At 41.4% G+C, this 117,485-nt stretch overlaps 10 protein-coding genes and 1 long non-coding RNA gene across 22 annotated transcripts in view; 7 read left to right on the top strand and 4 right to left on the bottom strand.

The window, feature by feature from the left end:
* The window catches only part of LOC103715496 (DNA replication complex GINS protein PSF1), an 8,463-nt gene extending 8,237 nt beyond the window's left edge, over window positions 1–226 (bottom strand). For 4 of the 5 annotated variants that reach the window (XM_017844794.3, XM_008803140.4, XM_026807848.2 and 1 more), the window contains exon 1: window positions 1–225. This exon is cut by the window's left edge and continues 71 nt beyond it. The gene's annotated coding sequence lies outside the window, so the exon portion shown is untranslated. The other variant, XM_039132213.1, reaches the window with a different exon arrangement.
* Window positions 227–11,601: 11,375 nt separating this feature from the next.
* LOC103715497 lies at window positions 11,602–14,394 on the top strand. 2 transcript variants are annotated; one of them, XM_008803142.3, is made up of 5 exons: window positions 11,602–12,287; window positions 12,373–12,711; window positions 12,829–13,129; window positions 13,452–13,559; window positions 13,650–14,394. In XM_008803142.3, exons 1-5 carry the CDS (start codon window positions 11,985–11,987, stop codon window positions 13,766–13,768), a joined length of 1,170 nt encoding a protein of 389 aa, XP_008801364.1. In that variant the 5' UTR covers window positions 11,602–11,984; the 3' UTR covers window positions 13,769–14,394. The 2 variants fall into 2 exon arrangements, with proteins under 2 accessions (XP_008801364.1, XP_008801363.1); XM_008803141.3 differs by having other exon boundaries at window positions 11,603–12,287; window positions 12,814–13,129.
* A 5,095-nt stretch (window positions 14,395–19,489) lies between these two features.
* On the top strand, window positions 19,490–21,331 carry LOC103715498. The gene is made up of 3 exons (XR_605403.3): window positions 19,490–19,888; window positions 20,311–20,383; window positions 21,168–21,331. It is a non-coding gene; the product is annotated as an uncharacterized LOC103715498 (long non-coding RNA).
* An 11,893-nt stretch (window positions 21,332–33,224) lies between these two features.
* Window positions 33,225–38,113, top strand: LOC103715499. Its single transcript, XM_039132657.1, has 4 exons — window positions 33,225–34,093; window positions 34,749–35,971; window positions 36,030–37,473; window positions 37,594–38,113. The coding sequence occupies exons 2-4, from the start codon at window positions 34,977–34,979 to the stop codon at window positions 37,843–37,845; spliced, it is 2,691 nt and encodes an 896-aa protein (XP_038988585.1). The 5' UTR covers window positions 33,225–34,093; window positions 34,749–34,976; the 3' UTR covers window positions 37,846–38,113.
* Window positions 38,114–38,990: 877 nt separating this feature from the next.
* LOC103715500 (50S ribosomal protein L19-2, chloroplastic-like) lies at window positions 38,991–43,662 on the top strand. Of its 2 annotated transcripts, XM_008803145.3 has the most exons (6): window positions 38,991–39,222; window positions 39,442–39,492; window positions 42,544–42,759; window positions 42,969–43,055; window positions 43,120–43,253; window positions 43,346–43,662. In XM_008803145.3, the coding sequence occupies exons 1-6, from the start codon at window positions 39,094–39,096 to the stop codon at window positions 43,446–43,448; spliced, it is 720 nt and encodes a 239-aa protein (XP_008801367.1). In that variant the 5' UTR covers window positions 38,991–39,093; the 3' UTR covers window positions 43,449–43,662. The 2 variants fall into 2 exon arrangements, with proteins under 2 accessions (XP_008801367.1, XP_026663651.1); XM_026807850.2 differs by lacking the exon at window positions 42,544–42,759 and having other exon boundaries at window positions 39,005–39,222.
* A 2,685-nt stretch (window positions 43,663–46,347) lies between these two features.
* LOC103715501 (phosphatidylinositol:ceramide inositolphosphotransferase-like) lies at window positions 46,348–57,209 on the top strand. Of its 3 annotated transcripts, none has more exons than XM_026807851.2 (13): window positions 46,348–46,521; window positions 46,629–46,881; window positions 47,003–47,092; window positions 51,509–51,670; window positions 51,782–51,850; window positions 54,860–54,940; window positions 55,007–55,078; window positions 55,202–55,262; window positions 55,351–55,453; window positions 55,613–55,708; window positions 55,788–55,834; window positions 55,942–56,066; window positions 56,833–57,209. In XM_026807851.2, exons 4-13 carry the CDS (start codon window positions 51,659–51,661, stop codon window positions 56,917–56,919), a joined length of 753 nt encoding a protein of 250 aa, XP_026663652.1. In that variant the 5' UTR covers window positions 46,348–46,521; window positions 46,629–46,881; window positions 47,003–47,092; window positions 51,509–51,658; the 3' UTR covers window positions 56,920–57,209. The 3 variants fall into 3 exon arrangements, with proteins under 3 accessions (XP_026663652.1, XP_008801370.1, XP_008801369.1); XM_008803148.4 differs by having other exon boundaries at window positions 51,584–51,670; XM_008803147.4 differs by having other exon boundaries at window positions 46,348–46,881; window positions 51,584–51,670.
* A 4,930-nt stretch (window positions 57,210–62,139) lies between these two features.
* Window positions 62,140–69,645, top strand: LOC103715502 (serine/threonine-protein kinase BSK5-like). The gene is made up of 10 exons (XM_008803150.4): window positions 62,140–62,704; window positions 62,807–63,030; window positions 63,124–63,259; window positions 64,049–64,182; window positions 64,307–64,412; window positions 65,277–65,362; window positions 66,268–66,456; window positions 66,849–67,013; window positions 68,598–68,711; window positions 69,229–69,645. The coding sequence occupies exons 1-10, from the start codon at window positions 62,620–62,622 to the stop codon at window positions 69,472–69,474; spliced, it is 1,485 nt and encodes a 494-aa protein (XP_008801372.1). The 5' UTR covers window positions 62,140–62,619; the 3' UTR covers window positions 69,475–69,645.
* Window positions 69,646–69,864: 219 nt separating this feature from the next.
* LOC103715503 (mitochondrial import inner membrane translocase subunit TIM10-like) lies at window positions 69,865–77,965 on the bottom strand. Of its 4 annotated transcripts, XM_026807852.2 has the most exons (7): window positions 77,750–77,792; window positions 77,161–77,217; window positions 76,411–76,463; window positions 72,346–72,384; window positions 71,752–71,821; window positions 70,239–70,291; window positions 69,984–70,204 (listed from the first exon to the last, which is right to left on the bottom strand). In XM_026807852.2, the coding sequence occupies exons 1-6, from the start codon at window positions 77,759–77,761 to the stop codon at window positions 70,241–70,243; spliced, it is 282 nt and encodes a 93-aa protein (XP_026663653.2). In that variant the 5' UTR covers window positions 77,762–77,792; the 3' UTR covers window positions 69,984–70,204; window positions 70,239–70,240. The 4 variants fall into 4 exon arrangements, with proteins under 4 accessions (XP_008801374.1, XP_038988142.1, XP_038988143.1 ...); XM_008803152.3 differs by lacking the exon at window positions 77,750–77,792 and adding an exon at window positions 77,815–77,965 and having other exon boundaries at window positions 69,865–70,291; XM_039132214.1 differs by lacking the exon at window positions 77,750–77,792 and adding an exon at window positions 77,625–77,743 and having other exon boundaries at window positions 69,865–70,291.
* Window positions 77,966–80,349: 2,384 nt separating this feature from the next.
* On the bottom strand, window positions 80,350–84,871 carry LOC103715504. Its single transcript, XM_008803156.4, has 2 exons — window positions 83,602–84,871; window positions 80,350–81,031 (listed from the first exon to the last, which is right to left on the bottom strand). Exons 1-2 carry the CDS (start codon window positions 84,045–84,047, stop codon window positions 80,809–80,811), a joined length of 669 nt encoding a protein of 222 aa, XP_008801378.1. The 5' UTR covers window positions 84,048–84,871; the 3' UTR covers window positions 80,350–80,808.
* Window positions 84,872–88,508: 3,637 nt separating this feature from the next.
* On the bottom strand, window positions 88,509–95,081 carry LOC103715509 (transcription factor MYB1-like). The gene is made up of 2 exons (XM_039132216.1): window positions 94,602–95,081; window positions 88,509–89,688 (listed from the first exon to the last, which is right to left on the bottom strand). The coding sequence occupies exons 1-2, from the start codon at window positions 95,011–95,013 to the stop codon at window positions 88,913–88,915; spliced, it is 1,188 nt and encodes a 395-aa protein (XP_038988144.1). The 5' UTR covers window positions 95,014–95,081; the 3' UTR covers window positions 88,509–88,912.
* An 11,041-nt stretch (window positions 95,082–106,122) lies between these two features.
* LOC103715505 (laccase-7-like) lies at window positions 106,123–109,439 on the top strand. The gene is made up of 6 exons (XM_008803157.4): window positions 106,123–106,339; window positions 106,776–106,927; window positions 107,012–107,259; window positions 107,404–107,532; window positions 107,891–108,865; window positions 109,002–109,439. Exons 1-6 carry the CDS (start codon window positions 106,253–106,255, stop codon window positions 109,130–109,132), a joined length of 1,722 nt encoding a protein of 573 aa, XP_008801379.1. The 5' UTR covers window positions 106,123–106,252; the 3' UTR covers window positions 109,133–109,439.
* Window positions 109,440–117,485: the final 8,046 nt, after the last annotated feature.

Below are 117,485 nucleotides of genomic sequence, written 5' to 3' on the forward strand. Positions count from 1 at the left end.
GTCGTGGGAGTTGCTCAAGCTTCCCGGCGGGTGAGAGGGGAGGACTTGCGTCGATATGTGTCAGCGGATAAGGGGATCTCAGATTTGAGGCGGAATCGGGGAGACAGATAGAGATGCAGGATTACGGATGTTTGAATGAGAAAGAGAGAGAGAGAGAGAGAGAGAGGCAGGAGGGGGAGGAAGCAGAGGGAGAGAGGTCGCCGGGGGAGGAGTCGGAGAGAGAGGGAAGGGGATAGGATTGGGGGGGGGGGCGAACGAGTCGGGGGAGATAGAGGGAGGAAGGAGAGGAATCGGAGGGAGAGAGGAATCGCAGAGAGAGAGGGGGAGGATGACGGCACTACCGCGAACGCCGGCGAGGAGTGCGAAAGATTCGGGAGGGGGGCGGCCGAACGATCGGGGAAGCGGGGGGGCGGGGTGGGGTGGGTGGACTACAATTAATATCAAATTTCCAACTACAGTACTAACTAATCAACGGCTACAATTATTCATAGTTTTTAAAAAAATGAGGAAGGAAATACACCGTAGGAATCCCCTAGGAATATAGGGCTCTGTGATGGTTGGAACTTCGAAGATCACACAGAATTCTCGTTGCAACTTGGGAGATGAGAGACAGACGTGTCGAGGTGTGTTTTATAGCAGGTCGTAGCATTGCTAATATAAACAATCAATTGTCTGTTTCCATAGTTGGAGCAATATCTACAATGTCAATGTATGACCTTGGCACGAATCTTGAATTTGATATAATTTGTTAAAAACGGGAATTGGATTTGTTTGGATTATGGCAATTTAATTATGTTGAATTGGAAGGAATTAATGTGCATGAAATAGAAAAGATAAGCAATTCGACAATACCTAAGATTCTGAAGTCGAATTAACCATCCAAGTTGGGACAGATGGAGATAAGCAACTCAAGCCAGAATACCTCCATGGGCAGACAAAATTCGCAGGTTTAGCTTTGATTCTTAATATTTCTATTATCATATCATGGAAGAGAAAACTCCTAGTCCCACATTCTGAGTGACAAAATAGTGGGCCCTCATTAGATGACCACTTTGAAGGATTAGATTTATTTGTGTAAGATCGATCGTACCGCTGTTTGGAAAATCATATTGTCCCAAAAATGGAAACATACACGGAGACAGGTCTGCATGGGTTGTGGATATTCGGCCATCTAATGGTCGAGCCCTTTCAACACAAAATAAGCAGCTAGCCCCGCACAATGCTGTTCGCTATCAAAAGATGAACACCCATCAAACAACACACATTGTGTATGATGCGGTGACGTTTGTGACAGGCCTATCAGATTGCCATCGAGTGCTGCACAGCATTCTATCTTGCAGCCTGCGCACCTTAAAGGATCCTTATTGTATTTCTGATATGTTGAGTTAAGAAGCGGATGGTCTACAATGCCAACAGGTGATTGAGGGAAAACTAAAAGTTTGGATCGGGATGTGATAAAAATCTGATCCATCTGCTATCAAATCACCAATGGCAAGAGAGTATCGGCCTACGGTGTACACAATGGACGGCTGCGATGGGCTGCCTCCGTGGACGTTACATGCGGCTATAAAAGGAGTGCCCTTTTTGTTAATATCGTCTACGTTATTGTTAACTGATTAGATAAACATGTATTTTTTGGACTTTGCGCTGCAAGTTGATTCACGCTTCGGCTTGTATTCTTTAAGTTGCAGGCCATTTTGAATGGGAGACATGGTAAGTTGGTAACCAAACGTATATGAGCACCATCAACAAAGTCAGGAAAAAAAAAAAGCTGGAAAAACGTCCATCTGGTTGATCCAGAAAAAGTCCCCAAAGTGATGTGCTGCGTAGAAGGCCACCCAATCAGCGGCTGTGTTTGCCTTCCGATAAATATGTGTGGCCCTGAAAGCGCCACAGTCCTCAACATCCTCCATATGTCATGGATTAGAAACAGCCTGTCCGTCATGGTATGATGCCCGCTGGTCCCCTCGAGCTTATGATTAATTATTTACAACAATTTTGCATGAGAATAACAAAGTATACAAAATCCAAATAGAAGAAATGGAATTTAATCTGATTCTGGATTTTTTTTTTCAAACTTTTCTTGAATATTATTATGCCTCCGCAGATTGAGATATGATGAGAGAACAATAATTTTATGTTTATGGTGGCAGCAGGGATGGAATTGTTGAAACTTGCATCGCCTAGGAATGTTCGATCGCCATCTTCTTACTGGATTATCCGAAACCTATTAATCTGCCTGTTTGTTTTCTCTGTCGTGCTAAAGTTTTAAACATTCGCCATGCTTTCTGTAGCTCGAGTAAGGGAGTCTGTTCACTATATTCGACATGATCCCTCAGAGGAGTGGCCCATTAGTTTGTTGGGCTAACTGCAGTGAGAAATTAACCTTTGCAGCTTTGCTCTATGTTAATAAAGTCAGGAAAAAAAAAAAGTTGACGCAGAGAAAACGGAATAAACTCATGATTTCTCCAAAAAAATCTTCTCAAGTACCATGCAGCAAAGAAGGTGACCTATTTAACAACGTATTTGCCTTTTGGTAGATATGAATGGCCCAAAAAGAGCCACACCCTCTTGAAAATCTGTATATATCCCGAAGTAGCAGTTGCCCGTCGTCGTAACTGTGCTGGTCTTGAATTCATTCGATCACCGTAATAGAATCCCTTTCAAGGTATCCTGTCCGCATCCAGAACAAGTCTCGAAAAGGTGATGCTCTCTAATATAGATTAAAGTTCTGCTTCGATGATAATCACATCGAATATACATGGTCTTCCGTTGCAATAAGTTGGGAGTTATAATTTCTGATCACAAAGCTCGGTCCTCTTGTTCGTGCTCGGATGCATGTAGCTTCAAAAAAAAAAAAAAAATGTAGAGATGCATTTAATTTTGCACAATTCTGGCTCAAAAGAGACGATGGCATAAATCTGAAGACTGCCAATGTCTCAAAGCAACAATGAATAGCCGCCATCTCCGCGAGGGGAGAGGACAGCATGGTCATGGACACGGCAATCTAATTCGAGATTCTTTCCCGTGATTCCATGCGACATGTCCTCCAACCGCCAGACCTCCTTCACCGCCCCGCCTTCACTCTCCACCTAATAAACCGCGCCCTCGCCACTTTTTGTCCCCCGCATGAAGGAGCGCTTGGAGCCCATGGGAGCAAATATTTTTCTAGTTCTGGTTTACAAACAACTTGCCAAAGCCTTTTTCGAGGCCACGACCGAGTGCTCTGTCGATTATTATTAGAATGAGTAGAACGGAGGACATGCTCCACGTGGAAAGGTTGGCTTGTCCCGAACCCTGACGTAGTGGGCGGTGGTGGACTACCGAGACGGACTTTTTTTTTTTTTTTTTTTTTAAGACAGGCTGCTTACACTAATCTCAACGCAAGCACTGCCATCAAAGCCGAAAAAATTGGTTGAAATTTTTTTTCTTGATGCATCAGCTCTCACGCTAATCTTGGCTCGGTGCGAGCACTTGGTTGAGATTTTGGAAGGGCGGTCCATGTGCATGCATTCCACTGTTCTGCGATGCGGCGAGGCTACAAAATCTCCGTCTATAGCAATGGAGAGAGAGAAGCCCGTAGGCATGTCTCCAGGCGCGATGGCAGAATAGCATGGGATCTGCGAGAATGGCTCTTGCTGATTGGTTGCCTAGTTTCTTAATTAAAGTTATACAAGAAGCCAAAAAATAAACATGGGGAGCACTAATCCTCCTCCTCAATTGGCATGAAGTCCCTCACATTGGCAAGGATATCTCTTCATTGAAACCTTATTTCTATTATAGAGATAAACATCATGGATTTTGCTACACTGCTGCCTAAATTTTGTAAGCCATAAATTATATATATACATATATTTACGAACCTAAGCTTTTCTATGGTGATCAATGATAGTCTAGGAGAAGCCTCAGTACATATAGCAAATACCTTAATTTTAATGTGATTGAAACGACTCATTGATGGCCTTTCTTCTTTATTTTTGGATGGTTCATAGGCTCTTCAATGGGGTCCTTGTTCTTGTTGCTGAGGAGTGAGGAGGTTGAGGATGGTGGTGACTCTATGCTTGTGGCGCCCAAAGTCGATGATAGAACGGGAATGTGAGGAAGAGACAGACGGCGCCAAGCTGGACAATCTCGAGGCAGCTCTCCGGGTTGTGATGGGCAAGGAAACATAGGACCAAGGTAGAGTGCCGCTAGGATTCGAGGCATTCGAGGTCTAGCACGAGGACCTCATCGGAGTAGGCAAAGGAGGAGATGAGGTGGCGGAGGGTGGCACAAGGCAAGATGTTTTCAATAAAATACCATTAATACCACAAGTCATTGGATGCTCAAATTTTAAACTTTTTATGAATTAATGTAAAAAATAATATAAATAAGTATATGGCCAGCAACCATCCGTCGTATCAAAAAAGAAAAAAAAAGTGTTCTTTTGCAGTCACTCAAGGGTGCCAATATATGCATTGTTATCAGGGGTCCGAGTTCCAACATGATGGTAGCAGGGGTTGTCAGATCTTTGACACTTCGGTCCCAGGGGCAGAGCTACGGGCGGCTTGGATGGGATTACGGTATGCACGACATGTACTTCATGCGAGCTCCATCCTTCTGGAGGGTAACTCGGCCATGGTGATCAGCTGGGTTCGAAGGGGCTCTCTCAGAGATAGAGGGGTCCATCCTCTGCTCCGTGATATATGGTTGATGCTGAGGGAGGAATTTATTTTTCATGCTATGCATACATATCGTGAGGCAAACGGGGCGGCTGACTGGGTGGCGGCGTATGTTGCGAGCCACTCAGGAAGCACCCTATGGGTTGGTGGGGATGACTTGCCCGATGCTTTCCGGGATCTTTTGTTTGCAGATTCTGCTGGGTGTATTCATACCCGTGTAGTATAAAATACCCGTTTTAGCAAAAAAAAAAAAGAGTATGTGTATTAGATTGTGATGTATATCATATACAACATTCTTCAAACCCAAGCCAAAAATTTATCATATATCTAGCCCGAAACATGTTCATAGATTGGTTTTTTTTTTTTTGGCTGTACATTGGGGGATCCTCAAAAGAACAAAACAACATATTGTGTAATGAAACTGTTCCAACTACAATTGTCTGCCATTACCAACAAATTTATTCTTAAAGCAGGGAAGAAGACTCTGCATTACTTCTGATACCCAAAATATGAGGATCATTGCAGACATGTGTTTAGTCTCACATCAGTTATTCGCTGGATAGATCTTAGGCAATTTTACAAAATCAAAAAACTCAAATAATACCTTCCGACTCTTTTTTTTGGATGAGATTCTTGATTGTTACATAAAAAAATCTGGCAACTGCTAGCCTCTCAAATGCTGCAATTCTACTGTAGTTGCTGCCAAAATGAGCCGAAATGCAGATGGAACTGAAGCCATGTCGTCGAGATCAATGTCCCTATCCGAAACATATCCTACAATCTAGTTTGCAGTTTGATTAGCTTCGCAGTAGGCATAGGTTGCTTTGAAGATAAGGATGACCTGCCCCCATTGTCGCATGTCCTTGAAGAGTGGGTGTCCTGCATATTTTGATGAAGAGCCAGAGTTAATCAAGGATATTTTGGTACCGCTACACGTAGACTTGCCAAAGCACCCATCATCTCTACAAATGGAACATTATAGGGCTTAATTAATTAGCAGCCCATGTTCACAGAGTTTGATGCATGAAATAAAATACAATAAGTCCGTGGCCGCCCATAGCCATCACAAGTATAAATGGCCTGCGCTGGAATGATAAGCCCGCATGCAAAGGGAACACTTTAAATCCCCGGTGCATATATATCGGACATGGCACCTAGAAGATGTTCAATAATAATTTAAAATCTCAATGTATTATACCAAGAAAAGCTTTAAATCTCAATATGAAGACAGGTTCATGTATTTGAATTCATTTTCTAACTTATAATAGAAAAAATGAGGCATAATTGGAGAGGATTAGTAGATGTCCGGGTATGTCTCTCGTTAAACAATTTTCTTATATTGGTAAAAGATCATTTTTTTTTATTCATGTGCGCATGCCTTTAGGTTTTAAGTTTAACTCAAGGTTGATGTTTCAAATAACATGTTATACCGTCATAATGTATCCTCAGCAAAATTATCACTGACCATCATAACGGTTGTAATGAAATCTTATAATGATGTTATAATGAAAATAACTGGAATTTTTTAAAAAAATAACCCTGCTATATTTTCTGTTGCTTTTTATAGTTTAAATAATATTTCTTTAGATGGCACAATTAATCACTTTCGAAACTAATTTCATGAAAAATATAAATTCAAAAATACTTCCTTAAGAGAAGGTATAAACGAAAATAATAATTATTATTTATGTTATAACGATTCATTTCAATTTCGAAAGTTACTTAATACAAAATTATCATTATTATGTATCTTACATCATTTATCTCGATAACACGAAAGAGAGGTGGCAGAAATCCTCATAATGGTCATTAGTGCAACCATGTTTATGGCACCATCATTTAAAGTCATGGACAAGGACATCACTTTGAATCATGAGAAAAAGGGAGAGAGAATCGTACTAACAATGGATTTCATATTCCACACCATGGCTTTCCACATCAAAATTAAAGTTCCAAGATTATGATTTGTGATAATTAAATCCTTGGTATTTTAATCATAAAGTAGCTATCCACGAGCAATCATTATTTGTCCTACGCGATCATTAAGCGGAACATTCTACACCACAAGTTGTCATTAGACTTGCTAATTTTCTGTGGGTAAGATATGACTAGACTTGTCGATTAAGGTATCGAGGACACTTTCTTTGCTCATTTTGATTGGACATCAGATTCTATGATCCAATAAAATCAAAAATCAACGGAAGCAAAAAGCTTTTTGTCGGTCAAAAATCAAAATCTTTAAGAATTTATTTCAATTACACAAGGACAAAAAAAAAAAACACAAAAGGTTGATATCGAATTTCACTATATAACTTAGGAAAAAGTTTGTAATCATCTCACTACGTTTTATCCAGAAATAATAAAAATAAATTAGTTAAATTATGTTCGGGCTATGCTAATTTTTTGTTTGGCTCTACTTTGGAATAATAAAAGATATATTATGTGAATTTTTTTTTGAATGATATACTATTTTCTCGAAAAAAATTTAAAAAAATAGTTAGACCAGTCATGAAAAATTTGACCATCATAACTATTACAATCACATATCTCCTTCAAGTTTTTTCGGTAGGGGTATGATTTATTCTTAATCTTAGCTTACTTGAGCGGAATACACTCTTAAAGTTCATGTCTTGTAGTTTTTAACTCGATATCAAGTTGACTCAAACAACTACAATACGTACAACCTAGCAACCAATGTGAGATGAGAGACAATAGAAATCAAGTAGGCCCAAAAATCCTGAAAGATTTAAAGCGACAAAGCAAAGGGAAGGATTAAAGCCAAGAATGGTGGTATGCTGAATGCTTGAGAGTCACTCAAAGCTCAACATTATCAAGGGGGGAACCATCAACCACCCCATATCTTCTTCCCTCACTTTTCTACCTCAAGACCTCCTCCTTGGTCCTACTTGACCCCATCCCAAACCTGGAGCCCATCCGGAGCACGATCTTTTGATATTTTCACTTCATGCTCTTGATTTACAAAACGCACCCCTCAACTTGCCGCTGACGGCAGCGGCACCGCAGACCACTGATCAGGAGAAAAGATGCAGAGCGGAGCAACCTGCTGTTGTTACCAGCGTCGGCAGGGGTCAAAAGGGCGGTGCACTATCAGAAAACATGGGAGTGGAAATAAAAACGGCTTTATGATGTCCCATCGGTTGGTTGGAGACTATTTCATGGACAAAAATACGGTCCTACTCAACCGTGATCACTTGGATCCAAAATGACCCAAATGGTAGCGGAGAGAGAGACCCTATTTTGAAATACTTGAAAGATTGTGAGTGTTGGAGTAATTTTTCAAACTAAACATGTATTTAGAGACGTAAATAAAGCAGCAGACTGGATGGCTTTTTATGTGGCCTACTATTCTGAAAAGACTATGTGGGCTGGAGAGATGGAGATTTGTTATTTTTTGATTTTATTTAATATATCGATACTCATAAAATATAAAAAATTCTAAAAAAAAAAAATCTTCCACACGGAAAGAAAATGTCTCGAAGGGGCCATCGTTTTAACTGGCTTGGGGTCGGAGTCACGTTCTTTTCCCAAATCAGAGTTGTGAATTAAGAAGAAGAAAAAGATGAACAGCAGAGGCACCGCAGCATGATTAGGTGCTGCGGCAACCAACTCGTACTTAGGGCAGTCTCCCCGCCGCACTCAGATCCATGCGATCCCCCTTGATAAGATCAGGGCCGTCCAACTCTAACGATTTCTGGGATCCAAATCTTTCATGTAATCATCCTTTTGGGTGCGCGAGGGGGTCGGATACTGGGATGGCCCCGCGGCCGTATGATGATACGATGAAAACAATCCATGGCATCGTCCTTTTTGTCGTTATCCACTCGGTCACTGCAATAATTGAGCCCATCCACCGCTTCCTACCCAATGTAGGCGCCTAACTGGAAGCTTTTAAATTTGAAGAGGCTGGAGCTAAATTGGGCACTAAATTCGCGGACGGAAGCCGGTCCTGGAAGTAGATGCATCCCGGAAACTCCAGTCCTTCACTCATTTACCATATTTGTATGCTTTTCTAAATGAGCATATTATTTTTTCATAAAATAGAAAAAAATTGTGCCATCCAAAAGATAGATAAATTATTTTATTCCTAAAATATCTCAAAACCTATAACAATAATATAACAATATAATTATAAAATAATAGATTCTGATACAGATTTTAAATATATAAAAAATAAATAAGTGATGGCTATAATGATCGACTGGATACGAAAGGAGGAATAGAGGGAGAATGGGAGTCCCCTGCTATATGACATCCGTCTGATGCTGAGAAATTGTTGTACCTTTCAGACAGTGCATGTGTATCGGAAGACGAATAGGACGGCAGATTGGGTCCTTTCCTATACTGTGCAGCACTTTCGAGAGGTTCTTTAGCCGCATCCGGCGGCGCTTCGCCGCCTGTGTCAGATTGTAGTTTTTGATTCTGCTGGCTACACCCATGCCAGAATAGGATGAATAGGTGTTGTACCTAAAAGAATATTTTTTATACATTATATAAGAAATATTTATTTAAAAACTATAATTTTTTGGATAAAATTTTTCACTCCTCGAAGAGTGGTCCTTGAACCGGCCCAGCAAGTCGCCTGGGACGGCTCCATTTCTTGCCACAGCGCCCCAGCCCATCCGGGGACAAGGCACTGTTCAAAATTCGAACCGTGGTCCACGGCCTTAAAGTGGCCGTTGGGAGCCCCTCTCCAGCGGGAAATTCAAAAAATAGCGTCAAATAGGCTACAGTCCTGGAACCCAAACCTATGTCTTTTGCCTATTATTTTAAATTTTTCCTCGTTCGCAAATCCGTACGATTTTTTTAATTTTAAAATAGTAATGAAAACAAAACGTTGGAGTAGGCTCTGAAACTCGATGCTAAGAACGAAATTATTTTATTTTAATGACTTCGTTAAATCCGTAAATAATATTTTTTTACTGAATATATATATATAAATGTATTTATATATATATACATACACTCTACTTTCTTTTGAGGCTTCCCGCCTTTTCTTTATCCCACGTCGTTCCGTGCTGTCCCTTTCGGCAGGTAACCGCGTCACGTCCCCACCACGTCCTAACACCTTCCCACACCTTTTTCTATTTCCAATTTATTTTATCTTATTGGTTATTATAAAATATTTTCTTAATTTTTGGGGACATGGATGATTAAACCATCTTGGTAAAGAGACGGAGTGGCGTCCGGGAAAGGAGGATGCGGCCTTCGCCGTCTGTCGTCAGCGGCGGGATTTTCAGGGAAAAGCGACAGCTGCCGTCAAGTGGCCGACGGAAAGTGACGGCCGTTAAAACAGGCAGAAGAAGGCGGATACAGTTGTTTATTTTTTTATTTTTATTTAAAAGAAAAGAATAAAAATCGGTGGGTGAACGGCGATGGCGACGGGGTGACGGTTATCCTGAGGGAATCTCCGCAACCGCCACGTCACCAGTGCCATAGATTCAGCTTCCGATAACTAGGGAGGGGTGCCGTCACCACCTCACGCCGACAAGCAAGCAAGCAAGCAAGCGGTCACTCGCTCCAGAAGAGCGGTCTCCCGTTGCTGTCTCAGCTGTCTACCAAAAGATAAGAATGGTAAAGAAAGAGGGAAGCCAGGGTGAATACACCGGGAGGTGATAGGGACGATATTTTGGGGAACGATAGTTGGAACGGAAAGGGGCCTTCGGGAATCCTAGGATGTTGGTGGGTAATATGGTAAACTTGGCGTCGGGCTTCTACTAAGGGTGATTAAATAGAGAGGGGTGGAGTGGAGTTGCGGGACATGCCCACCTGTCATGCACGACTTTCCGTACCGACGTGGGTGTCGGATCCTTTTTCGCGCCGGTAACCGGATTCTAATTTCCCCTCTACACGTCTATGACGTATTTGCCCCTTCCTATACCAACAACTGATAACCACTTCATCTTTTATTTTTATTATTATAAATTGTGATTTCCCCTCAGATTTTGTTGAGCTAACCCACTGATTAATGAATTAGCAAAATTGAGGAGCATGGATGGTGGTTTAAGCAACCGGATGGGAAAGAAGACAAGCCAATGGCATCTTAGGTCGTTGGCTCGTTGGTATTTAGGTCCTCCGCGACACTGACCGCCTATCCAAGTATAAAACCTTTATTACTAAGCAGAAAATATAATTTATTATTTTTAACTTATATGATACAATAACGACAAGGTTTAGGAGAAAGACAATCTCGTCATTGCCTTATGTTTTTCTTTAAACTCCAGTACATCATACTTTTTTAGAACAAATACATTCAAAAAATACAAAAAAAACAACAACAACAAAAAAAGATTGAGCAAGCTCTTGACTCTTGCAAAGCCAACCTTTAGGATGCTGCACTGATCACCGCAACGATGGGCATGAGTCACTTGAAAAGTCATACAGTTTCTAAAAAAATTTCTAATATTCTGTAGCAACAGTTGCTCATCCTTTGCTCTTATGTACCTCTGAATTAACTTAATCATGGTAGCCGAGTTATTTTTTAAATGAATTTGTTGGGTCTCTAATTTGATTGGTGTCCTTTCTAAGCAGCTTTGAACTCAATTCCAAAACGAAAAATATTATAGAGCCGGTTTTTCTTACTATAATTAGTCCGAAGTCGATGTTTCAAATTAGGAATTCAGCGCTTTTCCCAGGTCCCTCGTCAAGCACACTTTCGTTGAAGTTTACCTCCTGAAAATTTAGGGATGGGGCTGGTGGTCATGCATAATGACGCTGGGACAGTTATGTCTTTTGCAAGGGTGCGTATAATTATTCAGAATTCAGAATCACGAAATGCGGAAGGAATTGCTGTCTAGAGACGTGACAGATGGCGGAAGGACGGGTTGTGTAGGGACGTGACAGATGGCACGTAGCAGAGAGAGTGGAAATTTTTGCTCTTTGCCTGCGTATAAAATTTCGCCGCCTTCTTTCTCTAAAAAAATCACCGTCCTCTCTTTAAAACCGGCAAGACTTGGCCCTCTTCTCAATCGCCGCTATCGACATTCCCTCTGTGATCTTTGCGTCTGCAAGAAAAGTGGAAACAAACCTTCGTGCTTTTCTCTCCTTCTCTCTCCGGTCTCCTTCTTTTATTGAGAGCCCCAGCCCCCTGTCCCAGCACCAACCCCCGGGAGTGGAAACCAGAGGAGCAGCACCTCTCCCTACCTCCCTCCCTCCGCGGGATGTCATTATTTTTGTCAACAACCGGCAAAACCCCAACTGGAATCGTGCCCGCCGTCTCCTTCCCTTCCTATTTCTAGCAAACACCTTCCCCTCAAAGCACCTCCATACCCGGACCGTCACCAACAAGCTCTATTGTTTCCCTGTATGGAGAAAAACCCCGAGGACCCGGAGTTTTGGCTCCCTTCCGACTTCCTTTGCGACGATTTCTTCCTCGATGGAGGAGAGAAGAGCAACAGGGAGGCGGAAGCAGCTGGGAACGTCGATTCCTGCTTTCCCGGCGAGATCACGTTCGGATTCGGCTCCGATCCGGCCTCGCCGGTGGAGTCGGTGACCGGAACCGAGAGCGATGAGGAGGACTACATCGCCGGGCTGACTCAAAAGATGACTCGTTCCTTTCTCCAGGACGATGAGAAGGGGACCTCTACTCTCCCCCGTCACGGCAGCAAGGTAGGCATATTTTATGATTTTTGGGGTTTCTTTTTGCGTTGTTGCTTATGTCCGTACTGATTTGGTGGCTGTTTCTGGCGAGAAGATACGTGTGACGGCCGGTTCTCCTCAGTCGACGCTGAGCCCGTGGTTGGCCTCCGGGAGGGGGAGTCCCAGCGGCCCTTCGCTGGTATCGTCGCCGCCGTCGTCGCCGCTGGAGGAGCGCACGGACGATCCGTGGGATATGCTATACGAAGCCGCGGGACAGGTGATGCGACTCCGGTTAAACGAGCAGAGCGTTTATGGCCGCGGACTCTTGGGACCACCTAGGATGCCTTCGCCGCCGATTTGTGCCCCTTCCAAGAACACCAATCCCAGCGTGAACGCTAACCCGGGTTATCATCGCACTCCAGTACTCACACCGCAGCAGCTGCAGGAGGTTCAGGTAGGTTGATGGATGCGTAGATCCCTCCTTTCTTTCGTGGCATGTTGTGTTCTCAGCATCTGATTCGCTTAATCTTGGGGTATTCTTTTTGGTCTTCAACAGTTTTATCATTTGCAGAAGCAGCAATTAATGAAGCAGCAGCATTCTGCCGACCGTTTGGTTTGGCAGCTCAGAGCGAAGGGGAGCAGCGGCGGCGGTGTTTATGGCGGGGATGGGCGGTGTGGCGGTCGACCTCTCGGTTTGCCGTCTTCCGCGTGGCCGCCTCTCCAGAAGCAGCAACAGCAGCAGCAGCAGCAGCCTGGTTCCGGGATGCGAGCTGTTTTCCTCACCGGATCTGGTGCCAGAAGGGAGTCCGCCGGCACCGGCGTGTTCTTGCCTCGGAGGGTCGGAACTCCAACCGTGTCCCGCAAGAAGCCTGGTAATATTACCCGGAACCGCCTTCTATTACTGGAACTTCTTTTGACATGGCGAATCATCGTACAAGTAGCATCCCGTGCAGTTAATTTTTTAGCATCTATTATTATTAGTAACAACACTGTTCTTGTTATTGTGAAGATTACTCAAAGTTGAGTAACCTTTGCGTCCTATTTTCCTTGATGCTTTTTCTCCGCTAACAACGCAAGTTTTTTAATCCCTCGCGTCTTTTCTGTGTACCATTGACTTGGAATCTGGTTTTGGTTTATTTTTGTAAATATATTGCTGCATCTAATCGTTTGTTTCTTCTTTTGGGTTACCAACAGGTTGTTCTACTGTGCTTCTTCCGGATAGAGTGGTGCAGGCACTCAACTTGAACCGGGTAGAATTGGGAGCCCAGCAACGCTACCCTGGTGGCTTTGTTCTCGATCACGGCAAGCTCTTCTTTTCATTCAATGCGCCTTCAATTTTTTCCTATAGAGATGGCAATTTCTAAGGCGACTGCTTTTTATTTTGGTTAACAGATGCACCGGTTGGCCGGAGCAGCTCCGGGCTCTCCCATCAGAAGCGGAACCACCTGCGTCCTCAGCCAGCGGCCGTTACAAGCCAAGACATCCGCCTACCTCCGGAATGGACTTATTAGCCCCTCGCCACTGACCTCTTGTTTGTTACTGGTAGCAAGTTGTGTCGCTGTAGGTATGAGTTAGTGAGTTGAGCTAAATCAAAGGGAGAAAAAAAAAATAAAATAAAGAACCAGCAGTAGGTGTTGTTATTAGTGGACCTAGAATTATAATATATTGCATTTTTGGATGGCGGAAGTGCTGGATGGGCGGAAGTGCATGTTGTTTTGCTTCGGTGCCGGAAATAGTGGGACAGGAGGGAAGAATAAGTCCGCAGTGTTTTCCGCTGTTTTGCAGAAGGAAATTCGCAAGTGGGCACTTATCAAATAAGTGAATCAGTTCTTTGTTGTTTACTCTACAAACCCACCTAATTCTCTCCTTTGCAGCCTCTTAAACTTGCAGAAAAACTGGGAAGCGTCTTGGGCTTGAGTAATAATAATAAGCAAAGCGTGTATCTGGTTGCCTTGGGTATATTTTCTCTTGTAAATTTTTCGTATGGCAATGATTTGTTAGGAGTTGGTAGGAAGATAGGATGACAATGATTTGTTGCATGCTTTGTCAAACCTTCATGTATTAAGTAAAAGAATGTGGTTTAATAGTATGCGCTGTGTCAGGTGTTTGTTTAAACCACTCTGCGCTGTGTTATTTCCTTCCTGTTCATCTGTTGTCCTGCGATGTCTGATTTGCTTCATCTTCTCTCCATCTCTTTTGGGCCTGATGTATGTCGCTGTGGATGGCCGGTCCGTTACCCGGAATGGAATCTTTGGACGTCGGGCGTGATTGGCTCTGTTCTTCCCTCTTCTTTTTTTTTTCTCCTTTGGTTTTGTACTTCTTTTGCTTTCAAAATATAAAATCGCGACTGACGTTTGAACCATTTTTAATCTTTTCCGAAAGTGGTGACGTGGACGGTTGCTTGCGCGTGAAGTATCGTGGGCGTCGTCGGCCGTACGTCCGCTTTCTTTAGCCCCATTATTAATGCTCGCATTTTGTTTCTTTGGGACATGGGGGAGTGGCGTGATGCGTGGTTTGTCACTGCTCGACCGCTCAATTCGTGCACTTCTATCTTCTCCGAAAGTTATCGAAGTTTTAATCTTTCTTTGTAAAGAATATGCTAGGTTTCGTAGTATCGAAGACAGTTTTGCTTTATGATCGGTATTGATGGGTTAGCATCGGTGGACTGCACGTTATATCTCCTGTGTGTTGTCAGTTTTGAAAATTAGTCGTGAAGTGTTTCGAGATCCGTGAAGAAATTTGGATGCCCCAATTGGCCCTACCATGTGCGTGACACGTTGTTTCCGCAGGTAAATGGTGCGATCATCACGCGATCGTTGTCTGTGGACCATGCGATCAAACGGATCTCGTTGCATGATGTGCTGCGTGATATTGAACGAGTAGGAGTGGTGGGTCATGGAGGTTTTAAGGACTTGTGGCTACGGGAATGGGAGTGGAGTGGTGAGTTGTTGAGATCTCTGGGACTTTTAGTTACGTTACGGTCCCGTCCATTTGATTAGGTGTTCTCCCGTGCTTTGGTTTGGTAGGTGCCCAAGAGCCCAGACATTGTGGTCACGGCTCGACCGCACCGATTTTTTTGTGTGGGCCTCCTCAGAGTCAAACTCGCCGTTGGTTCACCAGGTTGGTTCAACCATCAGGACCATGTGAACCAAATTTTCAGTTTGATGAAAACGAAAACTAATGTACAAGTATAAATAAATTTTTTTTTTTTTAAGATTTGGATGTGCCGGTACAACTGTTTAGGTTTCTAAACATTCGGGCAGTACGCAGAGTCTCGTTGGCTTGTCCTGCCGTTCACGCACAGTAGCGCGGGGCTTTACATGCTGCTATTTGTGGGGCCAGCTTTTGTCCGGAGGATCACGCGGTCTTGCCCTTTTCCACTTCACAGATACTCGTATCCTTTTTTTACGCTGGCGATTTGACCCGATGTTTCCCGTGCATCGGCTATCACATTTTGGTTACATGAGAAGATTTTTTTTTTGGGGGGTAAGCGTGAGTAGATATTTTTGAATCCTTACTTCCCCCTTTGCTGCTCCAGAGCTAAGGATGTACTCACGTCCTCAGAATTCCACCCCGGCTATCTTAAATTAAATTTTAATAATAATTTATTCACTAATGGAGGAGTCACGAGAATTGTCTTTATAATTAGAGATCACGAGTTCAGACTGATTGTAGCAAAAAAACAATGCACCTTTGAGTTATCTATTTTGGGGACTGAACTTAGGGCTGCATGAAAGGATGTCTTCGATACCGAGACGAGTTCTGGATCATCCACTTTTAGAGGACGTCCGACGGTTACTGCAGGAGTATGACGTCTTGCAGACTGGGCATGTATTTCAGAAGACAAACAGAGTTACTGGCTGGGTCACCTTCTTTACTGCTCATCACTTTGAAAAAATTTTCTCGATCCGTTGTGTACCTGTCCCTCCATCACTATAGAGTATTTTGTCTTTCGACTCAGTAGGCAATACTTACGCTAGATTGCTGTGAACGGTTGGTATAAAAAAAAAAAAATCCTTCTATATAAATATATATATTAAATATATTTGTAGTTAATTGATTTAGAAATAAGAATTACTAATCATTATCAACTCGGATTTTAATTCCTCATTGCTAAAAGATCTTAAATGACAAATCTCGGCTCCAGTCATGCACTGTAATTAGTCGTGCTGGCGCCGCGTTCCAGCAGTGCTTTTTTTTCTTAATATATATTAGTTCTGCAATTTCATGTACTGTGATTGAAGGGAACGGGCGAAGACGAATGAGATGCGGTTCACACTTCCGGCAAACTACTCTTCACAGATTGGCTCAAACTTCCTTGGAAATCAAATACTTACAAAACAATTAAAACGAAGCCCACCTAATACGACAATGTAATTCAGCGTTACGCTGGTCCAGCTTGTAAGGTACTGTTTATCCCAGCATTATTCTGCAATTAATTAGTTAGTTATTATTTGTTTTAAGCACTTTCTTTGGGTCCGGTGAGCAAAGGCGCCCAGCCCTACAGTCACGATATCCTCTGGTGACCACTTGCACGTCCGCACCCACTCCCTCCTGCTTGTCCCAATCTATAGACTTAGTAATTAACCCATTTGCCACGTTATTTGATGTCCCGTCGGAAGCTTTCCGTGGAGCATGACTCCACGCAGGCGGCCCCCACTGGAGTTGGCACTGCCTTGAATGAATGGGTGTGGGTTTGAATGTTTTGGGAGGTCAGTGAAGGCTCGGTTGGAGGTTGGATAATGTTATCAGACAATAGTATCCATCATGTGGAAAAAGAATGACAAAAGAAGCCGAGTAAAAAAATGGAGCTTTGGAAATTTGTGGTGTCAACAAGATGCATTAATCCAAAATATAGGGCTGAAGGCAGATCAGATATTATTCATTAGAAACTTTTTTTTGCATCTGAATCCATCCGGCTATGTATAAAAATTTGAGCATCCAGAGATCATACAACCTTACCTTACATACGCTAATTATGTGTTCCAGTTTCGTATCGATAATCAGGAATCAAGTTGTGGTAATTGATTCATATGCTTCATCAGTTGATTCTCTAATTGCTGCAGATTCGGCTTAAGTTTTTGATTCTTCATACGTTGGATTGGAAATTGAAACTAAACCTACTGCCCTAATCTTAACCGACCCCACCCGTATCCACATCCATTAAAAAAAAAAAATAGATATGAATAGACAACTATCTGATCTGTATCTGAATATCTGATTCCATTTGTAACCCTATTTAATTTCATATCGTACTTATGAACATTAAAAAAAACCACATTAACATGCAATTACACTTGATTTATCATCTATTTAGTAGTATATTTCATTCTGCAGTAATAAAGTTTAATTATTCGATTTATATCCATACTTTCGGTATCCGATCTGTATCTATATTTGTTTAAAACATATATAAATATAAATTTTTTCATACGATTAACGTTCATATCCGTATCTGTATTTATCAAATAAAACAAATACGGATGAAGATATGCTAGTATCTGATCTGTATTCGATCCGATTTCAGCCCTAATCTAAGATCTTAGGAATAATATAACTAGGTATCTAACAGAATGATTTATATGCAACAACAGGCTCCTCTTTTCAACTCACTAACTCTGGATTTCTTGTTTCCTAGGAGCTTTGAAATTATCATTGTTCATGTTTATAGAAAAGCCAATCATGCTGTTGATTGGCTTTTAAAAGCAGCTTTATTTATGGTTTCTGGACTCTTGATTACTCCACACTTGCAATGATACCAGCACTGTAACCCCCTTTTAGCCAGATTGGGAGTCCTACCGGCCCATACGCGGACGCTGCAACTTATCCTTCATGAGATCACCTTCGCTCGACAACGCTTAAACGATGGGGGAAAATAGCATCCCAGGGATGATTTGGTTGCTCTTCGAACATGTAATAGGCTGTGATTTGGTAGGACAATCTTAACAGAAAATTATAAAAAAATTAAAAAAAGAATATCGACAGGTAAGCAAAGAAAGAATAAAAAAAGGGTCTTACTAGTAAATGACCGTGCAGGTTCTATAGCTTATTTCTTGGGTTAGCACATTGACTCCAACTAAAACCATGAAAGCAAAATTTCTATGTTCGGTAGGTGGAAGTTGAACTCTAGAATAAAAATAAAAATAAGTTACTCCCATTTCAGCCGTTTGGTTAGAGGGATCATTCGCATTCCGATTCTAGAGAAAATAGAAATGCTCCAATCCTCGAAAACCCAATTCTTACTCTCTCTTCTAATATTCAAATTTCATTCCGACTTCGACCACAAACCAAATACGCCAGAAGATATGACTATTCCTGGTTCCAATCCAATCCATTCTGATTCCAGTCGTGAACTAAACGTGCACTCAATGCATAAATCAATTTTACAATCATCATCAAGTTGTTTGGGGGCAAAATATTCTGCAATTGAGGTCGCCATCGGATGTCAACATCTCAAAATAGACGTCTCCAGCAACATCTATTGGAGAATTTGATAAACTTTTGATGGCACATCATTAAGATGCAAGTCAAGAAGAACGTGTCTAGCCTTTAATTTTTTTTTCTTTTCAATACAATGTCTAGCCTTTTACTATTATGGGGTGTTGACCTACTTACAATACATATTACATAATGCAATCAGTCAATTTGCTTATTAGGGGTGGAACGTGTTACATGCGATAGTTGGGCCATTTTAGGTTTGTTGGAGCCATTCGGCCTCTAGAGTTCTTCCTGACATGGCCCAAACACAGATCTCCAACTGGGCCCATCTCTCAAGCGCGAACCTCTTCGTGACATGATCAGAAAGAGGCCGCGGTAGAGCCAGCACCCGCAGAAAAACACGGTGCTTTGTCCAAGCCAAATCAAGTAGAAGCTGTGACCAGTCGGAGTTTGAGTTTCTTCACCCGTCTGTGTTCCGCCACAAAATTAACCATTTAAGCAACAACCTAATAAGCATCGGAACGGGTTTTGGTCACTTGATGTAAAAGTACAAGATATGTTATCATTCCTGTCATAAATTAAGCAGCATCAAGGAGGATGAGAGAGCAAAGTGCACGAATTCATGGTACACATGTAGCCTGATATATCTCGGAACCGACCTATGCTTGCAATACGAACCGGCTAATAAACGCTTGGCACCTAGTTCCAGGCTAACCATTCAAAACTTGCCACATTGACCATCCAAAGAGCGTGCAGCGAGTTCAATGAATCTCAGATTCCATCCATATATGGCAACAAGTCAACCATATTGCTCGTTGTTTCTCGACAAATGCGGTATCCAAGCAAATCCCGCTACCAAAAAATGCAGAAAAAATTTACGTCTCAGAATCTCTTGGGCTAGTGGGCTAGCCTAAAGAGGCCTGAGCCCTTGGGGTTCTCGAATGTGCATTGCACGTGAGGGACGGGGAGGAAGACTCCAGTTAGGAGCCTTCTTCCTCCCTGATCGTGCCAAAATTCGGGAGTCCTAGGGTGATCCAAAGATGGGCAAAAACTGAGGAAACTATCTATAAATAAGCATTGATCCCCTCCTACAAACTCCACCAACGAAAATAGCGAGAATCACTGGCGATTTCATAGCCTCGGTCTCCAAGTTTCTTCCTTCGATGTTCGCCGGAAAGGATCGTCGGACTGAGGTAGGACCCCAGCTGCTCTTCTCCTTTTCTTTTTTATGGTCTTCTGGCTGCATTTGTCATTTGACTTGGGTCGACGAGCTGTCGGATGGCATCAAATAGGGCAGTCCTTGTTTCTTCGTTTTCTTCTTTGGTTTTCGCTAATCGCTGCTGGCCGCGACTCGTTGTTCGAGGCTGTCATTATCACCGCCACTGGGGACTGCTGTCCATTAGTTCCTCCATGGTATGGGTTGAGAAGGAGAGGGAGATGTTTCCCCTGCTATGGGGAAGGAGAAGAAGAGAGTTCTCTCTCTAATTGGGTTGAAGATTTGTGGAAGAGAGATTCAGGGACGCAGTGATGGACCTTGGTGAACCCTAGTAGAGGGTTATAGATAGTTGATTTTCTATTTATGGTTTTTATTTTAATATTGCATTTGGTACTATAGGGAACAATCTCCGGGGACAGAGGAACATTGAGCAAGGTTCTTGATGCCGCAGTTATTACGGTTCCTAAATCAGGTATGAATTGATTTGAGTTTGTTAGGAGTAGAGGTAAGAATTTTCAGACATTAATCGTCTTTATTTGTATATAATTATTTTGTGCATCAGTGATTGTGCTTTGTATGGTGGTTGCTTATTATATATTTATTTGTTAAGTATATAGGAATCTTTGTGAAAGAATGTATCATGTATTACTGATCTTGATTTGTAAGGCTTTGATACTTGTGGAAGGGTACGACGTTGAGTTATATTCACATAATAAGCATGCTATTGAATTGTATATTTGCATGGTTGGTTGTGGTGCCTTGAATAAGCCATGTTGTTGATGCCTCGCTATAGGTCGAAAATATGGTACTGTTATGCCCTGCCATAAGCTGGAAATATGATACTGTTGATGCCCGCCATAGGTTAGAAATATAGTACTGTTCATGCTCCACCATGGGCCAAAAAACGATGCTTGCCACAAGCCAGAAAAGTAGTGTTGTTGATGCCCTGCTATGGGCCAGAAATGTGGTACTATTGATACCTCGTCACGGGCCAAAAATATGGTTATGGTAGTCTAGAGCTGAGAACTTAATGTTATCAGATCCGATATAAGCTAATTTGAGAAAACTATTTGATATGATTTGTTACCTTTTAAAGATTTGTGTGTCATGCTTATTTTGCAATTATGGTATTTTGTAGCATGAAATTTAGATAAAATTGTTTTGTTATTTTTCTCATTTATTATTGTGAGGTGTGGGTGTGTTGGAATTCTTACTAGTCTTGAAAAGCTAATATTTATCTCTTACATTTTTTTCAGAGACACATGGCATGTAGTCACAATGAGTGGAATGTAGAGTTCAAGATTCAGAGTTATTAATTAGTTAGTTATTTCTGATACTGACAAAAATCTAAAATTTTGTAATTGAGCAAGCTGGTTATTTATTTATAGCAGTTTTATTGGATTAAATTGACTATTAATTATTGTTTTAAAATTTTGAAATTATTTGGATATTGTTCATCTTAGGCCTTGCATAATCTCCGGCCATCGTTCTAAGATTCATGCGGTCGTGTGACTCGTGTCACATAGTTGACTCAGATGTCAGGTTCAAGGTATGACACTACGAGCAAGATGCATTATCGACTAGAATATCTTCTTCAAACTACTCGGCAATGATTTCTGACCCTTGTCTATATATTATGCTTCCGGAAGTTCTTCAGGTAGGTTCTCTTTCGTATATTTTTTTTTTTGGCTTTCTTATGCTACCTGCCGCTCCTCTCAAGCTTTCTCCTATTCTCTAAGAGTCGTTCTGCTTAAGCATCAAGAGTCCCCCATCAGACATACTCTAGCAGGTATTATTTCAGACAGGAGCCAGTATTAGAGTGTCGTCCGAAAACCGTTCCTCCACCATCCAACCTATCCAAACTCTCCAATCTGAATAACATGCGAGCTGGGAACTCCAACGATCACCACCAACTCGGCACCTGATGGGACCAGTTCCCTACGGCAGCAGCAAGTCCTTTTTAATAGTTTAATAATATCCCAACTGAAACGTCAAAAAGTTTCATCACGTTGTCCAAGAGATTCGGGCATCTTCGACCATCCTCCGATCCAACAGAATTTGTTTAGTAATCCACACCTCTAGCTCCTACATCGATCCTTTTTTGTGTTCCTCGTCCTAGGATTCTCTGAAGGAGAATTGGAGGCATCATTGCGATGGTTCCACTTTTAAGCCATCGTCGTAGGCTACACAATTAAGTGAGCTGCTTTCAGCTTTACGTAGACTTTGAGGTCTTGTTTTCTTTTTCTTTCTTCCTTCCTTTTTTTTTTTCTTTTATTTTCCTCTCCCCCCTCTCTTATGAGTTACTTGACGTATCCTATAATCAAAGCAGGATTTCTCTTTCGAGCTTGATGTAGCGTGGTACCTGCAAGCTTGAAATAAGTTCATCAATCATACCACATATACCCCAACGTAACTTTGACGTCGCGCTCAGTGCTACCTTTCATCATTAACGGCTTCTCTTCATCATCACACATATTTTTCGGATGAAAAGTTCTTGTAACACGTCCGGATTGAGTTTAAAATTTGACGTTTCTTTTTTTTTTATATATAAAAAAATCTTGCTCATGGCCCCCCTTCGGGTCAAAAATAACAGCGATGCTTAGATCCTAAGATGCAAAAAAAGTATCTATTATATTGTGAATTGCCAAAAGATACCTTTTTTTTTTTTTTAAATTTGTTGCTGGAAATTGGACCCGGGGGCAATCTTCGGTCGAGGGAGGGGGAGCTGCGGGTCACCACGGCGGGGCGGCGACCAGTCGGCGGGCGGCGTCCTCCGTTTGGGGTGGCCGGAGAGAGGGAGCAGGGGGTCCTCACGGCGGGGCGGCGATCCGTCAGCGGGCGGCGTCCACCGTCTGGGGTGCCTGCAGGCAAGCCGGTGGCCGGGCTTTCCGGCGCCGGCCCTCCGACGCTCAAGTCAGGGAGGGGGCAAAGTGTGTAGAGAGGAGATAAACAGTGTTTGTAGGGCACGGAATTTCCCAACCCCCTCCTGAGAAGCCAAGGCTCCCTTTTATAGGTGGGGGTCGGTTTACCTGTGATGTAACAGGGCGAGGCCATAGTACGGCTCGGCATGTGGCTCAGGTCGGCGCACGGTCAGGCGAATCATTGTGCTGATGTCGGCGGTGAGGGCGTCGTATGACCCGAACCAGTACGCTACCAGGCGAATCATTGCATTGGTGTCGGAGGTATGTCCGAGATCAGAGACTTATCATGGTTGACCAGACTCTGCTGGGCTAACTTGCCGTGGAGAGCTGAGAGTCCGTAGATGACAGGAGCCATACGCATTAAATGTGGAGTAAGCCGGAGATCCGCATTAATTGCAGAGTAGGCCGGAGATCCGCATTAATTGTGGAGTAAGCCGGAGATCCGCATTGATTGTTGAGTGAACTGACGACCCCGCGGATGTTGCTGCCGCCGCTTAAGACTTGGCGTATTTTTTCATGTCAGCGGACGAGATTGTGGAGGCACAGGCGGAGAAGATGGATCCTTCCCTGATAGAGATGCTAAAGAAGCGTGGGCAAGACAAGTTAGGGAGAAAGAAAGGTGCTGACTTGAAACGGAAAGGGGGATGGCATGATCTGGGAAGTGCTAAGCCAGTTGGAGAAGACCCCGAGCCTGTGCTGGCTGAAGGTCCCGAGGTCATCACCGTGGACGACCCCGCGGATGTTGCTGCCGCCGCTTAAGACTTGGCGTATTTTTTCTTTTTCATTGTATCCGAGGTCGGCTCTTGGATGGCCGACCTCCAATTTTGTAATTGGCCTTCCGGCCCTTTGTCAATGAAAAAATACTTTTGTCATTCTGTGCTCGTCTTTCCCTTTCTTGTCGTGAATGAGGCTAGATCCTTAGCTAACCGCCTCGACGACCTCTAACTTTGTATTTTAGTTTTCCTGAGTTATATCTTGTCCTTCTCGGATTTTAGTTATTCCGACCAAAGGGAGCTCCGAGCTTAGGTTTCTAGAAAATTTCTCTAAGTCCTATAACTCGGATCTTAGAATGGCAGAATCTGCCACGCCTGGCCTTTAGGCTACTAAGGCATCAGAGTCGGGCCTTAGCCCTTCAAGTAAGACCGGGCTAGGTCTGTGCGTGCCGTTATTCGGGGGTCTAGTCGGGTTCCCGAACTCAACTCCGGATCCTTCGCGGGGAACGTGGGCTAATAATCAAGTTATTGCCGAAGGTTTTCATAGTTATCGTTCTCGGACTCTGCCGAGATTTCGGTGAGCAAGGCTGGGATTTTCAAAGATTGCCTTGGTATCTGTGTTTGGCTGGTACACTCGCGGCCGGGACTACTTTTTCAGCTAAATATCGGAGTTTACGCATGGGGGCCGTGTTGGGCCCTAGTTTATGAAGACTTTGTACAAATTGTGGAGACTTGATGAGCGGAGCATGCATAATGTGGTTAGGAGATCGGTCTTAAGCCGACCCATTGGAGAAGCCCGGCTTTGGGGCGAGATAAGACTCCAACGTCGGATGAGACTCCGCTTAGCAGTATGTAGATAAAATTTGACAAGGAGGGCGTCGAGTTAGATGTACCTCTTGCCTTCTCAGAGTTGTGCTTCACATGGCGGAGTAGGTTGCCTCCCTTCCTCGTCGACCTCCGGAGTCATTTTTGACTTTAAGGGGGCTCGGGCTTCTCACGGACCCGACGGCACCCGCCGAGGTTGAGGATTTGGGGAGACTTTATTGATTTGTAGCTTTTTGCGAGGTCGAGGGAGCTTGAGACCCTATGGTCAGACCTCGGGGCGCCCCAACCTTGGTCGAGGGATCTCGCGTCAGGTCGGCGGGTCTGTGGACGCTTTGCTGACCTGTGGTGCATCCCGAGGTCGAGGAAGTTTGGGACTCTATGGTCAACCCTCGGGGTATCCCGACCTTAGTCGAGGGATCGTTCGTCAGGTCGGCGGGTCTGGGCACGCTCTACCGACCTGCGACGCTTCTCGAGGTCGAGGGAGTCTGGTTCTCTACGGTCGACCCTCGGGGCATCCCGACCTTAGTCGAGGGATCGTTCGTCAGGCCGGTGGGTCTGGGCACGCTCTACCGACCTGCGACGCTTTCCGAGGTCGAGGGAGTCTGGTTCTCTACGGTCGACCCTCGGGGCATCCCGACCTTAGTCGAGGGATCGTTCGTCAGGTCGGCGGGTCTGGGCACGCTCTACCGACCTGCGACGCTTCCCGAGGTCGAGGGAGTCTGGTTCTCTACGGTCGACTCTCGGGGCATCCCAACCTGAGTCGAGGGATCGTTCGTCAGGTCGGCAGGTCTGGGCACGCTCTACCGACCTGCGATGCTTCCCGAGGTCGAGGGAGTCTGGTTCTCTACGGTCGACCCTCGGGGCATCCCGACCTCAGTCGAGGGAATTTTGCGCCAAGCCGATGTCCCATCGTCCTGCGATACTTCTCGAGGTCGAGGGAGTTTGGGACTCTACGGTCGAGCCTCGGGGCATCCCGATCTCAGTCGAGGAATCTGAGGATCACAAAACGACCCAACATTAGAAGAGAATTGTAATCATTGAAATAGGCGATTCATTCGCAGAAAAGAGATTGAATCTATGGTCCCGATCGTCTTAAACCCCATGGGGTTTCATTGGTAGTACACTCGTAGATTCTCAGAGTTCCAGCTTCGCGGGATCAGAGTCCCCTACAGGGACTTCAATTTGTACGCCCCTGGTCGTTGTACCGGGCGATTTGATACGGCCCTTCCCAATTTGGGGCGAGCTTTCCTTGCTCGGTCGGTTGAGAAGACTCGGCTCTTCTGAGGACGAGGTCCCCCACTTTGAAGAGCTTGGGCTTGACTCTGGAGTTGTAGTATTGGGCCGTTCTCTGTTGGTATCTTGCCATACGAACCCGGGCGACCTCTCGTGTCTCTTCAACGAGGTCCAAGTTGCCCCTGAGCTGGGAGGAATTGGTGTCAGGGTCGTAGTGCTCCACCCTTGGAGAAGGAATGCCGATCTCTAGCGGGATGACGGCTTCAGTGCCGTATGCTAGGTTGAAGGGGGTCTCTCCTGTGGGCAGTCGGAAAGTAGTCTGATACGCCCAGAGGACGTTGTACAAGTCCTCGACCCACTGTCCTTTGGACCGATCAAGCCTAGCCTTGAGTCCCTGCAAAATAGTGCGGTTAGTTACCTCGGTTTCCCCGTTTGTCTGGGGATGAGCAACCGAGGTGAAGCGGTGGTCGATGCCGAGCTCAGAGCAAAATTTCCTGAAATGGACATTATCGAATTGCCGACCATTGTCGGATATAAGGATACGGGGTAGTCCGAATCTGCAAATTATGGACTTCCACACGAAGTCCCGCATCTTTTGCTCGGTAATCCGGGCGACGGGTTCGGCCTCGACCCATTTGGTGAAGTAGTCAATGGAGACGACCAGGAACTTTCTTTATCCGGAGGCTAGGGGAAAGGGCCCCAGGATGTCGATCCCCCATTGGGCAAATGGCCAGGGGGCGATGATGGAAGTCAGCAGGGCCGAAGGTCGGCGCTGGATATTGGCGTTTCGTTGACACCGATCGCACCTCCGGACGAAATCCATTCGCATCTTTCTGGAGTGTGGGCTAGTAATATCCTTGCCGCAGGATCTTATGGGCCAGTGCCCGACCCCCCAGGTGATTTCCGCAGATCCCTTCATGGACCTCTCGGAGGGCATAGTCCGCCTCGGAGGGGCGGAGGCATCTGAGAAGGGGAGAAGTAAATGATCGTCGATAAAGCCTATTCTCGTACAAAGACATACCGGGGGGCTTGGCGCTTGATTCGGCGAGCCTCCGTCTCGTCATGAGGTAGGGTCCCGTCTTGGAGGTAGCAGACGAGCCCATCGATCCAGCTTGGCTCGGAGTCGATGCACATGGTGGGCTCGGGTTCCTCCGTGCTGGGGATCTGAAGATACTCGAGCATTGTTCCCTTGGGAAGCTCGCTCATGCGGGAGGTTGCCAATTTGGACAGCTGGTCTGCCCTGAGATTTTCCGCTCTGGGAATGTACTGAATATTGAAAGAATTCAGGGCAGACGTAAGTTCCCGCACCTTTTGGAGATACTTTTGCATGGATGGCTTCTTTAGCTTCAAAGTCTCCTTGGATCTGGTTCACTACCAGCTGGGAGTCGCTGAAGGCCGTCAGGTCTTCCACTTTCAGTTCTTTCGCCAGCTTGAGTCCGGCGATGAGAGCCTCATACTCGGCCTCGTTGTTCGAGGCCGGGAATTCGAGGCGCAAGGCTTGCTCGGCCACCACTCCATCTGGACTGGTGAGGATGAGCCCGGCTCCGCTACCGCCCCGAAGTTGAAGACCCGTCCGAGTGTAGGACCCATGGTGGCCTCGGTGCTTCCTCCGTGGATACGGGAGCAACTCGGGGTCGTCCGGCAGGGTACATTCCACGATGAAGTCGGCGAGTATCTGAGCTTTGATGGCCGGCCTGGGCCGATATTCGAGGTCAAATTCTCCGAGCTCGACCGCCCATTTGGCGATCCTCCCCGCACGATCCGACCTTTGCAATATTTGCTTCATAGGGCTGGTCGGTCAATATAGCTATTGTGTGGGCTTGGAAGTAAGGCCTGAGTCTCCGAGCCGAGATGATGAGAGCGAAGATGGTCTTCTCAAGTTTAGAATATCGGGTCTCAGCATCCCTGAGAACCCGGCTGGTGTAATAGACCGGCTTTTGGAGCTTGTCCTCTTCCCGGACGATGACTGAGCTCACTGCGGCCGGGGAGACGGCCAGGTATAGATAAAGAACCTCGCCCTTCTGGGGCTTGGTGAGCAGCGGGGGAGAGGCCAGAAGGCTCCGGAGCTCTTCAAAGGCTCGCTGGCATTCTTCTGACCACCGGAAGTCTTTCGGCTGTTTGAGGCTTTTGAAGAAAGGAGGCAGCGCTCGGCTGACCGAGAGACGAACCTTCCCAAGGCGGCAACTCGCCCTGCGAGCCGCTGCACCTCCTTAACTGTCTTCGGAGGCGACATCTCTTGCAGTGCCCGGATTTTCTCCGGGTTGGCTTCAATTCCGCGTTGGGTCACTATGAACCTAGGAACTTGCCCGAGGTGACCCCGAACGCACACTTCGCCGGGTTGAGCTTCATTTGGTATCTCCTGAGCTTGGTGAATGTCTCGTTGAGATCGGCTATGTGGTGTTCCGCCGCTCGGCTTTTTACCAGCATGTCGTCCACGTAGACTTCCATATTTCGGCCGATCTGATCTTTGAAAATTTGGCTGACCAGCTCTGATAGGTGGCTCCAGCATTCTTCAGGCCGAAAGGCATCACCTTGTAGCAGTGGGTGCCCTTGTCGGTGATGAAGGCCGTCTTTTCCTCGTCTTCCGGCGCCATTCGGATTTGATTGTACCCTGAAAAGGCGTCCATAAAAGTTAGCAGTTGGTGTCCTGAAGTGGAGTCGACGAGCTGGTCGATGCTTGGAAGGGGGAAGCTGTCTTTTCGGGCAGGCCTTGTTCAGGTCGGTGTAGTCCACGCACATACGCCATTTTCCATTGGCCTTCTTTACGAGGACTACGTTGGCGAGCCAGTCCGGGTAGGAGACCTCCCGGATGAAGCCGGCTCCGAGGAGTTTGTCCACCTCCTCGGCAGCAGCTCGTTGCCGTTCCGGGGCGGAGCCCCTTTTCTTCTGCTTTACAGGCCTGCTGGTTGGCCTCACCTGGAGTCGGTGGACCATGACCTCAGGGTCAATTTCCGGCACGTCCGAGGCGACCAGGCGAAGACGTCAGTATTGTCCCGCAGGAAGCTGACGAGGCGATCCCTCTCGCGGGCGCCGAGGCCGGAGCCGACCTGCACAGTTAGCTCGGGAAAATTTTGTTGCAGTGGAACTTGAATAAGAAGCTCACCGGGCTCTACTTGCTTCTTCCAGAGGGTGTCCCTCGCATCGAGGGTTTCTATGGGCAATGAGGGGCCTGTTGGCTGAATTGTCGCCTCGGTCGGTTGCTTTACTCCGTGGGCCACCATGTAGCATTGCTTAGCGACCAGCTGGTCTCCGCAGACCTCGCCTACTCCTTGGCCGGTGGGGAACCGCATGAGCAGATGGCGGGTGGAAACCACGGCCCGAAGGGCGTTTAGCCCTGGCCGCCCAAGGATGGCGTTGTAGACCGAGGGCAGACGGACCACCAGGAAGTCCGTCCTCACAGTGCTCTCCCGGGGAGCGAGGCCAACTGTGACAAGGAAGCTGGCCTCACCTTCAACCGGGATCGAATCTCCGGTGAACCCGACCAGCGGGCATTGATTCTCCGGAGATGTCCTTCTGGCAACCCCATTTTTTGGTAGGCATGATAATACAAAATGTTGGCTGAGCTTCCATTGTCAACTAGGACACGCTTTACATCAAACCTATTTACAATCATTGAGATGACCACAGCGTCATCGTGAGGGGTCTCAACCCCTTCTAAGTCCCTCGTCCGAGAACGAGATGGACTTCATCAGTGCGTGGGCGCTTCGGGGGTGCTCCCTGGGCGGCCGTTCCTGCCGAGGCCCTCCCATCATGTTGATGGTGCCGGCAACGGGCCTGTTGTCGTCCGGATTTTCGGACGGTACGATGTTCTCCGCCGGCCCTCCTTTCCTCACGTCGGTTCCTCACGAACCGGTTGAGTACTCCCCGACGGATGAGCGCTTCTATCTCGTCCCGGAGCTGGAAGCAGTCCTCCGTGTCGTGCCCACGGTCTCGGTGGAAGTGACAGTACTTCCTGGGATTACGGGGGAATTTTCGTTGTCTCGCATAAGAGGCGGGGGTCGGAAGAAGTCCCCGACCCTCGATTTCCATCAGGATCTCGGCCCGGGGAGCGTTGATGGGTGTGTAGTTATCGTACGCTCCCTGGGTGCGTCCGAGGCCGTAGCGGGGACCTCGGTCGGGGAGGGGTCCTCTGCTGAGGTCGCCCCTGCTGACGGGGCGGGCTCCTCAGTCGGGGGAGATTCTTCTCATGGGCGGGGGGATCGGCTCCTCTGTCGGCCGCGCTCCTCGCGGCGCTTTCTTCTGCTTCTTCGAGGCGGGCTCAATTGCTCCCCGCCTAGAGGCGACTGCCTCCTCGGCCTTGGCATACTTCCGGGCCCGGGCCAACATCTCAGTGAAGTCGGCCGGGAAGCTCTTCTCGATGGAGAAGAGGAATCGGTAGGAGCGAACCCCAGTCTTCCAGAGCCGACATGGCTATCGACTGGTCGAGCTCGCGGACCTCCCATGTGGCGGCGGTGAAGCGGTCCAGCGTACTTTTTGAGGGACTCCCCCTCTTTCTGTTTGATGTCCAGGAGGGAGTCTGACGTCCGTCGCTGGCGCCGGCTGGCAGCAAAATTGGTGGCGAACTGCCTGCCGAGCTGCTCAAAAGAGAATACCGTGTTCGGCTTCAGTCCAGAAAACCAAAGCCGAGCGGTCCCTCGGAGGGTTGCTGGGAAGGCTTTGCAAAGTATGGCCTCCGAGGACCCTTGTAGGGCCATGAGGGCCCGATAGCTCTCCAAGTGGTCGAGGGGGTCGGTAATTCCGCTGTAGGGCTCCACCTGAGGCATTTTGAACCTTGCGGGAACCGGCTCATCCTCGATCTGGCAGGAGAAGGGGGACTTGGTAGTGAACTCAAAGTCTCCCTCCTGCCTCGCCTTCTTACTGTGGAGCGCTGCAATTTGGCGCTCCAAGTGCTCAACCTTTCTGTCGAGCTCCCCCACCCGCGGGATTGTCGCCGCGGTTTGCGCCGGCTCACGGCGGTCCGGGGCTGACTCAGCCTCAGAAGGGCTGGAGTCTTCTGTTGAAATCTTCCCCCGGTAGCTCTCTCTGGGGGGAAGTCCGCTCTTCGTTGTTGGCTCTGGAGGAGCCATGTAAATTCTGGCCGGGGAGAACCGGGCCGTTGGGAGGAAATTCCGGCGGGGACCTGGGCCCGCGGGGGAAGCGTTGGTAAAGCTTCCTCGCGTCGCAGGCCCTGAACGGCGGGCGGCAGGGCCTGGACTTGTTGTACTAAGGCATTGAACTGTTCCGGCTGGACCTGAGGAACTGGGTCAGCCGGAGTTGGAGAATTCTGGACGGAGCGTCCAGGACTTTGCGGGGGACGCCGGGAGACGTTGGAGGCTCCCTTACTTCTCAACTTCATGACTGCTACTCGGCCCCTTCCTCTAGCGTCAACTGTTGCTGGAAATTGGACCCGGGGGCAATCTTCGGTCGAGGGAGGGGGAGCTGCGGGTCACCACGGCGGGGCGGCGACCAGTCGGCGGGCGGCGTCCTCCGTTTGGGGTGGCCGGAGAGAGGGAGCAGGGGGTCCTCACGGCGGGCGGCGATCCGTCAGCGGGGCGGCGTCCACCGTCTGGGGTGCCTGCAGGCAAGCCGGTGGCCGGGCTTTCCGGCGCCGGCCCTCCGACGCTCAAGTCAGGGAGGGGGCAAAGTGTGTAAAGAGGAGATAAACAGTGTTTGTAGGGCACGGAATTTCCCAACCCCCTCCTGAGAAGCCAAGGCTCCCTTTTATAGGTGGGGGTCGGTTTACCTGTGATGTAACAGGGCGAGGCCATAGTACGGCTTCGGCATGTGGCTCAGGTCGGCGCACGGTCAGGCGAATCATTGTGCTGATGTCGGCGGTGAGGGCGTCGTACGACCCGAACCAGTACGCTACCAGGCGAATCATTGCATTGGTGTCGGAGGTATGTCCGAGATCAGAGACTTATCATGGTTGACCAGACTCTGCTGGGCTAACTTGCCGTGGAGAGCTGAGAGTCCGTAGATGACAGGAGCCATACGCATTAAATGTGGAGTAAGCCGGAGATCCGCATTAATTGCAGAGTAGGCCGGAGATCCGCATTAATTGTGGAGTAAGCCGGAGATCCGCATTAATTGTGGAGTAAGCCGGAGATCCGCATTGATTGTTGAGTGAACTGGAGGTTTACAGTAGCCATGCGCAATAAATGCTGAAGCAGCGGCAGGATATGGTCCTCAGTTGGACCTCGGAGGAGTACGGCCGTAGTAGGTGGCTGACAAGGGTAGACCTTGAGTATCAGGATTTTCCTAGGTCGGAGGTCTCGAGGTCGGATGTCTTGAGGTCGGGCGTTGCGAGGTCGGACGCCGACTTTGGCTGTTCAGGGTCGGCGATTGTGCGGCTTCTTGGGGGCATTTGTGTCACTTGGGGGAAAAATCTTATTCCCCCAACAAAATTTATTGAAGGAGAGAGAAACTATCTACAAAACATGGGATTAGTGTGCGAAGAACTTTCTTTCCAAGCAAAGCTGGATGCTGGATTATTCCACCGAGCAAAAGGAAAAAAAGGCATTGGTTGTCATGTGGGATATGGAAGGGTTACTGGCTGCATTACCTATTGATATTATGAATCAGATCTGGCAAAATAAGTACATAACATATAGTTAACTTTATAAAAAGATGTTTCAGTAAAGGAACTGAAAATATAAAAGAAGAGCGTCTTGATCAAGTTTGGACAAGCTTGTGTTGGCATTCTGAGGATCGAGACATTTATTTGATCACCCCTACGGGTTAAGCACCATTTATAGTGTTGAACCAACACTTTACGTAACAAAGATGTTTTGATAAAGGAAAAAAAAAACAAATTGCCGATGCGGCCTAAATAGGGTTCAGATCAAAATCCTGACTCAAAACTCTGTATTGAATTTGTAGGTTTGCCTGTTACCATAGCATTGCTCAAAAATAAACATGTGCCTAGTAAGATCATGGTTCATACTTGAGGATGAAAGGGCACGGGCTAGGTCAAAAAAAGAAGAGGAGAGGTTTCTCTTTATAATTTTTTTGTATCCTTGGTGATATAGTAGTATAGTTCCGAGTAGTCGGCAACGCCATGCACTTAAGCAACAATGTAGTGTTACTTGTATATATACAAGTCCATGTAACTAGCATTGGGTAGATACATGTTATGGTTATCAAAATAGAGTATATAATATGGTATTTTTTTTAAAATTTTTTTTTGCATGAATATTCTTCTAAATATCGAATTTTGCATTAATATTATTTCAAAATTGATATTTACATGCATACCCTCGTAAATCACTTGTTTTGTTATTTTATCTTTTTTTATTTTTATTTTTTCATATGTACCCACGCCATCTAACGCCGTTAAAAAAATAACAGTTTTAAATTAAAATAACTAAAGTAGCCTTAATGGGTAGATGTGCAAAAAAAAAAAAAAAGCAGTAGATGACAAAAAGTAATTTTAAATTTTTTTAATTAAAATAATATAGAAAAATCGTTATAGTAGGAGCATTTGTGAAAAAATAGTATTTTATGAGGGTACAGAAATTAATATAAATTTTAAGAGAGTATTTACGTAAATTTAAATGTTTAGAAAGCTATTTATGTAAAAAAAAATTATTTTTTTATAAGCCTGGTATATCATACTGTTTTAGTATGAATATACTTAAATAAATTAAAAAAATTACGAAAAATAAGTGGTGTATGTTCAGGCACCTGCAGATACGGGACGGTCCAATCATTTTTCTGTCTCTGTATTAAATTATAAAATCAGACAATAATAATTATTCGATGCCTAATAAATCTCGATATGATGTTCAATGTGATGTTCGAACTTTATTACGATTATAATAATTAGGAATAACTATGCATTGACTTACTAATAACATAAAATAGTTATTAAATCGGTATTTTGGGAGATAACAGATTGATATTAATAGTAAATTAGCTGATAAGACCCGGTGATCGGTACTCGCTCACGGGAAGCAAGGGCGGTGCCGGGAAGGATCCCCCGAGAATCCCCTGGTTCCCGGTCCACCAATTTGGCCCCTTATTGAAAGTCCGGGGTGGGCCCAAGCGAGAGAAGCCAATCGCCACGTAACGCCGGTCTTTCTAGGAGCGGCATCCGTACCTGCAACCCGTCCTTTTCATTCCCATTTCACACGTAACGCGGAAAGAAGAATCCCAAATCCCAATCCCAAATTCCCAGCCCCCCCCAAGCGGAAGACGCTCCCCAGTGGAACCATATACCTCTACTAAGTAACCCCAGCCCTTATCCCTCTCATTCATCCTCTCTCTTTGGTGATTCCAGAGACCTGGAACGAGAGCAGGTCTCTGCTCGTCCTGATCTTCCCCATGGGAAGCATGCACAGCTAATTTCCAAGGAGAAGGAGCTAGATAATGTCTTGATCCTGCTGCATTCCAGTCTCTTCCTTCATCCGAAGGCTACTTGATTTGGCATGCACTCGTCTGAAGAAAACAGTTGGGAGTGGGAAGACGAAGCAGATCTAAGTGTTTGATTCTTCTGATCCTTTTCTCACTGCGGTATGAACTCTCTCTCCCTTGTCTCGACTTCGCTTATGGTTAATTGATCATGCTTGTGCGATGTTTCTTCCCGGTTATTTCCTTCATCTGCTTGCACCGTTTGCTTGGGATTCTTGTATTAGTTTTCCATGGATAATATGTCATAGTGGCGTTCTTCTTTCGTCCTCTTCTTCGATTATTTTGTGAGAATGGGTTTGGTTTAAGCAGTGGATTGGAAAAGGGGAAATGTACCAGGATGATTAGATGCAGAAACTTGATCCAGCCTTCGAGAAGGATTTGTTAGGATGATAATCAGGTTGGATTTATCTGGGTTTGTTTTCTTTGTAGTAAATCAAGAGGAATTGCCTCGAATGTTTGCTAAGGATGGGTTTTATATCTGTGAATACAACTTCGCATGGAGGCTAAATCTTTATTTTGTAGGTGGGTGGTGGGTGGGATGGTTCTCTTTTGAGATTTGAAGGCTTCTTGATATCCACAAATTCTAAAACCTCGAGGATCTCTGCAATGCCTAAAATCTCTAGCGTGATACATGGAGTTCTCCTAACTTTGTTTCATTCGTGATTAAGTGGCTCAAATTTGCTCCCTAATATTGATTTTATAATGATCTGTTCTGATGTTCTTTAGCATAGATCCCATTCTTATAATGATTTTATAGTCGATGTATTGTAGGAACTGTCATATGATGTTTTTTTGCAACTTGGAATGCTCAAACTCGCCGTTTAGTTGTTCAGCAGTCTGTCAGCCCTAGCATGTCGAAGTGATTCATAAGCTGAGAATCTGCCATTCCCTCTCAGCTTCAGCAAAGGAAATGGTGGTGGAATTTTATATATCATCATGAGAGCTGATAGTTGAATTCCTTTTTGCATGTATCAAACTTATAGTCATGGCTTCAGCATTACAAACAGATGAAGCAGGTCATGAGGAAACCAGAGTGATGGAGAGTAGTGCACAAGAAAGGAGAAATTCGCTTCAGCATCACTTCTCAAAATCATCAGAGGAGAGGGAGCTAACCCCCAGACAGAGCAGGAATATGAAAATGAGGGAGGAGAAGAACTTGGAAAGCACAAAGCTCAATGCCTCAACAGGTTCAGATCAGCATGCTTCGAGTGTGAGTTCGGTCCCTTCAATGCCTTCTGTGTGCTATCAAAATCCTTGGCCTAATAGGAATGGAGCTGGAGCTGAGGAGCTGGTCAAACACATGTCAAAGGTTCCAAGGTATCTCCAGTGCACGGGAAGGGGAGATAACATTCAGGAGAAGGCACTGAATTTTGGAGTTCTTGATTGGGGGCTTCTTGAGGAGTGGACATACCATAAGAAACGTGTGGCGGATGGGAGCGGCGAAAAATTTTCATGTAATAGTAATGAGTCCTCATCATTTTCTGAATTTGGATCATCTATCCACTCTCATTTAAGCACAGGTAGCTCTATTCCTGGAAGTAAGCAAACTGCTTCTAGGGATGGTCATCAAAATCCATCTGTTATGGGAAGCCTAACACGGTTGATGGAGAAGAGAAGTTCTGCAGATGTCATGGATTTTCAGGATTCGAGAATTTCAGCCATAAAGTTTTCTACTGGGCACGACCAGCATCTTGATGCAGATTGTGGTCCAAGTGCTAACTGTATGGGGTACAAGCATTTAAAAGACAAGAGAGAAAATTCAGGCTCAAAAGCCACGTCTCGTAACATGTCCCTACCTCTAGACTCTAGCACTTCATGTTCAACTTCCAAATATGCTGATGCCTTAGCTTTTACACACAGTGCAGTAGAGGCTGAAGATGGTAGATCAAAGAAAACAGAAGAAATGCAATACCTAACTTTGTTGCAGAACAAGGAATGCATGTGGGATCATTTCAAACAGAGTGGTTCATGTGAGATGTAGTGGCTTTGATCGCTCGATATCTAATGATGGAATGCCAGCTGAAAGATACCGCAGCAGTTTCTCAGGTAGCTTTCCTGAGGATGTCCGGACCACCTATCAATCTCCTCGTGTTCCCTGCTCATGTCCGCTCACCGATGAACCTCATTTGGCCAGCAGTATTCTGCAAGAAAACAAAGTTTCAATCATTAAACCAGAAGGCGGAACTGGGAAACATGACCAATTTACTGGCAGTTCTTCTGAGCAGTTTCAAGTTAATACAGTTGATAAATCAGGTCAAGGTGAAGTAAAAGCAGCTGCTGCAACAGGAAGAAAATTGCCTAACCATCTGTCAGTTGCTGGTCCAACTTTGATGAGCAGAAGCTCGGGGGAAGGTTCATCTGTACGGCGATCAAAATCAATTGCTTGTCCAGACAAGTCTGATGGTGATAAGGCAACCGCAAATAACAGAGGTGGTTACAGCCCATTGAAGAGGATATTAGATCCAATACTTAAGCCAAAGCACCACATGTATTTTTCTGGGCCAATTGCAGCTTCACCCGTTCGTAACTCTCATGAGCTAAGTGACAATGATAAGCCTCTGATGAGGGAAGAATTAGCATCACCACATGGGCCATGCAACTCATCTGATACAGGCATTAATTTCACTTGGCAGCCGAGGGGAAATTTAAACCTCTCAAGTCAGATGCCCAATAGCAGCAGAGGATCACTTCTGGATGAGGGGCAACATGCTTCAACACAGGCTTTTCTGCAACTGGCTTGGAAAAATGGACTTCCTTTGTTTATGTTCTCATCCAGTGACGGTGATATTCTTGCAGCCACAGTGAGTAAGAGAAGTCCCTCTAATAAAGACAATTGCGAATGCTATACAATATTCTCCGTTCATGAAGTCAAGAAGAAAAACAGAGTGTGGATTAACGCTGGAAGCAAGAGCAAGAACCATGGGCTGCTCTCTCATGTTATTGGTAAGTTGAAGGTTTCGCCTTCCATGCTTCCCAATCATGATTCCAAGAGTCATTCTGTTTTGAGGGAAGTAGTTTTGTTTGGTGCTGAGCTAGCACCAACATCCCATGAATCTGTTGGTTCCCTGTTTAGTAGTGAGCTTGCAGCCATTATTACAGTGGATCCTCAAGAGATGCCAGAAAGTTCGAGCGTCCATTTAATCCGCTGCAGCAAATGCAAGCATTCATCACCAAGAAATTCGGCAGAACGAGTATGCTATTTTTGCCCAGAAAGAGGTCTGCAGGTTGATAACAATAACGACACTTCATCGCTATCTACAGTCATAGCCATACTCCCAAGTGGGGTTCATGGCTTGCCAGATAAAGGAGAACCCTCCCCTTTGATCCAACGATGGAAATCAGGTGGAGCTTGCGATTGTGGTGGTTGGGATGAGGGTTGCATGCTGACGATCCTGACGAACAATCAAGAGAAAAGGAGTTCAGGTTTAGTCCAAGCTAGTTGCCCCACAGATGATACTCACCAATTCGAGTTGTTCATTAAGGTATGCCAATTAATCTTATCTACCTTTTTTTTTTTTTTTGAGTGGGGGAAGGGATAGATTCGCTGCCAGTCTATTTTTATCAGTTGAACTTACTGGATCGTATAATTTGATCTTTCTCAGGGCGGGTCTCGCGAAAGCAAACATGCCTTCCGTATGGTTTCTTTCAAAGAGGGGCTATATGCAGTTGATTTCAGGTCATCTATTGCTTTATTGCAGGCTTTTGCAATTTGTTTAGCTCTTCTCCACGGCAAGAAGCCTACTGCAGTGGAAGCACAGTCCTTGCAGGAACGTATATTTTCTGAAGATGCGGGGAAGGCTCCTGCAAGTTATGTACCAAACCATCCGCCTGTTTCCCCTGTTGGAAGAGCTTAACTGCCCCGTCGATCCGTTGGATTGAGATTTATGTGACCGACATGCGGGTTACAATGCTAGGCTCCATGTTGTTGTTTTATGTCAGATATAACCAGCAGTAGAAAAAATATTGCTCTCGACAGCACCATGTTACATCATTAGAAAATAATCTTTGTATCATGAATTAGATCGCAGTGTTTAGGATATAAAGAAACGCAAAGGCTCCCTTTCTCACACATGGCAAGACGCTATTTTTAATTGAACTTAGTGCAATTAAGCTTTGATTGGACTCTGAGCACTTAATATAATGGAGTAAGGACAACATGAGCCATTCGTATTCAGGCACCAGTCACTGGTGTAAAGTCCGGCCACCATGGTTCCAGTACTAGGAGCTGGCCAATCACCTAAGCCATCCAAGGCCCGCAGCATATTCACCTCCAAATGAAACCGGAGGCTGAAATTACAGAGAAAACTTCCATCTTTAGTTTGAGCTCCTTGGACGCAAAGTCTAACCAAGCACCACCGCTACGATTGGTGGATCCTTTCCAATTCCTGAGAATCGAACTTGATAAGAGTTGGTGTGGCAGTTACACAATTGCTCCACTTCTACGGTCGTGATCACTTGAGTTTCCTAATGGGACCGCGGTCCCCCGCCGACAAGGTGACACCCAAGGCCTAAGAACTCTTTTCTGTTCCAACAACCAGTCCGGAGGAGCGAGGGCGGATCCTCCTCGTTGCCTCTCAAATCTCCACCTTCCGTTGTCATTGTTTTTTTAAGATGGTACGTTATACTTATTCAATTCCTGGTACTTGAAGATGCACGATCCAACACCTTCCGGACTAGAACTTTTGGCAGGCATATGAGCACTAGAATTAAGCTCCAAGTTGCAATTGGAAGCGGAATAAGTTAATCCAAAGTAAATGGGTTTACTTACTCCTATTCTACATTATTCTGGAATAAACTATTCTAGATTCGGTACAATATATGTGTTTGGAAAGCAAGAGCTGCCCTAAGCCCGTTCTGCTTTTTCTTAGGAAAAAATTATTTACTTCTGTTATTCCAATTTAGTGTTTCATCAGGCGAAAAAAATGAAATAGAATTTTACTCTATCTTATCATAAACTTTTATAAATAATGGTTGATGTGATAACGATGCAACGGCCCATTGTTATAAACCCGCCCAGGAGTCGACGCTCCGGCCCATTCACTCCCCTCGTCTCGTTTCCTTGCCGCCCGCTGCGACAGACGTGAAACCCTAGGGCTTTCCCAATGGCGCTTTCGGGGCGTCTCCGATCTAGCCTCTCTATCTTCCACCAGATCCTCAGGGCCGAATCCTCCCTCCCCCTTCGATACGCCACCCATCGAGGCTTCGGAATCCCTAACATCGCGACCTCCGAGGTGAATCGAGATCGCAATTCTTTTTTTATCATATATTGATGATTTTCTCGACTCCCACGTCTCATTGTTTTCTTGGAACAAATCGCTTGTATTAATTTATTTTTGATCTTGATATTATTACGCATCATTTGATTGCGCTGAGGTTTTGTAAGTAACAATTTTATATGAGGTTTTATGATCCGAGCTAAATTTGACTGTTTGGATTCTCCCTCATTGCAGTGTTTGAGGAATTTTGGGACTCAGGCAAAGTCAAGCGAAGCAAATGTTAAGGTAGAGGAGATCCCTCTGGACATCCCTTATATTCTTTTATTCGAAAACAGGAAATATTCATGTCGTTCGTATTTCCTTTGAAATTGGCTGCAGATTGTTGGTTCTGGTTCTTTATTAAGTTATATTTCCTGTAAGCTGACTTTGCCCATTTTAAGTACATAACTACCGAAAGTTTTGTGGTTTCGAACTCAGTACAGCTAGTTTGCAGCATGATGTAACTCTGTTGGTCTATCTGTTTGAGGAGTTGCAAGTAAAACCATCAAAATTTGATTGCTTCTTCTTTCTACTTTATTTGTAAGAAAAGTTGTCTGAAATCAAAAAAGTTGTATGATATATTTATGAGAAATAACCAAGAAGGTATGAAGTAGTTTAAGAGGCATCTGTTTGAGCAACAACAAGAAAACACTCATTTGCATGCATAAATTTGGCTGTGCTTATAGCTTAATATAACTTATATATAGTTCCTTTGCCTTTGACATGCTCTAAGTTCGTAGTGTGTAGACCTTTTAGACATCCAGAGCATGAATTAAACCCAGTATATTTGATAGTGTTTTATGGATGTTGTCGATCTCAATTTGAGTGAGAAGTTATTTTCTTGGATGCGCAAGGAGGTCTTCTAGCTATTATAACATCTTGCATGAGGATAAGTTAATCTGGTATTTGAGGCCTTACTCAGGCTTAAAGCCCCTTCTGTTAAATGCAATCTTGGATCAGCTTGACAGGCCATCAGCTGCCTCAAGCTCATTAGTAGCTTTAGTTCCCGTACTTCCAGGTCTACATTTTAAAGAGCTTCAAGAAATTTGTCACAAATAAATTAAAGTAAAACAACTAACAAAATGGAGAGATAATTGGTGATAAGACAATATACGAATGCTAATCAAATCTTCTGAAGAGATTTGACATATAATAGGGTGAGGGGATTTCACCGAGAATAGGATCTTTCAAGCATGTTAGTCGGAACAAGCTTGACCCAATGAAAACCCAAGTATGGTATATGGCATGATCAGTTAAGGCTAACCATCACGAACTCAAATCAAACTCAAGTCAGGATGGGTATCGAGTGTGTGACATGTTAAATTGTGATCAGATGTTGACTCCTAATTTAGACATATTGCTTTCCCTCGATGGCATAAAACTTAATTACCACAAATATTTCTTAAGCATTCAACATGTACATGGATAAAAAGCATTAGTTGATGATAAAAGCAAAGCCTCTTCAAATCATATAAATGTTTAAGACGTAGCAAGTTTGCAAAAGAGTCCTAATAAAAGTATATGGGAACCCTTTATGATTTCTAGTTCATTGAGTTGATAGAAATTCAAGTTAAGAATAAATAAGGGTTGATACTAAATCAACAATAATTTGAGTCACATCATGCATACTTATTTACCTTGGACAACACATGTAGCAACTAAGACTAAACCTCATGTTCTCATTTAATTATGAATATCCAATCATGTTAGTTATCCAAGGCTATAGACATAATCTACCACATTGCCAATTTAACCTTCTCCTGAAAAACTGAAGATGTGTATCAAGCCACAAAGTGCTCTAAATACTTCTTCTCCATAAGAGTCTAGACAATTTTTGGCAATCAGTTATACTGCATATTTTGTTGATTTAAAAAGTTAGCCTGCTTCTTAGAGGAAAAGAATCAATGACGCCCAAGCTCATCCTTAAGTAGACTTTTTAAACCAATTCTTTTATATATCTAGAGCTGTTCCCAAACTAGTTTTTCTACTGGTTCATGTTTTACATGTGGAGGCTTTGATCATAGTCTTGCATGATCCCATGACATCTGGAAATTGAAAGTTTTGTAATCAAAAGGTGCTTTTAGGTGGAAAAAACACATGGTAATTAGTAGTGCATATTGAACATACCATAAATCAAGGAATGGCCACCAAAGGTAGGAAGGCATGCATCCTGCATCATGAACACTTGCCCTACATTGTAAAATAGCAGTAAATGATTCAAGAAATCACATTTCTGATTGACAGATAAATGACCAATTAGTTGACATGATATATAAATATTCGATGAATACTAGTTCTCTGACTGAAAATCAGAACACAACGTCATGTTCTTTTCAAACAGTGAGAACGAATTAATTCAAAACCTTGTGTCCCTAATTTATTCCATTCAGGAGGAAAAATAGAGCTACTACACGCATATAACCGGTTAAATTAGAACTAACTTAGGTTATAAGATGTTTCATGAAGAAAGGAAGCTAAAGAATCACAGAAAAGTTAAGTTTTTTTATTAGACCTGGAAAAGAGAAAAAAACAAGCAACCTGAGTACTTGACACACTCCAGAAACTCAAACTGCCATTATTAGCTAAAAAACTACAGGTCTAATATGAGAGGGTTTTAGCAAGCAAGGCAGCCAGTGAATTACAGAATGTTTTTTCCCTTAAAAAAAAAAAGAAACACCTAATGCACTCTAAGACACGACCAACAGATGATTAATTGTTTACATCTATGCAATGGAGGAGCCGCATCCTATCTGACTGCTTCCTCGTCCATAGCTCCTAGAAGCATGTAAAAGCGGCTAATGGAAAAACAAAACCCCAAAAAGAAAGGAAAGGGTTCTAAGGTTTAAAATAGCTGCCATAAGAAATGGTTTTGGACCTCCTCTTACATGTTCTTTCACATAGTGGTGATTATTTAGTTGGCTATAATCTGATATTTTCACTGTTCATTCTTCTACTTCCTTCTCCCTCCCTTCTTCTCTTCAGCTAGTGCTCTCCACCACCATGGTGCTGGCTGGACCATTCACCAATCACCCTACCGCTCTTGAATTTTTAACTCCTCCCGTCTGCCATTGCCACTGTTCATGTTTATGGGATTTAAGATATAGAGGCTATATCACATCATAAATGTTCTAGAAAGTAATCAAAGTTTCATCTACAGAATATGATGCATGGTTTATATTCACAATTTTGATGTGTATCGTAACTTTGTTTAGATCATTATATCTTGATTTCTTTGATGGTCGTTGATACAAGGAAGGTCAACAGCTCAGACATCTGATTCTCGTTTACTTATTTCAGGAGACTAAGCTGCAAATCCTTAGGGAGTTGGCACCATTTCAAAATGGGTTTTTTAGGTCTGGCATTATTGGAAATAATTCTTTCTGCAGAAGCATTACAACAGTAGGTCATACTGAGGCATCTTTGGGACAAGACACTTCTGCCTCCCCTGACATAGATCAGCCTCAACGCATTAAATTTAAAAGGCTTGACAAAACAGCGAAGCATATCATGAATGTAAGCCTAATGAGGTGGATGCCGGATTCATTTATCTTAGCATTACGCTGCCCTCTTTTGTTTCACGGAAATTGATCACTTCCTGTTTTTGTTAAAGTGAGGAAGTCCAGTTTAACATTATCTGGAGGCTATCATCGGTAATGTTTATGCTGAAGAAGGGTATGGCAGTTCTCAGTATCTTAACTTTTGATAGTTTCTGACATTTACAGATTTTAGATAAAGAAGCCGTGGAAAGTGTGCAGGCCAAAAGGGAGATTCCTGATTTAAGGCCTGGATATATTGTTCAGCTAAAAGTGGTATGACTTTCTCTGTTTGTTGATTTTTTGTTTTGTTTTCTCTTCTGATCCACGATTTGAGCAGGAAGTTCCCGAGAACAAACGACGAGTTTCAGTTTTGAAGGGCATTGTCATAGCAAGGCGGAATGCTGGTCTAAATACAACTTTTAGATTGCGCAGACTTGTGGCTGGTGTTGGAGTTGAATCTGTTTTCCCCTTGTAAGTTAGATTTTCAGACGCTTTAATTCCTGTCCTATGTGTGCTGTCAATGTGCTAAATAGGCATTTTTGGGACCTATCATATTGTGACAGATATTCTCCAAACATCAAGGAAATGAAGGTCTTGGACAAGAAGAAGGTTAGGAGGGCAAAACTTTACTACCTCAGAGACAGGATGAATCCACTTAAGAAATGAAAGAGAGTTTTGAGTCATTTCTTTCCATCACTTATTCGTTGACCAGATTGCATGGTTGAAAATTTCTTGTTCATGTCGATTTAGTGTAATCATGTGACTTGTGAGGATGTACCCCACAATTTCATCCAACAGCATCTATAAATTGGATGTGCTCACTGTGAACTTTGATCAAGAAACTTGAGGCTTCATTCGTAATCAGAGATGGTCTTGAAAAGGTACTCTGTGGTGGGCCTAAATGTTGTGGAGTTCGCTCTGCTTCTCAGACGAGATTCTTCTACTGTTCTTGAGCCACACGTCGTTCCACAAAAGCGCCGACTGGTTTGACTGCAACTTCGTGTGGCGTTTAATCGTTTGAGGCGTATTTGCTTGCAGAATTAGGGATTTTCTTTCGAAAGTGGGGTATGTATTAGGGAGATGGGATAGGCTTATGCTACGAGAAGGGTTAAATGGATGGTCAAAGATGTATCAGTATTTCATCATTTTAGGGGAATAGATTTGTTCTGTAAAAAAAAAAAAATATTGATATTTTCATGTTAATTTGTGTTATAAAATCATGACTAAATTTGATAAAAAAAAATGTTATTCTTTTAAGGCTATCAAGACGCTCTATAGGGTTTGGGTTGCACATTTTGCGTGAAAAAATGGTTGGTCTTTTTTTCGTAATACCATCCCTTCGGATCGCATTTTGCACAGCTTCCAAAGCATTCCAAACATCTTCGATTCATCCATTTGTATGGTTCTCAAAGTTACCGTTGCGTGATCCGACTATACAACGATTTCCCATGCGACAGATACAACACCTGCCTTACTAAATGGTCACTGCTAGGACAGCATAGCAAATTATTTAAAAAGTTGATCAAAATAAGAGTTTTCCGTTTTGATTTCTGAATGAATAACTTTCTAAATGGGAAAGGCGTGCTTGCTTTGTGTCGATTGTTTTCTTTTTTCAGTAAGATGGCTCTAAAATCTTGAACTTGTGGCTATGCTTCCTGTTGGTGGTAAAATGGACCACCCCACAAATGCAATTATAGCACCCAAATCCGTCAGCAAGATCGAGCTCATCCAAGTGATCGGGCTCTTCGGCTCATCCAAGTGATCGAGCTCTTCGGCTCATCCAAGTGATCGAGCTCTTCCGCTTTCGAAGCTCATCAAGTGATCGGGCTCTTCTAAGTGATCGAGCTCATAGGCCGAGCCGAGCACAGCGAGCCGAGCACGGCGAGCCGAGCACAGCGAGCCGAGCACGGCGAGCCGAGCACAGCAGGCCGAGCACAGCAGGTTGCCGATCACAGCAGGCTGCCGAGCACAAAAGGCTGCCGAGCACAGAAGGCCGAGCACAGAAGGCCGAGACCAGAGAGCGCCGACCAGAAAGGCAACCCCGCCGAGCCCATGCCTTAGCCAAACATCCAATCTCCGCCTAACCCTCCAAAGGATCTGACAACTAAATATATGACTCCACTTCAATCTGCCACCATCCCCAAGTCATTAAGGCACAAGATCTCCGCAGGCATTCGGCACACCCTATCATTAATACATGAGACCCCCTCAGGCCTCCAATGCACTCAGTCATTAAATGAACACGGCTCAAGATGATCTCCGGATCACTGAACCATCAAAGCGTACGGCTCTTTCTGACCACCGGTTCACTCAGCAATCAATGCACTTGTCATCTGCGGACCCCAGGCCCACCACGGCCGGCGGTTCAACCACCCCAACGGGTCCGATCAATCGTGACAGCTCGCTGACAGTGACGGTAACCCATTAATTCGCCCAGTCACATCACAGGTAATCCGGCCACTCTCCCTATAAAAGGGGAGCTTCTCCCTCTGAGAAGGAGGAGGCCTCTTCCTCCCAAGGGGATTATCCACATACAATCCCTCTCTCTTCTTCAAAGTTAAGCCCCCCTCTGACTTAGGCATCGGAGGGCCGGCGCCGGGGAGCCCGGCCACCGGTTTTCCTTGCAGAACTTGCACACCCCCCGCGGCGGAGGACGCAGCCAGCCGGCGCACCGCCGCCCGCCTCCTACAGCAGCGGAGCTCCTCCTTCCCCGGCTTCACGGCGGCCCCCGGGTCCAATTTCCAGCAACACTTCCAAGTTGCAGACTGAAATCTATATCTCACTGGGAAAAAAAGCCTTCTTGTTCCCCACATTATGTCCGTTTAGGTTCTATCACAAATATCATCAAACAAAGCATATGCTTCCTAGCAGCTACCAGATTCCATGAATCCGTGAGATGCTGACAATTCACAAAAAAAAAGAAAAAAGGAATTCGTAAAAACCTCCATCGATCATGCTTCCTAGGAGCTACAGATTCTATGAATCCGTGAGATGCCGACAATTCAAAACAAAAAAAAAAAGGAAAATTGGAATTCGAAAAAGAGAAACCCCAGAGAGCAGATCGGCTGGTTTGATTCCCAATCATGAGTTGGTGGGCCTGCAGCACTGTAGTTAAGGTAACTGCAGCATTGTAAGGCAAGTGGGGCCATAGAATCCGGCGAAGGCCCCCAAGAACATGGGGCGGTGGGGCCCGTCTCACTTGGTCCACCTAATCAATCACATCACAGGCCGAGGCCGGTTGTCCGAATCTCTGAAAAAATTGTAACTAGATTCTAGATTTTTTCTTAAAAAAAAAAAAAAATCTGGCATCCCATGATCAATCTCACCCGGAACAACTGTTCCAACTATTGATTAACCACCAGAAGTATGAGGTTCGCCAACTCAAAATTTCTGGAGTCCGGAGCCTCCATCAGCGGGGCCACAGAATAATAAGTGCGACACCACCGTCCCGAGTCCGATCCAACCGATTCCGAATATTAAAATGGCAACAGCGGAGAGAGCGACGACTGACCTGGCCCAAGACATTGTATAGTTAAAAATGCCAATATTTTTTTTTTGTTAACTCGCGGCTCGCGCGGCGAGTGGGACAAGGGCCTGCTCGTTCCCCGTCGCCCTTCCACGCTCCTCATTCCCTCTGCCTCCACGGGGTCGCGACTTGTACCCCCTTCCTCCCACCCTCGGTGGCGTCGATCCGTGTCAACTCCGCGTTCGTAAATGTGAAAAGAGAGGAGGACCCAAAGTTAAACTAGACGACTCTTTCTTCTCGTTCTTTCTTTCTTTCTTTTTCCCTATTCTTCCTTTCGAGAATTAGCCAGGGAATTTATATTTCATTTTGTCGGCCTTTAGAATACCGGTCAGACTTGGTTTCCTTCGAGAGCGCGCCGCCGACGGGATCTTGATTTCGATTTTTTCCTCCGATCGGTCTTTGGAGAGGGGTTTTTATAGGATCTTGATAGAAGTCGGCGGGGAAAAAGCGAGAAAGATCGCCAGAGAGGGGGAGGAGGGATGTCGAGAATGATGGTGGGGTGCTGAAAGATTATGGAAGTGGTTGCCCTTGGAGGTGGAGATGACGCTTTACATTGCTCGCGAGGCTTCCAAGGTCTCCTCTCCCTCCTTTTTTTCATTTTCCCTTTCTTTTCCCCCAAATTCTTTGCTAGTCTCTCTGGTTGCTTTTCTTGGACTTGTTTTGATTGTTCCGGTGTCCTTTTGTTCGATTGCAGCTATGGAGGAAGGTTTTCATGGAGACGTCTGTGGAACTTCAGCTTCTGCTGGAGAAATGGAAGCTTCTGCTTGCAGGACTCGTTTTCCAGGTATTATTGGGCTGATCTCTATGGTTGTAACCAATTCTAGGTCGGGGGTTTTCAAAAACTGAGAATTTAGAGTTGTTCCTTCGGAGATAATTTTGGAGGATTCCTTCTTCTTCGATGGAATGTTCAATTGATAGGGCTTATAAGGCTTTTAATGATGCATCGATCATTATATTTTGGGTTTGGATACATGTGTTCTATATTTGCGTGTCTCTTAAATTGCACAAACTGCTAAAAATACGCATGCTGTGTTAGTTGTAGTTATTGCTGCTGTGCTCATCCCACTTGTTGTGCACATTCATAGAGCACGAAGAGTTGTTTGGGAGGCTTTTCTAAATTGCACGGCTTCTCCTCCTGATTGGTCATGATATTGTTGTTTATTTAGAAACTGTTAAATTGAAATTCTAGCTTTGAGATTGCGAAGTGTCGCATCCGACAAACTAAGAAGATCGTTGCTCATTATAATAGCAAGATAGGACTAAGTTGTTTAAGCGGTACATTTGGCATTTTCTTCCAATACACTTGGCCACTCGAGTTGAAACTTCAGATGATCATAAGTTGTGGTTTATGAACTGATGCTGTTTTTGGACGATTCGGCATATGGGAAAGTGGATGGTGCAAACAAGTTAAACAACTCTTTTAGGAAACTACTGATCTTTTTCTGGATCATTTTTAATTTTACTAAATTTTAAGGCATGAGTTGCTTGTATGCTTTAGACTCTGTTCTTTGTCAGAATCATGTGGAGAAAGTCAGCAGAAAACAATTTGGTTGTTATGAAAGTTCAGATAGTATATGAAGCTTTATCTTGGAGTTTATCCTGTCCTAAAGGTTAATATGCGAGGAGGGGGGAGAAGTTAAACTTATTAGTTTGGCCGATCTCTAATAGGGGTCTTTGTCTATATTGGAACATTATTGTAATATTGTTTCATTCTTGGGATTGATGCTCATCCATGAAGGCCAAAATTTTGAAAAAAAAAAGATTGGATAAATTTGTTTGATGATTCAAGTAAGTGACAGAATCGTGACCAGAATATGGTAAAATATGAGTAAAATGGAGGATATGAGCAAATGAAATCAGTTTAGAACGTGCGAGATGATTATGAATGATTTTGAATTGGCCAATCACTTCAGAGGGCTTCGTATTTTTACATTTTCCATTGCATTGGCCATTGTTTATTATTGGTCATAGTTGATCTTAGAAAACTTTGGTTGGCTAGAATCCTGGTCAAATATGAGTGGACACGCATGGACTTCTAGGGACTCTAGCCTGTGGTGAGGTTATCATTAGTGTTTTTTTTTTCATTAGCTGTGATAAACTTTTTCATTACTGAATGATACTAATAAGACCTAGTGGAAAGTTATGTTTCTGATGGTGGTCTCCATGCATTAGACTTATAGTTACCTGTGACCTACCCTTTCCTTTCATAGTTGATCTTAGAAAACTTTGGTTGGCTAGAAACCTAGCCAAATATGAGTGGACTAAGTGGACTTCTATGGACTCTAGCCAGTCACAAGGTTCTCATTAGTGGTTTTTTTGCTGTGATATACTTTTTCACTACTGAATGATACCAATAAGACCTAGAGAAAAGTTATGTTTCTGATGGTGGACGCCATGCATTGGACTTATAGTTATCTATGACTCTGGGTTTCATTTACCTTTACTTTTCCCTCTATTGCTTCTAAAAAGTTACATAAAACATGCATATTTCACTTTGCATGTCAAATTGTGTAGAATGCATTTTAGCATTCAGTATCATAACAAGAAGTTTCTCATCATAGCTTATGAGTGTGGATCAAAGAATCTTTTTTTTTTTTAAATGCGTACGTTAATGTATTATTTTAGGGGCTTTCAATGCCACAAAGAGGGGAAATATCATCAAGAATGAAATGGTGCACATGTTGAGGTAGATGAGTGATTTACTGGGAAAAAGCATAAAATTCAGCTCTTATCAGGTTGATTTCGATGGTGCCCAAGCTGAAAAACCTATTTCATAATGATATCGAAGTTTTTGAAGTGATCAGTCATTGAAAAAGCTAGTTATCAAAAGAAATGAAGCTCCTTCATTCATGTTCAATGAGTACAATGATCATTTATAATTGATGCTTGAATCAATTGTGACCATTAAGACAAATGTTCAAAGTAAAGATTTTACAATCTTATTTTGCAACATCATGATTGGTCAAAGATTCAATGCTTGGATGTGAGTTGTTGGTTTTTGGGAAGATCTCAAGATAAGATCAATGTAATATTAGCATATTAACAGAATTAGGATTCTAGGTGGGGCTTTAGGTTTGGATTTATTTTGTTGTTTTGGAGTTTCTGTTGTCTCTCTCTCTCTCTCTCTCTCTCTCTCTCTCTCTATTGTTAATAAATCATCTAGAAAGAAACTGTCTGTGACTAGAGAATTTAAGGTTCCGTATATATATTTGAGATCCACTCATATTTAGGAGACGCATGCACACACACGCACATACAGCACAATAAGATTTTTTTTTCTTTTTTTACTTTTGGAAATATTGTTCTCAAAAGACTATGAACTCATTACTTGGCAGTGGCGCTGTAAATAAGGTTGTTTTCTTCTTTTGCTCTCTAGTTTGGTATAGTATTACATCTAATTCATTTTCTCATTTATGCATGGTGCTCTCTATAGTGTGGATCTTAGGTTACTTTGGTTGGCAAATTATCTGTTTTGATAATGGATTCAATCAGTTTGTCCCTCTTTTTTCTTTAGCGTCACAATTGGTCCCGCGGTAGATTTAATTGTCATTGTATTGTATTGATGTATCAAAGCAATCACAAACATGGTTTCCGGTGACAAATTTATCAACATATAGCATCAGCTTCTTTTCTTACAACAGATTAGATGTTGTTTCATTTCTTCACAAAAGATCCCTATCTTTGTGAGGGTAATTTTGACAGGATGAATATCTTTTTTGTTGTGCTTTCAATGAGCCATCGCAACCACCCCTTTTTGAGAATGTGAGGTACCCAATGCAAGTCCTGTTCTCCTTATTATGGCAACATGTCTCCGCTGCCCCTCTTAAAATAGAACATTTTCTCGCCTTTGCTGACCTCTGGGTCTTCTCTCTTATCTCATAACCCCCCTCCCCTAGGCAAAAAAAGAAAAAGAAGACACAAACGTGCTATCCGTCATGTGAAGTTTAGATGTTCCAACTGAAAAAAAAAGCAGGAGAGGACAAAAGAAAAAAATAGCTTGAGGAAAAAGGGTTAAAGTTATCAGATGGGATTAAACCCATTAATAAACTTGAGTTTGAACTCTACCTTGGATACTAATTGGTTTTGTATATGAGTTTAGATCTTCAGCAGCATCTTGTCGGGTTCTAATTTGTTGGAGGTCCAATATGTCCTGTTGGCTTGGGGTGCAGGCCTAGTATGGATCTGAACGCATTTTACAGATACACTCATACTAGATGCAGAAAAGTATTGAGTGGCTCAATTTATTAGCAAGTCAAGAAATTATAAGTGGCTTTTCCCCCCGTTCCTTTCCAGTTAGAGTTGCTTAATCGTAAACAATAGTCCTCATTATTGTTGGCTGACCAACTTCTGTATAATGAACATCATCCTTGGAACTATAAAAGTTAATTAAATTCCTTCCGACTAATACCATACAATTTGTATATGGTCCCTTCCACCTCTGTTGATGGGACTTACCTGCATTCTTTCAGGACCTCTCCTTTTGTTCAGGCCTTCTCTTGCAAACACTGTACACGGTCAAGCTAATTCTAATTGCCATCTTTACTTTGTTTTGTGTTAGTGTACCACCTATAATTTTACATACACATTTATACTAAAGTCTTCCTAACTTTAGAACTTTTCTTTTTGCACCATCCTCATCTTTTTTATGCACATCTTCTGCTCATTTAACCTCTACACCCTGCGGTTTGATCCATATAACAAAGTGGGTCTGATACATGAATTATATGAAAATTTTCATATGGCTTTTTGATGTGTCTTTTGTCTAGTGAAATGGCTGTCATATCTTCTATTACTGAGTGTTGTTGATAGAAATAGCAAAATTAATCTATATCGAAATATTTTTTCCTTTCTTTTGAACTTCTGAGCTTGAAACATTAATGCCTTCTATGTCATGCTGTATTTGAGGGAAAACAGAACTCCATGTTGCAACTATTATTGTATTGGACTTTGATTCACCTAGATAAATCTCTCTGCATGTTGACGTTGTTACTTTTATTCTAAATATTTGGCAAGTTTAGGGTATACAATCTTGTTCTGATGGAATTTAGTATCGTTGTATTGTATTGTTATTAAATTCACATGGTTTCCTTCATCATGTTTCTGCAAGTGGCAGGTAATTTTGTATGTTTATTTCGTTGACTTGCAACTTCTGTTGTTATAATTTGTTGTCTTTATCTAATGTTTCTTCAAAATTCGTCAGGGGCTTACTTGTAAACCTTTTGACCAAGGCATTAATTAATTTGAGGACTTATGCTATGATTTTTTCGATCACTAGTATATTCATGGATTGGCTACTCGTGGAGTTCATTATTTACATCAACCTGGACCAACTCTTCAAGATCTTGGATTCATGATCCTTCCGGTATGTATAGTATGTACAATCTACTGCTTAATCGTATTAGCTTAATTCTTCAAAGATGCATTACATTAGTTTTATTAACTTTTTGTTGCTTTCTGTTATTTGTGATTTTAGGAACTTGGGAAAGAAAGAGGTTACATCAGTGAGAGTGTGTTTACTGTCATCTTTTTGTCTTTTGTACTGGTATGATCTCTCGTTTGGTTGTTGTTTGTTCATGAAATTTTCTTGTTGATACCAATTGCTGCAACTAGGTTATTGTTTGACTTTTTTTATTTGTGCTTATAAACAGTTATTCTTAGAATGATGCTATTTCAAGTTTTGAAGCAACATCATGTTTCTTTAGTTTCTTCTTTGTTTGGTCTTAAAATTTGCTCCCACTTCTGTAGGAGACTGTGCATGCATTTTTCATTTTCATTACCTTTGGTTCATGCGCATACTTGTGGCTTCTGGGCATTTTGTATTGGATCAAGGAACAACTTCCAATATTCCTAGTTATTTTTAAGATGCAGTGAGGGTTATAAGTTTAAAGGTATTGGCAAAATCATTGCTTTGGCAGAAGGGATGAGCAAAATAGTGTCAAATGTGAGAGAATGTCCATGATTTGGCTAGAGTATTAATGTATGCTTCTATCAAGCATTCTCAGTTCTATATTACCGATAATCAAGGTATGCTGAACCAACCGGTTCCGGTCAGTTCAGCCTGTATCGAACCGGTGCCGACGGGCACCGGTACGGTACAGCATATAAAAACGGTTCCAACCGAAACTGGGTCGGAATCGATTGGTTCCGACCCAAACTGGGTCGGAATCGATTGGTTCCGTACTTATACCAGTGCGAACCGGGCCGGTTCGCACCGGCCAAGCACATTTTCGCGCGCGGGGAAGAGCGCCCGCACGGCTGGAGCCCCGCGTGGGCCTCTTAATGCCACAGAGTGGCATTTAAAACCACTCTGTGGCATTTAACGTATCCACGCGGACGCGGTGAATTTTTTTTTTTGGGAATCGCGCGCGGACGCGCGAGCGGAGAACACGCGCCCGCGTGCAATTCCCCGCGCAGGAACCACACGTGTTCCCCGCGCGGGGCACCGTGCCCACGCGGGCTGCCAGCCCGTGTGGGGTAAATGCCACTTTGTGGCATTTGACGCGTCCGTGCAGACGTGGTGATTTTTTTTTTTTTTTTGGAATCACGCGCGATCGGAGAATGTGCGCGCGCCCGCGTCCCCCTGCGTGGGCCATTTAATGCCACAGAAATGCCACTCTGTGGCATTTGATGCGTCCGCGCGCGGACGCGTTGTTTTTTTTTTTTTTTATGTCCGCGTGCGCAACTCCGGTTCGGTACTGGTTCCAAGCTGGTACCGAACTGGAACCGTACCGGTGCCGGTGCTCACCGGTACGCCAGTACGGTCGGTCCGGCGAATCTTGCCGATAATTGCTTATTTGGGATCCTATTAAGTTATCGAAGTATATAAAGTCATGAGGTATACACTAAATAGCATATGTCTGCATGGCTCATATTCACATGTGAAGCTGTCTTTTGTTTTTATAAACATGCTTTTCTTTTAGTAGACACTCGTCCATATTAAATTTTACTATATGCCTAGGAGAATAGAAAGTATATAAACTGAAATTGACAGTAGTTTTATCAATTCCACTGCAAACAATCTTGATTGATGGGATCATAAACATCCATGAAATGCTCCTTCCTCTTGAATAAACGATGTGTAGTGCATATGCCAGCATTAGTAACGTCTGTATGTATACGAATATGTTTAACAGGTCCTAACCTATTTGGAATTAAGAAAACCTGTGGCATTGTGACAAAAGTGGGAAGCATGTCTGCAGAAACATATTAAAAAGGATGTGTAAAGTTTGTTGAGGTTGCATATACAGATGTGTATGCATGGGTATGTCGCGGCATATGGGTAATATTTAGATGAGAAGATTGTCAGAGTAGAAGTTTTAAAAAGAAAATGATATTAGATTGGTTTATCCTCTTGTGCTGAAGCACTGGACCAGTAAATAATTTGCTCTTAGTTGTTACATCATGCATGGAACTTGTTGCATTCCCCATCTGTGTTCTTTAAACTTTTCAGGCTAAAGTGTGGTATGCAGTGCAAGCTTCATACTGTTCTACACCAATAGGAATTTAACAAGATAACCAATATTTTGGTGACAGCATGTCAATTTCCTTCTGAATGAAATGATCTAGAAGGCTTAAGAAAGAAACTATTGCCTTCAATATATTTTGGTGTCATTCTGCTTTCCGTGAAGAGGTCTGGCACATCTCAAAGAAGGTAATAAGGACGTATATTTTAGCGATCGTGGCAGTTGTTGCACAGTAAATCACTCGATCTAGCAACCTTCTGTTTCTAGGTTCTAGCCCATGATCTTGGAGCCTTACCACGAAAGGATGCGATAGCTGGTCATAGAAGTAATGAATAGCAGTCGCTCTGCAGTCAACAATGGTGAAGGTGGATGATGGTAAGAAAGAAGATGATGAAATAATTAAGCCAATGCTACCAGATGATGACGCCTATGAAACAATTAAACCATGGCTGAGAGTCCCAACCGATTGAGACTTAAAATGTGTTCTATTGCCTGAAGATGAGATACCCATGACATAGAGTGCTGAGAAAGAAATGAGATAATTATCTGAGGTACTAAGGTATAATAGTAAAGGATGCCAGCAATGCTGTGAAATCCCAGAGGCTCTGAGGATTTGTTTGTTTTTACTAAAAATAATTAAGAATTTCCTGTGTGGAAATAGGTATGCATTTATCAATGTTGAAACACTATTTTGAAGTTTAGATATATAGTTATGCCAAGAAAGATACACCAGCATAGCTTTCAAGACACCTCCAATTATAAAATAGTGCCACTTCCCTATACATCCCATGTTAGTTTCTTCAACATCTTCCAGTGTTGTCGACTAATTCTGCCAGAATCAGGGAAGTTCATTTAGTTGTGACTGCCATAACTGCATTGCAGTTATTTCCATCCTTTTACCACAGTGGTCGTCTAGTTTATAAATCTTATTGGCTATAATTTATGCCTTGTTTTGTTTTGCATCTCCCATCAGCCATGTCGGTTTTATCATCTCTCCTAAATGTGAGTGCTTATGTTTGTCTAACATTGCAGGCTGTATATCTATCTTATCGTGTGGTGGTTATAACATGGTCTTTCTTCTGTTGCAGTGGACATTTCATCCTTTCATATATCACAGCAAACGCTTCTACACTGTTCTACTCTGGCGCAGAGTATTGGCATTTTTAGTTGTAAGTTCATGCATCCTTTTGTTTCCCGGTCATGCTGTGGTGTGATATGGAATATGCTCCTTGCAGGCTTGCCAAGTTTTACGGATCATTACATTTTTTTCCACTCAACTTCCTGGTCCTAATTATCACTGCCGTGAGGTAACAATCTGTATGGCATGGTTATTAATGATTAATCAGCATTTCACTTCGGTCGAACCTTTTAATCCATAAAATTTTATCTTAAACCGTGTTGCTTTCAATGTTCGTTTGCATTCAATGCAGGGTTCAGAGCTTGCTAGACTGCCCAGACCAGACAGTGTAGTTGAAGTGCTTCTCATTAACTGTAAGTATCCCTCTATTTGGTTTTGACCTAATACCATTGAATGAACTATCTATTATCTATATGTTTGCTTGCTTGTTTTTGTTTGCAGTCCCACGAGGAATCGTTTATGGTTGTGGGGATTTGATATTTTCATCACACATGATATTTACACTGGTTTTTGTGCGTACATACCAGAAGTATGGCTCTAAAAGGTAAAGATTGATATCAAGTTAATCATGGACTGGTTTCAGCTCCTGTGATCAGAGTCGAATATTTTGCTTCATAGTATCATATGTGTTGGGATTAAGCATGTTCACAACTTCCTCTACATGTGATATGCAAATAGCAAAATTTTCTTGATATTCTTGCAGGTTTGTCAAGCTGCTTGCCTGGTTGCTGGCTATCATTCAGAGTCTACTCATAATAGCTTCACGCAAGCATTACACAGTAGATGTTGTTGTTGCATGGTAGGAATATACGATCAAAGTGATATTTATTTCTGGCAGCATGTTTGCTTGTGTTTTAATTTGTTTGGCATGTCCGTAGGTATACTGTAAATTTGGTGGTATTCTTTGTTGACAATAGACTACCAGGTGAGTTCTATTTCTTTTCTTCTTTCTTTTTTTTCTTTCCTTTTTTTGGACAATCATGTTGTGTGTTTCATCATTGAAATTGTGATTGTCATATTGTCATCATATAGAAATGCCAGATCGAACTGGTGGATCCCCGCCATTGCTGCCCTTGAGTGTCAAAGAAAAGGACAGCAGGGCCAAAGAAGAGAACCACAAGCTGTTAAATGGGAATTCAGGAGAGAATGCAGATTGGGTATGTATCGTTTAATTAATATACTGCTATTTTCTCACTGAGGATTTATTGGTCTAACATGGTTAAATAATGAGCTGATGTTATCTAAACAAAATTAAATTCTTTTATTAGGTTTTTATGCTCGTTTTCTGTATATAATTCAAGTTGAATTTCAGTTATGGGTTTTTTATTTGTTGGTCTCTGTTCCTTGTGATGTCTGCTGCACTTGAAGACTTGTTCTGCTGTTTCCTGTTGATGCCAACTCGGGTCTAGGACAAGGAAGACTGCCTTTACATGATGGGGTTATTTTGGGAGGCTGTTGACATGGATAACAATGGCTTAGGATGAAACACTTGGAATTCTGAATATAGTGCCTTGAATGTAAACGGGTCACTCAGATTTATGGAAACAGTTCACTAAGACTAAAAGCATCATTTATAATGGAATATTTCTGACTTGAAGTGTTATTTATCTTTCTGTTAGTTGGACCAGAAGGAAGGATATGCCGGGTTACTGCCATACTTCTGGAAACTTGCAGTAGTGCGCTTGTGTTCATTATTGAGCTTGCTCATTTCTTTTAGTTTTTGCCATATAAATGAATTTGTAGAAAAGTTAATATTGGCAAGGGGTAAGGTGGTGCCACATTACCAATAGGTTAGTTCATCTTTATAATAGTCCCTTGATATGCATATTATCTTTCCCGCATTTTGATCGTGTGATGTGCTCATTACATTTTTATACATTATCTAACTCTCGTTGAAGTATTAATATCTGAATTTGCCCCCAGAGACAAAGACCGCAAGTAAATGGGAAGCATGCAGAAGATGGGAACCATGTCCATTCTGAAGCAACTTTGAATGGTACACGTAGATGATGTTGGATGCCGTTGCTGTAACTGCTGTTTCTCGAGGGAATCAGACAGGGAAGCTTCCTGATGTCTCGTCAGGCTAAAGCTTTGTCCCGTGTAATGGATAGGCACAGCATCAGTGCTCGCAAACTGTAACCTCACAGGAGCCAGAATTTTGGCTTGGGCCTATAACAGTTTTGCTTGTTTCGTGGTAATTATGCATTCATGTATCCTTTAGTTTTGTTCATTTAGATTCCTTGGCTAATGGTTATAAAACAGTTAAATGAACTTGTTCTTATCTTGGCTCCGTTGGTGTAGTAATATGCATGGTTCAATATGTTTTTCAGTTATACAACCATGCTATATATTTAGGTTTTCTGCGTATCCCGTCCAGGATTTTATCAATACTGCATATAACAACTCTTCTGATGCTTATTTGCAAATCAAAAATAAATTAAGATAAATGTTATTTTTACTGCAATGTAGTCCTTTCATTAGCCTTGCGCCCGCCTACGGTAATCCTGGTCCTTCAACCAAAGGTAGGAAATGATTGGCCTATTCTTGAATATTCTTAATTAGGGATTTGCTTGACCGGATATGCTTTTCTCTTTCCTATTTTTTTTTTTTACTACATTGGCAGCTCACACTAGTCTCGCATGAGCATTGCCATTTGAATCAAGGGACAAAATACTCCACAAATGTGGAGGAACAAATATCAAGCGGGTGCATAGAATCTCTTCAAAATAGTGAGTAGTAAAGGAGGCGATCCAATGAGCAGCTCTGTTCGTCTTTTGGAACATATACATAATCTGAAAGGCATCACACTTCCTCAGTAGCCTTCGGATATTTTCTAGAAGTGGGTGGTCGAATACCTCTGGCCCCTTCTGTAAAATCTGCTCAATCACCTTCGCTGAGTCTTCCTCAAGGATGATAATCTCAGCCTCCAGAACTTACTTCACATAGGAGACTTCCTTCTAGGCGGCCCTGAATTTCGCTTTCGGAACTGATGACTCGAAGGAGCGCTGCCCTTCCGTCGCAATTGATCTGGACTTGCGATTCTTAATTATAAAAGCAATACTAGTGTAACCTCCGTCAACTGGCAGACCAGACTACAATCAAAGTTCACCTTAAGATGGCTAGAAGGCGGGGGCTCCTAAAATGTGAGGACATACCTATGTGCTACAGCAGCATCCCTTCCTTTTTGAATGCCAAACCCTTTCTTTATCTAGCCACCTTCCCACTGACGGATGCAGTTCTCACTAGCGCCGTAGCTTCTTACCAAAGAACCATAGACCCTGGTGATATCGGTGTCGCCGCTCCCTATTCAAGCTAGTGTGTTCTTTCGGGAGGGTCTATAGATTTCGTGGTTTTCGAGCGGATTCTTGGAAAGGTTCACTCCCTTCTTCGTTGCCGATCTCGTGGCAACCAGTCTGGTTGCCCTTAGCTTCACGTCCCCCAAATAATCTCTCTCAAAGCTGTACCCCACCTCGATCTTTGGGTTGAGCAGGTCAACACTACCCTTCTTGATCCAAGATTGGTTTTTCTACTCACAATGCTGGAACTTGGGATATTATAGTGCTCTCCATCCATTGATTTTTTATGCGGTTTGAGTTCTTTTTTCTTTTCTTCTTCATGATGTCATTGTTGTATTAGTGTCACTACTATTTCCAATGGTGTTTGAAACTTCAACCAAATTCCTTTTTTGATCTAATATTAATTTCTTTGCTTGGAGTTTTGCAATTTGTTTGGCCATTGATCTTCAGGATTCTCAGGTTAACACTACTGTTCTTGATCCAAGATGGGATTCTTTAATCCAGATGCTGGAATTTGGGATACTGTGGTGTTGTCTGGGCGTTGATTCTATCTGATTTGACTTCTTTTTCATTCATTCCACCTTTAATACTATGATCAATACTAGGATTTTAATGCTAAAATTAATGTGTAGCCAGCATAAATTCAAACAAATCTACTATACAAACATATGGTATTAAGAATACACAATAGGATGGTTCATTTTTCTTTTTGTATAATTCTTTATCTTCAGCAGTCACGGCCATAATTAGATGCGACCCTGGTTGATATATAGTGGCATGACACGACAGGATGGCGGAAAGACAGACAAAACCGAGAGCAATTGATGGCAACGCCCAAGCAAGAGGAGGAGATAGCCTTGAGGAATAAAGGTGCAGAGAGGTGAGTTGACTTGTAAAGAGTGAAGGAGCGGTGTCAAGAGGAAAGGAGAGGAGATTGGGGAAGGCAGGAAGAGACAATAGGTGAGAGAAACGGGGCAATATCGGTCTTATCAAATGCGAACAGGTTATTTCGTCCTCCGTAGAACATGGCCTGTTCATTGATCTGTCAGAGTCAATCTAATCCAAGGACAGTCTCGAGCATAAAATAACTTATACGAATCGGTTTCTAAATAGAGATAAGAGGAGATGTTACATACAGTATTGACAAAATCCTAGAAGTTTTCCCAATTGAAGCAAGAATCTGAAAAATAGTCTGTGTCTCACTTTAAAACTGGTTGAGGCGATTGACTATTTGACTGATGGTTATAAGGGATTATTTCCATTGCATGATGGCACAGCGGTTACAATTCCATGTGTAACTGAAAATTTCATTGTACTTCTGTTTCCGAGGAACTTTTCCTCTGGGTGGTATCACATTCATGGATGGTGTTTCTCCCTTCTAGTTATGCCCCGGTCTCAAGCGTTAGGACTGGTAATCTGCTCGATCAATCAAATTTTATCCTGTCTTCTCTAAATATGCAATAATGAGTTAGCTGCATGCCTTGTTTATAGTCCCATCATTCTGATGGTGTAGGAAAATGAATACCTATAGGCTGGTCTAGGCTGAATTCGTTTGTGAGGAGTAATCATAAGTCTCTCTCTCTCTCTCTCTCTCCGTGCACGCATATCATCTTCGGTTCTCTCCTCCGGCAAGTTAACGTGATGCTTATTAACTAACCATATGAAATATATTAAAGCTCACCAACAGCTTTGAACATTGGTCAACAAACATTTACATATTCATGGATTATATCTATATATATATATATTGGACGAGGTTAAATAATATTCTTGTATCCGTTATCTTTGAGAGAGATGCATCAATGCCGGTCCGTGGAGCATCTGGACATGTGCACTTCACGCGAGGAGAATGATAGATTATAGACGGTTACCACTTACCACGCGTCAAACGTTGCAATTTTACAAGCTAACACGGATTGTCCTTCATTAAAAAGAAGAAAAAGGTAACAAGGATCGTGATCACACAGGAAAATTGACAAGAAGCACGGATTCCCTTCAAATAAATATAAATGAACGAAAGGGCATATTCACTTGCGACTCTCAGCACACTCCGGACTGAGGGGTTTTTTTTGTTTTCTTTATCTGGAATGACCACTCATATCCACTTCCTCCACGTGTCCTGACTTTGATCAGTGCCCCCTCCGTCCCCATCCCTGCGCCCTGCGGGCCACTGCAGGACAGCTTTGGGCAAAAGGGAATCACGCTGATGTATCATAACGGATCTGAGACTTTGAGAGCGTTGCGGTCTTGTCCAGTGGAATGGTAGCAAATCAGACGGTTCCTTTCAGATCTTCGGGTGGCATGGCATGTCCTTCTGAATTAAAGAATCAGTACTGCTATCATGGTAGTTGCTCCAAAGGATGGATGGATGCATGCCTGCCTGCCTGTACCCAGCTAAAAGGCTTTTGCACACCATGTGGCCATGGTGGTGGGACTTTAGCTATTTCCTGTAGTTTCCCCTCTCATCGGATGCCTCCATAACAAAACTCCTCTCTTTTTTCCCCTTTTCTAGCTCAGCCCAGAAGGAAAGACTGCTGTTCCTCACAATTAACATAATCTTTCACCGTCATATCGCCAAAAAGTCCGCTCTCTTTAGCATTAACAAACTTTATCTTTGAAGTCGGGGACGCGGATGCACCACTATAGAGCGAGTTAAAGGAGGAGGAGGAGGAGGAGATGGATGCGTTGGGCCGAGCACCGGCAGAGCTAATAAAAAAAAGGCTCCGCGGCTTGCCGTGTGGCACCCCACCGGCCCCCCGCGCTTCCTACACCGGCTAAAGCAAAAGGAGGAGAAGCCGGCCCATGTCATCATCATTCCGCGGCAGGTGTGGCGACGACGTCCCCTGCCTTTCCCCATGCCTGTCAGAAAATAAATCGGCTCTGGCTCCATGTTAGTGGAGAGTTATAATTAAACCGCGGGACTTAGCGTGATGACTGCCCCCCAAGAACTTTTCCAGCAGTAAATCTCGGTAACAGGTTCTTGGCTTCATCGCTCTTTGGATCATATACGGTTAGTGCCGCGCCTTTATAACGGTCCCTGCGGAGAAGTGAAGCCTCGCGTGAGCTTGGCAAACTGGTGCGAGCATCCGGTAGCTTTAAATACCATGGACGAGAGCGGCGGCACGGGGGAAGCGCGCCAAGTGCGAACGGAGTGCGGAGAAGAGCAGCAACGCATGTCCTTGTCTGAATGAGTTGGTTGAGTTCCTTTATGAGGTTCACGAGGAGTACGCACACATCACACCATTAGCGCGACATACCATTTACCCCCTTGCAAGATAGCAAAAAAGAATTCATAGTCACGAGACTTTATCTACAGTCACTTTTGCATCAACTGCCACCGTAGGTTTCCACGTTGGTATCTGTATATGTGTGTGTGTTATATAATATACGAAGATGCCTCCCTCAAGCAGGTTGAATGAGTAGTTTATTAGACTGAAAGAGATGGTGTCGTCTTGAACGGTTTTGTCAAGGATGGTAGAAACTAAACCACTTCCACATCCTTATATCACATCATACAATATTAGTTGATGTCACCATCTATGAGATGGGCTGTCTATGAGCTTACTTAATGACAGCAAATTTCAGACATTAGTTTTGTTGTAATTGTCGCTAATTCAGGTGGGCTGGCTACCCCCTGTCGACAGTGCCAGCATATTGAATGTCTTGGTAGGCCATGCCAGGCGTGCGGGTTGATCGAAACATCTCGAGTTTGGCAGAATAGAAGCAATAAATTTAGAAATTAATTCATAGAGAGACCGTAGTAGGAGCAAACATCCTCTCATCCTACTAGTGCAAAGTTTGCTGGCCAGCCTCTGTGTCGACCTAAATTATCAGTTAGTCCTACTCCTCCATGGTCGTGCTGGGATTTATTTATTTTTCCCTGGGGCGCAAATAGCTCGTGTCAGCCCAATTTAGTCTAGAATGGATGTGCGTTATCCGAACCCATTCCAGAATTTGGATCAAGAAAGGTGGGCGAGTAGCCCAGACTGCAGACCGAGGAGAGAGTAAGAAAGAAACACATGCGTGCATGTTGAACGAGGAAACGCTTCGCCTGTGAAGTAGTAGTTTTCAAAATCTAGATTCCGTGGTGAAATGGTATACTGAAGTTAGGGGAGTGGGTGGCAATCGGATATTAGATATATATACACACATCGTAGCTTAGCGAGAGGGGCCGGAAAAGGAGCAGAAAGGAGAAAAGGCTGAGGGAAACCTCGGATCCACAACAAATCCTCTCCCAGAGTCTTTTCTTTCCCCATTCGTTCTCATTCCTTGTTTTTGCCCTCGCCCCCAGTCTCCATTCTCTCCTCTTCTTTTCTTCCCGACTAGCTTGCTCCATCTCCTCGTGAGTGATGAGATCTTGTTCTTGATTGTATCCGAAATCCTTACCATCTAAAGAATCGCCGAGCGATTAATAATGGGAGCTCGCTGCTCCAGATTCTCCCTCTGCTGGTGGCCCGCCCACTTCAAGTCCTCTGTCCTCGAGCCGGCCGACGATCTTGGTACTCTTTTCTTTCTTTCTTGGCTACCGATCGAGGTCGTGGTGGTGGTGGTGGTGGTGGTGATGGTCGCTGTAATTTGTTTGTTGTAAATGTGAGCTGCAGAGAATGGGGGCGACGGCGATCGGGACGGCGTGCCGAGGTTTGCCGAGTTCAGGCTGGAGGAGCTTCGGGCGGCCACCGATGGCTTCTCCCCAGACCACATCGTCTCGGAGCACGGCGAGAAGGCCCCCAACGTCGTCTACCGCGGCCAACTCCTCAACAGCGACCGCACCGTCGCCATCAAGCGCTTCAACAAGTTCGCCTGGCCCGACCCGCGCCAGTTCCTCGTCCGTCCCCTTCCCTTTTTTTTCTTTTTTCTTCTCTATTATCCTCCTCTTCCTCGTGTTTTGATCTCGATCGGTTTCTTGGTGGGCTCGCAGGAGGAGGCGAGAGCGGTGGGGCAGCTCCGGAGCGAGCGGCTGGTCAACCTCATTGGCTGCTGCTGCGAGGGTGACGAGAGACTGCTGGTCGCCGAGTTCATGCCCCACGAAACCCTAGCCAAGCACCTCTTCCACTGTACTTGCTCCTTCCTCCACCCACCCCCGTTCTTTGATTTCTATTTTTTTTCCCTCAATCATTTGGAACCGTTACCGATTGTTGCTGATGAATAAATTCGAGGCAGTCGATCCAATATCATTATCTTGATCCGTATAGATTTATCGTCCGGGGAAATAATTCTTTGCAAAGTACTTCCAGGGCTTTGTTGGGTTTTTGTTTTTCACCATCTTTTACCGTGGTATACCACAATATGTATAATGTTGTTGTTTTTCCGAATGTATTTGGTAATTTTTAATTGTTTTACCATGAATGGGCGAGGGGTATTTATGGAATTCTAAGTTGTTTATGGAGGAATTTTATATAGTCCAGTTGATGTAGCAGGCATCATTTTATCGACTCGTATTGATAAAAATTGGATTACCATGAAAGAAGAATTCCTCGCAAGATACTTCCAATTCTTTTTTTCCCCGCAATACTCTATTGCCTTCGAATGCTTATTTTGTTGAATCAATTTGGTAATGTATAGCGTTTTTGATTGTTAGTGGATAGCAGGCGGGTGATAAAATTTTTAGATATACATAATATTGCCAATATTCTACGTATCAGTTTTCTTCATTTGTATGGTTAGATATTTGATTATGATGAAGGCTTCTGTTTCAGTTGATTTCAAGACCAGGTTGTTTTGTTCTAACATGATCTACATGGTACACATGGCATACATGGCCGTATTTTTGAACCGGCTTTGTAGTATGTACTGGATCGGTGATTTAATCATGAAAATTGAGGGGTCGTGATGGTATGTGACAGGGGACACGCAGCCTTTGAGTTGGCCAATGAGGATAAGAGTCGTGTTGTACCTAGCACAGGCGCTGGAGTATTGCAACAGCAAGGGGCGGGCGCTCTATCACGATCTCAATGCATACAGAGTCCTCTTTGATCAGGTGAGATCATTAACTGGCTTCTTTATAAATGGTCCTCTTTCATCATGTCTTTTGCTGGTTTCTGCTGTTGTGCTGCATTATCACTGTTGGTAGTTTTACCGATTGGGCTGTTGGAAATTGACAGGATGGTAATCCCAGGCTCTCCTGTTTTGGCCTCATGAAGAACAGCAGAGATGGGAAGAGTTATAGCACGAACTTAGCATTCACACCTCCGGAGTACCTCAGGACAGGTATGCAGATTCTTGAAGTGGCAGTGGGTTGAGTGGCCTTTGATTAGTTTATACAAAAAAAAATGTATCCAAACATGTTTACCAGACTTTTTCATGTTTAAGCATTGTGGTAACTTGTTATATGGTTCCTGTTCAATGCATTGGATTGCCTAATTCAGTGTAGGACCTTCTTCATGGATATTGAGACAAAAAGTCATTTTCAAGGTTTGAAGTTTTGGTGGGGTGTTCAGTTGAAACCAAAATGTTCAATGTCCAAGCTTCTGCTTTTTTGTGTTTGTTTTTTTCTTTCCTTTTGACAATCCTTAATAGTTTTGTCTTTTAAATGGTGTCTTCCCATTGGAAATAAAGGTTTCAATTTGTCCAATATAATCTAAAATTGTATTTCAAATACTTTTTTTCCGTGTTTCTAACATATTTCTCTGATTAATAGTCTGTTTTTCTGTTTAGTTGCAACTTCAAAACTACAGAAAAAACTTGTGAACCTATCAAAACCAAATTCCTTTGCCCTGTCCGAAACTAAACAATCGAACCTTGCCGTTCATTTCAAGGAACAATCCCCAAAAGAGTTTCTTTTGAACGTTGTTGCTTATTAGCTATTATATTCTTCTTTGATATCTCTATTCTACATGTTCTTTCTTCAAATGGATTAGTGGACTTACTGCTTAGGCGTTCGCTCTATAGCTATTAGATTGCACGGGAGCTGTAATAGAGATTCTACAATTTCCATGCATGTAGTTTCTTTTTTTCTTATTGACTATTGAAAATTTGAAATCAATCGACTGTATAATGTGTGCATAAAACAAGAAATTATATGTTGTTCAGAGTTGGAAACATCATCTATGTCTTATTAGATCCATTTGGCAGGGAGAGTGACGCCAGAGAGTGTAGTATACAGCTTTGGAACTCTGCTGCTTGATCTTCTTAGTGGAAAGCATATTCCCCCAAGCCATGTAAGCTCCTACTTCCCAAAAATATGTTTGGCCTTACCTGATTTCAAGCTGAATGTCATAATAACATTTAGTAGTAGTTGATTTACTTGAATGTTTTGGAAGATGTGATAGTATAATCCATGAGCTGTTACTACATAAACAGCACTCAAAGCAGTACTTAAAATATATTCATCCTTTATGCTCCTGAAGGACAGGCAACTCCTAAATCTGCTCCCCGGGATAGAATATTATTATGATAAACTAAGATTCTAATGCTTCTACTGATAATTTTTCCTTGACAACTCTAGACATGTTGTCCTTTAGAAGATTAGGTATTATTGCATGTTTGAAATAGTTGATGGTAAGATTTCAAGTGTAATTTCCCTGTATAGAGCATCTAGTTATAACTACAGTGAAGGTGAATGCCCTTTGACATGCTTTACCGCAATGCTTTAACCAGAGCTCCATCATGCTGCCAGATGGATGCTTAAGTTTTTATAAGCAAGCTTACATACAAACTCGTGCACACCACAGTAATTTGACATTTGTCTTGTGGCTTGATGGTGATATTAATTTCTGTGTAGCAGCACACTATTAAGGGGTGGCAGAATTTTATGTTAAAAAAGTGCAATTGCTTCCATTTCAGTACTTTCATCTCTTAGGTCCCGTGTTGATCTATTTATGGTTGACATATTATAGTTTAGCTTGCAGGCATTGTCGCTTATTGCCCCTACATTCTGAACCTTAAATGCATTGCAAAATAGTAGGAAAAAACAGAAAACAGTACTTTGTGACTTTACTAGTGTCAATTTTAAATGATTTTCTTTATTCCCACTTTCTACTTATCTGTTTTGGACTTGGACAGAGCAATTGTCCCATCACAATTAATGAATCCAAAGCATTGACCTAGATCTTTTTTGCTGCAGGCACTTGACCTAATTCGTGGTAAGAATTTTCTTATGCTGATGGATTCTTGTTTGGAGGGGCATTTCTCCAATGCTGATGGGACTGAACTGGTGCGACTGGCTTCTCGTTGTTTACAATACGAACCTCGTGAGAGGCCAAATCTGAAGTCATTAGTGACCACTCTTACATCTCTCCAGAAAGATGCAGAAGTAAGGTTTTTGCCTTAGAAACTACTGTTTTTGATTGTACGTTAATTGGCTACTTATGCTAGAGGTTATGCAAGTCTCCTCTAATTCTTGCGCAGCGTTTCATTTTGGTGGTCACTGCCCTTGATATTGCTTGACCAAATCTATAGATTTTTGCAATCCAGTTGTAAATTAAATTATATGTCAGTAGTTCTTTTCCAAAAAAAGGTTATAGAACTATTTTTCAACCTTGGTAATGTAGATGCAATGGTCAGAACAGTCATTACTCATAAATTACTTGTATAAACTGGATTGATTTTTTTTTAAAGCAAGTTATATGTTAATTTTATTTTGATTGTACCATTTTGTTACTGTGTTCATACTATAACGCATGATATTCATTTTTTACCTATCAGGTGCCCTCATACATATTGATGGATATTCCACGTGGTCCTACAAACTCTGTGCAAATACTTTCTTTATCTCCTCTTGGTGAAGCTTGCACCAGGTTAGACCTCACTGCTATACATGAAATATTGGAGAAGAATGGATACAAGGATGATGAAGGAATAGCCAATGAGGTAAGAAAAATTTTTAGCCTCTGTTTTCACTTTTATATGCAGTTCTTTGCTTGTTTTTGCTTTCATGTTTTCATTTCTGTAAGGTACTTACATAGATTCAACTAAAAGATTGTATCATTGTTCTGTCTTAACTCTGCTATGTGGCTGGCTTCCCTCCTTCCCTTTTCCCTTGCATGTAATTTCTATATAACTTTTGGTAGATCCAACTAGTACTTTAGTTCATGTGTTTTGAGGTGCATGTGTAGCAAAAATGTAACAGATCTAAATCCAGGAAAATCATTATGGGAAATTATCTTCTTGAAGCAATGGTGAAACTGCTTTTTTTTTTCCTTTTTTATTTTTGTGCAGGGAATTAAGATCTAAAATTATAGCCTTCGTGTACCAAAAAAAAAAAAAATGTTGCCGTCGTACTAGGGTGAGTTCATTTTACTATTCCACTAAAAGCAGCTAAGCCAATAGAAGATAGACAACCATTTAACTTGCACAATTTGGGAATTTCTTCGATCTTTTCTCTTACCCAATCATTACTTAAGCGTAACACCCACCTGGAAACAAGAAAAGGAACAAGTGGTGAACAAAATCAACACATTTGGAAGGCTGAACAAGGGGTCGTTTTTGTTTCAAATCTATGCTTCTGTGTCCATGTATTTATTATTTAAGCAAGCAAATTTTGGTTTTAAAGAAATGCATGTTTGCCTATGGGAAGTCAGGCATCTTTGCAGTGCATTCTCAAATCAAATTTACTACCTCGCACTGAATAAATGAATTGTTAAAGGCATGTTCTCCTTGAGCTTGCAATGTTTGTCATGTAGAATCGTACTTCTTAGATAGTTTTCTAACAGCAGGATTTTCCTCAACCTGCTTAAGGAACATGAAATTTTCTGAAGATGCATGCATGCACAGACACACTCACGCAGGAAACTCTGTTATAAGTCTCTGCGACCCAACAGAGGCTTATCAATGCCAAAAGTTTCAAAAAAAAAAGACAAGAAAAATAAAAAAGGAAAAAGACTTAATATAGAAGCGACCACTTGTGCAAGTGCAATATCCTGGTCTGCGATTGCTTCTGAATTTGTAATATCCCTCTTAACCCAAATTCAGTTTGATTTCAGATCTCAAGAGGCTGTGTAGTTGAACAAGAATCAGTAATAGGGTCAAAGAGATAGGTGACATATTTGTTATAGTTAACAAACGCATTTAGATGGCAACAAAGACGAGGAATGGTATGCTAAGTAACCTGCACCATGCCTGTATTACATGGCAAAACAAAGGAAAATTTTGTAGAGGGAAACTACACAAAAATCAGTTGCATGCGTGCTCTTACATTTTAAGTGATCTGGTATCTGTTAAAGCTTGCATAAACTTACCTTCACTGGTCATTACTGATTAGCTTCACTGATTTGCTATCCATTTCGAATCTATTGTTCTCTTTTGCACGGATGTCATGAATTTTAAATCTATTGTTCTCAGTTCTCCCTAGACTCAAATCTGGTTAATGTGAAATTATAAATCTCTCTGAATATTTTTATTTGCCACTGTGTTTCCTACTCAAAGTTTATGTCATGACGATAATTCCTCTCGCAGCTTTCTTTCCAAGTGTGGACCAGCCAAATGCAGGAGACTTTGAACTGTAAGAAACATGGCGACAGCGCTTTTCGGGCTAAAGATTTTGGAACTGCAATTGATTACTATACACAGGTTTATTCTATGAACCTAAAATCTAAACTATAAGTCAGGTTTATTCTCTTGATTTAAACACGGCACTGAATAACTAGTCAAGTAGCCATTTAATTATTCATTCAATTTGATTGGGTGGTGAAACTGGCTTGGTGACAATTTTGAGAAGTGCGGGTCCGAGCCTTTCTCATCACCCAGTTTTATCCAGATATTCACAGGTCATGAAATTCTTTCTGTTACTTTTCTTTCAGCTAATTTTTCTGTTAAGCTTTAACTGATGTTTATGGGCCTCTATGAGGTAAGTTTTTGGATGCGACGGAAACTACATAATGTGTGTTAGGTATAATTTCGATCTTGCTTTGGGAAGCCTCGGAGTTATGATTGATGAGCAGGTTCTTTCAATCAATGATATCAGAAAGAAAGCTTTTCAGACTTTCTGCCCTGTACTATTAAAAGCACGTTCTCTTTCCCCTTGACATGCAATTAAAACTTGAGGAGCTTGACTGTTTTTTTTTTTGGGCGGGTGGGATTTTTGTAGTTTATCGATAGCGGAACAATGATTTCTCCAACAGTATTAGCAAGGCGTTGCTTGTCATACTTGATGAACGATATGCTACAAGAGGCTCTAGGAGATGCAATGCAAGCACAGGTAGTGTCGCCCGAGTGGCCTACTGCTTACTATCTTCAAGCTGCTGCTTTGCTTAGTCTTGGAATGGAAATCGATGCCCAAGAATCACTTAAAGATGGTGCTGCTCTGGAGACTGAAAGGAATAAAAAATACTGAAGTGTAAAGGTTTATCATTCTGTTTTTTTTTGTCTGTAGCTTTCATTTCTTTTAATTGGCGTTGATCTGCACCAATAGGGTCGGGTTCGCCTGCCCCTTTGTTGAAGTCTGTATCATGCACGATGATGGGACCAAAAATTGAAATATATTCACCAAATGAAGTTGATGATATTGCATTTCAGGCCAATGGGTTGAGCAGCTATTCGGCTTTATAATTTGGCAGATAGCAAGTGGGTCTTTTTTTGATCATTGTAATGATATAACCGACACATCTACAGGCTGAGCAACAAAACAGTGGCAGTCCAGAATCAAACTGATGAATGCTGCATCCAACGGTGGAATCCAACATGGACGGCCATTTCTTTTCTTAGAAAATCAGAAGACATTGGATAACCCATTGGCATGAACATCAATAAATAAATAAATAACGATAGCATGGTCTTGACACCATCTCCTGCACCCATTTAAACATGTCTGAATTCTCAATTCATCAGCTTCTCGCTATCTGGTTATAAACGTCCGCATGCATGTACCGACAATATAAAGTGAAAGACAAGCAGAATTCTGATGGTTGTTTTCTCAAATGCCATTCCATTACGAGAGGCTCCTTGCAGGGCAAACAAGCATCAGGGATTATTTCTCAGCCAGTAATGTTCCGGGTAAATTTTCCCCTTTAATCCTGGCAATAGGATATTTTGTTTGCACCACATGCCTTAAACCAGCAGTAATAAATATGCACTAACAACTGCAACAGGCAGCAATTACTTCACATTGGTGGTCGATTGGAACCAAGCAACTGCCCTATTAAATTTGTCACCTGAAATAGTCAAAAGACGGCTGAAAACTGAGATTTCCAAATTAGGTCCATCTTTTACATCCATGATCTTCGAATGATAAACAAGAACTTAAGGAAAAAAGTATAACCAATAATATCGTTAAAAAATAACATGAATCTCATAATATATATGCTCTTCAAAAATGAAGACAAGCATGATAAAATGGTTCAGTTTACACAACTACAGAATCTAACACATAAGCATCGGTCATATAGATTTCATAGCAAGATGATTTCCAAACAAAACAAAATGACAAATCAAAAAGGCCAGAAAGACTAAGTGTCAATGCATGAATTATACAGTTGCGTGCATTCTTAAGAATCAGTAACATAACCTGAACTCTTCATTTTATTTTATTTTAACTGATATTTTATTTGTTGACTGACCCATTTTTAGCTGAACTCTGAATGGCAAAGGCCTTTTCAACATAACGACAGTTGCTGCATCAAGGTGATCCTATGCGGGATAACTTTTTGTAATCATAGCAATAGTTTCCGCAACCATCCCTGATCTGACAACCATACTAACCCACATGCTGACGACAATAAGCCAAACATGTGACAAAGGATGACTAATATACACATGTATTAATTCGCATAGATAGAGTGGCATTGCTCTGCTCCCATGTGTCACTTGAGCCTTCAGGCAAGACCACATTAGAGACAATTTATAATATGTTTCAGAGTAATGGTTCTTCACTACAAGAGTCAAGAGAACTGAACTTGATGTTCAATTTACCGCTTGTGCAAACTCTTGAAGCAGTTCATACTGATCAGGCATCTGATTTGACCAGGCAATCAACTTCTAGTAAAAAGGGATTAAAAAAGGTTTGAGATATTGCAATTATGTTCCATACAGAAAATTTGAGGATTTAAATTGTTCAATTCAACAAGATTGTCAAGTGGTCAGGAAAACATAATCAAACCAAGCGAATGGACAACTATGTGTATACCATGGTAAAACACAATGCAATGCAATAATGTTCGATACATGCAAAAAATTGAAGGAATTGAATTGTTCAAGATTCAACAAGATTGCCAAGATATAGACAAATCATAATCAAACTTATAGCTCTAAGAAAGGACAACTTTGTTCACCATGTTAAAACAAAACATAAATTAATGTCACTGCTCATGTCGATGTATTTTAATGTGATAGACAACCAAAAATAATTACAACACAATCCAAAGTAGATGGGGAAATGTGAAAATGGAATATAACTAAGCCAGGAATTTGACAATTGGACAAAAGTTCTGAGCACTCTAATGGGTCTTAGTCGAAGATTTGAAACATATGATTGTCAAACTATTCTCATTCGATTCTACTCTGTCACTACAATTGTTGTTCTTAAAAAAAAGCAAAAGATAAGCAATCCATAAATACAATTATGCCCCATGTAAAAAACAAGTTAAAGCAATTTCACACAAATAATACAACTTACTTGCCAATATTTTGAAACACAACGGTCAATGCAACTATTCTCACCCATATTGAGCTCAGATTCCTTATACCTGGACATAAGACATGGAGGGTATTTGAGGTTGAATATTCTTGAATATGTTAAAAACAACCAAGACATTTTCAAGATATTCATCCCATAAATGAATAAAAGGCTACACTTGCAGAGTGCACACAAGATTAACCGTATGTTACCAGTGTGTTGTTGGATTACCAACACATCAACCTTCTTTATATATATATATATATATATATATATATATATATATATATATATATATATATATATATATATATATATATATATATATATATATATTGGGGGGGTGGGGGAGCATCAATCTGCGTTGTTAATTCATAGAGACATGCTGATTCATTGATATGTATTAAAAGTAATATTCAAGGGCACATAAACCTACCACGTCAACTCACATTAATAGATTGATCAATTGGTATACATCCAAAGTCAATTCAAAGGAATATAGATATGTATTTAAAAAATGAATGGAGAATTGTGATTCTGGATCTTAAAAGAGAATCAGGAGGTTAGAGAAGAGTTCATCAAATTCCAACATACCTTTTATCGATACATTTGTCAAAACATATCTTGGTAAGCCTGTACCAAACGTTAGAAAAGAAAAAAATTGTCAAAAACTAAAAAAAATATTCTGGTGGTTTCTTTTGTATCCTTGTAAGCAACACAAAGACCACCTCCATATCATTTTAAGCTCACTAGTATGGAAAATGAATAAATATTTTAGAATGAGTTCAAAAAAGTATGCATTAAGACTATAATTTCATACATGATTTTCTGAAGGAAAAGGAACAATGTAACATCAAATATCATATTGTGTTGTGGGTATGAGCTACATTTTAAAAAAAAGGACTCTCAATACACAGTTAATTGTGTTCGATGTAAGAAATACCAGACAGCAAAGTAATCAATCCAATATATTCAAACTTTAAAAATTAATTTCCGGAAAAGTAAGCTAAAAATATAACTTTAAGATGTTTAGCATGAAAAAGGACTAAAAACATAATTAAAGAAATAATTTCTGACATGTTATTGCAGGCAAAGATTTAAGTCCGTGTGGGATGTCTCACGGGACGTTGGGATGTGGCAACATCCCAAGTGTTGGGATGGGACTATCCCGTTGTTGTCCCAGAAACACTTTCCGTGCATCCCAGAACATCACCTATCCCAAATGTGAGGGCAGGAGAGGACTGCAACGCATCCCGTTCTATAGAAAATTCGGGACAACTCCATCCCATGGGATTTGAATCATTGATCTAAGGTGGGTATACAGCACATGAGGCATCGTTTTTGATTAAGCAGTTGGCATTTTAACAGTAGTTACCATGAAAAATATTTTCAAATGTCCCAACAGAAAAAACCTTCATATCTCGGCAATGTGCTCAGTATACCTTTTATAACGTGGCTCCTCTAAAACTTGGAAATGCATGGTAAATATAGCAACCCACCATGTATTTCCAGAAGACCTTCATATCTTCCAAATTATGGGTAGACACCACTGCTTGCTGCTTTTGTTTCTTGCATTCTCCAATGCCCAGTTTCCAACATGGTAACCTTTTTTTTGGAAAAAGTGAAAGGATCAAAGAGCAAGCATTTTATTTGATGACTACTCATAGATGACCCACTCATTAATCCATGAACTATTGTTAGCGACACAATTCAAGTACTTTAATGCACCTTCTATTTGAAATTTCACTTTGTTAGTAACTCTTTTAAATAACAAGTTAAGATGCTAAGGTAGCAACACCGACATCCCGTTCTATAGAAAAATTGGGACAGCTCCATCCCATGGGATTTGAATCATTGATTTAATGTGGGCTGTACATGAGGCATCCTTTTTGATTAAGCAGATGGCATTTTAACAGTAGTTACCAAGGAATGCCGTACCGGTCCGTACCGGCCCGTACGGGCCGGTACGTACCGGTCCGGTCCCTGACCGGTACCGGACACAGATGAAAACCGGTATTTCCGGTTTTCTTCTGTGAACCGGCCGGTACGGAGACCGTACCGGCCGGTACCGGCCGGTACCGCTTGGTACCGGCCTCGTACCGGTGCGAACCGGCCGGTTCGCACCGGTACGGTGTTTTTTTTTGGGGGGGGGGAACCACTGCGCCTCGCTGTGGTTTTTTTTTTTTTTGATGGGAAAGAAAGTGGTCCGGACCGGTACGGTACCGGTCCGGACCGGTACCGTACCGGTCCGGCCGGCCACCGGTACGCCGATCCGGACCGGTATGGCGGACCTTGGTAGTTACCATGAAAAATATATTCATATGTCCCAATAGAAAAAACCTCCATATCTCAGGCAATGTGCTCACTATATCTTTTATAATGTGGCTCCTCTAAAACTTGGGAATGCATGGTAAATATAGTAACCTGCCATGTATTTCCAGAAGACCTTCATGTCTTCCAAATTATGGGTAGACATCACTGCTTGCTGCTTTTGTTTCTTGCATTCTCCAACGCCCAGTTTCCAACATGGTAACTTTTTTGGGGAAAAAGTGAAAGGATAAAAGAGCAAGCATTTTATTTGATGACTACTCATAGATGACCCACTCCTCATTAATCCATGAACTATTGTTAGCGAAACAATTCAACTACTTTCATGCACCTTCTATTTGAAATTGCACTTTGTACGTAACTCTTTTAAATAACAAGTTAAGATGCTAAGGTAGCAACACTGATATAAAAACCCTATATGTTAAGGATCACATCAAATAAATCATGGAAGTTGGATCTGTAGGCCCACCCTCCCCATGTCAGGCTCCCCAACCAAAAAAGGTAAAGAATAAATATAAAGAAATTCTGTTAGGACTCTACCATGTTCTCATGCTTTGAGGTCCATCCCCTGACCTATGGTGCTATTTGCTAACTAGAGACACCAGTTGAAATGGCTGTTGCTCCTTACTCCTACCTGATTTCTGGACACTGATAGAAGTACTTGATCATAACATGAATAGTTCGTATTTTCACAAATTGATGGACGCTTGTTCAAACAACCGAGCAGGGGCTTCCTTAACAACTATCAATTTAAGTATTCACAAATTGACCTCCTTGCAAATTAAAGTTCATATCTTAAACTTACAATATGTACAATTTTTCCACATATTGACAAAATTTAGGCCAACTCTAATCTTTGCTAATCTCTGTCATTTATTTATCTTGATTCCTCCTCAATATACAACAATGTGTTCATTTTTATAACAATCATGAGCTCCTAACTATCATCCTTTCATTTATCTTTTCACCTCAAGTTTAGATGGTGAAGCATCTATCTAGCTTATGATGACCCTATACCTTCTGCAAAGAGTCTAATTAGACTGGCCACTCCAAACATTCACCCACCTTCCTTGAGCCACAGGCTAAAGGAGGTCCAGTAGAAGAAAAGGATTTAGGATAACATGCTCTACTTCAATGTTACCCCTCAAACAGTTGATAATCCTTTACACAAAGAATCCACTTGCAACACTACCATTTTGGGACAAGTTTAAACCAATCGAATCTTTTGGAAAGAATTACTAATGAATGATCAATAAACTGCCAAAACAATTCAAGCTTTCATGAATCTATATATCTCTTGAGTAGCCATGTTTTCTATACCTTCTTGAACATCCTACTCTATCCTGCTTAGATTGGAGCAGTCAGATTGGAATGCCTAATTAGAACTTGCAGTTAGTGATAAAAATTATGTCCTATTAAAGAAATTTAGAAAACACAAAAATGCTAATTTACCCTTTAATCACAATATAAATTTGAGAAACCAAAAGATTTAAGCAAGGGTTACATAAAAGTTCATAGTCTATCTTAAGGGCAAACCAAGTGTCCCAAAGGTTGCAAAAACAGATGATGAGCAATAAAAAGTCATGAACAGCCTAACTATTGATCAGATACAACAAAACATAAAACAAATCAAGACAATCTAACAAGCAATGTTCATTTTACTATCAACAGAAGACAGAAACTAATGCTTTCAAAACTCACTTTCACTATTGTTATTATTATGTCCTGACTTCCAGGAATTTTCTAGTTATTTTTTGTTATAGAGTAAGCCCAGAATGCCCATTGATACCAATACTGTTGTTAATATATCTCAATATTCGCAGCATATTGTTTTAAAAATCAAAAGGCAATAAATATATCAATTAGAGAGAAAGGCGAAGATTCACTATCCCAAGTAACCAACACTCACTGAAGTTACTTTTTTTTTTCTGGCATGGCCTTGATTGTGTTTCACTATTTTGTCAGGCATGGTGTTAGCGCATCTCACCTTTGGGAAGGTCTTGGCAATTAAAACTTATTACCAGACTTATCCTGTTAAAGAAGTGGAAGTCGTACCATATTAACCTATAATAAATGAATTTATACATCTTCTTCTATCAACACTTCCTACATACGTCTTGTTATGCAATTCATGCCACGTACACATAGGGGAGGGGGAATAAGCAGAGAAAACAGGAGGGTGAAGCTTAAGAAACTGGTAACTCTGGAACAAAATTTAAGGAATGAGATGACAAAATAAAAAGGCTAATAAAGCATAATTTACGATGATATATATACAGGAAGAGGATGGCATGCAGCATCTGCAAAATTCAAAATTTAAGATCGTATTACCTGTTAAAAAGATCTACCCTGTACTCCATCTCTTGCTCTGCCATTCCAAATATCTGCAAAAGGTCAATATGATGAGCTAGAGAAAAGGAATAACAACTTATACTTAAGAATCACGAATAAAATTGTCAATATCAGTCACCTATCACTGAAAAGATGATGAACAGAACATGCTTCCAATTAAGCAGCCATTTTAATCCATTAAAATCAAATTTAGCAATGCACAAAATCTTACAGGAGCATAACAAGTAGTCTCTGCAGAAACATGCAACCTTGTTGACAAGAAAGTTAAAACAACTAATTGAGTCATTTTTTCGAAATTTCTGCCTCACATAGCACACACCAGAAAATAATTTTCACAGCATCACAAAGATGACCACATTCAGACTTGATTAAAAAAACAGTTTTAGAACTTTTCCACAGGAATATATAATAAGCACATCGCTGAACCAAGGAAGGGACTTTGACTTTGGATAGAAAACAACGGTTGAGCAGGATCTACACATCCACCCACAAATTGATAAGACAGGATAATTGATGCCTATGCATTATCATGCATGCAGCCTCTTGTAGAGACCTCGGCAAACACTTTAGAGGCAGGATACAGGTGACAAGAAATTAAGTCGAGCAAACAATGGTGCACATCCAACTACAAATGGGAATTTTTTATTTTTTGCTCTTTCAATCATTTCTTTGTTTTCTTGAAAATGCCTAATAAAAAAGATTATGAGTCTGTCAAGAATGCCGGAATACCTGCTCTTTCTCAATAGTCGTTGAGCCATTTTTAGCAGCCATCGTTATATCCTCCACCTGAACAATCAAGAAAACCGAAAAAAAGGAATCACCGCGTAAAATTCCAAGAAAATATGGGTACATCAGGAAAGAAGCATTAACTGCGCGATCAAGAAAAGGGTCTCAAACAGAAGTACTACCACATAAAAATTCCAAGAGAACCAAGAAAAGATCAAGAACCTCATCAAGAAGATATCACAACATTAAAATTCAGAAGAAACAAAGAAAAGCAAAAAAAGGCGTTAACAGAACAAAAAAAGAAAAGCAAGAAGGCTATTGCTGCATTAAAAGTCCGAAAACGCGGAGATTGCCCGAATCAGATCCACAAAACCTCATTGTTTTTCGAAATCCAAAAAGATCCAGAAGGAGAGAACAATCGCCAAACCAAACTAAACGAAACAAAATTTTCTCAGACAAGCATCTACCGCTGATGATCCAAGAAGAGAGGATATCGTTCGTTAGTGCGGAAGATTAATCATCTTCTTGAAAGAAAAAAAACTGAAATCGGCCGGAAAACCCTCGTATATAGATAAAATTCAAGGGTTCATACCCAAGTGAACATTAAAACAAATTCCTGCAAGCTCTAAAAAAATGAAGCCAAGATTGACGACATACCAGGAGAGCGGGCGCAGTCCCGACGGAATGAAAGATGGAGAGAGATCAACCGCGAGGATTCGAGGACGTACAAAACCTTCGGGCCCCCTCTCTCTATCTCTCTCTAGTATAGGGTTTTAGGTAAGGAGTGGGGATTAGTCGGATGAGATCGTGGACTTAAATGCAGTGGGCTCGAGACTTGTGGGCGGATCGTTTCGGGCCTTGGCAAGGAGAGTGCAGTAGTGCAACTTACAGCGGGTTTGGGGTGTCAGCGGATTCGGGTCGGATTTAGTTCATCCACGCCCAAACCTAAAATATATATTAGATCCGAACGAAAATCCATATCCAATTAAGAGTCTATATCTACATCCAATATCGCATGCACTATCGTAACCAAAAAAAAAATCGAGTGTTGAGTCGGATTTAGGGTAGAAATCAGGAATTTGATACGTTATTTTGCATCCAAAATGCTAAAATACGAAAATGGGTATTTATTAAGTTGGTGTTTTTGTTACCTAAGTATCCATGCAACTTACCTAAATAAAAATATTCCTACCATAATTAAGCTCAAAATATTAAATCCAACTTATATATTATGAAAAAAAAATGTTATTAACAACTTCTAACCATAAACATATAAAACATGGATAAGAATTTGATGGAGTATGATATGGATATATTACCCAATCCAACAACAGAATCAGATTGCATTTCACCCAATCCAATAAGACTTTCGGGACTCTTTTTGAAATCCAAGCCCAATGCAGTAGCTTATTGTCTTGTTTTTGTTTTTTTTATATGCAAATCCTGTATTCAGAGTCACTTTCAAATTAGGTTTGCACATTGTTGGCCTCCATTAATATGAAAGAAAAAAATCCTTTGGTGTGTGCACTAGAAAATATCGTACGGGATATTTTGCCATGTCTTTTTTTCTAGCGCTTATCTTAAAGAGAAAACCTAAAAGTTAAATCGGAACATGACTCCTATTACTAATGAAGTCTACAGGTCATATGGCTTTAAAAAATAAAGAAAAAAAGAAAAAAAAATGCATGCTAAAGAAAGGTCATTCGTCCGCATTCTCTCTTCTTCCTTGTTAGGCCTCTCTATTCGTCCTTTTTCTTATCAAGTCGTCTCTCTCCTCCGTGAGATCTTCTTTCTCCTTCCCTAGTCTCTTTCTCCTCCAAAGTCCTCTATTTTTTGTAGGATCAAAAAAGCTCATAATATATATCAGAAAGCCAATAAGTGTATATCATTTGGCAACATATTGTGTACTGGTTAACACTATGTTCTAAAAACTAGGTATTGATTTACTTAGAGATGTGTATTGGAATGCTGAATGACTATTTTGCTAAGTGTGTATCATCTAGCTATATAATATGTACTCGTGAATACTATATTTTGAAAACTGTGCATCGATTTACTTGAAGCTGTGTATTGAAACATTGGATGAGGCATGTATCATCTAATCATGCACTATGTATTAGTGAACATCATCTTTTGACAACTGCGTATTAATTTATTTAGAGAGGCATATTGGGTTGCTACTAGGTATGCAGTAAAGAAGCTTATAGTATGTATCGAAAAGCCAACAAATGTGTATCATCTAACAATGTATTGTGTATTATAAACACCATCTTTTAAAAATTATATATCGATTTATCTAAATGTGCATATTAGAATGCTAGATAATTATTTTACTAGGTATGTATCAATTAACCATGTAATGTGTGTTGGTGAACGCTATGTTCTATAAATTGTGTATCGATTTATCCAGAAGTATGCACTAAGACACTGAATGATTATTTTACTGGGTGTATATCATCTGGCCATATAGTGTGCACTAGTAAACACCAGATTATTAAAACTATGTATCAATTTATCTAAAGATGTGTATTGGGATGTCAAATAATTAATTTGCTAGGTGTGTATCTTCTGACAATATATTGTGTATTGCGTATTATCTGGATTTTTTTTTTTTTTGAGTCACATAGCTGAAGGAGTCTGTAGAAAGAATCCTATTTCGATTCAATATTGGGGTTTCCTCTTTAAGACGGACGTTAGAAAAAATGTGGCAAAATAATAAGCCTCCCCATTTGATATTATATTCTATGGTGTGCCACCATAGGATTTTTGTTACCATTAACACCCCTATTTGGGCCTGGTTGTTCCGACGGTATTTCTCTCGGACTAAAAAGGTTCAGGACCCCCAGTTGTATTTTAGTTCATGCATATGTGTGTACGTAAAACGGTGGTTCTTTAATATTTCTTAGCTGCAGAAGAATAGGTTTTTCTTTTGAGAAAGGGAGCAGAGCCTACCCTCACTCGGCCATCCGAGCATGATCCCATCTAGTTTACCAGCAAAATTAGTGCGCATCCACGAAGAATAGGTATTACCGGTAGGTGCAACTCGGGCGCAAGGTCAGAATAAGCTCCAACAATTAATGCAAATACGTAAGCTGACTTGTAAATGGATACATTTGCAACTTCTAATTTTCTAACGCTTGGAATGTGGGCAGCTGAGAGGACATATAAGTTCGGATTGCAAGCAAGTATAGCTAAGAAAAAGGATTGCGAGTTAATAATGGCATTAACTTCTTTTTTTTGATGAAATAATGGCATAACTGAAAATTAAAGCATGGTCATACTCATCAAACACCTAGAATAAAGCTCATAAAAGGGCTATCAAGGAAAAAAGGGGGGGGGGGGGGGGCAAGAAAGGAAAACATATCAGCAATCTGACTCCTGATAGGCAGCATCATGGTTTGTTGGCCTGATCTTTTTCTCTACTCAAAGAACTTGCAGGGGGATTTTTGACACCCAATACGAGGCGTCTGGTTATTTTACCTGCCCTCGCAACGAGCTCAACAGACATTTTCCTACTATTCGGAGGCATCATGGTTCTGTCACCAAATCTTCCCCGGATTTTTTTGTAATGAAACTGCCAATGGGTTCCTGTTAGCCATAGAGACAACTTTCTTATGATAAACTGGGGAACCCTTGCAACTGGTAGTGGACTCAGCCAGGAGCATTAAAATGAAAAAGCCAGGAGATAACAAAGGCAAAAACCATGCATGCAAGCAAGAAGTTGAGGAACCGACGCCCCTGCCAAAAGCTTTGGGTTTCCGATGGTGATGCAGGTGGTGCAGCAGCATTGCTTTCTTCATTCCACTGCTCGATAAACTCAGTTTCGCCGGTACCAACCACATTCCGTGCAGTTGAGCCACAAATCTCACAGGTTCTGAAATAATATGTCCAGAACAAGTGAGGCTCAAAAATTTTGGATGCTAATAAACATAAATATTTTAAGACAATGCATAAGGGGACCGCACAGTTGATGAGCACATCAAAACATAATAATTGTTAGGCATCACATATTGGGAAGGGCCCAAGTTAATACAGGCGAGAAATATATATAACATAATTTGTCAATTTGGTTTTTCCATAATTTTGTATCATGTTTTCATGCAATGATGTGATAGAGGGGGAAGATAAGATGATTCTAGGAGACACCATTTTGACCTTGAATAGAACCACTAGCAAAATATGTCATGCTGAACTCCAACTCTATGAGACATTGTCTCTTCTCTAAATTTACATTTCCCAGTAAAAACTGTCAGGCATTGTGTTGCAAGGTAATTACTAATTCAGCAGAAGCTGAACAAAAATGTTACAACACAAGCAGGAGAGGATTGTAGTGAGATAACTGACCAAAGATAGACATCAAGAAAAATAAAAGAGAAAATAAAAATCAAAATAAATGAAGAATAGGGAGAGCATAATACGCAGCAAGCAGTGCATCTCTGTAATCCAAATTATGGAACATGATTGTCTCAATTGCATAAAATTTGTTACAGCCAGAATTGAAGAAACTCGACCACTTACATATTTTTCAACTTCCGTAACAACTCTACAGACATAAAAAGAGGTGAGCCTCAGGGTGATCAGACAGTAAAATGCCGGGTAGCAGGATGACACAAGCAACTGGTGCCTTCCTGAAACCTCTACTTCAGGATATTCAGCAAGTTACCAGTTAAGCCACAGTATCATTTTTCAGTGACAACATCAATAAGATGGCTTGTTGGATGAGACACTTTATAAAAATGCAATAATTAACCTGTAGACATGGAGTGAAATCTAACTTCTTAAATCTTGCAAAGCAATAAGTTAAAAGTTAGCAATTTCATTTACTTAATGAAGATTGGAGGAAAAGAAACACCGAGGTAATCCATTACAGAGATCTACCTGTCCTCATAAAAATCATGTCGCCTACTTGAAGATGACTTGATCATCCATGTTGTGGCTCATTATTCATAGAGCAGTCCCGAATAAAGGGACAACTTAATTGCCTGGTCCCTTTAAGGTTATTTTTATGCTGGTCAGTTTAGTCTCCTATACAAATACAAGGACATAAATCTCCTCTAAAAGTCACTCGCACAAACCACAGCAGGGAAGCAGGCCCCAAAATGACAGCAATTAAATGTAAATTATGTTGTCTGCACATCTAGGAAGACGAGGTTGTCCTTGGACATTTATCATCATAAATTGAATATATCAAGCATTCATCAAAATCAATTTCTGAAAATATAAACGAAAATATTGAAAAACATGATTATAGGAGATATCTTTGACACTGTTCTTTGAAGGCCCATCACGAGGCAAAAACAACTCTAAGGCGCCTTTTGCGTTTCTAGAATGACGATGGGGACATCAGCAATCATGTCATAGAAATGATGGAAGACTTAGCATGCTAACACTCAAGGTCACACATTCACACCCCCCATGTTAGAACATGGAATCGCCTCCCTACAAGAGGAGTGCAAATACTGCACCATATAGCCTAGTTTGCCAACTCTCAAGGAACAATGTGATAGAGAACACCTTGTAAAAGCTGAAGACGCAAATATGAAAGATTGCCAAAAAACAATAAGTTATTATGCCAGTCAATGTAATTCTATCAATTTATACAACTTCACCTTACTGTGTTGTTCTATTAATACATAAATTGAAATCGCCAAAGCAGTTACCAAGATCATTGGATGCTCCAGGCCCCACATCTTTTAGTCATATCTAGGTTGAGTGCATCATCCGTGAAAAACAAAATGTAAAATCTCTGCTTTTCCGATGATTAGAGAGTGAAAGAGAAAGGAAATGGAAGAAGGATGAAAACAAAGAGACATGGCAAACTGTTATTCCCAACGCCAAATCCCTAATCTCTTTTGTTATCACTATAATACCTCAGATTCATCACAACCATGATTCTTAATGCCTACATTATCACTTTAACTTTTCCACTGCTTCTACTTTAATATAGTCCGCCTACTTTCCTTTTCTCTCTCCTTTTTTTCAGTAAAGAAGGAACATGCTTCTCATATAAGTTTCTATTATCATGTGGACATTGATTTAATTCCCGAGTTCCAAGAATAAGCAACAAACAGCATATCCTGCAAAACCTTTCCAGGAGTCATCACATAACTCAGCCTATTGCATTCTACCATGGAGATTTTGGCAAATTGCAGATAAATGATCATCAAAATCTATGCAGCCCTGAAAACATCAAATTATGGTTTAAGGCTATCCTCTTTTCTTTTTTTTTTTGATTCAATGGCTATCCTCATTCAATGAGCATAAAAGAAGCAAGCAATATCCAGAAAAAAAATGAAGCACTGTAGCAACAGATACAACGAAAGACAGAAAATCGAATATGAAGTATTGAAAAGCAAATCCTGCGTCCCCCAAGCTATGCTGCAGAATCTAACCAAAGTTCATAATTTCACAATAAAGAATGCAAATATAAGTTGTTTCACTTACTTGTTTCCTTTGATTTTAAACCATGTCTCGGCGCATTGCTTGTGAGCAGCAGCTAAATCATCCTTGCAAGAACAGCCCAATACAATTGGGATGCCCGACTCCGGGGCACCACTCTCCAAACTGAGATGACAGATCCTGCAATCCCTCTCAACCTTATCTTGATTTACTTTAATTTCTGAAATCCCTCTCTCCAAATCAACCACGACTGAACACTCTGAGGAGCTAGATTTTCTGCATGGCTCTTGAACTCCATCTATCTCCAAATGAGAAGCACCCGAGAATCGATACTCGTCATATACCAAACCAACACAATTCGAACCATATGGTGAATGCCAGGACTGGTCCTCTGCATCAGAAAAGCAGAGGCTACCGTCACTGTCATCTGAAAAGAGGTGGCGTGGCCCTCCTTCTATATCTTCACTGTAATTCTCTCCCTTTGTTGCCATTTTTCAGAGAATCAAAACTCATTGTATGGCATGAAAAGCCCTATAAGAGGCGATCTTTCGAGAATTCAATCCAAAACAAATAACCAAAGTTTCGCGAAACACTAGAAGCAAACTCTTTGGATGGAAATCCAAGTAAGGTCTTACAAGCACGCAGATGCAAAATAAGATTTTTCCCCCATTATCCGGGAAAAAAGAAGCACATAACGAAATAAATTCATGAAATGAACCAAGGAGCCACTCCAAGATTTGAGCTTTGGTGGGTTGAATAAGCAGGCAGACCACAAAACACGAGTTTTAGGCGACGCTTGAAGCCCTACCAAAGAAGTAAACACCTACCAAAAATGGGGTTCTCAAAAAGGCCTAATCCAACTTCTCAGACGCGGCAAATAAACGCAAAATCACTTCTAGGGCGTACAGGTTCATCCCCAAATGGAAACCTTTTTGGGATGCTGTAATGCAGAAATATATGGAACCATAATTAACGCATTGGCAAACCTATTCAAGAAACAAGCACTTGCGACCCTACGATTCACAACCACGAAAAAATATTAAAACAAACCACACAAAGATGGAATCTTTGCAAGTTTTTCTCAATCCATAACCTATCGGAAGAGGGAAGGAGATAGAAAACAGAATGGAACGAGATCTTAACAGCAAAGGGGGCGGGTGACCTCTCTCCACCTTCAACAAGATTTGAGCTTTGCAGAGCAAAAGAAACGTAAAAGAGAAGACGCCTACAGCCTTTCTTTTGGATTTTACTCGACGAAGGGAGACATGATAACGAAAGAGCTATAGCCGGTACCGGCGCTATGGGTGGACGCTGGGAGAAAAGGAGTGGATAAAAGTAAAAGAAGGGAAGCAAAAAAGCTGGGGCTCTATAGTGGGAGGATCTCTCCTTTGGCTGCCTTAATCGTCCTACCGGAAGGGTTAAAATTAATACTTTTATTTAAATAAAAATATAATTAGAATAATAAAAATTTATTTGTTCATGAAGTTAGTAGGGGAACCGGAAAATCTACAGCAATCATATATATATATATATATATACATATAACCATTTCATTTCCATTTTTCTTCCAAATTAAGTGACTCATGAATTTTTAAGGTATTTTATCAGAATCACTTTTTTGAAAGCTTTTGTTAGAGCCAACGGTTGAAACGTGGAACGTGGAGATCATCGGGGAGCATGTGGGCTTCTTCAAGATTCGGATCTCGGAACTGATCCATTCTCATGAAGGCCGGAAGGAATCACGATCACACCCAAGAATATCGCCAATGTGCATTTGGAGTCCCGATCCAGTTTCCTTTTTCTAGTAACAATATCCACGGAGGTGTAAATAACTTCCTCAACGAAGATTCATGCACTCGGTGGAAGGCGAAGCAGCTGGAAGTGGTAGCAAACAAGGACAATCTTGTATTGTGAGCAAAGGACTAAAGGAGTCATACATCGAAAAAGAACAATTGATTTAGCTTGCATGATGACGAGGAGATTACTCTAAAACTCACAAGCGTGGAAAAGAAAAACTATCGTAAGAATTAAAATTATGTATATAAGCAAAGAAAGCAACTACGAGCATCACACAAGCCACATATTTTTGTTTTAGAAATGAACACCAGCTACATTTGTTGCAGTTTTTTTTTTTCCTTGTACAACGATACTTCACATACGACGAGTATAGATGCAGCCAACAAAATCAGAGTAGATATATTTTCTTTTTAAGTGTTGTTATTGTACCAACAATATAGCTTTGATCGAAGCAAATATAAGAATGATCGCAACCTAATTATCAAGAAACCAGCGCTTGGGTTATCTCACAAATATGTTTGCAACCTACATTTGTTACAGGTATATTTTTTTCTTTTTTTACAATAGTATCTTACATATGGTGGGTATGAATGCAACTAACAAAATCAGAATAAATTATATATATATATATATATATATATATATATATATATATATATATATATATATTCAAGTGTTATTGTTGTACCAGTATTGTAGCATTGATCGTAGCAAAAAGAAGAATGTACGCAACCAAATCACCAAGAAACAAGGGCTTGGGTTATCTCACAGTAATGCTCTTTCTAATTGGGTATGGGAATCCTTGGTGTTTGATTTTCTATAAGGGGGGCTCAGAAATCCTACATCAGTCCTATGTTGGAGAGCGGGTTTTTTTTGGCTTGGAGCATTGCGTGGTAAAGTAGGTTCCCCAAATAAGTGCAGTCTCATTCAAGGATGGGATATATCCCTATTAGCTAATGAGCAATCTTCTTAGAAGTCTCCGTAAAGCAAAATAAAATAAGGTAAAAATCCTCATGGTCCAGTTGGTGCAGGCAATCAACAAGGGCGACACGAGCCCGATAAGAAAGATAGGAAAAGAAAGCAGGCACATCTGACAAGTTGATCAAACTTTCTTCTGGATCTTGCTCCAGGGCCGCCATTACAGGAAGACATTGGACCATACAAGCAACAACATCCAATCAAATTAGAATATGAGAAGAAGGGCACATGGATTAAATAGCGTGCTTGATGACAATCGGTGCCATGCAGTCTTCCGCATGCAATTTCATTTACCGTAAAAGTAAAAATTTCCATGTTTTCAAATTTATGTAGCCCAGCCACAACCAGTTATAAACCTAAACATTCAACTTCATCGACGAGGAGTATTACGTCTATATCAAAATAAATAAGAAAAAATAAGGAATGTTTAAGAGGCTTTCACAGTCGATAAATTATGATGTAAATCAGGCCCACTGGCTCAATGGTCAACCACAAACCAAACCAATATGTACAAATATAGAAAAAGAAGAAAGAGGAGGGGAAGCGAGCAAAATGAGCGGGTTTGCGCATGTTGCTTCATGATTGAATTAGGATTCACTTTATGGGATTGCCAATTAATACATTTAAGAGGTTGATTATGGAAATCAACACTTGTAGGAGATTCGCTGATTAAGGGATTGCCAGGTCAATGGACTTCTCATGTGCATATAACGGGTTCTTCAAGGATTCTCCACGAACAATTGCCCCTCTAGCCTTTCCTTCAAACGAGAAGAAAAGATAACACAATCTTTTCCAACTATAGGAATGCTAGGTTCAAGTCCATGCAAAATTCTACTTGATGGAATTCGATAAGATTCTGAATTCAAATTATAGAACCATGTCACATGTTAACCGCGCCTTCTCATTCCCTTCCATAGTCGAGATGAAAAGAAATATGGAGGCAATTGTTATCGTCCCAACAATGGATCAAACCTAATAAAGGACGGAGAAAAGACAGTTCCTGACTGGAGGAGAAAGATAGACCCGAAAAGGGCAAAAAAAAGGGAAGGAACGGCCAAATATAAAGGCAGTGGGATGCAATTGATCTCTGAGCTCTGACAGAGAGCTCGTGGCTAGGGAAGAAACAAGATGTTTACAGCAAAAACCACCTTAACATTACAAGGGCTTTGTTTAACTTGAAGTCTTCGTAAGGCTAACATACATGAGAGTTTGCGCAGACAAGATATGTGGCACATATAACATTCAGAGCAACTTGTAAATTCAAAAGCAAACTGATTAAAGTTTAAATTGGTTCTCATCTGCACCATAATCATATAAAATTCAGTCACTATATTTTCATTTCAAGCAACCTTTTATTTTTTAAATGTTGAGCTCATTAATGCCACTAGATGTCTCCTAAGCATGTTCCATATTATTGAAAAACATAACTATTCCCCAATGGTGCAATATATTCATAACGGCTTTAACACCTCACAAGTACAGAGTACGTTGAGCAAACATGCAGCTGCATAAAAAGCAAGTATCGACTACCGACTCAGGCACAAGCGAGGAGCTTGCCAGAAAATGAAAACTTCAACATATCTATCTTATAAAGAAATGTTAAATAGATCATTATGCCACTATAGTTCTGAATTCCAAGCTTAAAAGGCTCAAATATAAATTATGCCTTGGAAATTTTAGTAGGCTAGGCTATGAATTAACTGGTAGAAGGAACAAATCAGTAAGACAAGGCAAAAAGCTTTAGTTTTTTGTAATGCAATTTAACTTAGAAAGTTCTAGGTTCTCAAATGATTCCTACTTCCATTATTACCATTTTTTTTAAATCATTAATATTTAAGTTTCAGCATACAAATTAAATATGACGGCCAAAAACCACGACTTCTGATATATAATGAGCATCACCACGACATGATTATAAACTAGATTATACGACTCGGCCAGAAAAATTACAGCCCTTTGTTTAGTAAATGCAAGACTAGGATCCAAACGTAAGGCAACCTATCAGATACGTAGTAACGATAGGCTCAGTTCTTTCTCCCTCTCTCTTTTTTTGCTACACAAAGAGCTCTAAACGTAGTAGTAGAAGTTTTTTCTTTTAAAAAAAATAAATTCTTTTCTCTAAGATGACATAACACACATAAAACATTGATCAAAGAGGTCAAAATCACACATCAATATGTCTCTGTGCTGTATCAGCAAAGAAGCATAGTTTCTGCAATAGAAGCTGAAGAGGACATACTTCTATTTGGCTGACCGCCCATATATTGTTTTACCAAAAAGTAACAAAGTACAGCACAGAAATCAAAGATACTTTTTCGCCCTGCCAAGATCTAAAGGTTTATCCCATGGAACTTACTAGTTTATTATTCTATAAATAAACGGAAGCTATGCCATCTCCCCAGGGTATCCTAGCCCCTCCCTAGCATATTAAAACTAGAGTGCTTGGTTCATGCCCTCAAGTTTCAGCAACTAGATGAGAAAGCGACCTTGACATGCATTAAATACTTAGCCATTGTTAACTCATCTAGTTTTGCTGTCTTCAAGCTGCAAGTGATCATCCTTGTAACCCTCTCTATTGTACTCATTGTACATGTCCCCCTGGTGGAGCTATCTGACCAGGTGAGCCACTATACGTACAGCTGCTACCAATCGGCAAGCCACTTTTAAGCCACGCAATACTGCTCAACTCCGAGGCTACTGAAAACAGTTCTTGATTTGAAATGGGGGGAAGCCCCACAAATTCAACAAACTCAGGGCCCAACAATGAGTTTTGAGGATGGCCATCATTCTGAATGCTACAACAGCCATGGCCACATCGCGGTGGCACCTGAGGTTCACTGCAATTACCATCGAGCAATTTGGAGATTCCAGCTCCAGTTTGAAAGGCTTGGGGTAGCAATCCATGCATTTGAACTGGTCTTGACAATAAAGAACCACATGACTGACCAGACACATGATTATATGGGTGGAAGGCACTTACTCTTGCAACTGGTCGGCACAGGTAAGGTGGGTCTTTTACTTCAGAAGTGTCATCTCTGACATTGCCTATATCTTCAGAAGTCTCAGACATGTTCTCTTTTGAGTTAACATCTCTTCCTTCCAAGGACTTGAAGGAATTAACATCCCCAATGGATGGACTTTCTTCTGAAGATCCTTTGGCTTTCTCTGCACTAGCATCTTGCAAAGCATCACATGTTGCTGCTTTGTACTGCTCAACCTGAAAACATCTACGCCTGAGAGTAGAATTCCAGTGATTCTTTATCGCATTATCGGTTCTTCCCTCCAAGAGCCTCGCAATCGATGCCCATTTGTTACCATGGATTGCATGGGCAGCAATTATGATACGATCCTCTTCCTCTGCAGCAAAAGTACATATTATCAGTTTTACTTATCCAGCACCACAGCTATACCTCATCCATAAACAAATCAAGGCAATCAAGTACCATATACAATATGATAAAATTTTCTAGCAGCATGCGGTAGCTCATTATAAATAATATACTAGTTATTAGCACATTTGATTCACATGATGGATAGCATAAGATCTAGCACCTTTAGCAAAGAAGAAGTTCCAGAAGATACATGCTTGTTACTTATTTTCAACTGCATAAATACTATTGAATGTGAGAGGACCATCATTTGGATGTCGGTGTAAGGAAATCAAATCTGGAGTTCGCATCTATACAAAGCAGATTCTTCGTATTCCTGTTGGGCTGGGCTCACCGACATCCCACAACATGGTGTAGCAAATATGGATAGTTGGGAGATATACAAGTACACAATCATGGTAATTTAGTGCATGAATAGTTAATATCAGATAAACAAAATTATGAGACTTGTCTTTTGCTTGTAGCATACTTAATGGACCCTTTTTTCTAATCAAGAACATAGTTGATCGATCTATTAATACCCTTTCTTCTTAGATTAGAACCCCCACGCTCATGTGTTGACAATGCCTAAGAGGACAATAGAAACAAGTGTTTGCATATTGTAAGGCAGGTTTCCGTTTATTGGTTTTAGATTGTAACCAGGCATAGATCAGAGGTTCATACCATCCTCTCTATCATACAGGTTCATGATTCTGTGCCTCTGTAGACGCAGCTCAGATCAGGAGACTGTAATGAATTGCATGGGTATGGAGCAGTATTCATTCGTTGCCTACAAATTTAAGCTGGCCTATGGGCCCCTCTAATGAAAGTGTAGAAAAAGTATATAGATGTTGATGGCAAAACTAGAAATGGAAAGGAGATGTGCAGTCAAGGATTTGCATTAATAGTAGCTACGAAGCTGTAATACCAACACCATGGGCATTGAACCATCAAGGAGTGCAATCTGGAAGGAAGCTGGGAGGGATTTATTAGATGTTTCCTGATGGATTTCCAAGTTCTCCCCGAAGTCATATTGATTAAAAAATTTGATGATGAGGCCAATATCAATACCTAGAACAACTATGCCAATTATCCAATACCCTGAATCATAACACATGCAAAATCCTTGCCTACTCTTCTGTCATGTTAAAGTTAAAAAGCATTCCGTCAAATATTTTTGATATGCTTTACATAAGAAAATATGTTTTAATGTACTTATCCCTGTGCACACATATTGACCAAGAGTGTTTATGTCATGCCAGTTTCAATGTTGGAGATTAAGGGCTTCCTGATCACATAATGCCCTCATACAGCTTAGCTGGCCATCTAACCAAAAATTCAATCCTTAACATTTTTCATAGTTTACTTGCAATTTAAGCTTACAATAGTAAGAATGGATGCTAGAATCACTAAGTTTAGATGAGAGCAGCGTGGACTCAAAATGACAAGATGAGACTATGAGAGGTATTTTGGCTAAATGTGTTGGCTAGATGGCACCTTCACCATAATAACACTATATAAGAGAGAAATAGCTGCATACTCCACTGAGTCTCTTGTGTGGGATCGAACACCAAAAGTAAAACTTTTACAATATGAAGTCTTCGACTTCTCATGCAAGGTCCATTAACTTCAATCACAGTTCAATAGTATTCTTATAATGAATTTAAATGAACACAAAATTGATGTGGCATGATCTGTTATGTTTTATCTATGGACAATATAACACCTGATTTTGAGACTTAAGGCTACATGGCCTAAGAAAGAACTCAGGCTTTCACGCTAGCACATGGTGGAATGGAAGAGCAATTCGAAAATAGCAAGTAGCATCTTTGACTAACAATGTGACCGTGACCAGGGATTGCATGAGTTGGATCACTTTGGGATAGTTTTAGGACTCCACAAAAACATAACAGTTCTGGAAAATGTAGTTATTCTTGCAATGATTTGGAATCCTATTTCAGTTAGAATGTTTAGCAGAAAATGTAGTTTTAGCTATAGGTTCAATCGTGAATCCTAGATCCATTGTCACTGTATTTTAGAGTGGCTTTGGTGTTTCTGGGGCTTCATGGATCCATCTTATGCTTATTGTTTATGGAAATATCTGAAACATGTGCTACAAATGGAAAATCTACAAAGGAGAAATAAATACATGGGCCAGTAGTAGAGATTAATGAAAAAAAATTCTTCCTAAAGACAGCATTGCTAATAGCCAATTGAACATGAACTCCAACAAGGGTATTACTAGGACAAAAAGGATATCATTGGGAAAATACTAAATATAGAAATTTCTATTGATGATGAGAGGATCATCTTTAGAAGTTTAAATGTTTATATGGAGTAGGACAAACTGACTAAAGACACAAGTAAGATACTTTTTTTAAACTGATTGTGATCAACCTAAATCATAAATTAAGTTCTTGAACTTAAGAAGACCATTAAGATCAGGAATAAAATCTACTTTTTTGAATAAGCTGCAAATGATTTAAGGATATAAAGTACAAAATAGTGAACTCTTTTTTATTTACAAACAGAATAAAAAAAGAAGACTTCATGATTTGACATTCATAAAGGACCAATTTATGTCAATGTACTTTAATTAATGTGCCACAAGACATCACAGTTCTAATGCATTGTTCACAAAGAACCCTGTTTCTGATGCATGTACAGTGGCCCCACCTTGATAGCGTTGCAACTTTGTTATGCTGCTCTCCTCCCTTACCTATGTATATATGCATGCATGTGTTTATATGTTACCTTCCTCCATATGTACAATGGTTACGAAAGTAATTGCAGCTTGATTTCAGCAAATCCTTGCAAAGAAACATCATTTTTTTCAATCTATAAGATCTAAGAAGACTTTTTGCAAGATAATGGACACATGGAAGATATATTTTTGAGATTGTGAAACATTATGATTTATTCTACTATCTAATAATGATTCTTTTTTATTCAATACTCCTTGGAAACAAGAATCGATAACTAGATCACAGTTTGTTAAACTAAACCTTCTTCAATTAGTTTCTCAAAAAATGGTTCTTTCAACTAATAATCCCAATAAAAAAAATAGAAGACTTACTATCATTGGAGTAACGTAATGCCATGATAATCTATAGACATGGAGAAAGATTTACTTAAAAGGAAACCCTGTAAAAGCTGATCTCCGCGTGTGTGTGTGTGTGTGAGAGAGAGAGAGAGAGAGAGAGAAAGAGGGGGGGGGGGGGGAGCAGGAGAGAGATTTCACAACCCATTAGGGGAAATTGGTGCAGGAAACAATATAAAGCAAAAAATTGGAATCAATGGCTAAGAAGAGACCCACTATGAGAAATGAGAAATGTGATCATAAAGAGAGCAAAAAATGTTACGGAACTCATGTGAAAATGTATACAAACCACTAAGACTGCATTTTTAGGTCAGGAATAAGGTGGAATAAAAGGCTTTTAACCCATTATTCCACCTCTTTCCAGCCAAATGCTCATTTGAGCATATGGGTTTAACTACTTTTTTAGAAGGGCAGAATGGACATTTCAGAAAATTGGTACACTATAAATGCTCTTCCTTTTCTCTTCCTTACCCATCTACCCCACTTAACCTCGGGACAATTCTTCTTACTTATATCTCAAATGCCCGAACCTCCTTATGAGGACGATCTACCAACTAGTCCAGAGAACAGACTTTTTGGTCACCTTGATTGAAAAAAATATAGAGACAAATGGATATAGTTTTTTTTTTCTTGGTGTTGTGGGGGGCAGGGGGTAATGAGTGGATAAGAGCGTGTTCAAACATGTTAAATCAGCAAGTTTCTAACTCTCGATGGAAATATGCCTTCCTCTTTCCAGTCATCTCCTGTAGCATTTAGTCATTACATTTCAAACATCAACAATGAAAATATTGAATCAACAATTTGTTGCCAATCTTATTCAACATTGGCTATAGATTTGCCAATTAATCTGCTTCATATCAAGATAAAAATTCACAAGGGCAATGAGCTCACCTATTATGCAGGTCTCCTTTATTTAAGGGTTGCAAATGATGATTAAACCATTGTCAAACCAGGTTATGGGCATTAAAAACATGAATTTGGTGAGCCTGGGCTGAGATCTGCATGAACTTGGCCTAACGCAAGAATAACTGAGCCCAGACATGAAACAAGCTTCAAAAATGGCTGAATTTTTTCAATCTTTATGCACTGATCTTGTGTAACATTTCAAGCATTCTTAACCCCAGGTGATTCACAAAATGGTTTTCTCAGGGTGCCTGTATAATATATAAAACCCATTCTTGCGCCAAAACCAAATCAGTTTCACAGTATTTAAACTCCAATGATCCTTCCTCTACCCTTCAGATAACCTATCAATCATATTAACTACAAACCTATAAACTAACTCAACTCCCACAGCTCCTTCCTCCGTCCATCTTTCAGATCAAAAGACCCATTGCATTTATCTTCTTGGTGCTCAAGATTTTACTTCTTCGAGCAGATACACAATCACCCCACCAAGATGCAAGCTGCGTCTAGTTTCAGACAAGCTGCAGCTCAAAGGGATCGCCACCATCGTGTATGTCACACAGAGGCAGGGGAACAAATAGTGTCCGCACCTCCTAAAACATGACCAAACCCTAATAAGATTAACAACACATGAACATTTCCGATTTCCATCATATCCACATCTATGTGAGCCTCAATATAGTAGTCTCAAGAAAAGCCCTACAGACCCACCAATTTTAGGGTTCAATCAACCACCATTCTTCCTACCAATTTTATCATATTCAAAAAACAGTGATACAAAGATCCACCTTTCGAGCAAATGTGATATAAAAATCAGACACCAAGAAAAGATACAGGAATGCCTTTAGGGATGATGCGTGAGCAAATAAAGGGAAGGAATAGATGATAGATGGTACCAGTGAAGGGCTTCCGTTTGACGTAAGGGTCGAGTTGATTGCACCACCGGAGGCGGCACGATTTTCCAGAGCGGCCGGGGATTCCCCGTGCAATCAGGCTCCAGTTCCTCGCCCCAAACTTGCTCACGAGATTGCTCAGTATCGCGTCCTCCTCCGGCGACCACGGCCCCTTCACTCGGTCCTCCGCCGGAACCGCTCCCCCACCTCCACCACCTCCACAGGCCGACCCTTCCGCCGCCGCTGCTCCGGGATCGTTCGCTCCTCCGTCTGCAGCCCGCGATTTAGTAGCTGATTCCACTACAGGAGCAGTAGGAGCAGGAGGAGGAGAGGGAGGAGGCGGAGATGACGACGGAGGAGGCGAAGACGGAGGATGAGCATCGGAGTCGGCCGCCGTCTCTGGGTCCCTCTCCATGACGGTGGGTGCTCTCTCCCTCCTCTCTCTGAAACCGTACCGACCCGCCTAAACGCAAATTCAGCTCACGCGAGTCAATGGCGCGTCAAAGCTGGGTACAGTTATTATAGAGAAATCGTGGGTGGTTCTATATACACCCCCCCTATTGCTCAGGACACCCCCCCAAAAATTAAAAAAAAATTAAATACTCTCTACACCCCCACCCCCCCCCCCCCCCCCCCCCCCCCCCATTTGCTAAGGACACCCCTAAAAAATTAAAAATTCCTAAATTACCCCCCACCCTCCCCACCCCCTCACCTAAATTGCTCTCTGCACCCCCCAAACTCCCCCCACCCCGCTCTTCCCCTCCAAAACACCCGCCGGCTTCTCCCTTCCGCCCAAAAAACCTCGCCTCAAGCACCTCGCCGGCGGCCAAACCCCCTCCGTCTCCCTTTGAACTGTTCCGCCCAAAGCACCTCGCCAACGCCCAAAACCCCCCGTTCCTCCTTCTCCCTCTCGTCGCCGGCATTCTGTTCGGTTGCACAGAGCCGGACAGAACCCTTCTGTTCGGCTGCACAGTGCCGGACAGAAGCCTTCTGTTCGGCACTGTGCAGCCGAACAGAAGAGTTCGGTTGAGGGTTGCCGAACAGAAGGCTTCTGTTCGGCACTGTTCAGCCGAACAGAAGCCTTTTGTTCGGCGATCCAGTACCGAACGGAGCACGAACCGTGAAAAAAAAAAATTTCGAAACAAGGTGGAACACGTACCTTTGCAGCCGATTCTTCGTCCCAAATCACTAGTTGCTTGTCCATGCTTCGAATGGGGCTTAAATCTCCTTCAAAGATCGCCTAAACGATATAAATAGATCGAGGGGTTTAAGGGGGGTTTGAGGGGGGGTTTTTTTTTCTTTTCAAAACGAAACGGAGGAGGAGGAAGTGGGGGTGTATGAGAAAATTTCAAGGGCAATATGGTAATTACACTAAAGGTTAGTTTGGGTATTTTTTTTGGTTTTTGGGGGGTGTCCTGAGCAATAGGGGGGGTGTATATAGAACTACCCAGAAATCGCAGACTCGTAGTTACTCGAATTCCATATTTGCCCCAAATATTTTGAACAATGGCTGATGAGTACACTTATTGGGCCTAGTGGGCTAAGACCACTTATTTTCAAAATGGTCTGGGCTTTTGGCACAACCGCAACTCACATACGGCGGGCGTAGATGCAGCCAATAAAACCAGAAGATGGCACAAAGGATCAAGCACGGACACATGGTTCTTCCAAATAAAACCTCCGAAGTGGACGGCAGCGAAAGAGGCTGTTTTCTTTTGGGTGGGACTTTATTCTACTCTTTCAATAGGGGACCGGACCAACATTATGCTTTGGAGATTCTGGCTAGATAGACCAGATATGGTCTCTCTCTGCCGAGAAGAACCCATCCTCATTTTGTATGCACAAAGGTATTAAGGATGAAGGTACTTGATTTTAGTATATATTGTCCATTCATGCACATGAACAAAATGGACGAGGATTCACAAAATTAAATTATGATAGAAAATAAAGAATCTTGCCTTATGTTTGAATATGGTTTCAGCCCGAGCACAAGAGGTGTTATTCATTTACTTGAATGCAATAAAATGGCGGATAATCTTCATCAAAAATAAAATGGTGGGTAAAAATTCCCATTCATGAGTTTATCGGCCTTGGGGTAGGGGAAATTGTTGGTTCTTATTACAGATAATGGATAGGTGATTATGCCTAAAATAAGCTTGCAAGATCTTTGGTAATGGTAACAAATAGTCTGAGATTGAATCCTGTCTCTACGATTTTATCAGTCCGAAGGATAAGGAGTCTTCGAGAAGGCCTTACCCCAGTGTATAGCACTATAGCTCACCATTTATTAACTCTTTCTATCAAGAAAGAAATTACATGACAAAACCCATATTACCTCTCGTCCGCAGTGTTCAGGCCCAGGATATCCAATAGATTTGGTTTCGACTGATGGCCATGGAACAACTTTGATCCACCCTTAGGGCCTATTTAGGAATATCCAGTAGAAATTCGACTTGCTGATGCTCAAGCCTAAATTCAACGTGTGGGCCTGTTGGCCTGTCAGAAGATCCATAGAGATCTTTTTCCCCCTCTTTTAGGATTCTAGCTAAAATGCCGGGTGGGTTGGTGGGTTGATATAGGTCATGTTTAAATAGACTTCTGTTGGCAAGCTTTTTTCTTCTTCTTGGAGATAGGCATGCTACAAAACTTGTGACAAGTCTCAATGCCTGGGTAGATGCGCCAACATATAACCGGTCTCGGATTAGCTGAATATAGAATTACGAAAGGATGATGATGAGAGTCGCATGGATTAACCTTCAAAGACTTTAATTACTGCCACACTATTTGTTCGGAAAAAAGATGAATAAAATAGGATGTAGCTGGAGTTACGACTAAAGTACTCTATTACTACTCATGAGGGTAAATTAGAGTCCTACTCATAAACTAAGCGTGATGAATTTAATTTAAAGACAAAATAAAAATAAATTTCATTAATGAGTTGAAGGGTCCATTGGTCCTTCCATTTGAATTATATCCGGTTATATATATTAGAAGACAAATAGCATATTAACCACCAACTTTTAATGATGACAACCCATATCTGGCCTCCACTTTCTTAATAGTTTTGATAACTAATACCAATTGTCCTTTACTACTCATGTCTATCCTTACAGCCGTATTCAATATCCCCTGTCAGATCGATAACCAAATTTGATCAGCGTCGATCTTGTTACGAGTTTTTCTTTGCTCTGCTCCTTCAGTTTTACCGACGCCATCCTATGTATTCGTCCAATGCCATAACATCTTCTAATTGATTCGGCCAGCTTTTTTACGTTGCTTGGCACTCCGGACCTTTAGTCAAAGCTCTATTACAATTGTAATGTTCTAACTCTACCATGTGGCTGAACGAGTACTTGTCTCTCAGATGCCACCTCAAGTAAAAATGTAGTGTAAGCAACTTTCCGTCTATGAATCCAATAGAAAATTCTGCACGGAACTCGCATTGTTATCTAAACAAGCTCTTAATAATTACTTAAGCCTACCGGGGAGTGCAGTTGTTGTTTTTAGAGAGGTTACAGGGAGGTTGATATGACAAGAAACCTTGTAGACTTTTAGCCTCGTAACTGAGCGGCTTCGACCAGGTTGGGTGATTTAGGATTCACTTTCCAATCTAGGTCCATGTACCTTGGTGGCTAGGCTTGCAAGGGCCTTGGCAAAGGGATATGCACTGAACCTAGCCCCTTTACCATATAATATTTGTTATTGTTATTTTTATGATTATTGTTTTATTGTCAGCAACATATCCAATTAAAAAGATATCTAACTAGCTCTTAATGTTACGCCCCCACCTCTGCGAGGCACGTGAGGCACCTTGTGCCCATGTGGGGGCCATATGAGAGGGGAACACGGGGCTCCCCTGCCACATATTGTCTGGTTTTGGGGCTTCACGCAAGCGTCCTTCACCCCTCTCCGGTTTTGTTTTCCACCCAAAATGCGTCTGCAGGATTAGAAGACACCCGCCTCATATGCCCAGGCTCTAAAACGAGTCTTTCCGATGTGGGACTATTGGGCCTCACACTTAAAACCAGGATGAACCCATAGCTTTACTTGGGTGAGTACTGCTCAACCATTAAGAACTCAATTGTGTTTTGAAATGATAGTTTATTATATTTATTCCAAAATTATTTACATTATTAAATTAAGTCATTTGATATATGTTGTGATATTTTATATTTTAATAATTAATTAATATTTATCAAGTCATTCATATTTTCTTTGATAAAAAGTAAGTGTGTGTGTGTATATATATATCGTCTATTCTTTATTAGTATTTTTGAAAATTCGTTGTTTAAAATATCTAAAAAAATAACTTCTTCATGCTTCAAAATTTATACATAATTTTCTTTGCAAGCTTTCTAGAAATATCTAATTCGTGATTGTTCTTTATTTGTGCCATCGTTTAAGCATAATGGTCATATTAATATAAAAAACTTATACTTGTTTTTATATTGTATATTTTGTTTCAAAGTTTTTTAAGTTATAATGTTTTTTTATGCAAATCTCGTCAGACTAGTGACCCAGATCCTCTGTCATGTTGGGTCTACATGCGGGTTTAATATCTATACCTTAGGCTCCAACCTAGTTACCCATCCATCATATGAGATGCTGATCTAGAAGGTAGATTCCACCCCATCCTTATAATAATAATGTCATTTATATTAATTTTTATTTTTATATTCTGCTCAATATTTGATTTATATTCGAATAATTTCTGACTTGTATCTATATTTGGAAAAGATAAAACATAGATTAATGGATGTAAATTAATATCCAACTTGTATCCATATCTGCCTAAAATGAGTAGAGTATGCTTACTATTAGATTCGTATTTGTACCCATTTCAAATATATATAGTTATTAATGTTGGTATGTGCTTAATACTCATATCCATATTTATATGTATTGATAAAATATGGAAACAAATATGAATATGCTAATATCGGATGCATATTCATTCCGTTCTTAATCCAAACCGGATGAGGGAAGGCATCCATCTAAATTCCCATAACCATAATGGGTCATAAAGCATATGCACAACATGATCTGCCGAGCAACTATTTGATGCAATGCGCCTTAATGTTTTGTTCTTTGTGAGGCTAATTTTTGTTCGTCTCCTCGATGCATGGTCCAAATGACCTAACGCTGGTGTTGGCCGGCACTGGTTGCACTCGTCCTCCCGGCCCTCTGCCTAATGTGCTGAAGCGGTTCATGATGATGGTCTTATGATCAGACTATTCCCAAGGAGCCTTACTGATCAAGCTATGGAATGGTATAAGAGAAAAGGAAATTTTTGTGGACGGGGCATTTGGCGAGTTTCTTGTGATGTTAGGTAAGGAATGAAGTAGGCCTACAAACTCTCTACAAGCTATTAGCAACTTGTTTTATTGCATATGGGCTTTTATCAACTGTACCATTTGTGTAACCATCATGATAAGAGGAAAAAAAATACTTGGTCTGCTGCAATGGTATTTCTTTTTGCTTATACAATCATGGAGCATGCTCTAGCACTAATAAAACTTTGTTCATTTGACAGTGAATGATGAGATATTAAAAAGGAAAACCTAGAACACAAAAAACAAGGAATCATAAGAGGTGCGAGTCAACTCAAAGATCAAAATCGGTGTAAGAAAACCCTCTCGTATGTGGCTAAAATCCTAATTCAAGCTAGATAGCAAATCTTGAAATTAAGCTGGCCATCCTCATAAGTAAACAGGAAATTTTGTGAGTTCTGAAATTTCTACATAAATTAATTAGAACGCATTTAAAAGGCAAAATGGTTATCGCTTATCTTTATATAGTGGTTTTTTTTAGATGAAACAGATGAATCATATAATCCTGATGTCAATATGACCAAAGGCATCAGCATACATAATATCTAAGAGTTGCAGAAATGAAGTCCTACATGATGTTGCCAAAGTGATGTGCAATATAAGAAGCAACCCCAATCGACTGCACTATTAGCTTCGTTGTAGATGCAACCTCTGTTTTATATCAAATTTTTGGATTATAATTCTGTAACATGCAAAAGCAATCCACTATAGTGGCCTGTGAAGAATTCTAAATACTCGAGTTTGTGCTGACAATAAATTGGAAAGACAACTTACTACAAAACCCAAGGCTCGAACCAATCCACCTGCCAGGCTACAAGCCGCAATTTGCCGTACAATCCCGTCATTTAACAAAGCCCAGTTAGGAGTAAAGCCTCAATCATTTATTCATTTTGCGACAAAATAATAATAATAGTAATAATAATAATAATAATAATAATAATAATAATAATAATAATAATAATAATAATAATAAAAGCTGCAAGTTGCAATTTTATAACAACATATCCAATCAGTGCCAAATTTGTTAATAGGGAATAGTATAGTTGTCACCATATCATCTAAATGTGGAAGCACAAAATAATATTCCATTAAATATATGATAACACCTGCTATTGGCCTCATAGTCATGCGAGGCATCAAGAATTTCCCAAGCTGCTGCCTGATTGCATTGGCTGGGGGGAGGGGAAAAAAGCTTTTTGTTTAATCATTTCTCTTAACAATCCAATGTAGTCTAAGTCTATCCTTAGAATCCAATCATCAAAACCCACAAAGCGCCAGCTAAAGACAGATATGTGTTAAAGAGGGATATAAGGCTCTCCTACGGTTTGAAGCAGCCTAGGGTCCTATATATATCCTCTCCTTGTTCTTCTTGAATTCGTCCTTTTTTCCAGATAATTCCAATGTCTCGTCTAATTGGTCGCTGGAAACACTTATATCACTTCTCCAAATAGGAAAAGTGTGATTTTATTTGACTGCAAATTATAAAGATGGATTCCATGCAAACCTTCCTTCCATTGCCTCAATTCTCTAGAAACTTAAGTTTTGGAGATTCAAATATATATATATATATATATATATATATATATATATATATATATATATATATATATATATATATATATATATATATATATATATATATATATATATATATATAATTAACATGGTAATAGAGTTGGGGGTCATGTCCAAATCTCCATTTGCGCGCGTAGTGGTTATCTAACATCTGCAATGCCATCACCATTGCCCCAAGCTTCGTATGTATGTATCCACAACCAATCAAAATTCATTAAAAAATGAATCAGGATAATGCAAAATTATTCCTGAACTAACAAAATGAGATTCAACCCAGAAATTATAAATTAAATAGAGGGAAAGAACAAAGGGAGTAAAAGGAGCGCCGCAAGGGGGCATGCTAGGAGACCTTAACAACCTTCTCTCCATCCCCATGCTTCAGAATAAAAATCCAAGCCAACATATTTTATTACAATACAATTACAGATAACTAAGCTATGGTATCATGTTGAAATTTTTTTAACTTTTTCAATATTTTACTAGATCACATTGCACGGAAGTGCCATATCTACTAGGAATCAAAATCACTATATTTGATACAAAACAGATCATATGCCCCCAGCCATAGCTTGCATAGAGCTTGCTAATTATCTCTGCCATGATCATACAAAGACCTATATGTTACAACTAAAAATGGATCAGATAATTGTAGATCCATATATGTATCTCTTTGTATCCATTTTTAGCTGATAAATATGGATATCAACAGGATGTTAAAATTCATATTCATATTTGTGTTGAATAAATGCAAATCAGATATTGATAGTATGAATATAAATATAGATATAAGTTGGATAGTAAACTTGATGAATTATAAAGTCAAAGATATCCCTATATGAAAGATAAATTATATCAAAAATATATCAATATAATCACTTATTTTTCTACAAAGTCAAGCAAAGTTATTAAAACTAAATAGGATTGCAAAGAGAACCAGATATTTTTATACCAAAAAAAGAAAAGAAGAGAAGGAGATATTTGGATATGAGTTGGGTAATTGTCTATCCATATCCATATGTATTTTTCTTGGATGGATATCGTGATGCAGATATATATAAAGAAATAAGTCGGACACTAAAATTTGTATTCATATATCCATTTGTTCAGATATGGAAATAAATTTGAATGGATATTAACCGGTCCATTTGCACTCCTACTATACATATAAGTTCTCTAGCAATTGGCCCAGTTTTGCTGATCTAAATACTTTGCTGCCTCAAGGTCCATGCACAGTAAAGGGAAGTAGATTGCTTGTAGGCGAAGAAAAAAGGTTCAAGTATCAATGTAGACATTTGGTGAATCCTGTGCTCAGTCAATGGTGAACAATGAGAAGAACAAGTTAAATGTAAATATACATGAAAAGGTAAAAGGATGGGGTTTAACGAGTGTCGATGGAGACAGGAAATACTTGAAATATGCCAACTTTCATAATCACTTGAAGTAGTTAATATTAGAAGAGATCACGCTTGCATAAGGAGATATCTTTTGACTCTTGAATTTTTTCCATATCAAATTTGGCTACCTACTTTAGCGTCTGATATCCTCTAAATCATCTAGGAGGTGTGACATGCATCTTTCTCCAAAATACCTTTTTCTACAGTTAATGCCTTCTCTTTTCCTAGTAGGAAGTATGGGAAAGAAAATTAGTTGTTCAAGGGTAGCTTTCCTTCCTCCAGAATTCATCCTAACCATTAACCTTTTTTTTTTTTTTTTTTTGCAAAATGATGGGCAAGGTCATAATCTTCAGTAGTTGAGAACAACTATAACTTTCGAACTCCTAACAGGAAACTGGTGCTGTTTATCCTCCCTCATTATTTAACGTTTTAGTTTGAACTAGATAGTAAAATACCACTGCAATAGCATTGCTTTATGTCTTGGAGGCACCCTAACTTAAGAAACTAAACCTACCAAGTTTGCCTTTTCATTGCATGTTAGCAATCTGCATGCAACACTAGTATTATCGTAGACCGTACCAGTATACCACCAACCAAGCAAGTTTCTGAAGGCCATAACAATGAGATTTCTGCTACTTAGATACTAATAAATGGAAGTTCTTGATCATAGAAAATAAATTAAAACTAGTCAACAACCCAACAAGTACAAAGTCCAGAGAAGTGAGTCATCATTATTATCGAGAAGCTTATCGCAATTTCTAATTATTTAACCAAGTATCAATACTAGCCTACTTGGCTGTGTCAACGCAAGACACAGCAGATTTTCAGGTTTTTGATGCATGAGAATTTTCCAAAGCAGTAGCCTAACAGCTAGCTAATGGCATGCATAATCCAGGTCAATTCTTTTTTTGAGGTGTAATGATTCATGTCGAGTCAAAATATAATTAGGTATATAAGTTCAATGTCGATCTATTGCTTCCACCGGACGGTATGCATGGCAGCCTATATGTACGTGCCGGGCAAGTTGAGTACCTACTCCGACCTCAGCCGCAAGAATTTCTTTCCCTGCAGCTCTATCTATTGGTTATCCTTGAAAGTCAAACCTGTCTTTCCTTTGCTTGTGAAATAATTGGAAGATGAACAAGGGCATCCTATCTTGGGGAAGGGTTGAAATTTGTGTGATGGACTGGGCAAGCCTTTAATATAAGGATTTTTGGTCCTCATTGGTGTTTACAATGTGTAACTTGTGCTACATGTCTCTCTTCCTGGAAAGTGATCGATGATTAGTGATGGATTCATGCATGATGCATGTCCCAGTCTTGGATCAGAGAGATGACATGGAGTCTATGCATGATACCATGGCCTTCCTCCTCCGCCTTCATGCAAGTAAGTGTCAAAGATTTGCTGGTTCATGAGTAGTTTACCAAGTCCCAATCATCGATAGCTGGCTGACAAGGTTTATCTGCTCTGTGGAAGTTAAAAGCTAGACTTGTGTCGAATGACATGACACAAAACCTAAAAGCATCGTGTACCACCAACCGCGTTAGACAGTTTCGCTACCATTCCTTGGGAAATTAAATTTATCCATCCCTTTCAGAATTGCTATACATTAAGTTGTTGATCTGTTTCTTAGCTCATGCCTATTTTGTACGATTTTTTAAAAGTGTCTTATTCCTTATTTTTACAAATCCCTCCATCATGGGGCAATAGAAATCCACCTTCTTCTTATTATTATTATTATTATTAATTTCTTTTATCATTAGTTGAGAATGTAAGAAAATATAAAATATATAAATAAATCTACCTTATTCTATCCGTTTAAGTTTTTGGAACAAGTTTCGCTAATTTAATTACTATTTTTGAGGTAATATCCTCTTCTCAATGTGCATGTTTCTAGGTGATATTTTGTCCAACTAGACTAGCTAGCCAACCAATGGTAAGCCGCTGGGTTAAGTATTAGGTGGATCTAGGGTACTGAAATCATCCTAGATGGATTAATCCCATCCTAGGATGAGATTATTAGATGAATTCATGTCTGTCTAATAATTTCTTATGCCGGCGGCCATCTCCCATATCTTCCGATAATGAGTTTGAGTTCACCTTAAGTGGGCAGGAAGACACACCTGTGGCAACGGTATCCACCTACCGCCCAGCGTGATCTTTTACAGTTCATAGACAGCAAGCTCGGAACTTTTAGATCCAAGAGGACCAAGGCAAATCCGTAGGATAACCTTAGACATCAGAAAATTAGCCAACCAGCCGTCGAAGAATAGTCCTACGTCACGTGACAACTAGTACCCACTCACCGAACCCTAACGACGAAGACATTCCAACCTCCAAAGAATACTAGAGGCGCAACGTAAAAACAAATGGGGATACTGTGTGGGACCAGATAACGATCGAGCCTGCCCACAGTTCAGCATTTATTGGTTTGGGAAGGCGATCGATGACTTTTATATATCCGAATGGATGTGGACATCCTGGAGATGCAATCTTTTTTAAACTCATCATGCCCAAAACAGAACCAAGGAAGGTACGACTCGAGGTGGACATCTAAGACTCGCTTGGAGAAACGCTACGAGGCCCAACCTTCTTCCCAAAGATACTCCCTGCAAGGCAGGATGCTGCATGGCGGGATGAGATTGGTGCTTTGTGTCACCTGTCCTCTCCCCAGTCCTCTTGTGCCATGTGGCATGCCAATTGTTCAGGCAAATATTTCGGTGCCGAATTTAAGCCCTGTAGCACTATGTAGCTTATTTCATCAATGTCAGAGAGCTGAGTTGTTGTTAAGAGAGCTGTCGACTGACTCTCTTTTGTCTTTGAAATGTGAGATCTCAACCAACTAGAAAGTGGAAAGGACTAAAATGGCACTGGATGTTAGAGAATAATATATGGAAAACAAACCCACGAAAGGAAGACAGAAGCCAGACGGCAAGGACTCTTTCCTTGTCGCAGGACATTGGATTGCTTTCTAAAACTCAACTAACCTACCAGCAGTTTGACAAGTTCGTAACGAACACCAAGCTAATGGCTTGAATTTCTTGTTTCTTTTTTTTTTCTTTGAGGAATAATGGAGGAAATGAGACAATGACTCGAACTCTCTGGCCGCGTGACTTGGAGCTGCACGCAAATGGAGGGCGAAGACTTTGCTGTACAATAATCTATATATTTGGTGCGCCTTCGAACATGCTTAAATATCTTGTAGACGCATTCATAAACACTATAAATAAGAACCTACTCCACAAGCTTGTGCGTTGGTAACAACTCAAAAAAAAAAGAGAGTGGAATTTTCTCTTCCCTTTTGCAGACTCCTATCCTCAATCTATTTGCCCCTCTTTCCTATCGTTTCATAGAAATGGCCCGGTCAATGCTCATATTGGCGATTGCTCTAGCCTTCATTGGATCCATGGCAGATGCTGCAGTTGTCGAGCACACATTCCATGTAATCTAACCTTTATCTTCTCTCTATTCCATGCATGCACACTCTCCTCTCTTCTTTGTTAGTTGTATATATATCATCATTTTAGCGCTCCATTGTCACCATGTTTCTTGAACTATACATCCCCGATGCCAATTATCTTTCCTATATATGTTACAGGTGACATAGCGTTAACTCCGAACTTTTAGGATCCAAGAAGCAGTATCTCAAATTTTTTTTTTTTAAAAAAAAAACAAAATCGAAGGGGCAGCCTTTCAACTGATATCCTGAGGTTTACAGATAAACTTCCAAAATCATACCACTTCAAAGGCTTATTCTAGTCAGTTAGGAGTGACATTCAGTCATGTTAGTTCTCACCTACATAGTATATTGTTTCCAACAAATTTTACCGATGATTTCTTGAGCTTATCGATATGTTTGACGGTGTTGTCATGTTTAGGTGGGAAACCTGACGGTAAGACGGCTGTGCCGGAGCAAAGTGATAACTGCCGTGAATGGCCGTTTTCCTGGACCGACATTAGACGTCCACGAGGGTGATACCTTAGTCGTTAATGTCATCAATGACTCACCTTACGACATGACCATCCATTGGTAAGATAATATTATGGCATTCTGGAAAAAAAAAAAATATGAAGCTGTATCTCAAGTTCTCATTGTTATGAGTTATGGCTGCAGGCATGGCATTTTTCAGATACTAAGTGCTTGGGCCGACGGGCCAAACATGATAACCCAATGCCCGATACGACCCGGGAGGAGCTACACCTACAAATTCACCATCACCGGCCAAGAGGGCACCTTATGGTGGCATGCCCACGCCTCGGTCCTCCGAGCAACAGTCTACGGTGCTCTTGTCATCAGACCCAGACAAGGCACCAAAGCCTACCCTTTCCCCCAACCCGACGAGGAAGTCCCCATTCTACTCGGTAAATCCTTCCGTCCCACTCTCTGAGGATTTTTTTTTTAGAAAAATAAAAAAAAACTTTTGGCTCTCTGATTTTTCTTACTTCCTAGTCTCCCTTCACCAATTTCACAATCGTTGAATGACCAAAACATCAACGTACGTACAGGTGAGTGGTGGAATGCCAACGTAGTCGACGTGGCGAATCAAGCCTTTCTTACCGGCGGCACGCCCAATATTTCCGATGCATACACCATCAATGGAAAAACCGGAGACCTTTACCCATGTTCCAAGAAACGTAAGTACTCAATATATATTGCAAGGGTAGCTAATACATTAACTTTTCGTCTGTCCGTGTATGTATATGTAGCCGATGTGGAGTGCCTTGCATATTAGAAACCAAACTAACGTTGCAACATGGTGTTGCACATATATACGATACGAGAAATACTGAAAAATAAAATAAACAGCAAATTAATGGAATAGGCAGAGAGATTTCTTTCTCTATATTAGCCCGAGTGGAAGAAGCACATCCATTAATTGCAGGTTTTGTACAGCGACGCGGCCTTGGAAACCAATTCGTTAGAATTAATTGCCCATGTTTTGTGTACGTGCGTTGATTTTAGTGACGAAAATAGACTCGTATTGGCCTGCAGACACCTACAAGCTTCAAGTGGAGAAGGGCAAGACCTACTTGCTACGAATCATCAACGCTGCACTCGATAATCAGCTGTTCTTCAAGATCGCCGAGCACGGCTTCACCGTGGTAGCCGTGGATGCAGGCTACACCAAACCCTACAAGACTGATGTGATCGCCATCGCCCCGGGCCAGACCGTGGATGCCCTCATGGTCGCCGATGCACCCCCGGCAGGCTACTACATGGCCGCCCTCCCCTACATCAGCACGGCCAACCCACCTCCCCCACGGCCAGCCTTCGACAACACAACCACCACGGGCATCGTCCAGTACAAATCCGCCTCCCCATCTTTGCCTCCCGTGATGCCGGCCATGCCCTCCTTCTTCGACAACGATGCGGCCTTCCGCTTCTACTCCCACCTAACCGCTCTCTGCAGGTCTGGCGACCGCATCGTCCCTCACCACGTCGACGAGCGCATGCTCGTCACGGTTGGGCTGGGCCTCGTTGCCTGCCGGCCGACTCAATTGCTGTGCAATCAGAGTCAGGGAGCACTCGCCGCCAGCATGAACAACGTGTCCTTCCAGTTCCCCACCACCATGTCGCTGTTGGAGGCGCATTTTAAGGGCGCCGAGGGGATTTACACGGCGGACTTCCCCGACAGGCCGCCGGTGTTCTTCGATTTCACGAACGCCTCCGTGAACGTAGTCCCGGCGCTGCAACCCTTGTCGTTCGCGTCCCAGGCTACCAAGGTCAAGAAGCTCAAGTACAACACCGTGGTGGAGATGGTGCTGCAGGGCACGGCGATACTGGGGATCGAGAGCCATCCGATGCACCTTCATGGCTTCGACTTCTTCGTGGTGGCGCAAGGGTTCGGAAACTACGACCGAGCCGCCGCGGAGAAGAGCTACAACCTGGTGGACCCGCAGGTGAGGAACACCATCAGCGTTCCCACCGGCGGTTGGGCCGTCATCCGATTCATTGCCAACAATCCAGGTACGCCTCGCTCGTTCATAGACACGAGATCGAGCAAGCTAAGCTGCTTGACCACGTGAAATGGACAATTAATGTAACCAACTGGATCCTTTTTGACTCTTCTGTGCTCTTTTTTCGACTTGATTTGATAATACAGGTGTATGGATCATGCACTGCCACTTGGATGCCCACCTGTCGTTCGGGTTGGCGATGGCTTTCGAGGTGGAGAATGGACCCACCCCGGAATCCACCCTCCCGCCGCCGCCCCCAGATTTTCCCACTTGTTAGGAGAAGCCGAAGTAGGCTGCGGCCAGCCAGGAAGGAAAGAAGATATATGGGCAGAAGCCGAACGTTTCATAAGTTTGTCTTGCTTTGATTATTCCATTATCTGTTGCCTCAGAACACCGTGTCATTCCTTCTCTTTTCTCTACCATTTAATTATTTATCGGTTTGGTTTTAAAATTCTCAATCCATTTGTGTTTTCTAGTTGCTAGGTGCACGAAAGAATTAACAGTCCATTCTTCCAAGTAAATATTTGGACTACCAGCAAGCAATGTTTTATCTCCATAAACTGAGAGCTTAATTGTTCATTTCACACGTCATTTGCGTATATTTCTTACGGTAACCAAGTTATAATTAGAGTGGTATGAGCTGGAAGAGGCAAAATTCTAAATTAGCATATATATGGAGCAGCATCCAAACTGCCTAACCGGACGAGTGACCTGGCAAATGATTCCAAAAGTTTCTAAAACTCGTGCCTTTCAGTAGCTGCAAGTATGATGGTGTGACCTCCTTGCTGCTATCCCTACCTGGTCCAGACCAGGTTATTATATTGCATTAATTAGACGAAAGTCAGATGGAGTCGCTTTCCAGAGAACCTAAATTTGTTTTCTCAGAGTCAAGGACCCTGAATATAATAATACCCATTGTTTTTGAGTTGGCGAACGGGCTTAGGAATGAAGCGGGCAAAGGTTTTTGTGAATATGCACTTAACGTAGACATGCACTAATTAAGAATCTGCTGATTGAAAGGAAATGAAAGGCGAGAGGATATTCACCCATAGAGATCATATGATGTTTCGTAATATCCATCTACACACTTGGTGACATGATTAGTTGAAACGTTTCTAGAAGCTCTTGAGTGTTGGTCATCATCTCCGTACCATCAATCATTCTATTAGACGTGAAGAAGTACATAAATAATGCATTTTCAATGTGATGAAGCCGTCGTTTTATAGCAATGATACGAGAAGAAGCAAAGGAGCTAGACAAAGCAATAGCAAAAGTATCCCAAGCTTACTTAGCTAAGATGATGCCAACTATATAAGGAAGCACCAATTAGAATAATATAGTATTGATCCAAAAAAGCAGCATCTGATCACATTCGTATCATAAAGCATAGGGTAGATGCGTTAGAAAAGGTGGTGAAAATAAGCTGTCAATAAAGCATATAAACGTGTGTCACCATAAAATTGGTTCAAAGAGAGACTTCCAAAGAAAATAGATACTGCTATCAAGCTTGATTGAGATTGAATTTGAGATATTGGAGATTACAAGAGATGTAACTAGAGATGATTCAAGTTCGGATGAAGAATACGATGTTGCTAACATTGTTGGAATGGAAATTTCTAATATGAGAAGAAGGGCTAGGTTTGCTGAAGGAAGACAGTGATGTCAAGATGGGCTCTGATATCGTGAAAGAAACACAATGTGATGGCTAAAACCTCACTTAATTTTTGGAATTTCTTCGAGTTTGCATTGAATATACGTAGAATATACAAGAGTGATTATAGGAGACAAATCAGGAGGAAATTATAGCAGCAATTCAAATTCAATAATGAGAATTTGAATTTGAATAAAGAGAAAATAGGAGAAAATAATGAGAAGATTATAATAGTAATTTGAATTCAAAAATTGAATTTGAATGGAGAGAATTTAAGATATGTTATTAGCGTCAACTACTAATACACCGAATTTAATAACACCAATGTCCGGCAGCACAGCTTTGGTTTTGCAAAAACAAGGGTTGTTGATGAAGCTGATGTTATGATGGGCAGAGAGAGAAAATTAGGAGATGAGACTCAAAAGACCAGGCCTAGAACGAGACACATACCTACGTGGAACGGAGTCACTAGGCTGGATCAAGACTCCATTCGGAAGCTATATCGATTCCCGGCCTGACTTCACGTTTGAGATGTAACCTAAAGCGTCCCAATGAACTCAAAATTTTGGACATGGGCTCAAGTTTTCGACTCCAATTTTGTATGTTCGGTTGGCCCTACTTGAGGTTAGACTATCCAGTTCGACTTGGCTTTTGTTAAAGAAAAGTCAAAAGAGTGGGGCAACGAAGCCCTAGAGTACCTTTCCTTACAAGAAAGGGAGCAAAGCAATAACTATGTGTCCTTGAGAAGGACACGGTACACCGTACAATGTCAAAGCAAGACCTTTTTTTTTTTTTGGGTACAAAAGGCAAGACTTCTTCAGCGAAGCCCTTTTGTTCCCGCAGAGTTTACGTGGGCCCTATTTTGCATGGCTCGCGTGGTTTTCTTCAACAGGAAGTTATTCTCTTTTTTAACGCAACGGCAACTCGTGCTGAACGAGCATGAGTACACTTAAAAAATTAGACAAAAAAATTACGAGAAAGACGAAGAGAACTTCCGGACTCTTGTGACTGGTTCCTTTGCCTTGCGTTTAAGCATGGACTTCAGATACTAGCAACTCTCAATTGAGCTAGTCTATGGGAAATGCTTGCAGCCTTTCTATATGATAACCAGATGTCCTGTCAGTGTAGACGAAAGCTACCCGTTCAGCAGTTTTCTTGGCGGCCTTCGCCTCAAAGTTGAAGATTCTCCGGTTACGTTCCTTCCACATACACCAGCAAGCGACCGAGGCTAGGCTCAAAAGGCCTGTGGCTTCCTCCTTAAATGTTTTCTTGCAGCTCGACTTGGTTGTGACGCATTAAAAATTGCTATATGGGGCACACATAATTCGATAAAAAATTGATAAGGACGATGATTAAAAAAAATATTGCTCTATGGGCACACATAAAAAAATTATGATAATGATGACAAGGGAGGCACACACGAGGAACGTTTTGAAGGGTGACTCGCGCGCGTTGGTCTTTGCGTGCGAGCAGAAACCGTAACCAAAATGGCACCACAAAAGACAGACAATGCTGTTTGGATTTTAGCCTTACACATGACGGGCCTGGGCCGCTTGAATCGTTTTGGGCTTAAGTTTTTCGATTAAAGTTGGGCTATAGGGCCGGCCTAGTATATGGCGCGCTAGCCGCATATGCCAATCGTTTGTTCACGCAGACGTTTGATATAATGCCTCTTCGTAGTCTTGCTAGGAGTATCCAGTGTCGTAAGTTCTTTGACAGGCAATGCTTTTGCTCGTGGGCTTAACATCAAGCCCGAAATATCTGATCATGCTATTTCACATGCAAAATAAAAACAATTATATGGCTATCCAGGCTCTCTTTCGCGCCAGAATATAGCAATGCATCATACGCTGCAGAACGTTCGTGGTTGGTGCATTCTGTGCACAATTTTTGAGTTGTTAACTCACTAAATGTTTTGCTTAAGGTTTTCTGTCATGCACGTTGGCGAAACAGTAAAGATCATCATTTCATTCCACGATCGATCTACTCCAGCTCTTTGAGGGCATGATATGGATATGACAGTAGCTGCTTCTATACAAGCTGGAACTTTGTAAGGCAGGCAGGCTGTATTCGACTACTCATCAACCATCATTTAGTTTCTTACAAGGAAACAACTGTAATAGTCGACCAAACAACTTCCTGAAAAATATCCTGATAATAAAGCTTAATCAACCGAGTTATTTAGGTCATAATTGCACTCATACCACCTGTCCGCCGGGTTGGCGATGGCTTTTGACCCACCACCCCCTCCGGACTTTTCCAGTTGTTAGAAGTGGCCAAAGAAGGAGAGGCGTGAGGCGCTTATCATTCGATATATTGTATAATTTCTGTTGGAGCCATAAGAGTTCTGGAGTCAGGTCATGACAGATAAATATGGCCGAGTCAACTTTGAGGAGGTGGCCCGGAGTGGGCGCAGTGGTTCTTTCATATGGTGGGAGATTGGGAGGTATCTGCCAAATATTTTGACAAATACTAGTTGGCTGATAGGCGATGAGCGGAGCATCGAGGTGGCAGGTGACCCGTGGATGGATACCCTCCCTTTGAGGGCTTAGCCGCGCGACTATGGGTAACATTGAGGCAGCAGAGGATTTGAGGAGCATCTTGCTGAGCGGGTCTGGTCTCTCTCGGTACCGGAGTGTGCAGGATCAGGTATTCGGGTTTGGAGCTCTTCATGCAGGACCAAAGTCAGGGTGGGGGATCTCTCCTGAGTCCTCTGGCGGGAGTATGAGTCGAGGCCGTAGTGTGCTTGGAATTGGCGATTCGGACTTCACCCGAGGGTTGCACTATTTTTGTAGAAAGTGGCCTGGGAATGCCTTCCGACGAGTTCGATATTCAGTAGACGCGGCTTGAGAATTTTCCTAGAGTGCGGGATGTGTGGTGTTGACGAGCTAGTTGACCATGCCCTATTCCAGTGCGTGTGGACAAGAGGGACATGGCGGATTACAGGGGCTCCACCCAATATTTGGAGTCAAAGGGATCAGTTCTTACAATTCATCCGATGATGGGCGGGTAGCCCACGGATACACTGGGAGACTATTAAAGTGACTTGTACAGTATACCAGATCTAGTTATTAAGGAACGCTAGAGTATTTGGAGAGTGCAGCATGTCACCGAGGTTCGTATTGGAGCGTGCCCGGGCGCATGCGGTAGAGATTAGTTATGCTATTTCTTCAAATAAACCTTTGATAGCTCAGGATATCTAAAATTTTCATTCTGCTTCAATAGCACCCTGTACAGTGTTCTTCACCTGAAAGCCCCCACCCTAGAACTTTCTTAAGGTTAACTTTGATAGATTCATCTCGGATGGTGGTACGCGGGGAGGTGCGAGTTTTGTCATCAGAGACCCAAACTCCAGGATGGTGACAGTGGGCGACTATCAGTTATTCGACATTTCGGTCCTCGATGTGGAGCTAAGAGCTGCCTATGCGGGCCTTCGACATGCACTGTGAGTGTTACGGGCCAGTTCAATCATCCTGGAGAGTGACTCGGCCACGGTGATCAATTGGATCCAGCGAGGCCTAAGGGGTGCTGTTGTGGACTGCCCCTTGCTCCGAAACATCTAGATAATGGTTAGGGATGGATAGGCTTTTCAGGCCAGGTATGTATCTAGAGAGGCTAATGGAGCTGCGGATTGAGTGGCTGCCTACATGGCCAATCAGTTCAGAAGTATCATATGAGCCGAGGAGGGGAAGTTGTCTCAGACACTCTAAAATCTTTTGTTTTCTGACTTTATTGGATATATTCATACATACATGAAATATCTGCTCTAGGGGAATAAAAACTAGTAGGAAGTTGTGCATGCAAGAAAGAAAGCCTGTGGTTTCGCGAGTTTTCTTTCGTCAGACCATCACACCGTGCCATCCATTTTCTTTTTTTTTTAATCTTCTTCACTTTAAATTGTTGTACCATAACGGCTCGGTCGCCTCGTTGCTTTTCTTACCGGGTCCAAGTGCTTGTAATTAAATTAAGCTGTTCACCGTGAATCGGATTTTAAAAATTAAGAAAATAAGAACCTTACAAGTATACCCCATGCTTTCAAACTACGAACGGCCTTAGAAGTTGAATTTATGAAAATAAGTTGTATGAAGAAACAGTCAACTATAAATATATTTTTTTTTTTGAATAATCGACTTTTTTTATTGTAATTAAGAATTCTTTTCTGAAAGGAACCGTAAGAGAAAAAGGAATGACGCCTATAAATCAATGTAGCTTTAATCCTCGGCATTTTTTTTGATTGAAAAGGAGGCAAAAGCAACATCACCATTTAAACAATGGAGTTCGCTAGGTGCAATATTGTCCGGTACTGTTAAGTATTGGTCATTATCTCCGTACCATTTTTTATTATTTGGTTGAGGTACGAAGTATGAATACTTTCTTGTTAAATTCTATATAATGTTACAGAAGTAAAGCAAGAAGTGGTCAGTTACTGATTCAAGTACTACTGTTTTTAAGAGCTGGGACAAAAGAAATCCAGGCAGAAATCAAAGTGAGAACAGGATATACTAATTTAGTTTCAACCACTATACCATCACGTTTTTTTTTTTTTTTTTTTGCTAAAGACATTTTTTTTCATTTTAGGATAATAAACCAGGGTAATGCATAAGGGTAATAATAGAGCAGATATGAGACTCCTGGACCAAAAAGTACCGTAATCTCCAAACGGTTTGACCCTCTTTTGGCATATTTGTCAAAAGAAAGACTCTCTTGAATTGCGTTTGAGCTGATAAATTTCAAATATTTCAATTTGCGCCCTGAATCTACTAACGCCATTGCAGATACGGGACAGACATGATACAAATGTTTATGAAAATGGCCACAGTCAAATGCTACAGTAAGTAATAATAACAAATTAATTTTGTTGCTTCTAAAAAACCACTCGTTTCATAAAAGATATTATTCATTACTATTATATTGATACCCATTTCATATATATATATATACATATATATATATATATACATATATATATATATACATATATATATATATATTAAAATAAAAATAAATATTTTATTCAAGGAACAGTGATAAGGAAAATTAGTCGTCATATATCTATGTATTAACCTATATATTCTAATAGAAAAAAATATTGGACACCTTGATCTTGGACCTGACCGGCTTTCTTGACTTCGGTATAAATCGAGATAAAAAACTTCGGCCTTAGCCGAGAAGCCGGTCAGCCAAGGACCCAATCAACATGTGTCAACAAGGACTGATAACTCTAGCCGTTGGCGGATTTGGCAGCACTGCAGTCGGCATGCGATCAGCACCGTATGCCGCCCACACGAAATTACGCCCATGCTGTAAATGTACGATTGGTTATTAACGTGCGTCACATCAACTCAGGTAACAACAAAATTGACTACTCTATATAAAGGGATAGTCTAGAAGTCCTCGGGTACGATATATGTTATGTTCCCTCAGAGAATACTATTCTACCAAAATTTCTCCCTTCCATATTGTTGTTTCTCTATCATAACTCAAGTATCAGAGAGTCCTCCTCCGCCGGAATCTCTTCGACAAGCGGACTTCTTGCAAACCATCTCCAGAAGAGATCCACTCTCCTGCACCTCGTGCAGCTTGGTTTCTACGTACCTCAGGGTCAACCGAGCTGCGCTTCGACCTTAGTCCGAAATTCTGCAGCGACACATTCTGCATTAATGAATTAATCAATAGCAAGAAGGGGAAAGAGGTTTTCAAATTTAAAAAATAAAATTTTGAAACAAGCACTTGACTTTGCAAAAACAGAAAAATATATCATTGGCTCTTCTGTTTATATTAAGTACAAAATAAATATTAAAAACAAAATAAGTGAAATAGTCCAACATTCTAATTAACAAAGATACATTTAAACCCTAATGAATGCATTTATTATAAGATTCAAATAATGTATAAGGGTGTAATTAAAGTTATAAATATAATAAATGTGTTAAAAAAACTTTTATATGATTCCTTATAAATCAAAAAACAATCAAATCTAAGATCTTGAAATACAAAAGAACATTTCAAATTAAAAGTATATAATTTACAAAAGATAAGTTGCCATAGAACTGAGAAAACATAAATATATTTACACAGTTACCTCCTTTTTGGGGCAGCTCTAAAGATCATATTTGAAATCAAATTTCTTCTCCCACAAAATTTTGATAAGAAAGATTGGGAAAAGCTAATATTATCTTAGGTACGAAGCTAATGAAACCTCGGAAAGAGATAACTCTTTCTTTATTTCACCCAATCAAGAAAATGCTCAAGAAATTCAACTACTATGATCAAAAATCCTTTTTTTTTATTCCTTATGTTCCCAACATTCATCTAAAGAAAAATCTAGGTGAACCTGTCTCAATACTGGTATTCCGATAGCATTAGATCTCTCCTATACACAGAAAATAGGACCAATTAAACCTAATAGTATATATCCCATAAAAAGATTAAGCAAGTAGACCAACAACACTGATGTAACAACTCAGAATCTCATCCAAAATGGCTAGCCGGAAGTTATTATTTGGGTTCCTTGATCCTGTATAAGTATCCAAGATTTACCCAGCGAATAACCGATGTGGGACTAAACACACGCCCGCATGGGTCCTCACATACTCCTCCCGTTCAAGCCCTGACGTCCTCGTCAGGCTAAGGGTTCAAATCTATTCAAATCTAATCACAAATACCACGATTGGCCCGTTGTCAGCCCCAATAGATCCGTATTGCAGTGTCCCTTAGTCCACATAGGTTATGGGCCGGGTCCGCTCTGATACCATTTGTAACAACTCAGGATCTCACCCAAAATGGCTAGCCGGAAGTTATTATTTGGGTTCCTTGATTCTGTATAAGTACCCAAGATCTACCCAGCGAATAACCGATGTGGGATTAAACACACGCCCGCATGGATCCTCACAGCTGAAGAGTCGAACTTTAGATTGTTCTCTTCTTTGCTTTTGGTACCTTAGAGTTATTGAGGGTCACAGTGATGCAAACTGAGTAG

The sequence above is a fragment of the Phoenix dactylifera genome, chromosome 12 (assembly GCF_009389715.1).
Source record: "Phoenix dactylifera cultivar Barhee BC4 chromosome 12, palm_55x_up_171113_PBpolish2nd_filt_p, whole genome shotgun sequence".
Classification (NCBI taxonomy): domain Eukaryota; kingdom Viridiplantae; phylum Streptophyta; class Magnoliopsida; order Arecales; family Arecaceae; genus Phoenix; species Phoenix dactylifera.

Bases quoted from the DNA above. Each gene is read 5' to 3' on its own strand.
- LOC103715497 (XM_008803141.3), top strand. From the start codon at position 11,985: ATGGAGAAAAACCCCGAGGACCCGGAGTTTTGGCTCCCTTCCGACTTC. The intron at 12,288-12,372 runs GTAGGCATATTT...TCTGGCGAGAAG, and splicing joins TCCCCCGTCACGGCAGCAAG to ATACGTGTGACGGCCGGTTC. The intron at 13,560-13,649 runs GCAAGCTCTTCT...TTTGGTTAACAG, and splicing joins TGGCTTTGTTCTCGATCACG to ATGCACCGGTTGGCCGGAGC.
- LOC103715499 (XM_039132657.1), top strand. From the start codon at position 34,977: ATGGCTTCAGCATTACAAACAGATGAAGCAGGTCATGAGGAAACCAGA. The intron at 35,972-36,029 runs GTGGCTTTGATC...ATACCGCAGCAG, and splicing joins AGTGGTTCATGTGAGATGTA to TTTCTCAGGTAGCTTTCCTG. The intron at 37,474-37,593 runs GTATGCCAATTA...GATCTTTCTCAG, and splicing joins AATTCGAGTTGTTCATTAAG to GGCGGGTCTCGCGAAAGCAA.
- LOC103715500 (XM_008803145.3), top strand. From the start codon at position 39,094: ATGGCGCTTTCGGGGCGTCTCCGATCTAGCCTCTCTATCTTCCACCAG. The intron at 39,223-39,441 runs GTGAATCGAGAT...CCCTCATTGCAG, and splicing joins CTAACATCGCGACCTCCGAG to TGTTTGAGGAATTTTGGGAC. The intron at 43,254-43,345 runs GTAAGTTAGATT...ATATTGTGACAG, and splicing joins GTTGAATCTGTTTTCCCCTT to ATATTCTCCAAACATCAAGG.
- LOC103715501 (XM_008803147.4), top strand. From the start codon at position 46,849: ATGACGCTTTACATTGCTCGCGAGGCTTCCAAG. The intron at 47,093-51,583 runs GTATTATTGGGC...TTCGATCACTAG, and splicing joins TTGCAGGACTCGTTTTCCAG to TATATTCATGGATTGGCTAC. The intron at 51,671-51,781 runs GTATGTATAGTA...TTGTGATTTTAG, and splicing joins TTGGATTCATGATCCTTCCG to GAACTTGGGAAAGAAAGAGG.
- LOC103715502 (XM_008803150.4), top strand. From the start codon at position 62,620: ATGGGAGCTCGCTGCTCCAGATTCTCCCTCTGCTGGTGGCCCGCCCAC. The intron at 62,705-62,806 runs GTACTCTTTTCT...TGTGAGCTGCAG, and splicing joins CGAGCCGGCCGACGATCTTG to AGAATGGGGGCGACGGCGAT. The intron at 68,712-69,228 runs GTTTATTCTATG...GGATTTTTGTAG, and splicing joins CAATTGATTACTATACACAG to TTTATCGATAGCGGAACAAT.
- LOC103715503 (XM_026807852.2), bottom strand. The intron at 72,385-76,410 runs GTAATACGATCT...CGTTTGGTACAG, and splicing joins AGGGTAGATCTTTTTAACAG to GCTTACCAAGATATGTTTTG. The intron at 70,292-71,751 runs GTAAGTTGTATT...TGACTATTTCAG, and splicing joins GTGTTTCAAAATATTGGCAA to GTGACAAATTTAATAGGGCA.
- LOC103715504 (XM_008803156.4), bottom strand. From the start codon at position 84,047: ATGGCAACAAAGGGAGAGAATTACAGTGAAGATATAGAAGGAGGGCCA. The intron at 81,032-83,601 runs GTAAGTGAAACA...ATATTATTTCAG, and splicing joins TTTAAAATCAAAGGAAACAA to AACCTGTGAGATTTGTGGCT.
- LOC103715509 (XM_039132216.1), bottom strand. From the start codon at position 95,013: ATGGAGAGGGACCCAGAGACGGCGGCCGACTCCGATGCTCATCCTCCG. The intron at 89,689-94,601 runs GTACCATCTATC...CTTTTGCTGCAG, and splicing joins CAAACGGAAGCCCTTCACTG to AGGAAGAGGATCGTATCATA.
- LOC103715505 (XM_008803157.4), top strand. From the start codon at position 106,253: ATGGCCCGGTCAATGCTCATATTGGCGATTGCTCTAGCCTTCATTGGA. The intron at 107,533-107,890 runs GTAAGTACTCAA...ATTGGCCTGCAG, and splicing joins TTACCCATGTTCCAAGAAAC to ACACCTACAAGCTTCAAGTG. The intron at 108,866-109,001 runs GTACGCCTCGCT...TTGATAATACAG, and splicing joins ATTCATTGCCAACAATCCAG to GTGTATGGATCATGCACTGC.